The 144,179-nt window shown below is 34.2% G+C and overlaps 1 protein-coding gene and 1 pseudogene across 2 annotated transcripts; both read left to right on the top strand.

Moving 5' to 3' along the window:
* The first annotated feature begins 2,092 nt into the window (after window positions 1-2,092).
* CEP120 (centrosomal protein 120) lies at window positions 2,093-118,975 on the top strand. Of its 2 annotated transcripts, none has more exons than XM_074205950.1 (20): window positions 2,093-2,215; window positions 12,168-12,324; window positions 24,152-24,266; window positions 30,944-31,085; window positions 35,053-35,201; window positions 39,326-39,523; window positions 50,489-50,716; window positions 52,603-52,819; window positions 54,146-54,323; window positions 71,532-71,681; window positions 72,420-72,602; window positions 75,467-75,563; window positions 75,791-75,940; window positions 81,572-81,661; window positions 83,579-83,671; window positions 93,645-93,806; window positions 97,353-97,475; window positions 104,879-104,977; window positions 112,658-112,803; window positions 115,070-118,975. In XM_074205950.1, exons 1-20 carry the CDS (start codon window positions 2,167-2,169, stop codon window positions 115,302-115,304), a joined length of 2,961 nt encoding a protein of 986 aa, XP_074062051.1. In that variant the 5' UTR covers window positions 2,093-2,166; the 3' UTR covers window positions 115,305-118,975. The 2 variants fall into 2 exon arrangements, with proteins under 2 accessions (XP_074062051.1, XP_074062052.1); XM_074205951.1 differs by lacking the exon at window positions 2,093-2,215 and adding an exon at window positions 2,358-2,533.
* Window positions 93,813-97,346, top strand: LOC141501715 (small ribosomal subunit protein uS13-like; annotated as a pseudogene).
* Window positions 118,976-144,179: the final 25,204 nt, after the last annotated feature.

The raw sequence follows: 144,179 nt of genomic DNA on the forward strand, positions 1-144,179 counted from the left end.
AGTGGATAGAGCACTGGCCCTGGAGTCAGGAGTACCTGAGTTCAAATCCTGCCTCAGACACTTAATAATTAATTAGTTGTGTGGCCTTGGGCAAGTCACTTAATCCTATTGCCTTGCAAAAACCTTAAAAAAAAACCCTAACCTTGGAAAAAACCTTCTGAGTGTCAGAGGTTAAGATCTCCTGGGTCCCATAGTGGGTAACCACTGCCCTATGGGAGGTTCCCCTCTACAAACAATACAGCATTTCTTGAAGGAAATTACCCCTAATCAAAGGATGAACATATTCTTGGCTTACTAGAAAATTTGTACTTTTTTCACATCATGAACACAGCCTTTGAAGGTGAAATACTTATTCAATAGATCACATTTTAAGTGTCTTCTTCCCAGAAGAGACTAATTATCAGTAGTTATAAATTTCAGCTTCAAATATGTCTTTGTCAAAGGATGTTTGTGAATCTTCTGTATTCTAAGCACTTCTTTTCTAATGGAAATAACTGTCCTGAACTGGATCTATACTGTCCATTAAGTATCTTCCTAAACTCCCTTTTTGAAGAGACTCCAGAGAGAGAGCTAAATCTAAGTTTTAAGTGATTTTCTCTGGGCCTCTGGGGCAGAGGTATAAAGAGTTACAGTTGAAAATGGACTGACTCCTCCCCTTAGAGAACAGGTTCCCTCAGGGCTCAACCTGGTGTTTACACTCCTGGGGGCAGAGTAGATCTTTGTGTATACATATTTTGTTTGTTTTGGAGTTATTTTTTTTAGGTTTTTGTAAGGCCGTGGGGTTAAGTGACTTGCCCAAGGTCACACAGCTGGGTAATTATTAAGTCAGGTCCTCTAGCCACCTAGCTGCCTCTTTGGTGCTATTTCTAAGGAGTTGAAAAAGTTAGGCTTACTTAGTAGTGACTGAGAGGATAAAGGAATTGCTGTCTTTTTTGTCTTTTTCTATAGAGGCCAGGTGACATGGTAGATTGATGATGGCCTTGGAGGCAGGAACACGTGTATTTATTTACTTATCTATCTCTCTATTTACTTTTAGGGTTTTTTTTTGCAAGGCAAACGGGGTTAAGTGGCTTGCCCAAGGCCACACAGCTAGGTCATTATTAAGTGTCTGAGGCCGGATTTGAACCCAGGCGCTCCTGACTCCAGGGCCGGTGCTCTATCCACTGCCTCGGAGCCGCCCCAGCACTATTTATGAAGAGACTAGAGCGCCGGGCCAGACGCCAATCCCCGCATCTACAGAAGAGGTAGGAGCCCCTCCGGGCACTAACTGGGGCTGAAGGGAAGCGGGGCGGGGAGGGGGGAGGAGTGCACCATCTGGCCTCGGCAGTTGGGAGGCTGAAAAGCCCAGGGGAGGCCGAAGCACCGCCCCGAAACCTTTCTGTTTAGGAGCCTGTTATCCTCACTCACAAGGGCGGCGGGTGACGAGCTGGGGATTTTCTTTTATTTCCTAGAACTTTTGCGTAGGCGCGGTTTATAATTTTTAAAAAATACATATAATTTCTTTCCCTCGTCCCGGGCTGCCGTCGGACTCTTCAGGGAAGACAACACCAAAATAAGAAACTAAAAAAAAAAAAAAAAACCTTTTGACAAGGGATTTTCTCAGTGCGCCTGCGCAAACGGGTAGCGGTCAAACCAGCCGCGGTTCCCTCCGCTGCCCACCAGGGGGAGCTGCGAAATAATTGGCGACCCGTTTCCTCCCTCCCTCCCTCGTCCCCCATTGTCGCGGACTGCGGCCCAATGAGGAAGGCGGCGGGGGAGGCGGCCGCGGCGCTCTAGCCTCCCCGCTCGGCTCTCCGTTGCCTTGGTCCTCCAGCGCCCCCTTGGGAGGCCCGGCCCGGCCGCCCGGTTGCTAGGCGGAAGCGCGGCGGCTCCTGCGGCGGGCTAGAAGGCGGGACGGCCGCCGGGAAGGTTTGAATAGCGGGGGGGAAGCCGGCCACGGGCGCCGCAGCCTCCGCGGGCGCGTCCGGCGGAAAGAGCGGGCGGGAGCGGCCCGGGCCCGGGGCCGCGACGCGAGCGGGGGTCCAGGGCCGCCGAGGGGCGGCAGCCGCCCGCCGAGGCCCGCCGGCCCGGGCGCGGGGGCGCGGCGCCGGCCTCGGGGTCTGCCCCGCGCCGGGGCCTGCGCGCACTCGAGACCCTTTTCTCCTGCTCGGAAAACCAGCGGCAAAAATGGTCTCCAAGTCCGACCAGCTGTTGATCGTGGTGTCCATCCTGGAAGGTGAGCCCCCCACGCCCCCCCACTTTTGTTAACGAGGACAGTGGCGGGGGGGGGGCGGGGAGGAGCCCCCCCCCCCCCGCCCCTCTGCCGCTCTTTAAATTTTAAAGGAACAGGGTGGGTTTCTGCGGGCGCCTGTGGGCCTTGAGGGGAAAACAGGCCTGAAGCTTCAGAAACTTTGAAACCAGAAGCCAGACCCCGTCCCCAGGGTGCGCAGCAGCCCCCGGGGGGACGCCCCCGGCGGGGCGCGGGCCGGGCACCTGCTGCTGCTGCCGCCGCCGGTGCCCGCCCCAAGCCGGGCTTCGTATGGCGCTTTCTAATGTAATGTAATATGATCTGATCACTTATTTATATTACATTTGTATCATTTATAATAGAACGTACCCATTTGTAGTCATGGTATTTATAACATGTTTACTTAGATTTACATTATGATATATGTTCATATTATGTTTATATTTATAACATAGCTGTTTATATTATGTTCATATTATTTATGTTTGTTTATATTATGTATATGTTTATTAATATTACATTTCCATTACTATAATGTACATTACAGTCATATTACTTATAATGTAATATATTTATGTTACATTTACATTATTTATAATATATCTATGTATATTATATTTGACTTAATATACTTATAGCTATACTATTGATTAGTATTATTCATATATACTATGCTGTTTATATTATTTATGATATAACATATCTATTTATATCATATTTATATTCATGACATATCCATTCATATTGTTTATAATATGTTTATTTATCTATTTATATCATATTTATATTCTTGACATATCTATTCATATTATATTTCTATTGTTCATAATATATATTTATTTACTTATATATTTATATTCCTGACATATCTATTCATATTATATTTGTATAGTTTATAATACATGTTTATTTAACCATTTATATCATTTATATTCCTGACATATCTATTCGTATTATATTCGTATTGTTTATACTATATTTTTATTTATCTATTTATATCATATTTATATTCTTGACATATCTATTCGTATTATATTCCTATTGTTCGTAATATATGTTTATCTATTTATATCATATTTACATTCCTGACATATCTATTCGTATTATATTCGTATTGTTTATGATACATATTTATCTATTTATATCATATTTATATTCCTGACATCTATTCGTATTATATTCGTATTGTTTATACTATATATTTATTTATCTATTTATATCATATTTACATTCCTGACATATCTATTCGTATTATATTCGTATTGTTTATGATACATATTTATCTATTTATATCATATTTACATTCCTGACATATCCATTCGTATTATATTCGTATTGTTTATACTATATGCTTATTTATCTATTTATATCATATTTACATTCCTGACATATCCATTCGTATTATATTCGTATTGTTTATACTATATGCTTATTTATCTATTTATATCATATTTACATTCCTGACATATCCATTCGTATTATATTCGTATTGTTTATACTATATGCTTTTTTATCTATTTATATCATATTTACATTCCTGACATATCCATTCGTATTATATTCGTATTGTTTATACTATATGCTTATTTATCTATTTATATCATATTTACATTCCTGACATATCCATTCGTATTATATTCGTATTGTTTATACTATATGCTTATTTATCTATTTATATCATATTTACATTCCTGACATATCCATTCGTATTATATTCGTATTGTTTATACTATATGCTTATTTATCTATTTATATCATATTTACATTCCTGACATATCCATTCGTATTATATTCGTATTGTTTATACTATATGCTTATTTATCTATTTATATCATATTTACATTCCTGACATATCCATTCGTATTATATTCGTATTGTTTATACTATATGTTTATTTATCTATTTATATCATATTTACATTCCTGACATATCCATTCGTATTATATTCGTATTGTTTATACTATATGTTTATTTATATTTATATTATTTATGGTTTATATTATTTATGGTGGAATATGTCTATATTATAAATCTATTTATATTAATTTACATTATACTTACGTTGTTTATGACATGATATATTTATTTATAAAGGCTCTTTACAAATGTGATCTCAGTGATCTACAAACAATCTACAGTGATCTACAAATAAGGGGAATTTCTGTGGCAGGGAAAAAAGTGACTTTGCATGTAGCAAGTTTGTGTTTGGATTTGAACTCAAGTCGTTCAACAAAAAGTAAATGCTGGGAATACCAAGAAAAGTAAAAGTGCAGCCCCAGCCTTCCAAGTGACAAGTCAGACATCTGTGTACAAATATGCTTATAGAAGATAAATCAACAGAGGGGGAAGGCACTACATTTAAGGGGGATGAGGGAAAAAACTTTCTCCGGGATTCCTGATTACAGAATCATGGTTCTATCCACTGTTACCTGCCACCATATAGGTTTTAATCAGGAGTATCTAATGTCTTATGATTTAAAGAACTACATATTTATGCAGTATAGTTTCTAAGTTTGTTTTATTTAACATCTCTCCAGCATTATATGTGTTAGGCATTGCAAAATGTAGATTTTATTGGTCAGTTCAACAGTTGATGGGATCACTCTTTTCAAGATTATGTGGAGAATTTGGGAGATTTAAAAATATTTTTCTTATGTATTTGATTTTTTTTTGGCAAGATGTATTGCTGTGTAGAAATTTTAAAAATTATGAGGGGATGCTTCTGGAGAAAAAAATGGAAACAAGCGTTTCAAGTCAATGAAAATTTGAAAGGAAAGACCAATTTCCAGTTACAGAGTATTAGATCAAGGATAATTTTAATTGTATATAAAAAAAGAGGGCATTTTTTAATTCAAAGTTATGAAATATACCCTCTTCAAATTATTTTTGTCCCTTGAACCAACTAGTCAGTAAATATTCTCATTGCTCATTGTTTTTCTAGGCACTATAGGAGAAAGAGAACTATAGCTATGACTTAATCTTAGAGTGCTTATTGATGGTGATAGAATGTCATGGACGGGAAATGGTTAACAGTAGTTTGGAATAAAATTCAGAATGGAAAGTAATATGGAATAAGCCTGGAAAGGTAGGTAAGTGCTACATTGTGAAAGACTTCAGCTGCCTCTTTGAAGATCTTGTATTTTACAGTAGAGGGGTAATAGGAATGTACTGAAGAATTTTGAATGTGTTGGAATGTATGTGGCATGGTGCAAAATGTACTTTAGGACTATCAGTTTGATAACTATGGAAGATGGTTTAGTGAAGGAAGATTCTAGACAGGGAAACCAGTTAAACAATTTTAATAGTGTAGGTGAGAGATCACAAGAGCCTAAATTGTGATGAAAGTCTGACCTACAGTAGAGACTTATACAGATCAAATTAGTAGTGATTGAATAGGATTATTGAAGAAGTAAAAGTAAAGGTTGACTCCAGATATGGAAACCAATAAGACTGACTAGAAATATTGTGCTGTCAGAAATGGGGAGAAGTTTTGGGTTATATGGGGGTTGTGGAGAATAATTTTTATTTTGATCTTTTTGAGTTGGTGATGATTAGAATCTAGGTACAGATTTCCAGACAGATGTCTGGTATTGGTAATGTGATATTGGAGTTTAAGAGAAAAATAGTATCTGTATTTTTATATGTTTGAGAGATGATACATACCCATGATATCAAATGAGAATATGATGATGTTTGTTCTTCCTTCTCAAAGAAGACCATGACATCAGGGAAGTGATACCTTGACAAGCAAATGAATTGGGTTTGATTAAGGGGTACTGGGTTAAGTCACCAGCCACACTTTCACTGCCAGCACCATCTGGCCAGATAGGATTCTGGACGATTGGAGACTGCTCTAGATGTGAGGCAATCAGGGTTAAGTGACTTGCCCAAGGTCACACAGCTCTTTTAAGTGTCAAGTGTCAGAGGCTAAATTTGAACTCAGGTCTTCCTGACTCCAGGACTGGTGCTCTATCCATCTAGCTGAGAATATAGAAATCAAACAGACAAGGGCCTGTGAATCTTAGTGGACATAGGACTCGGGAGAATGTTTCAGTGAAGGAGTAGTCAGGAGGAGAATGAAGAGCACTGTAACAAAATTCAGGGCAGGAAAGAATGACTGGTAGAAAGTGTTTTTGGAAAGTGTTGACAGCTGTAGAGAACCAATTAGCAATATAATGAGATATAAAGATAAGGAGAAAAGAGCATTGAATTTAGCAGTTTAAAGCTGATTTGTTTCCTTGTAGAGAAGTTTCAAGCAAATCAGGGAGCCTGATTGAATGAATGAAAACAGCATTTATTGATTACTTAACTATATTTAAAGCTCTGTGCTAAGCAGTGGATATACAAACTGAAAAGTAAGACCATTCTTTTTTTAAATTTATTTTTATTAAAGATATTATTTGAGTATTACAATTTCCCCCCAAACTTGCTTCCCCACCCCCCACAGAAAGCACTCTGTCAGTCTTTACTTTGTTTCCATGTTGTACCTTGATCCAAATTCGGTGTGATGAGAGAGAAATCATATACTTAAAGAGAAGTCTAAGAGGTAACAAGATCAGACAATAAGATATCTGTTTTTTTTTCTAAATTAAGGGGAATAGTCCTTGTACTTTGTTCAAACTCCACAGCTCCTTCTCTGGATGCAGATGGTACTCTCCTTTGCAGACAGTCCAAAATTGTTCTTGATTGTTGCACTGATGGAATGAGCAAGTCCTTCAAGGTTGAACATCACTCCCATGTTGCTTTTAGGGTGTACAGTGTTTTTCTGGTTCTGCTCATCTCACTCAGCATCAGTTCATGCAAATCCCTGCAGGTTTCCCTGAAATCCCATCCCTCTTGGTTTCTAATAGAACAATAGTGTTCCATGACATTCATATACCACAGTTTGCTAAGCCATTCCCCAATTGAAGGACATTTACTGGATTTCCAATTCTTTGCCACCATAAACAGGGCTGCTATAAATATTTTTGTACAAGTAATGTTTTTATCCTTTTTCCTCATCTCTTCAGGGTATAGACCCAGTAGTGGTATTGTTGGATCAAAGGGTATGCTCATTTTTGTTGCCCTTTGGGCATAGTTCCAAATAGCTCTCCAGAAAGGTTGGATGAGTTCACAGCTCCACCAACAGTGTAATAGTGTCCCAAATTTCCAACGTCCCTTCCAACAATGATCATTATCCTTCCTGGTCATACTGGCCAATCTGAGAGGTGTGAGGTGGCACCTCAGAGAAGCTTTAATTTGCATTTCTCTAATAATTAATGATTTAGAGCATTTTTTCATATGGCTATGGATTACTTTGATCTCTTCATCTGTAAATTGCCTTTGCATATCGTTTGACCATTTGTCAATTGGGGAATGGCTTTTTGTTTTAAAAATATGACTCAGTTCTCTGTATATTTTAGAAATGAGTCCTTTGTCAGAATCATCAATTATAAAGATTGTTTCCCAATTTATTACATTTCTTTTGATCTTATTTACATTGGTTTTCTCTGTGCAAAAGCTTTTTAATTTAATGTAATCGAAATCATCTAATTGGTTTTTGGTGATGTTCTCCATCTCTTCCTTAGTCATAAATTGTTCTGACAGGTCTGACAGATCTGACAGGTAGACTAGTCCTTGATCTTCTAATTTGCTTATAGTATTGTTTTTTATGTCTATGTCCTGTAACCATTTGGATCTTATCTTGGTAAAGGGTGTGAGGTGCTGGTCTAATCTAAGTTTCTTCCATACTAACTTCCAATTATCCCAGCAATTTTTATCAAAGAGGGAGTTTTTATCCCAATGGCCAGACTCTTTGGGTTTATCAAACAGCAGATTACTATAATCATCTCCTGCTTTTACACCTAGTCTATTCCACTGGTCCACCACTCTATTTCTTAGCCAATACCAAACAGTTTTGATGACTGATGCTTTATAATATAATTTTAGATCTGGTAGGACTAAGCCACCTTCTTTTGCACTTTTTTTCATTAAGCTCCTGGCAATTCTTGACTTTTTATTTCTCCATATGAATTTACTTACAATTTTTTCTAACTCATTAAAGTAATTTTTTGGAATTTTGATTGGTAGGGCACTAAACAGATAGTTTAGTTTTCGTAGAATTGTCGTTTTTATTATATTAGCTCTACCTATCCATGAGCAGTTGCTATTTGCCCAGTTATTTAAATCTGATTTAATTTGTGTGAGAAATGTTTTATAATTGTTTTCAAAAAGATTCTGAGTCTGTCTTGGCAAATAGACTCCCAAATATTTTATATTGTCTGAGGTTACTTTGAATGGGATTTCTCTTTCTAGCTCTTCCTGCTGTTTCTTGCTAGACATATGTAGAAAAGTTGAGGATTTATGAGGGTTTATTTTATAACCTGCAACTTGGCAAAAATTGCTAATTGTTTCCAGTAGTTTTTTTTAGATGATTTCTTGGGATTCTCTAGGTAGACCATCATGTCATCTGCAAAGAGTGAGAGTTTTGTCTCTTCCTTCCCAGTTCTAATTCCTTCAATTTCTTTTTCTTCTCTAATTGCTGATGCTAACATTTCTAATACAATATTGAATAGTAGTGGTGATAATGGGCACCCTTGTTTCACCCCTGATCTTATTGGGAATGCCTCTAGCCTCTCCCCATTGAATAGAATGCTTGTTGATGGTTTCAGATAGATACTGTTAATTATTCCAAGGAACAGTCCATTTATTCCTACACTCTAGTGTTTTTAATAGGAATGGATGCTGTATTTTTTTCAAAAGCTTTTTCAGCATCTATTAATATGATCATATGGTTTCTGATAGGTTTGTTGTTGTTGATCTAATTGAATATACTAACAGTTTTCCTAATATTGAACCAACCTTGCATTCCTGGAATAAATCCTACTTGATCATAATGTATTACCCTAGTGATGACTTGTTGTAATCGTTTTGCTAAGATTTTAATTAGGATTTTTGTATCTATATTCATCAGGGAAATAGGTCTATAATTTTCTTTCTGTTTTTAACTCTTCCTGGTTTAGGTAACAGTACCATATTGGTTTCATAGAAAGAGTTAGGCAGAGTTCCATTTTTCCCTATTTTTCCAAAGAGTTTATATAGGATTGGGACCAATTGTTCCTTAAATGTTTGGTAGAATTCACTTGTGAATCCATCAGGCCCTGGATATTTTTCTGGGGGGAGTTTAGTAATGGCTTGTTGAATTTCTTTTTCTGAGATAGGGTTGTTTAGGTATTTAATCTCTTCTTCATTTAACCTGGGCAACTTATATTTTTGTAAATATTCATCCATTTCACTTATATTATCAAATTTATTGGCATAGAGTTGGGCAAAATAATTTTGAATTATTTCTTAATTTCCTCCTCATTGGTGGTGAGTTCAGCTTTTTCATTTATGATACTAGCAATTTGGTTTTCTTTTTTTTAATCAAATTGACCAGAGGTTTATCAATTTTTTTGTTTTTTTTTATAATACCAACTTTTGGTTTTATTTATTAATTCAATAGTTTTTTTTGCTTTCAGTTTTATTAATTTCTCCTTTCATTTTTAGAATTTCTAATTTGATATTTAATTGGGGATTTTTGATTTGTTCTTTCTCTAATTTTTTTAGTTTCATGTTTAGTTCATTGATTTCCTCTTTCTCCAATTTATTCATATAAGCATTTAGAGCTACAATATATCCCCTGACTGTTGCTTTGAATGAATCCCATAGGTTTTGGTATGTTGTTTCATTATTATCATTATCTAGGATAAAATGGTTAATTCTATAATTTGTTTTTAGGTCCACGCATTTTTCAAAATGAGGTTATTCAGTTTCCAATTTGTTCTGGGTCTATATCTCCTTGGCTCAGTATTGCATATGACTTTTATTGTATTGTGATCTGAGAAAGATGTATTCACTATTTCTGCCTTTCTGCAGTTGATCATTAGGTTTTTATGTCTTAGTACATGGTCAGTTTTTGTATAAGTTCCATGTACTGCAGAGAAAAAGGTATATTCCTTTCTATCCCCATTCAGTTTCCTCCATAAGTCTACCATATCTAATTTTTCTAACAATCTATTTACCTCCCTAATTTCTTTCTTGTTTGTTTTATGATTTGATTTATCTAGATCTGATAGTGGGAGGTTGAGGTCTCCCACTAGTAGAGTTTTGCTGTCTATATCTTCCTGTAGTTCTTTCAGTTTCTCCTGTAAGAAGTTGGGTGCTTTCCCACTGGGTGCATATATATTCAATATTGAAATGACTATTATCTATTGTACCTTTTAGGAGGATAAAGTTTCCTTCCTTATCTCTTTTAATGCTATCTATTTTTGCTGCTGCTTTGTCTGAGATAAGGATTGCTACCCCTGCTTTTTTTTTGCTTCAGCTGAAGCAAAATATATTTTGCTCCAACCTTTTACCTTTCCTCTATGTGTATCTCTCTGCTTCAAATGAGTTTCTTGTAAGCAGCATATTATAGGATTCTGGTTTTTAATTCACTCTGCTATTTGCTTATGTTTTAAGGGAGAGTTCATCCCATTCACATTCAAGGTTATGATTACTAATTCTTTTTTGCCCTCAGTGTTATCTTCCCTCTGTTTGTATTTTCCCCCCTTCCCCCCCTTTTATCCATATTCCCCAGTCTTTTGTTTCTGAATACCACCCCCTTCAGTGTGTTTGCCCTCCTATATCACACCCTCCCCTTTCTTTCCTCTTTCCCTTTTTTCCCTTTCCCTTCCCTTCCTTTTGTTATTTCCCCCACTCCCCTTCCCTTTCTCTGTCCCCCCTCCCCTTTTCCCCTTTTAATACTTGAAAGGTTAGATGTTTTATAAGTTAACTGAGTATGTGTAGGTTGACTTTAAGCCAAGTCTGATGAGAAGAAGATTCAGGTGTTTCTCCTCTGCTCCCTTCTTCCCCACTATTACCATAGGTTTTTTTTGTACCTCTTAGTGTAATGAGATTTACCCCATTCAATCCCCTCCCTCCTCCCATCTCTTTCCTGTCCCCCTTTTTAGGGAGGTAGTGTTATTTTTTTTAGATCATTCTATCTAAGTCATAGAAAATTCTGAGTGTCTGTCCCTCATAGTTCTGTATATTCTATCAAATAGAGTCAAAATTCCTGAGAGTAATTAGAGTCTTTCTCCCAAGTGGGGTTAAAGCCAGTTACATCCCATTAGATAGTAGTCTCATGGATAGGTCATGAATGTCCATGGCTAGGTGTATTCTCTCTGTTAGAGTTACATTTCTCAAAGTTTATGAGAATCTTCCCCCCCCCCCCCATGCTGCGATATAGCCAGTTTCAACTTGCTGGATTGCATTTTTTTTTCCTTTTACTGCCCCCCCCCTTTTTTTACCTTTTCATGTGTCTCTTGAACCTCCTGTTTGATGTCCAAATTTTCTGTTTAGCTCTGGTCTTTTCATCAGAAATTTTTGGAATTCTTCCATTTCATTAAATGTCCAAAGTAAGACCATTCTTGATCACAAGCATTTCACATTCTATTGGGGAGATAACACATTTGGAAGGTTTCAGATGAAAGAGAAATGTCCCTTGACTCTTTGGACTTGCAGTGTATGAGTTATCCTAGACTCCTCATGTGGGAGTCATCCCATACTTCACCTTTGTAACCCCTCTGGTACTTTCTTCTAGGATCAAATAACTCTGGAGGGTGTACCCTAAAGTGGTGGTAGTGTCAGAAAAGAAAAGTTTCCTGTAAACTTGGCTTGCTCATATTTTAAAATTTTAATTTGAAAAGGTTTCAGAATTGTTTGCAAATTTAAATGAGAGCTTCTGGTTTATAGCGTATTCAAAAATCTGTCAATCCTTTGATTTGAAGAACTGTTTAAATAAAATGCTCATCTTTATGAAAATTCAGTACTGTCATTTTTCATATATCTATATTTTTCTGAATTAAATCTTCAACTATAATTTGACTAAAGTGATTTTTATGTATGTACAATTAATATGAAGCCTTATTTTTTTCAGGGCGTCATTTTCCTAAGCGTTCAAAACATATGCTTATAGTAGAAGCAAAGTTTGATGGAGAACAGTTGGCTACTGATCCTGTGGACCATACTGACCACCCAGAATTCGCCACTGAATTAGCTTGGGAAATAGATAGAAAAGCACTTCATCAGCACAGGTGACTATTAATACTAAGATCTACCTAAAATTGCTTTAATATTTTCTACTTATTTTTCTCTTTGGGTCTACAAAACAATATATTTAAACTTTCTTAATCAAATGTAATTAACTGTGACATATGAAATAATAAACATTTTGATTTTGTTATGAAGATGTGCCTTAGGTAAAATTAGATTGTGTAGAATGATAAAATTTTAGAGCTAGAAGAAAAAGGTGGCAGAATAAGTGGTCATGATTAAGCCCAGCTCCCGATACTCCTTCAAAACTGTGACAAAGTAAAGTAAAATAAAATGATAATGGAAAGAAATTTTCACAGGAGAACTAATAGAATGAAACGAATGAATAAACCAAAAAAAGAGCCTAGTATGATGACTAACAGCTAGGAAGTATAAAAACCTGAGAAAAAATTTCCAGAATGAAAAAAACAAAGCCACAGTTCACCTCTGGAAAAGAGAAAGGACTTACTACAACACCTACAGAATAGTTTAAAATTATATTAAGAGATAGAAAGGAAGATCTAGCATCTATAAATTGGAAATGAGATTGCTAAAGGGAAAATTCAAGAAGAGGAACATGAGAGGACAATGTAGAAAAAGATAGTGGAAAACATAGTATAGAAGAAGTCTGTATTCTATATTCCAGGAATTTGCTTAGGAAAATTATCTGTAAGTATTGTAGGGAAAAGGGCTAATTCCAGTTTGATAGAATCTAGAGAATGCCAATGTAGAAGAACTTCAAACTTAACCCGTTTGGAAAATTAGTCACCAAATTGCAGAACTTTAATGTCAAAGAGAGAATATCAGAAGACACCAAATCTTAATTCATAGTATTAATCTAATAAGAAATTAAAAAATGAATTGTGGTTTAATGGGTAGAGTGAGGAAGATTATTAAGCTTATAGATTTAGAACTCCAAAGTGAGCTGAGCTTTAGAAATAGGAATGACCCTAAGAGGCCATATAATCCAACTCCTTCCTTTAATGGAACTGACACCCAGAGAGTTTAAGTTCCAAAGCTATTGAGTTGGAGGCATGATTTGAACTGGCATGGAATTCTGACTTTGATAGAGATAAATTACTTAACTTTTCTGTTCATTTTTTTTTCTTCAGATTTTTCAAGGCAATGGGGTTAAGTGGCTTGCCCAAGGCCACATGGCTAGGTAATTATTAAGTGTCTGAGGTCGGATTTGAACCCAGGTACTCCTGACTCCAAGGCTGGTGCTCTATTCAATGCGCCACCTAGCTGCCCCTTCTGTTCATTTTTAAAAGGGTGATAACTCTCTGTATTACCTTTCTCAGAGACTGGGTTCTTAGTTTCAGATTAGATAATTGTATTTAAAGTGTTTTTTAATGCTTAAGGCAACCTTGTAAATATCTGTTTTATTATGTACTATTCAAAAGAAAGTGAAATGTTTCTTGAAAATTGGTTCCCATAATGAAAGATAATCAAACAAGGTGGTGAGGAGGAATGAGCCTATTCTTCAACCACAATTGTCTTGGCACCAGGTAGGGAATGATTAAAAAGAAATTTCAGTAAAAATAGAATCCTGGGATCTGTCTTGGTATAAATGGAAGAGTAAAGTGAGGTACTTTAAGATGGAATTGTAACAAAATAAGAGAAACTTTTCTGTTGTGGGGGTAGAAGCACAGTGAGAAGCATTCTGTGTCTAAGAACAAAATATGATACTGGACTGTTAAAAAGAAAACCGTATCTTATTTGTGCTGATGAAAAGAAAATCCAAAAAATCCAAAGTTTACATTTTTGATTTAGATAAAAAAATAGGATTAAGAAAGTATGCAGGGAAACCATCATTAAAGGCAGCATAGATACTGAATGATCTAACTACCATGTTTTTCAAGGAACAATGTATTGAAATGAACCAAAAAAATTACCCTAGTTAATAATAAAAAAATTCTAATTCAGGTGACTCTTAACAGTGTACTGTTAAATTGAGCACCTACTGTATATAAGGCACTTTGCTAGTATTATATTCTCTTGGGAGTTAGGAGGGAACACTTTATGTGTGTGTGTGTGTGTATATATATATATATACATATACATATACATATGTGTGTGTATATGTATATGTATATATGTAAAAATAAACGTGAATAAACAAGGAAAGAGAACACTTCACAGTGGATGACACTTGAAGTAAGCTTTGAAAGAAGACAAGGATTCTGATAGGCAGAGAGAAGGAGGGGAATACATTTCAGGCAATGGAAATTGCTTTAGGAAAACAGATGATAGTCTCTGGTTTGCCAAAGAGAGAGTTTGTGAAGGGAAGAGGTCTGAAATATGATTGGAAAATAGAAGGTTGCTGTAATGTGGCTACTGAATTTGTATTTTATCATCTCTAAGCATTGAAAAGCTACAGCTCTAGACTCACTTTGTAAGTTTTATAGGTCTTGATCAATTATAAATTATTACCACAAAGTTGTGCAAAGTTTAACTTCTTTTCCTCTAATTTTAACTAACTGATGGTGTAAGATCATATGTTAAATCCATTAAATTGCTTTCCTGTTTTTCCAGCAGCTTATCATAGAGAGTCCCTTACAATAGTTTGTATGCCTGAGTTTATTTAATTTATATACTGTTATTTAGGTTTGTTCTTATTTATCTAATCTATTCCACTGATCTATTATGATTTTTAATATGATACTCCAATGATGTTTTAATGCTTTAAAAAAAACACTTGTGTAGATATTGTTGTCCTGCCATATGAATGAACATGGTTCTTATTTTGGTTTATTTTATAAAGTATTTTCTTGATAATTTGACTGGTAAAGCTATTTATCAGTGTTTTAATTTGAGTTGCTACATTATTCATTGATAGGATGTCACTGTCCCTTAGCCGTGAATACTGAATTATCTATCTCCTGATTCAGATATTGGCTCTGAAAATGTTTTCATAGTTCTCTTTCAGTTTATATTACTACCAGACATTTAATGCATTTTGTCATTAAATTAAATGGAATGCTTTCTGCTTTCTCTTCCCCCTGGATTTTGCTGGTACTATATAAAAATACTTATTATATTTTGGGATTTCTTTGTATCCTAGTCCTTACTGAAACTATTAGCTAAATTTTTTTACTGCAGTTTCTAATTAAATCAGTAAGCCACCTTCAAATAAAATTAATTTTCTCTTCTTCCCCTATTGCCATAATGAAAATAATTGCACCTGATATATTGACATCTCTTGCAAAAAATAAGCAGACAGAGAAATCCTAGACTTCCAAAATTGAATTGCCATATACTTTGATATACTGTACTAGGTGACTTAAGTGCAAAAGTGAGAAGTGGGGATGATGGCCTAAAAAGTTTTTTTGGAAAAATAATCCAAGTGTTAGAAAGGAGAGAGCAAAGACTTGCAGACTACAGAGAAGATATGTCTAATATTAAACATGAAGACACCAGGCTTGGCAAATTTCAAACAACATTTTTAAAAAATTAAATTTGTTATATTTTAACAGTTAGGAAAACTATTGATTATTGATGTGGGGAATTTTCAAATCAGCTGTCTGTACACCTACTAATAGCAATCAGCTTTATGCCAGCCTGAAAAACAGAACTTTCAGAATGAAAGTATATTAGGCACCCAGCTGAGGTAAATTCAACCTAATCTCTTAAATAAGAGGAAGGAAAAAACTGGGAAAGAAGAATGAATAAGAGAACAGACATGAAAAGGAGCGTCATCATTTTTAAAAAAAGTTTAGCCAATGTAAATCAGCCACTGAAGCAAGGAAATTCCAATGGAACCTAGAACTTTCACTAGCAAATTTGATGTCTTTGGGAAGTACAGAGATAAGGCATTAAAGGGTATTCATGGGGGAGGGGATTTTATTCATGAGTGGTATTCTGTATGTAGTCTTTAAGGGATTTTTGTTGGATAACGTAGCCCAAAAGAGTAAAATGTTGGACACCCCTGGTTTAGAATATAAATTCACTTATAAATCTTATGGAAGAGGATAATGGAAGTAAATATACTTATGAAAAATCAAGCAGTGGAAGAAAAACAATTTTACCGAAACCTTAGCAAGAGATCCAAATTAATAAAATCATTCTCATTCTCTCTCTCTCTCTGTCTCTCTCTCTCTCTCTCTCTCTCTCTCTAAATTCCTTTTTCACTTCATTGGCAATATATTTGGATTCTGATATAGCACCTGATATGCTGAATGGGATAATAGAAATTGTATTAAGGATAACAATGCCAGGAAGCATAGCTAGACAAAACCAAACATAGGCATTTACTGGAATAGAATTTTGCATATGCTGAGAAACTAAGTGTCAAGATACTCTAAAAGAGGGAGCTAATCAAAGGATTAGAAAAATCTTAGGTCCTATTATGACAAAGAAAGATAACTCAGAAAATACTCATAGCTTCCATTCTCCACTCCTCAGATTGATCAACTGTGACATTATCTGCTAAGAAGATCTTAAGAGTCTGACCAAGACATTCAAGTATTCAGAAACTTTCCATAACTCCTGGTGTGCAAGAGTTAACTAGTTCTTACAAAGCAGACTTAAATTTTTAGTCTGAGCATTTCCAACTCAGAAAACAGGACTTGATTTATTGTTAATTATCTAGACCTAGGAAATTAATAGAGAAAATATTAATAATGCAGATTAAGAGTAGTACATATATTTATCCCCCCTTACCTCCCACCAAAATAGCTGGGTGTTAAAGATTTACTTGGATACCCCTGTCCGTAGTTCTTCATTGATAGCAAAGGAAATACCAACTTATTAGCATAATATTTAAAGACCTACCTTGGCTCCTGCCTACTTTTTATATCCTTTCCCTTCACAAACTTTGTCTTCAGCCAAACTTGACTGCTAGCTTTTCCCCAAATTAAATACTCTTATCTTTCACCTTTATTTATTAGCATAAACAGTTAAAATACTTTTAACTAAATAAAACTTTCTTTCTACAGTACTTTGTGTTGGATTCTCAAAAACAGTTCTGCTGTGTACATTTTCTTTTGATTATTCCACTGAATTGATCCATTTTTCTGCTTTCTATTTAGTTTTGAATAATTTTGATAATTAATGGTTTATAATGTACCTTGAGATTTAGTAATGCCAAATATCTTTTGTTCTTACTTTTAAAAGTATTTCTCTAAATAGTCTTTTTTTTTGCAAGGGGTTAAGTGACTTGCCCAGGGTCACACAGCTAGGTGATTATTAAGTGCTTGAGGCCAAATTTGAACTCAGGTCCTCCTGACTCTTGGGGTGGTGCTCTATCCACTGCACCACATAGCTGCCCTGCCCCCTCCCATATAGTCTTTTTAAATTTATTTTTTTATTCTCATTTTGTACAAATGTTTTTCTTTACATTAATAAAATATACTTGTTTACAAGTAAACAAAATACTCCTCCCCCCATGAATATAGATAGACTTGCTTGGGCAAAAAAGTAAAGGGGGGAGAAAAAAATTAAAATAAAAAAAAATAATAGTAATAATTGTAGGTATGGCCAGGTGGTGCAATGGACGAAGCACCAGCCCTGGAGCCACGAGCACCCGAGTCCATATCCAGCCTCATAAACCCAGTAATCACCCAGCCATGTGACATGCAAGCCACCCAATCCCCACTGCCCTGCAAAAACCAAAAAGAAGAAAAAAAACCACCCAAAATAAAATAAAATAGTAATAATAGTAGGGGTGGCTGGGTGGCAGACAGAGCATTGGCCCTTGAGCCAGGAGCACCCAGGTCCGAATCCGGCCCCAGACACCCAATGATCACCCTGCTATGTGGCCCCAGGCAGGCCACCCAGCCCCACTTGCCCTGCACCCTCCCCCAAATAATAATAACAAAAAAGAAAGAAGAAAGAAAGGAGGGAGTTACTTCCATATTTTTCCAAGGTTGCCATTGCTGATCGCAACTCCCTCCTTTCTTATTTCTCCACTACCATGTACTGTATTTTCTCTCTCCTTTCACTCTGACTCTGCTGTAGGGTCGCTGAGTGGTGCAGCAGACAGATCCCTGGTCCTGGGGCCAAGAAGCCCTGAGCCCCCATACCACCCCTGAGGCCCAGCATCCACCTGGCCCTATGGTCCTGGGCAGGCCATCCAATCCCAGCTCCTTGCAAGAAGTAAAAAAAGAAAATGTGTTATATCTGACCACTGTCCCCCCATGGTCCATCCTCTCCTCCTTTATTCACATCCGCACCCCTTCCCCCTGCTCCCCCCTCCTTCTTACTCCAGTTGTCTATACCCCATTGAGTATATTTGCTGTTTCCTCTCCTAGCCATCCCTAATGAGAGCAAAGGTTCCCTCATTGCCCCTTGCCTCCCCCCTTCCATGTCATTGCAATAGCTCATTTTAATTAAAAAAAATCTTATTATGTGAAATATCTTGGACTATTCCCCCTCTCCTTTTTCTTTCTCCCATTCCATTTCCCTTTTTTTCTTATTGACTCCATTTTTACACCATATTTTATCTTCAAATTCAGCTTTCTCCTGTGCTTCAACTACAAAAGCTCCCTCTACCTGCTCTATTAACTGAGATGGTTCATATGAATATTATCAGTGTCATTTTTCTATACATGCAGTTCATCCTCATTAAGACCCTCATATTTCCCCCCTCTCCTCCAATCTCCATGCTTCACCTGAGTCCTGTATCTGAAGATCAAACCTTCTGTTCAGCTCTGGCCATTCCAAAAGGAACCTTTGAAATTCCCCTGGTTCATTGAAAGTCCATCTTTTTCCCTGAAAGAGGACATTCAGCCTTGCTAGGTAGTTCATTCTTGGCTGCATTCTAAGCTCTTTTGCCTTCCGGTATATTGTATTCCAAGCCCTACGAGCTTCCAATGTAGCTGCTGCTAAGTCCTGTGTGATCCTGACTGCAGCTCCACGATATTTGAACTGTGTCCTTCTGGCTGCTTGTAATATTTTCTCTTTGACTTGGGAGTTCTGGAACTTGGCTATAATATTCCTGGGGGTTGGTTTTTTGGGATCTCTTTCTCGGGGTGGGGGGGATCGTTGGACTCTCTCCATTTCTATTTTGCCCTCTGCTTCTAGAATATCAGGGCAATTTTCCTATAGTAATTCTTTGAAAATGATGTCAAGGCTCTTTTCCTGATCATGACTTTAAGGTATTCCAATAATTTTGAAATTATCTTTCCTAAGTCTGTTTTCCATATCAGTTGTTTTTTCAATAAGATATTTCACATTTTCTTCTAATTTTTCATTTTTTTGGTTTTGAAGTATTGATTCCTGATTTCTGGTAAGTTCATCAATCTCCCTGAATTCTATTCTTTGTCTGAAGGATTTATTATCCTCAGAGAGTTTTCTTATCTCTTTTTCCATCTGGCCAATTTTGCTTTTTAAAGCATTCTTCTCCTCCATAACTTTTTGAACTGTTTTATCCATTTGACCTAAGCTGTTTTTTAACATGCTATTTTCTTCAGCATTTTTTTGGATTTCCTTGACTAAGCTGCTGACTTCATTTTCATGTTTTTCCTGCATCTCCTTTCTTTTCCCAGTTTTTCTTCTAACTCCCTCATTTGATCTTCAAAGTCTTTTTTGAGCTCTATCATAGCCTGAGCCCAATTTCTGTTTTTCTTGGAGTCTTTAGATGCAGGAGCTTGTGCTTCCTCATCTTCAGACTGAGTATTTTGATCCTTCTTGGGCTCATTTGCAAAATATTTCTCAGTGGTCTTCCTTTTGTTTCTTTGTTCATTTTCCCAGCCTAATCCTGTTTTATGGGGGTGCTTCCTGAGCTTTTGGGACACTCCCACAAGGGTCTCAGTGTGTGAGGTTCCTCCTGGTCTGTGAATGACCATAAGTGCCCCTCTGCCATGGGGCCGAGGTGGGGGGCCCCTGTTGTTCTATGGGGGGGGGCCTAGACTGGGATCAGGATCTGAATATGGTTAGAGCCCCAGAGTCCTGTTCCAGAGGCAGAGGACAGAGCTCTGCAGTTTTTCTTCACTCCCCTCCCTCAGCTTAATGGGCTCATGCCCTGGGGGCTCCTGCTTACTGGCTCCACCTGCCTCTGTTTCAGGGTCTGGGCTGCCCAAAGACCAGGCTGCTGGCTGTGTGCCCTGAGCTCCATGTGCTTGCTCTGGTAGAGGTCCCCAGATGTTCCCCCACTTTGTGCTGGTGCTCCCCCAGGGTGCAGTTCAGGAGACACCCTGCTGCTGTGAGCTGAGGCTCCCAGCGCCCTGGGGCTGCCTCCAGGAAGCTGAAGTTCTTTGGCTCTGGCGGGCCACCCCTCTGGCAGGCCGCCCCTCCGGCCCTGGGGAGTAGAGCCTTTCTGCTCTTTTCCAGGTTACCTTGAGTAGGAGAACTGCCTCACTGGGTCCCTTTGTGGGTTCTGTCTCTCGAAAGTTTAGTTAGAGTCCTTAGTTTAAGAGTTTTTATCAGAGAGCTCCTAAGACTGGATCCCTTCATGTCACCATCTTGGCTCTGCCCCCCCCATATAGTCTTAATTATGTTTTTCTATCTTATTATTTTATCTGATTCTATAAAACATTCTCCTTCCTAATTTGATATAACATCAGGTCTGTAAATTAGAGTATTATTTTTATCACATTACCATGAACCCTAGCTTCATTCTTGTTATTACTTAAAAAAACTTACATTGATTTTCCATTTGAACTAATGCTTACTCATGGTTTTAGTCATTTAAGCACTGAGTGATGTGTGTTCATTTTAATTTAAGGAAGGGTGTTTTTTAGAATTTTAACAAACATAACCAATTATATAAGCATGTGTTTTAGTTATTTTTGTTGCTAACGTGAGTAAAAGAATTTTTATTGTTGAATTATCCTTGTATTCAATGTATTAAAATTCAACTTGGCCAGTAATGAATAATTTTTTGGATATATTGCATTAGTGTTAGTGTTGTAGTTGATTTTTTTTTATTGGCATACATCCATAATGATTTATAGTTGAATGCTTTAAATCTTGAGATTAGAGATTTAAAGTCAGGGAAAAAAAAAACCCTGGAAATTATCTGGGCAATCCCTTATTTTTTAGATAAGGAGACTAAGGTCTAGAGTGGCTAAAGGACCTGCCCAAAGTCACACAGGCGGGCAAAACCCAGTACCTTTTCTGTTTTATCCTTCCTTAGTTTATCTAATAAAGCATTGAGTAATCTCTCTCTTTGAAAGACACTACATTTATGTAGTGTCAATATGTGCCAGATTAATGGGGTCAGTGGGAATGCAGGCTGGTGAAAAATGGGTTTTGATTATTATCTTATACCCTATTCCACAATAAATTATAAATCAGTAAGTGAAATATATAGATATCCAAACAATTGCCAAATCTTTTGTTTTTCCACAAAATATCTTGGGTATATCTCATTCTTTCCACAACACAACCATTGACCAAATTCCCACTTTGATTATATCTTTCCTGGACTATTACGGCAGTCCTCTAATTAGTCTCCTTGCCCCAGTTTTTTTCTCTAGCTCCACACAGCTGTGAAATTTTTTTCTTAAAGCATATCTGCCCATTATCACCTTCTGCTCCCTCTTCCCTGTTTAATCAACTCCATTGGCTTCCTATTATTTCTGGGATCAAAAATAAATTGTTTGCCATTTAATGTTCTTTGTAAACTGATCATTTCTGTTTTTCTGATCTTTTAAAAATATTATCCATGATCCAAGCAACTATGTTTCTCTAACAAATAATGCTCTATCTTCTAACTTTGTGAATAACCTTCACTTCTACTTTTTAGAAATCTTGAATTGTTTCAGGACTCAGCTCAAGTGCCATTCTCAGACTCCCCTGCTGCTTATGCTTTCTTCACCAAGGCTTTCTATCCATTTCTTTAATGATCTTGTGTATACCTATTTATGGTACATAGTGATTCATCCATGAGCTCCTTGAGGTCAAAAAACTTTTAACTTTTTATTTGTATGTATTTAGCACTGTGTTTATAATAAATTCATTTTGTTTAATTGATATAGCTGTTATTCCCCTTTATACTATTTGCAGCTAGGAAAAAAACATTGCTCTAGTTGTCATATCTTATCCTCTGTAGTTTCAAGAATAAGGAGGTGATAATCCAGTTGTACTCTGCCCTTCTTCATATCTAGAATGTTAAGTTCAGTTCTATACACTACATTTTGGAAAGAAAAAAATCAAAGTAGTCAAGGACCTGGAGTTCATGCTGTATGTGACTCATTTGAACAACATTGGCAGAGCATCAGTGGTGATTAAATATCTTTAAGTACTTGAAAGACTGTGTGTGAAAGAGAAATTGTACCTTTATCTGACCTCAGAGGGTAGGACTAGAAGTATAAATTGGTAGCCACTGAGGTGTTCTCTCCTGCTCAGAAATTTTGTGAAGATAACCACCTAAGCATTGTAATGATGCTCATTGCAACTTTGTTCAACTGGACATGTGTATTGTTAGTTGAAGTGAAAAAATCTTGATGAGCATTCATGATGAGCATTCTTAAAAGAAATACCGAAGGGGCAGCTAGGTGGTACATTGGATAGAGCACTGGCCCTGGGATCAGGAGTACCTGAGTTCAAATCTGTCCTCAGACACTTAATTACCTAGCTGTGTGGCCTTGGGCAAGCCACTTAACCCCATTACCTTGCTCCCCCCCCAAAAAAATACTGAATCACTGCCCCAAACCATATGCCATAGTAGTGGAATGCTGAGATTTATAGATGGAGGACAGACCCATTAAGTGAAAAAAGAGGTAGTTATCCATGGAGGACTTGAGTTCTAATTGTAAGAACTTTAGTACATGAGATTCATTAGATTTAGCTCTAGTTGCCTGGAGTGATTGCTGACTGCTCCCTGAGATGAGATTGCCTTTTCAGGAAACTTGACCTGAATATTATCAAACTAACTAGGGTATCCCAGTCCCTTTTATTTAAATCCACCCTTAGGTATGCTAACTAGAGAGTCAGCTTTCATGTAGATTAGTTGCTCAAAAGCCCAGGGGTTGATCTTTGGGCTTTCTCCATGACTGACATTTTCAGTGTTACAAGAAACAATTATTCTTGTTGGCTGGGTGTTCAGACAATGTTTTCTGAGATTTCGGGGGGGGGGGGATAAACACTAATTTCACTGCTAGTGGAGCTGTAAATTTGTCAATCATATTGGGAATGTATTTTGAATTTACCTTAGAAAAGTTAAAATTTGATATATCTCTTGACTCTGAGATCTCATTGTCTAGTTTATTAATAATCAACTTCTCATTAATGGTGGCAAAAAAAGAAAAAAAGATTTCATTTGTCTGAAAATATTCATAGAACCACTATTTGAAATAGCAGAAATTTGGAAATAAACTATTTGACCAACAGTGGAGGAATGGTTGAAAAAATTGAGGTATGTGACTGTTACAGATAGTTATTGATTTGATGGAATGACAGATAGGAAGAATTCAAAGAACTGTGCAAAGATCTGTGAAATGATACAGAGTAAACCAAAGAATAATATAAAAATTAGTACAATTCTATAAATGAAGGCTATATTATATGGTAACAAAACCCAGATAAAAAATTTTATACAATATTCAAAGTACCCATTTGTCCTTTCTTTTAATGGATGTTAAACAGTTCTTAAAGATCAGAGAGTTGCAAATACTCTTTTTATATTTTTTGCTTAGTTTGAACATTTTGAAGAATTCATTGTGAGTTTCAAATGCTATATTGAAACAAACGTTTTCATTCCTCCAAACTATATAGACAATAGTGAGGATTTTATTTATTTGATATAGCTAATAAGAAATGATATTTGGTCAGTGGACAAATAGATAGTAAATAATTGCCTTTTATTATTATAGTGGAAGCATAATGAATGTTAACCAACAATTTGTAACTTTGTTTAATTTTCTATAAATCTGTTATATATTGTAGGTTACAGCGCACACCTATCAAGCTCCAGTGTTTTGCTTTGGATTCTGTGTCTACAGCTAAAGAGTCCATTGGGTACATTGTTCTAGACTTGAGAACTGCCCAAGAAACAAAGCAGGTATTGCTCTTTTAAAGTTTTTTTTAAATAAACTTAAACATCAACAAATGATCATTTTACATATTCTTAGAACTGAAAACAGAATTGTATTTGACACATGATATATTGTACTGTTCATTTTTTTAAAAAGTATATATGAAATGTAACATGTGAGTATCATTAGTTTCCTGCTTGTTTGTCCACTTTTGAACTTCTGTACTTTTTATGATGTTAATAATAGTTGCTTTATTTGTAGGAAATGTCATTGTCACTTTTTTTTAGGTTTTTGCAAGGTAAATGGAGTTAAGTGGCTTGCCCAAGGCCACACAGCTAGGTAATTATTTAAATGTCTGAAGCCACATTGAACTCAGGTACTCCTGACTCCAGGGCCCATGCTCTATCCACTGTGCCACCTAGCCGCCCCATTCATTGTCACTTTTTAAATGGGAATAAATGTAAAAATAGCTGGAAGTGGTCTTACCCAAGACAGATACCATGTCCTGAATTCAGCTGCATATGGCTCTTTCTTAAATTGTCCAAAGTTTTTTCTTGATATTTTCTAATTAAACATTTGTTGCATGCCAAAAATACAAAGGCAAAATTCAACAGTCCCTGTCTTTAAGGATGGTATATTTTATCTGAGGAATATAACCTGTATTCTGATAAGCAGATACACACACACACACACACACACACACACACACACACACACAGGTGTGTGTTTATATGAATTTATCTTTAGGCATGTGTGCATTGTACCTGTAAGTGCATATGCATATGAACATATATATGTTGTATATATATTTGTATATTTATCTACATGTATACATATACACATTTACACACACATATACATAAAGAGATAGAGCTAGGTAGATAGGTAGGTAGTCATACCAGTTTAGACTTGACTATCTGAGCAAATGATTTGGAATAGAACTTTTCTAAAGTCAAATATAAATCATTCAGTTTGCCAATTATTTCTCCAAAAATATTTTTAGTGAGCTTTTTGCTTTTGCATCGACTTCATTTCTGAATATATTTTTCCAGACTATTTAATGTCCCACCTATTCTATTAAGGATTTAAAGAGAAAAAAGAAACCAGTAAACACATTGATCATTGAATAGTGTTTAACACTGTAAAAAGGGGTTGGAGGTACATGTTCTCAATTCTTCTCTGTAGTCAAATTTGGCCATGATGATTATTACCTATTAAGGTGCAGTGAAAACTCATTCTCTTCATATACATCCTTCTTATCCTTCTGTATCATTTATGCCCTTATTCTTGTAGTCATTGTGAATCAGTTGTGGATATATTGTTTTCCTGTTTACTTCATTCCATATCAGTTTACATTTGTCCCTTTGCTTCTTTCAATTCTTCATATCTGTTGCTTATAGTCTAATAATATTCCATTAAATTTAGCATTTAGCAGTTTACCAATCAATATTTCAAATATTCCCTTTATAGAGTACTTTAAGAAAGTGTTTTTCTCACAACATCCTTGAGAGTATTATTATTGTTATCCCAATTTTGCAAATAAGGAAAAAGATCAAAGAAGTCAAGGGTTGCTGATTGAGGCAGTGTCTAGTAGAGTATAAGCTCCTTGAGTTGAGGGTATGTTTTTCATTTTGCCTTTGTATTCTCCCTCCCCATCTAGAACAGTGCCTTGAACATAGTGGATACTTAGTAAATACTTGTCCAATTGAATTTCAAGTCCCTTTTATGCTCCTTATGCTCCTTCCTTTGGTGATTGTTTTAAATTGATCTAACTTATATAGGAAATAGTGATAATCTATGTCAGTGTTGTATCCTGTTATCCATTCCATGTTTTTCAGTTTGTTTAAATATAGGTTGAGTTGGCTAAATAGTTTCAAGAGATGAAGTGACTTGCTAATATCACACAACAAGAAAACATTAGAAGTGGGATTTTAACTGACAGTTTTCTGACCCCAAGTCTAGCTGCGTTTGTTGCTTTCTTACCATTTAGTTTTTTCCTAACTTTTTTTCGTGGTACTCTTTCCAAAAGTGAAAAGCTGCTCCATATTCCTGTTTCCTCTTTCTTACTCCAACCACTATAAAAGAATTGTAAAGAATTAATTTCAGTTTTATTTAGAGTGTTTCTTTCACTATAATTCTGGGAAGAAAAATCTTCAGTTGGCAAGTTCAATATAGAACTTAACTGTTTCTTCTAAACCCCATCCCTCTAGATTTTTCTGTTTCTGTTCTAGAAATCCTGATCCTTCCAGTCAAGTTCTCATTGTTGGATTCAACCTTAATTCTTCTTTTTCTTTTATTCTCTATCCAGGTAGTTGCTAAATATGTCCTTTGACCATCCCTCTCGTCTCTCCACTATTTCTTGATTTCATTCCTTTCTTTGTCATTTGCATCCCTCCTGTCTTAGTTTAGAACTTCATCACCTCTCACCTATTCTATTAGTCTTTTAATTGGTCTCCTTCCTTCTATTCCATCCTTCCTCTCATTCATCTTTTGCATACATGCTGAAATAATCCTGTAAAATACTGGTCTGATTATAAAATTTCACTGTTCAAATGCTTCACTAGTTCCCTGCTACCTGAAGATAAACCATAGACTCTTCAGGCTTAACATTTAAAGCTCTTCACAATTTAACTTAAAGCTATTTTCCTAGATTAATTCACATTACTTCTCTTTCTTCACTCTGCATTTCAGCCAATTCTACCTACTAGCTCCTCAACTATTTTCTGATCTAGTCATTCCATGTCTCATTTCTGTGCCTTTCTTACCCAGACTCTTCCAGACTTGGGATTCATTTTTTGCATCTTAGAATATTTAGTTTTTTTTCCCCCAAGGCTCTGCTCTGCCCTTACTCATTCTCTTTCCCAGTATCTCACTTGTTAGTCTTCTTTCCTTTTCTCCAAAATGAATGGATTGGACTAGATGACTTTTATGATCCTTTTTCATCTAGATCTGATCCCAGAATCTTTAGATTATATTATTTTCACTTCTCTGTACAGATGTCATCTCCCCCTCATTAGAAAATAAACCAGAGGACTGGGACTGTTTCATGTTTGTCTTTGTTGTATTGTCTTTCCCTAACATAGTACCTTTCACTTAATAAACACTTGGGAGCCTTTAGAAACAATTTAAATTTTTTCATATATTGTGGTTAGTGATGGATACAAATGGGAAATTAGAGTTGCAAAGTGAAATCCCTAAGAAGTTATTTGTGGAACATTCAGAATTTGGTTAGCAGAATTAGTGTCTTAACTGGAAAGGATTTGCAACTTGCTGGAGCAACGTGCTGTGTTGTTGCTTTACTACTTCAGTGGGTTGGTAATATCAGAATAAATTTATTCAGAAAACATTTATTCAATACTTAACTATGTACTAACTCATCTTTTTTCATCTTGTGTAACTCTTGTCAATATCTTCTTTAACAGGAAGTCCTTCCAACAGGATAGCAGCCTTGTTCTAGCTTCAACACATAGGATGTCTTATTTTTCTTTGACCAGCCTATCTCCTTTTATAGTCAAGCTTCTCTTGGGTGATAGATTTTTGTATCACTTTGAGTTCTCAGAGCAAACCAAAGATGATATTCTTCTGCAAAGAGTGTAGCACAGGGCATCTTAGTGGTGCAGCAGATAGAAAAGTGGCCCTGAGTCAGGAGGACCCGAGTTAAAATCTGACCTCAGACACTTAATAATTACCCAACTGTCTGACTTGGACAAGTCACTTAACCCCATTGCCTTGCAAAAACCAACCCCCCCCCCCAAAAAAAAACAACAAAGAATGTTTCATTCCATGATTGACAGCTATATAACAAAACCAGAATATTCCTTTGAAAAAGGTGGCATTTTGTTTCATGTGGAGGGATAATTGAAAGTGTTGTTTCAATTTATCAAATCCTCACTTTTTCCTTTTAATCAGTCCTGGTTCCAACTAATTGTGAAGTGCTAATGCTGACATAGATCTATGGATTTGTTGACCAGGACTATGCACTATCCAACTTCCTACATTTTACTTTGGACAACCAGCAGGCTTCTTTGATTTGATTTTTATGAATGAAGAGCTGAATTGTGTAAATTGTGGCAGATTTCTTCAGAGAGACTATGGGTATCATTTGAGAGACTCTAACATTTAAGGACTTGGAACAATCAATACAAACTCCTGGTGTCTTAAAAATCATATTGTTTCCAGTAGGTACCTCTTCCTTTTATTCTTCATGTTTTTTGAACACTGCTTCTCATTATTTTATATGGCAACATTGTTTATGATCTTCTATCATCATCATCCTTAAGATTTTGCAAAGATGTTGGTATTATACATTAATTACCCTTGCCTTGGCTAGCAATAATATCTCCACTTGACAAAGAAGTCAAGGGTTGCTGATTGAGGCAGTCTAGTAGAGTATAAGCTCCTTGAGTTGAGGGGATGTTTTTCATTTTATCTTTGTATTCTCCCTCCCCATCTAGAACAGTGCCTTGAACATAGTGGACAAAGAAGTCAAGGGTTGCTGATTGAGGCATTGTCTAGTAGAGTATAAGCTCCTTGAGTTGAGGGGATTTTTTTCATTTTGCCTTTGTATTCTCCCTCCCCATCTAGAACAGTGTCTTGAACATAGTGGATACTTAGTAAATACTTGTCCAATTGAATTTCAAGTCCCTTTTATGCTCCTTATGCTCCTTCCTTTGGTGATTGTTTTAAATTGATTAAACTTCTATAGGAAATAGTGATAATCTATGTCAGTGATGTATCCTGTTATCCATTCCATGTTTTTCAGTTTGTTTAAATATAGGTTGAGTTGGCTAAATAGTTTCAATTTTTTTTTCCATTCTTAATTTAGCATTGATTTCTAACCTTGTTCCAATAAGGCAGTCATCTGATTGAATATAAAGTATTTCAAATTGGTGATGTGTTGATAAGCAATTCTGTCCTGCTTATTAAGACATATTTTCATATTCTGTATTAATTCACATTATGTAATATATATCATCTAAGTATCTTCTTTAATAAAGTATTTATGATATGTAGTCATGCCACTTCTAGGTCAGCTCCAATCTTTTGTTCTCTTCTTTTTTTTTTAATTCTGAACTACATTTTCCAGCATATTTTGACCTCATTCCCAGTTGCTCATCATTGTGTCAGTCACTAGGTCAAAGCAATTTTAATTTGTAATTATTGTCAAGTTTTTTTTAAGTAATTTCTTTACCTCCTTATCCTCTGCATTGATAGTGTACTTCCGGATCATATTATCAATTATACTCATTGTGTTCATTGTAAAGTGATGTGCTCCAGTGTCCCATAACTATTATTTCTTATTGCCTCTGGATGCTTGATAAAAACCAACTCCTTTATTTTCACCTGCAAGGAGAACTTCTGTACTGTCTTCCCATTTAAACACTATTTCTCTTTTTATTATTCTGTTTTAGTTTATGTAGAGAATGTCAAGATTGATATTATTCAGTTACTCCTTGGTCATTGGATAAGCACAGACATTTAGAGTACCAGCAGTTAACAGTTAGAAAACTGTGAGATTCTTGGCAACTTTTGTCCCCTTTTCCATCCCTTTTACCACTATCATTGCATAAATGGAAGAGGATCTCTCAGGATAAGTGAGCATTTTGTATTTGTCTTTGTTTTATAACCCTGCCTACTGGTGATAAGCTTTTTATAATTAGAAAACAGATATATTTGACTTAAAGGCCTTTTATGCATGGTAGAGCTACCAAAGCTTATATTTCTTTGGCTTAACTTTTAAGAACCTTGCTTTTAAGGGACTTCATGGATGAAGCATTATGTGCTTTTATGGAAGCCACTCATGTTATATGTATGTATGTATGCATATAAATACACATACACACACATATATACCCCACGGAAAATAAAATACAAAGCACTCATAGGAGCAATGCATTAAACAGATACAGAAAATTAACTATCCATAGATTCATTAGATTTCTTAGCCCCTTGAAAGTAAATATAATTTATCAGGCTCCTGAATAAATCTCATTTTTTCCCCCCACTTGCTTTGTCTGAGCAACTTAACAGTAATTTTATGACTGACTGCTAAGGTCCAGGTCACCTATCCCTTTGTGATATGGCATAATTCTTCAGGACAGTAGTATCTATCCTCTGGTGAAAGTTCTCTGCATTTTTCAAATTGCAAAGCCTCTAAGGCTGTCAGTGGTCTTACTCTTGAACTTAGATCTCATGTGATTTCAGAAGTCCTTCAACTTGAAGACTGCCTTTCAGGTAGCCCTCAAAGCTATTCTCGGGATTGTTACTCTCTGACCTGTGTACAGAAAAGGAAACAGAAGACATTTAGAAAGGAGAAATCCAGAAAATTTCCCTTTCACATTCCCTTCATTATTCATAGGTTACTTGACCTGTATTTTCTTTACAGTTGTTTGCTCCTAGAAATGGAAGGGAGAAGTTTTCTACTTCTCTTTTTGCTGAATCCCATTTTAGAAATCCAAAGGAGAAGAGAACTTGAGAAAAGAATAGGAGGAAAGGATACTGATAAGCAGTTTAAAAATGGAAGAGAAACAAAATAGATTTTGGAATGTTTACATTAATAAGAAAGTTAATTGATGGCTTTCTAAGCAAGATTATTTTCATATAGGGAAAATATATGAAAATTATTACATTTTTAGATGCAGTCAATTCTGATTTTTATATTATTAACTGTAGTATATTATGTTTATCATTTGCCATTCTCTAGGCACCAAAGTGGTATGCATTGCTGAGTAATAAATATACAAAATTCAAATCTGAGATACAGATAAGCATTGCTTTGGAAACAGATACAAAAGCACCAGTGGATGGTTTTAAAGCAAAGGAAGCACCACCCAGAGATGGAAAAGGTTGGTACTGATGGATTACTCTGAGAGTTTGCATTTATTGAATTTCGAATTGATTAGAAGACTACTTTTAGTGTTGTATGAAGTATAATTGTTGCCTTTGGAATAAGACATCCTCTGCTCACTTCTCCGGGCTCTCACTTAACCAGCTAGTATTTAAGTGCCTACTATGTACCAGGAGCATAACAGTGGGTACAAAATGCAAAAGCAAGATATTCCCTGCCTTCCAGAAGCTAATATATTTGGTAGATACAGCATATACATTACATACAAATAAATAGTCACTTTATTAGGGGACACTTTCAGTTAGTGAATTGGGAAAGACACCTAAAAGAAGATTCTACTAGAACTTGAGTCTTAAAGGTAGCTAGGAATTTCAAGAGATAGAGGTAAGAAGAGAGATAATTACAGGCCTGGTGACTAGCACATGCAAAAGCACAGATGTATGGATAGAATATTATATGTGGTAATCAGCAGGTACATCGTAGGTGCTTAATAAATGTTATTGTTTGAGTTTAGCCTGCAACACAGTATATGTAAAGGAAAATAGTATATATAAACAACCAGTAAAGATAGACTAAAGGGTTTAAAATGCTCTTTGGAGGAGTATACATTTTCAAAACTCAGGATTTTTTTGCTTTTTTTTTTCTTTTTAATTTATTTAAGGCAATGGGGTTAAGTGACTTGTCCAAGATCACACAGCTAGCCAATTATTAAGTGGCCAAATTTGAACTCAGGTACTCCTGACTGCAGGGCCCATGCTCTTTCTACTGTGCCACCTAGGTATCCCAACTCAGAGGCTTTTTGAGCCAGAGCAGTGGCATATGCTTTTGGAATATTAGTACTGCAGTTAGGACCTAGTTTCAACTGGTGAACAAATTTTATCATGAACCCCAACAACACAGTTGTTTGGCTTCTTACTGTCTGCATTTGACAGCATATAAGCAAAAACAGAGAAGGGAGAAGATAAGGATTTGAAAAGGGTTGAATGATAAGACAATGAGGCGATGGAATCAAGGATTAAGTAAAACTGGTAAACTTAAAAAATGTCAATATTTTAAAGCAAGAAAAGTAAGATCAGAGCAGGGATAGCTGGGAATGAATTTCAGAGGGGTGAGATGCAGGGAGAAGTAGAAGTACAGATTACAGTCAGAAAGATGAATTTCAAAATTATGACTTGTGGATGATAATGAGATTAAAAGTATGACCATTCCTTCATGACTGAGGTGTAAAAAATATAAAAGCAGGAAAGATGTAGAAGTTGAAGAAAGTAATACAAGGATGTCAGATGAGAAATCAACCTAGATGTTGTAATCCTCAAGGATAAAGGCAAGAGAATGGAATAGAATGTGGAAGTTAGTAAGTCAATACTGTACTTCTATAGAAAGAAAGAATGACCAGGAGACCAGGAAATAACCATTACTAGCATCTGGATCTGGTGCTATATCTGAGTAGAATGAACCTCAGAAGAGGAGAGGTTACTGGATGAAGGTGGAAGGTTAGAAGCATGCCCATTACCCCATTTAGGCCTTAGGGGTTACAAGGAGCAGCGATCTATCTAGTAGTGGAGAAGAGGGTAGCTAGGGATGCAGTGTCTTCACTTGGGAGTCAAGTTTCTGTAATTAGAAGATAAAAGAGGTATGAGAAGAAAAAAATATAATATATGAAATTGCAATGCAGTGGGGGAATAAATGACTTGTACAAGGTCACATAACTAGGTAATTATTAAGTGTCTGAGATTGGATTTGAACTCAGGTTCTCCTGACTCCAGGGCTGGTGCTCTATCTACTGTGCCACCTAGCTGCCCCCTGAAAAACAGTTTGAAAAACAAAAAAAATGAGTATTCCTCAAGGCACAGTGGTAGGGAGAATGTTGAGCTGGATAATACCCAGGTGTGAGTTAGGCCATATATAGATTGTATAAGAAGTAGGAACTGGCAGCCAGGGAAGGGAACTTTGGCTTAGGGAGTGTTGAGCAAGGAATCAGAAAGCTTCTGAGTGGAGTCATAGGGTAGAAGATTACCATTACCTTTCCCAGAACAGTGGTGTTGCTGGTTATTACACCTCTTATTCCCTGAACTTACAAGTAAAATGAGAATTGGGTAAATGACAAAATATCTGTTTAGGTACAATGACTGAATGGGATAAAGTTTGGTTTGAGACAGGCTAGTTATGGGGGGACAGTTGTGCCTGTTGGCAAGTTGCAAAACAGAATGAATTTAATTCCCCCTCCTCCACTTTACTTGAGAGGTAGTCAAGATCTGTGGAAACTCATTTCCTGTGGGACTGAGTAAATCATTTATCCTTCCTCAGGAAGGGAAAGACTGGGCTTCAGATTTCCTAGGAATTGGATTAGATGACCTTTAAGATCAATAAAGGAATACTAAATGGCACAGTGTTTAGAGTACCCCACCTGGAGTCATAAAGACACATTTTCCTTTGATCAAAACTGCCTCAAACACTAACCATATGATCCTGGACAAGTCACTTTACCCTCTTTGCCTCAGTTTCCTCATCTATGAAATGAATTGGAAAAGAAAATGGCAAACTACTCCAGTATCTATGCCCAAAAAACCCCATATGGTGTTAAGAATATCAGACATGGCTAAAAAAAGCAAACTGAGCAAGATGATCAGTTCTAGACTTAAATTTATGATTCCATGATCTTGTGCTTCATAACTCAGAAACAAACCTTGATATAGAGCAATAGCAGAGCTTATTTATTAATGTAATTGTGTATAGTTCAAATAATTATGCTATTATGTCTAGTATATGAACCATGCTAAGAAATGTTGATTGGTTGATTTGTAGTTTAATATACAGTGGAAAGAGCCCTGGCTCTGGTCTTTGAGGAACTGGGTTCTGATCCAGCAAAAGTGTTAAGTGCAAGTTATTTAACCTTCTGAGTTTCAGTTTTCTTATTGTAAAATGAAAGAATTGAGCTACAGAGTCTCTGAGTCTCTATTGAGGTAGAGCCTCTCCATCTCTATTTCTATGATCCTAAGGAATCAGACCAGATTTTATAGGTTAAAATCACTTCTCTCTGCTCTGCTGTGCTTCCTCTGGAAATATTGTTCTAATTGTTTAGTGGAAATAGGTCTTTGATCACTACACTTTAGATACATTGCAAATTACATAGACTTTTTATATCCTGACTCTGAATATGAACTTCTATTATGATATTGTTTCTATGAAAGGATGACAGCTTTTGGAATGTTTGGAATATAACCCATTTGTATATTGGGAACAGGTTATTGTCAAGATTTTAGAAATTGGTATCCAGTTTCTAGAAGGGCTTGATATCATTTTATTCATTTTAACATGTATTTTTCAATACTTACTCTGAAGGGCTCTGATGATTATATAAATATGACACCTTGTTTTTTTCATATTAAGTTAAATGGTCCTAGCCTTTAAAGAATTTTAACACGATCAGTTGAGACATTTAAATAGAATAACTAAAGTGTGGTAGAAAAAGATGTTTTATGAGATAGATATAAGCAAAGTATTATAGAGAGGGAGAGAGAGTGCTTTTTGACTGAGGGAAATAAAGATTTGATGAGGTGGCATTTGAGTTGTATCTTGAAGAATGTGTGTAACTTTGTCATTGTGGCTACCAGACACCCATTAAGGACCTTGCCTCTTCTCATGAGAACTCCTAGTATACATGGTAGTGATTATTCTTGATTGAGTTGGGAGGAAAAAGAAGTGCAACCAACCCATTGTACAAAGTGTGCATCATCTTCAGTAGCTGAACCATGAGAAGTCTATGAATCATGACTTCATAATAAAGTAGCAATGAAATGCAATCTGTCCTTTAAATAAGGGTCTTGATATTAGTACAAGGGAAATTGATAAAAAAAAGTTTAGAATATGTTCACAGTTCTACAAAATTTTTAAAAATTAAAAGCTTAAGCAATCTTTCAGCAGTGCTACAACAGAATTAAATCATTTGTTTTCTCCCTGTAAAGTGCCTTTGGGGTTATCTGGAATTGATCCCAAGAAAATTGTAGCAGTCTTAAATGAAGAAGAAGGCTACCATCAAATTGGACCAGCAGAATATTGCAGAGACTTCTTTGTTATGTCAGTGACTATAGCATTTGCTACACAGTTGGAGCAGGTAAGACTTTTTTCTGTGTGTGATTAGGGAACCTTTTAATAAATTTGAAAGCACAGACTTAATTTGTATAGTTAATTTTATACTAATACAAAAATTAGCTTTGAAAGTTTTTTCTGTCACAAAGCTTTTTTTAAAGCAGAATTATTTAATATACATAATAATATATGTTGCATATGTTATATTAATATACGTTAATGTATTATAATCATTGATAATATAATAAATCATTAAATAATATCATTTTAGAGACCTGTATTTTTATTGTATATATATATTTATAAATCTGTAATATATCTCATACCTACAAATGGGTATATCTATAGAACTTTAATCCTAATTCTTTTTATTACAGCCAACAAAAAGGGTATACCTATCAATTAGGGAATTGCAAAAATTATGGTATGTAAATATAAAGGAATATAGAGTATTGTAAAAAATCAGAAAAAGGATGCATTCAGAAAAAACTGGGAAGACTTGTAGGCAGAACAACTGATACAATAACCACAACATTGAGAAGAAAAACAAATTTGAAAGATGAAAGAACAATGAGTGCAATGACTATCATTCCAGAGGTTCAATGATGCAGCTTGCTACTTACTCCCTGACAGACATGGGGAAGTAAATGTGTGGATTGAGATAAACCTTTCCTGATATAAGCAATGCATGAATTTCTTTTGATTACTATCCAAAGGCTATTTACCTTATTTTAAAGGAAGGGTTCAGGATTAGGAAATAGGAAGGGAACTAATGATAGTAATGCCCACTCCGACCCCCCACCCCACCAAAAAAAGGAAAGAAACCCTCCAGTCATCCTGCCCCTGTTGTCAGTCTCAGGCTTATTTAATCCTGCATATATGTTGTTTGCATGTTGCCTTACCCATTACACTGTGTTCTCCTTAAGAGCAGGGACTATTTTTTTGCCTTTGTTTTATTTTAGCACTTAGGTTTCTGCACAAAATAGATACTCAATAAAAGTTAATCATCAAACTGACTTATACTTTTTGGCCAGACCTTTTTCCTATTGTGTTGAGGTTTTGAGCATGCATTCATGTGTGCACATACCTGTGTGTATGGTTAAGTTGTTTTCTTTTTAATTAAAAGACTTCATAGACTTTTTTTTGGCAAGGCAGTCAGATTAAGTGACTTAGCCAAGGTCACACAGCTAGGTAATTATTAAATGTCTGATGCCGGATTTGAACTCAGGTCCTCTTGACTCTAGGACTGGTGCTCTAGCCACTGTATATAAGTTTTTAAAAATGTTTGTGCTTTTGTTAGAAATTAGTGAGAGACTTGCATATTTCCAGAATAAATATTTAAAAGGTTTTTTAATTAAAAATTTGAAGGTGATTAGAAATTGTATTTTGGGGGTTTATGTGAATTTTCATTTTATTTTTTTAAATTTTTTTTTATACTTACTTTTTTTTTTGCGGGTGGATCACATTCTTTATGATAAGTCCATCACAAAAATTACTTCCATATTTGTCCACCATTTCCATTGCTGATCGCAACTCCCTCCTTTCATATTTCTCCACTACCATGTACTATATTTTCTCTCTCCTTTCATTCTGACTCTGCTGTAGGGTAGCTGAGTGGTGCAGCAGACAGATCCCCAGCTCTGGGGCCAAGAAGCCCTGAGCCCCCATACGACCCCTTAGGCCCAGCATCCACCTGGCCCTATGGTCCTGTACAGGCCTTCCAATCCCAGCCCCTTGCAAGAAGTAAAAAAGAAAATGTGTTATATCTGACCACTCTCCCCCCATGGTCCATCCTCTCCTCCATCACTCACATCACTCCCCCCTTCCCCCTGTCGCCCCCCGCCCCCTCCTTCTTACTCCAGATGCCTGTACCCCATTGAGTATATATGTTGTTTCCTCTCCTAACCACCTCTGATGAGAGTGAAGATTCCCTCATTCCTCCATGCCTTCCCCCTTCCATATCATTGCAATAGTTCATTGTAATAAAGAAAAATCTTATTATATGAAATATCTTCGCCTATTCCTCCTCTCCTTTTTCTTTCTCCCATTACATTTCCCTTTTTTCTATTGACTCCATTTTTACACCATATTTTATCTTCAAATTCAGCTTTCTCCTGTGCTTCAACTATAAAAGCTCCCTCTACCTGCTCTATTAACTGAGAAGGTTCATATGAGTATTATCAGTGTCATTTTTCTATGCAGGAATACATGAAGTTCATCATCAAGTCCCTCATATTTTCCCCCTCTCCTCCAATCTCTGTGCTTCACCTGAGTTCTGTATCTGAAGATCAAACCTTCTGTTCAGCTCTGGCCATTCCAACAGGAACATTTGCAATTCCCCTGGTTCATTGAAGTTCCATTTTTTCCCCTGGAAGAGGACATTCAGCCTTGCTGGGTAGTTGATTCTCAGTTGCATTCTAAGCTCTGTTGCCTTCTGGTATATTATATTCCAAGCCCTATGAGCTTCCAATGTAGTTGCTGCTAAGTCGTGTGTGATCCTGACTGCAGCTCCACGATATTTGAATTGTGTCCTTCCGGCTGCTTGTAATATTTTCTCTTTGACTTGGGAGTTCTGGAATTTGGCTATAATATTCCTGGGGGTTGGTTTTTTTGGGATCTCTTTCTCTGGGGGATCAATGGATTCTCTCCATTTCTATTTTGCCCTCTGCTTCTAGAATATCAGGGCAATTTTCCTGTAGTAATTCTTTGAAAATGATGTCAAGGCTCTTTTCCTGATCATGACTTTCAGGTATTCCAATAATTTTTAAATTATCTTTCCTAAGTCTGTTTTCCATATCAGTTGTTTTTTCAATGAGATGTTTCACATTTTCTTCTAATTTTTCTTTTTTTTTTTTTTTGGTTTTGAAGTATTGAGTCCCGGTTTCTCGTAAATTCATCAATCTTCCTGAGTTCTATTCTTTGTCTGAAGGATTTGTTCTCCTCAGAGAGTTTTCTTATCTCTTTTTCCATCTGGTCAATTTTGCTTTTTAAAGCATTCTTCTCCTCCATAACTTTTTGAACTGTTTTATCCATTTGACCTAAGCTGATTTTTAGCATGCTATTTTCTTCAGCATTTTTTTGGATTTCCTTGACTAGACTGCTGACTTCATTTTCATGTTTTCCCTACATCTCTCTCATTTCTTTTTCCCAGTTTGTGTTCTAACTCCCTCATTTGATTTTCAAAGTCTTTTTTGAGCTCTGTCAACCCTGAGTCCAATTTCTGTTTTTCTTGGAGTCTTTAGATGCAGGAGCTTGTGCTTCCTCATCTTCAGACTGAGTATTTTGATCCTTCTTGGGCTCACAGGCAAAATATTTCTCAATGGTGTTCCTCTGGTTTCTCTGCTTGCTCATTTTCCCAGCCTTAGCCTGTTTTAGGGGTGCTTCTTGAGCTTTTGGGACACTCCCACAAGGGTCTCAGTGTGTGAGGCTCTGTCCTTCCTTCTGGTCTGTGAATGACCATATGCACCCCCCTCTGCCATGGGGCTGAGGTGGGGGGGATCCTAGACTGAGATCAGGATCTGAATGTCGTCAGAATCCCAGAGTCCTGTTCTAGGGGCAGAGTACAGAGCTCTGCAGTCTCTCTTTTCACTCCCCTCCCTCAGCTCAATGGGCTCATGCCCTGGGGGCTCCTGCTTACCAGCTTCCTCTGCTTCTGTTTCCTGGATCTGGACTGCCTTGGCCAAGCTGCAGGCTGTATGCCCTGAGGGCTGGGCTTCACCTGTTCTCTCTGGCAGAGGTCCCCCATTCCCCCAGTTTGTGCCTGGTGCTCCCCAGGGCGTAGCTCAGGAAACTCCCCTGCTTCTGTGAACCTGATTCAGGCTCCCAGTGCCCTGGGGCTGCCTCTGGCGCTGCCCCTCCAACCCCGGGGAGCAGAGCCTTTCTGCTCCTTTCCAGGTTACTTTGAATAGGAGAACTGCCTCACTGGTCCCTCTGTGGGTTCTGTCTCTCAAAAATTTAGTTACAGTCCTTAGCTTATAAGTTTTATGAGAGAGCACCTAAGACATGATCCCTTCTTTTTGCCATCTTGGCTCTGCCTCCTGAATTTTCATTTTAAAAAAGATTAAAGTTGTTCAGATATTATATAATAAATTGCTATAATATTCAATATAAATTATTTATCTTTGTTTTTCTTTTTTCATTAATTTATAGTTAATTCCATGTACAATGAAACTTCCAGAGAGACAACCTGAGTTTTTCTTTTATTATTCACTACTGGGAAATGATGTCACAAATGAACCCTTCAATGACTTGATAAACCCCGATTTTGAGCCAGAAAGAGCATCTGTTCGAATACGTAGCAGTATTGAAGTACTTCGTATTTATCTCTCTTTTCATCCTAAACTACAGGTAAATGCTTCAAATTCATCTTTTGTTTTTTTTCTCAAGGCAGTGGGGTTAAGTGGCTTGCCCAAGGCCACACAGCTGGGTAATTATTAAGTGTCTGAGGTCACATTTGAACTCAGTTACTCCTGACTCCATGGCCAGTGCTCTATCCACTGAGCCACGTAGCCGCCCCACACACATTCATCTTAAAAAAGATGCCTCCTATAGAGATATTGAATTTTTGTTTTTCTATTGTTTTAATACCACAATATAGCAGTGAATCCCATTTATTTATTTATTTGGACCATCATGTTTATCATTCCTTTTATTAAACTATGTCTGATGTATAGAAGGGGCTGAAGTCATATCTTATATCCCCCTAGTCAGTAGTTTCTGGAATGGGGCAATGGCTGTTTTCAGTAACCTTTATCTAGGCAAGGCCAATCAAGATTTTATTTTTAGCAACTTACAGCCTATATGATAGTGTTTCTATTTTATATGGAATAGATTGCCCCTTTGACTTTATCTTAAAAAATAAGACGGAGGGTTTTGTCTCAATTAGCATCATCCTATTGTTCTTCTTGTTTTCCTTCGATTGTCTTTTTAAAACTGTTATATGTTCTTGGGGAAGACAAGTTTTGAAAATGATTAAAGGATTTTTTTTCTTAAAGAAATATAAACTTGTTTTAGAAGTTTGAAGTTTTCTTTTCTCAGTATTTAGTTGAGTTACTCTTTTTTGTTACCATTTTATTTTCTCATTCCATCTTTTTAGACCATTTATTGATTTAGTGGTAAATAAATTAGTATTCTTTTGTAACAAAGAAACTGAATGGTAACACAACCACAACTAGAACCCACAAGTCACAATTTTGTAAATTTATTCTCATTGAATTGTCAATATTTTATTTGACTGCAAGAAGGATTTATTGCATCCCTGTTATGTGCATGGCACTATTCATGTGCCCTGGAGATAACAATCTCAGATGTCAGTTGTAGTTGAAAAGATGGGTACATTAAATAATTCAAAGAATTCAGTGTAGTATATTGTGATTAGAAGAGACTGAAAAAAATTTTCTTACTCTTTTGCCTTCCATGATAGAGAAATAGATATTTTTTTCAGTCTTCACAGTCTCTCAAACCTCTTCAAAATAGAAATTATGTGCCAGTTAAACAATTTCATCTGTCTCCATGACCAGGGACTCTTAAGAACCCAAAGACCATAGAAACTTGATGAACTGGCAACAGAGAAAACTAATCCCTAATTAGCCTAATGTACTCCCTCAGCAATCCCTTTCCACTTCTCATTGCTATGACAATGAATGACCTGTGAGCTTGCAAAAGAATTCAGTTCTACACTTTGACACTGCCCCTCCTCCCACCTATTCTCAGTACCAATTAGATCTAAATGACAGAAATTTGCTCAAGCTGCAATAGCAGTGGAGAGCTATAGTGGCACAGAACTCTGCCAGAGAACAGAGGAATAGAGGGAACTGGGGCAGCATACATATGTATACAGGTATGTGACAGTCCATTAAATCTTAAGAAAAGAACTCACTCTCCAGTTGGGGTCATTTCTATTCCCCGAAGACATCACTGGGGCAGATACCTAGGTTGGTGAACCATATATGAATTGCCCAGCATGAGAGGAGACTAGAGACTGAGACATTTTTGAGATTTCTCTCCCAGGGAATCTACCATCAAAGGGGAAGGAGTTAGAAAGTGAACAGTAGGGTAAAATGAAGAAAAAAGACTGAAATTACAAAAGATCTCAAGGGGAAGAAAACCCGGAGACCATAAGCATAAATAGAGAAGATAATTAGTAACAGATGGGAAGCCTTCATAGCCTGAAGATTTCTTGATCTCAGATTAATGAAATGTGTTCAGGCATCTATGAATAATTGCTAGATAAAGGAAAATAAATCAACATTTGATGAGGTAGAGGAAACCCTATGGATTAAGAAGAGAATATAGAACCTCAGCGTATTCTTAGATGGTTGAAAAGTGAAGAATTTTGAAAAGGAGAATTTATAGCTGCAGCATAGAAAAACTTGCACTGGTGGCAAGTCTCAAGCAAAAGAGAGATTTAACTGATTAAGGACAATCTGGAAAAAAGAAACAAAAGTAATAGCATTAAAAGAAAATGTGATTTCCATGCAAACAGTTGAAAAAAGAATAGATAGAAACAATTTGAGTACCATAGGACTCTCAGAAGAACATATTAAAAAATCTGAATACTGGAATGCAAGAAATAGTACAAGAAAATTGCTCATATTTTTTCAAACATGAAAAGTAAAGTGTCAATCAAGAGTCTATAAGAGCTTTTTCCAGAAGAAGACAAATCTATGGTGTAGACTAAAAGACATACAGTGGTTAAATAAAATAATTACTTTGACAACAATATATTCTGGAAAAACTATGTGAAAAGACCTTCAAAATTAAAGGAAAGAAAAAATTTTTTTTTAAATTTTAAAAAAGGATAGAAGATTTAAGTAAAACAAGATTATTTTGCACTACCAGAAATTATAGGAGAGAATTTAATAATCCGTTTCACAGGAGCAAAGCAAGGTGAAATATACTGATAACATTGTCAATCATTAATGAAAAAGGATGGATATTTTTTAAGTGCATTCTAATTATTCCTAGAACAAAATTCATGCCTGAAGAAATTTATTATGCTTTTGAAACATTCCATAAAAGAGAAACACAAGAATGGTGAACAAACAAAAAATAACAAAATAACACCAGAGATCATTAAAAATTTAATAATAATAAAAATGATAGGTAGCATAATATTTACTGTGTGGCACGCACTGTGCTAAGTTCATTACACAGCAACTCTGGAAAGATAGGTACTACCATTGTCCCTATTTTATAGTTGAGGAAACAGGAAAATAAATGTAAATGACTTTCTGTAGGTCACATTGTTGGTGTCTGAGGCTAGACTTGAACCCTAGTTCTTCTGAAGGGCCAATGCTCTCTTCACCACATCACCTAATTGAACAGTCCAAATAAGGTTGACAAGGGTGAAAGTAGAATTCAGAAGTGATGGTGGAGAAAGAGGCTCAAAACAATCCCTTAAATCTAATGGTGAATCAAGGTGTTTTTGTTTTGGTTTATCTTTTTTTATGTTACTACATTACATAATGAAAAGTAAATAAAAGGGGAGAGGAAAGTAAAAAGATAGAGGGGGATTAGGTAAGGTACCTTACTTAAATCAGAGGCTCATAATGAAGAGAAAATTTACTTCTGAGGTGTTTAAGAATAGATTCTTAGAGTTGGGACAAAGGATCTAAGGAAGAGATTGAAATAGAGAAGAAAGTTTGCTGTAGTAGTGAGTGGAGGTAATATTGATGAATGCTCAAATAGGAAAAGAGATATTCTGTAAAGAGAGATTGGGAATTTATGATGGCCATATAATCTACAGGGATATGATATTTAGAGAGACTACTCATTCTGCCTCAGGAAAGAGAAGGAAGGGCATGAATTCAGGGAAGAGATTTTTGAGGGACATAGGGAAGAATTGACCAAAAGGAGAGCAAAGGACAATAATGAACTTCACAACCAGGGGCATATGAAAATCCTTACCATGGGATAATATTTTCCATATCACCTACAAGAATTGGTATTTTTTGTTTTGTTTTGCAAGGCAATGGGGTTAACTGACTTACCCAAGGTCGCACAGCTAGGTAATTATTGTCTGAAACTGGATTTGAGCTCAGGTTCTTCTCGTTTCAGGGCTAGTGCTTTTATCCACTGTGCCACCTAGCTGCCCCATGAGACATAACAGAAAAGGAACTGGGTGGCAAGGATTGCAAGATAATAACAAATTATTTAAAAGAAAGAACCTAAAATAGTACCTTAGAAACCTTAATTCCATGAATAATATAGAAATCAAGGAAGGATTATATTAGTAAAGGTAAAGAATGGTGGAAGTAGAATAGTCCAAGAAAGATAAATAATGAAAAGAATGAGAGAAATGAGTTCTTTTTTTACATTTAAAAAGAGGCATAGAAAATTAAATCTTAAACTAATAAAACAAGTTGAAGAGGAGGAGAGGAGATTTTTCTTGATACCCAAGGAGAGGGGGGAAAAAAAGACCAATTAAATAAATAAAAGCAAGAAAGGAAACTAATAAGCAAAATTTCAAAACTAGGGAAAGGAATAATAGAAGGGGGGGAAAGTATTTGAGGTTGAAGTGAAAAGAGTCAATAAAATAAGAGTTGTCTTAAACTAGATTAAGCTAAAATAACCGAAGAGATATAATAGAATAATAGAAAATAATAGAAGCAAATAGAAGAAAATATAAGCCATTCATAACTTTAAATGTTAATTTATCAATAATTTAATAAAATGAAAAAGAAGACTGAATGGATGAGGAAATAAAACTACAATCTGTTTCTTATAAGAAATGCAATTAGAAAATCAGGACATATTCAGAATAAAGCATCAAGTAAATCCAGAAAAGCAGTAGTTAAAATCAAAATAAAGATAACATTCATAAAGGGATAAACAAAGGAATCAAATTCTACTGGATAGAAACTTTAGATGACAGAACAGTATCAGTATTAAACCTTTGTCCTTCATGTGCTTTAATATCTAAATTTATAAAGGAAATATTAAATGAACTACAGTGAGACATAATACATCAGTGATAGGAGATTTCAGTGTCTTTACCTCAGTTTTGGATAAATATAACAGAAAGGTAAATGAAGGAAACTTCAGAACTCAACAAATTGGCTGGAGAGACTAGAGCTAAACAATTTTATGTGTTCTACTGAATATTGGAGCAAAAATTTTACAAAAATTCACCATGTATTTAGAACACAGATATACTGCCAACAATTTAAAAAAGCCGAAATAACTGCTGCCTTTATTGTGAGTCCTTTATACTTGTTTTAGATCATTGGGTTGCTGAGAAGAGTTGAGTCATTCATAGTTGATCATCGTCATAAAATGTTACTGATAATTTTGTACAGTGTTTTCTTAATTCTGTTCATTTCACTTTGTCAGTTCTTTTAAGGTTTTTCTGAAATGTGCTGGAACAAGCATTTATTAAGCACCAATATGTCACTGTGCTAAGCCCTTTATAGATATTATCTCATTTGATCCTCACATCAACCCTTTAAGGAAAGTGGTATTATTAACCTTGTTATACAAATTGAGAATCTGAGGCAGACAGCCTTTCCCAGAGTTACAAAACTGTTTGTGTCTTAAGGCCAGATTTGAACACATCTTCTTGTACAACATTAATATCCTTTCTGCCATCTCACACATTACCAAATTATGAGAAAAATATAGTCCTAATATCTAAGCTAGGGAAGGGAAAAGTCTGGAGAACTAGCCGATAATATTAATGAATATTCATAATTTTTAAAATCTAGTAGACTGGATTTATTCTGAGGATAATATTTATCAGTAAACACTCAACATAATTTGAAAATGATGTAAAACCATATGATCATCTCACAAGGGATGTAGGACAAAATACTTTTTACTTGGAGAAAATAGAAAATTCATGTATGCTAACAATCAGAAACATTGGAACTTAATAATCCAAATATCTGTAAACCAGAAAATAAATCACTTAGGGAAATAGCTTCCTATTTGGAAAATTGTGCTGAGAAACATGGATATTGCTGTCTGGTAAACATTAGGCTTAGACCTAGACATCTTATACCATATTCCTCATTAAATTCAAGGTAGATATTAAATATTAAAGATCATACTGACAGAAATTTAAAAGCCATTGGAAGGAAATGTATTCTAAACCAAACTGATTACATGAAACTGAATGCTTTTGCAGAAGAGAAAAAGAAAAGTGGTCAAATCAGAAAAAAAATCTTTTAATCAAATTTATCTGATCAAGATTTAGTATAATCAACACACATATGTGTATATATATGCACACACACAAATGACACACATGATCAAAATCCCATTTCCAATAGAGAAATGGTCAAGGAGGTGAATAAACAATTCTCACAGAAAAATTGCTGATGACAATGACTGAAAAAATGTCTGTGCTGTTTGACCAAAATTCTACTACTATACTCATACCTCAAGGAGGTTATTGATAAGAAGTCCCTACAGTCACAGAAGTATTTATAGCAGCACTTTTTTCTGCTAGCAAAGATTTAGAAACAAAACAGATGTTTGTCAGTTGAGGAAAGTAGATTGTGGTACATTAACGTAATGGAATATTTATTCTGCGGTATAAGAAATGATGAATATGATGTATATTTAAGAGCAAACTAGTTCTAAATGAACTGATGCAGAGTGAAGCAAGCAAAGCAAATAAATAATGGTCAAATAATGATAATGTAAATGGAAAGAGTAACTATAAAAACATTAGTAATATAAGATTTTAAAGAACAAAACTGTCTTAAAAGTGATATGAGATGGATACCCATCAGTGGTACATGGCATATATTTTTAGGCATTTTTGATCATTCAGCTTGATGTCTTTCTTTCTTTTTTCTTTTTTGTATTTTAAATGTCCTGAAAGTAGCAGGATATAAAATAAACCCACACAAATCATCAGCATTTCTGTATATGAATAATAAAGCTCAAAAGCAAGAGATAGAAAGGGAAATTCCATTTAAAGTTAACTGTAGACAATATGTAAAATTCTTGGGAATGTACCCCCCAGGACAAACCCAGAAACTATATGAACATAATTAAAAATACTTTTCACACAAAGTCAGATCTAAATAAATGGAAAAATGTCATATGCTCTTGGTTAGGCAAGCTAATATAATAAAAATGACAATTCTTAAATTAAATTACTTATTCAGTACTATAACAAACTACCAAAAATCTATTTTACAGTTTGAAAAAATACTAGCAATTCATCTGATCAACAGAAGGTTAAGATTATCAAGGAAATTGATGAAAAAAATTGCAAAGGAAAGTGATCTAGCTATAACAGAGCTAAAACTCTCTTAAAAGCAACAGTCATCAAAACTACTTGGTACTGCTTAAGAAAAAGACTAATGGACCAGTGGAATAGAGTAAATGACTATAATAATCTACTGTTTGATAAACCCAAAGACACTAACTTCTGGGATAAGAACTCTCTTTTTGACAAAGACTGCTTGGAAAGCTAGGCATAAACCAACATCTCACCCCTTATACCAAAATGAAGTCAAAATTGGTATAGGATTTAGACTTCAATAAAAAGATAATTCCATAGACCAATTAATAGAATTAGAAATACACTGACAGACCTATGGAAAGGGGAGAAATTTTTAACCAAACAAGAAATAGAGATCATTATAAATTGCAAAATGGATGATTTTGACTATATTAAATTAAAAAGTTTTTGCACAAATAAAACCATGCTTCCAAGATTAGAAGGGATGGTAAATAATTTTCACAGCTAGTGTTTCTGATAAAGGACTCATTCCTAAACTATATAGAGAACTGAATCAAATTTATGAGATTACAAGTCATTTGCCTATTTATAAATATCAAAGCTATGAATAGGCAGTTTTCAGATAGAGAAATTAAAGCTATTTATAGTCATATGAAAAAATGCTCCAAATCATTATTGGTTAGAGAAATACAAATTAAAACAATTGTGAGGTACCACTTCACCATTATCAGATTGACTAAGATGACAGAAAAGGGAAATTATTAATGTTGAAAAGAATGTGGGAAAATGGGAACATTAGTGTAGAGTTGGTGGAGTTGTGAACTGATCCAACCATTCTGGAGAGCAGTCTGAAACTATGCTCAAAGAGCAATAAACTGTTCAAACCTTTTGATCCAGCAATAGCAATACTAAGTTTGTATCCCAAAGAAAACAAAATAAAACAGGAAAAGTCATACATGTTCAAAAATATTTATAGCAGCTCGTTTTGTGGTGGCAAAGAATAGGAAATTGAAGGTGTGCCTATCATTTGGGGAGTGGCTTATCAAGTTTTGGTATGAATGTTATGGAATACTGTTGTTCAATAAGAAATCATGAGTGGTCAGACTTTAGAGAAGCATGGAAAGACTTGCATGAACTGATGCTGAGGGAAGTGAGCAGAACCATGTGAATATTATACACATTAACAACAGTATTGTGAAACAATCAACAATGATGGATGAAGCTCCTCTCAGCAGTTCAGAGATCAAGGACAATCTTGAGAGACCTGCTATAGACAATGCCATCCACACCCAGAGAAAAACTATGGATCTGAGCAAAACATACTTTGTTTACTTTTTTTTTCTGAGAAAAGAAATTTTTATTGAAAGTAGATGTAGTTGAAGACATGTAAACATTAGGTATAGACAACTGTTTCAACAATAGTAGTAAAGCAGCAGAGTTGGGGTAGTAGTTGAATAAGCTAGAAGGGACAAGACGAAGACTTCAGAATTGGAAATCTGAGCATATCTTCATGAAGACAGGAAGGAGTTTAATAGAAACTCGTAGGTACTAGGAAAGAGAAAGTTTCTAGGGTGTTTCCCAATTCTTCTCTCCTATTTCTCTCCCTCCACCTTCCCTCATCCCCACAAAAAAGAACATGTGAGGAAACTATTGTGCTGGGAGACTTGGAGCATTGTTATCCAACAAAACCTTTAGGGAAACTTGAATAATTCCACCAAGTTGTCTATTCAGACTTTAAGAGAAAATCACAGGGAAATTGGGGGGTACTATCGGCTTCTAAGAATGCTCCAACAACCCAGTGTTTTTACCATATCTGAGAAAACCATTTGGTGTTGCTCTACTGGTGAAAACACAAAAATGAACCGCTGTAGAGAATTCCTGATCCTTCAGGACTACAGGAGAGAATAGTTCACTGAAAGGTGTCTGTTTTTTAAAGGATAAAAGGTTCAATTTCATTTTCTTTGTTATTTCCATAAAAGTTTCTTTGCTTAATTTTCTCAATTTCATGTTTGCAAAAGGAATTGATGGCAATATCTGAGAGGATGCCTCACGCAGAAGGGACTTTTGTTATAGTTTAATCCAATTGATACATTTTACACCTAAATAAACTGAGCCTTAGATCAAGTAAGTGACCTGGACAAGATTACACAACCAACAGTAGAAGACCAACTTAAACCCACTGATTCCAAATCAAACTTTTTATTATATCGAAAGGATTCCTTAAAGTTTCTCAAGGGCAGTGATTGTCTCTCATATATTTGTCCTCATACCGAGCACATTGCCTGGCCCCTAGCAGGAACTGAATAATTCCTTTTTGATTTTATTGACCCCCCAAACTTCAGAATGCTGCCTCTTTTGCAGAGGTGGGAGACCAAGTGTGTGGCACGCTGTTGTACCAATCCATCTGTCCGTTCATTCACCAATCGGTAAACATTAGGCGCCTATTCTGTGCCAAATTTTGAAGTGGCAAGCCAGCTCCTGCCCGCAAAGAGCTTACAATCGAGTGGAGGAAGCCACATGGCCCGGGGAAGCAGCGAGGCCTCCCCGAGGGGGCTTTGGACGGGCTGGAAGGGAGCCTGGGGGAGTCCAGCCAAAGCTCCTGGGGCCGAATCTCACTCGTGCGTCTTCCTCGTTTCCCTCGAGTCGGAAGGCCTGAGTTGGCATTCCTTGCCCGCACAATGCAGGGCTCTGGGAAGGGCCCCTTGCCCCGGGGTCCTCCCCCTTGTGGGGCTGGGAGCTGTTTATTTTTTTTAAACTTATGTTTATCCTTTTCCTCTCATTTCTGATTCCTTTTTCACAACATGACTAATATAGAAATATATTAAACATCATTGTACATGTACAACTTTTACCAGATTCTTCACCACCACATGGAGGAGAGAGAAGAGGGGTTTTAGAAAAAATGTGGAACTCATAAATTTGCAATTGGATGAATGTTGAAAAATTACCATTTCATGTAATTGGGAAAAATAAATTAAAATTTCATTTTAAAAAAATGTGTACCATTTGTTATACTGGGATGACTCTAAGAGGGAAGAGGAAGGAATATAGGAGGAAACTATGACAACATATAAAATATTCAATTTTAAAAAGAAGTCAATGAGACAGATTTCCCCCATTATAAAAATCTCATTATTTTATAGTTAAACTCCTTTAATAAAGTAGTGTGATAAATGTAATCATATCAAAATATAGTATAAACATCAAACGTAGAAATATTTAAATACGTAATAAGTCTTCTTTTTTTTCCCTCCTTTCCCCTCTCCCCAATATTTGTTTTATATATACAGCATTGATTTGTGATTTCTAGAATTAAGTTAGAAGCCTGTTAGGCGTTATTTATCTGTTTTTATAATCTGCCATTTTTTATTCATTGTCTGAAGAATATCACACATTTTATTTTAGTTATTGAAAGTTTATAATTATGTAACATTTTTCATATTAATACCTATTGATCATCTATTTTTACATATTTACTTTAGAATTCATTTTTCATACTCATCTGTAATCTTTATCACAGTTGATAATCTTTAAGATGGAACATTTAAAAACCTTTTATTTAAGATACACTTGAGTTATAATATAGCTAAATAAGACCTATTCATTATAGCCATTTTGATTTTATTTTACTATTCTATTTTCTTAAAGCCCTAATTCTAAGACTTTATTTTAAGGAAAATAACATTCAATTTTGGTCCATATATGTTAGTGATAAAGCAATTTAGCAAATCAGTATCTGATACCTGATTTTTTAAAAATATGGGTGAGAAATTTTTTCTAAAATATAGAAATGCAAATGAAATAATAATCATAATGAAATAATAATCAATAAAATAATGAATTTATTAATAACTATATGATTGCTAGGTTTTTCAAAAGCCCATGTATAGATCACTTTAAATTTAGTTAGTATTTATTGCATTTTATTGCATTTATTGCATTTTAGTTAGTATTTATTGATCTTGAGAGGATATATTACATTGTATACCTCCTCTTTGGAGGAGTAGTATTATTATGTTTTTATTTTTCAAATTTAATATGTTTTTGATAAGTTGCAGGGGGGAGGGAGAAGCATTTTTGAAGATTTATTTTAGAGAATTATTCTTCCATAAAAGATTCATCTTTGCTGTGGAGACCAATCACTTGGAAGCACAGAAATTCCACTAACTGGATTGTTGAAGAGAGGAAGTACAGATATCAACCAACGCCCTGTAGCAATTGAAGGTGCTTTTATTCTTGACCCACCAAACAGAGCCAAACAGAAACTCCCCCCTATTCCATTGGAATTGGCACCTACTGTAGGAGTATCTGTGGCTTTACAAAGAGAAGGCATAAATGCCCAGGTAAGTTGTTTTTTTTCCCCTTCTCTCTCATAATTTATCTTCCTTTCTTGCCCATGCCTATAATCTCTACTTCATAAAATTCCTCTCTTCCATCTAGGTCTATGTCAAGCACCAACTTCTTCATGAAATATATTTTTTCTCCTCTTTCCACACAGTTTCCTGCCCTCCTTCCCAAACTGTCAAATAAGATTTTGTATTTTCTCTCTTAATAATTATTCTTTACATTTCAGTATGGATTTGTTTTTCTCTTTCATTAGAATATAAACTCTTTGCAGAGGTTATTCCGTTCTTGTATATATTCCAATGTTTGTATTCCTGGTATTTACAATAATATATGTATATATATATATATATATATATATGTATATGTATATGTATATAGTAGGTGCTTAATGTTTATTGATTTTTTTTGATGCTTTCAGTTATTTTACTCTCTCTCTATCTGTTTACATTGCAACATTAATGTGAGCCTAAGATTTGACTTGGCTTCCTGAAAAGTTGGCATGATTCCTTAGCCCAGGTGATAACCTATTTTGATGGGAGGAGTCTTTTTTTTCTCCTTTAGGTCTTCTCTTAGTGAAATTGCACTTTATTGGTTCCTTGTTTTCAGTGATTTTGACGTAAAGGAAAGCTTTCTGTTAAGTAAAGAATATGATCCATGAATTCTGGAAGCCTTGACTCATGGGAGTGAACCTAGAATTAAGAGAAATTGAATATACTTTTGCGTAGTTCTTTAATAATATTTGTACGTCATTTTTGAAGAAGACCATGACATCAGGGGGGTGATGCCATAACAAGCACATGAATTGGATTTGAGCAAGGGGATGCTGTGCTAAGTCCCACCTCACTTTCTTCTCCAGAGCCATCTGGGTCCAATGGCCAGATATGAATCAGGACAAATGGAGATGGTCTGGGTTGCGGGGCAATCAGGGTTAAGTAACTTGCCCAAGATCACATAGGTAGTAAGTGTTAGAGGTTGGATTTGAACTTCCATCCTCCTGATTCCAAGGCCAGTGCTCTATCCCCTGCACCATCTAGCATAAGACACTTAGTGTTTTACAGTGATTGATACTGATTTGTTGACAGATACTTTGAAAGATATTAGAGCATTCTAAATACATTGATAAAGCATCTAAGTGACTCAGTAGATAGAGCACTGGGCAGCTTCTGGAATTTAAATCCTGTCTCAATCACTTATTCTGTGATCCTAGATTAGTTACTTAATCCTGTTTGCCTCAGTTTCCTCATCTGCAAAATGATTTGGAGAAAGAAATGGCAAACTAGTATATCTATCAAGAAAACCCCAAATGGATTTAAAAAGAGTTAGATGCAAATGAAAAAATCACATAATAACAATAGTAAAATATATCCATAATGTTATAGCTGCATTAGTGGCTATCTTTTAGCAGTTGGTCCTTTACAGTCTGATTGGTTGGGTGGCAAAAAGTAAGATAAGAACTTGAGAAGATTGTTGGACAAATAATAGGGAAAAAAGGAAGAAAAGAAACAAGGAAAGAAAGTATAATCCTTTCATTCTTTCTTTGATTTATTTAGCATTTCAAGGATACCAGTTCATTCATGACCTCCTTCCCAGAGGTTCCTAAATCATTCTATTAATTAAAGTATACTATTTTCCTAAATTATTTTCCTTCCCCAGTAGGAACACTTTGACATTCTAAATATCAGAATCCATTTTGTTTGCGATCTCCTTTTTTCTGACCCTAGAATGTCTAAGAAATTATGAAAAAAATTAATTTAGATCTAAAATTGGAAAATATTTAGGAAGAATCAGAATGATGAAAGGTAATATTTTTAAAAGTAATCTCATTTATATGGATTTAAAGGAAAATAATTTTAAAATTGTGATTTTTCTCTAAATTATTTAGCCTTTAGTTGAATTCAAGACCCGATGTGAGCAAGAACACTCAAAGAAGCGAGTTTTAACACCTATTCAGGAGAAGCCATTGGCTGAAGAGAAGTCAACAAGTCCTCAATCACCTATTCAGCTTCAGAATCAACAATCACCACCGACTAAAGATGATGCAACAGAAAGTGAAATAGAAAGTTTACAGTATGACAAGGACACAAAAGTAAATCAAAAGGGTAAGATTGTTTTTTTAGTAACTTTTTGTCATATTTTCAAGTTATGGACTTGTTTTTTTTTAACATTTAAAGTAAAAATTGCATTTTATTGTTTTAAAATAATTGAGGATTAAATAACACCTAATTTGATTAGTCTTCCAGGTGAAAATTTTTAAATAATTTAGTTCAACAAAGATTAAGTATCTAATAATCTGACACTGTGAGCAGGGTACTATGGTAAGCCTTGCACATAGGAAGTGAATTTAAAAAAAATTCACGTATTTATAAAATAGAATTTACTTTAAGCCAAAAAAATGTATTGTGAATTTGAAAGTAATCCATATTCTGGAATCCTCATCTAGTCATACAGTTTTATAATGATGACTGATACTTCATGCTGAATGCTATCATTTAATAGCTTATATATTTCTATAATTTTTGGCTATTAAATTGAGAGAAATGACTGAAGCTTAAAAACCTACATCAATTGTAAATTTTTTCCTTTGTTGGTATTCACTTTGAGACAACAAATGTTTATTAAGCAGTTGGTATATTTGAAAGTGAGAGGCAGAGTAAAGCTTGAAAACATGAGTTCAAGTCCTGTCTCTGACCCTAACTGGATGTGTGGCTCAGAACAAGCAATTATCAGTGTTACAGGCAGTTTTCTGAGATTATAAATTGCAGAATTGCTGCTTATCAGTATTGGTAGAAGAAATTTCTTCACCTGTAATTTCCTATACTGATGACTGTGGATCAAACATTAAAAAGAAAGGCAGGATGAAGCCTAAGAACTTTCAAGACACTATATTAAGAACTAAGAAAATTGTTTTAAAAGATTATTTCCTATCTATCCCTGGATGAACCAAGCAATATATTTTTATAGTATTATTTATATCCACAACACAGTTTTTTAAAAATACAATGTTAAGCTTAGTGAATCAGTTATTTCCCGCCAATGCTAGATACCTTTAAGGATTCAGAGTGATGAATATGCTTAATCTGGTCCCTTAGTGCTTTTTGTACAATGTGTCTTATAAAATATATTCTTTGGTAGTAAAACACTGAGTTAAAATTAAATTCTTTCTTTTCATTTAGACAAATAGGGCAATCAGTTACCTAAATAGGGGTTTAGAGACCTAGATTGTTCATTTGAACCTTGGCCAACTTGGAGATAGTAACTTTGATCAAGTCTCTAAAAATTTTCTCTTTCCTCGTTTTCAAAACTGGAATGGGAATATTCCAGTTCTCTACTTACGGATAAATGAGATGATCATTTTGAAATGGATGGAACACTTATGTGAAACTTTTTACTTGAAATTTTAACTTTTGTTATTGTGTTCGTGTCAGCCTTGAATTCTCCTCCATCAGTTCCACAAGCCCATCTGGTGACAACATCCAATTCTTCTGAGATTGCTTCAGGACAAAAGATTGCCGTCCCAGCATCGTCACATCATTTTTGCTTTTCAATAGATCTAAGGAGTGTCCATGACCTAGAAGTTGATTTTCCAGTCAATTGTATGTTGAGGTATGGTTTAATCTTATTTTAAACATTTTTTAAAGGAGTTATGCTTCTTATTTTCTTTTGAGAAGTTGGGAGAGTAAAAGAGACATGAAATTTTTACTTATAAAAATGTTTTTTACTTAAAAAAAGAATTCCAAGATTTTTGAGTACATTGTTTTATTTATGTTATTAATTAATGTTATTAATGCTATTGAGTACATTGTTTTGTTATTAATATCATTCTCTTCTATTTTTGGTATTGTTTAAAGGATTTGCACTGAATTTTAAGGGTTTTTTTTGAGGTCCTTTCTATTTATTACAGTTCTCAGATCTCAACTGTTGCCAAGTGTCAAAAGGTGCAGGTATTTTGTAAATAAATAATGCATGAACATTTTAGTGACCTAGTATATATGACTTCAGTTCCACAGATCAGAATTCTCAACATGTTGTTCACAAATCAAAAAAAAAAATAACTAATTACAAAACTAAGTAAATATACAGGATGCTCGCCTGACTTTGAATGTTTCCTTTGTTCTATGATAACGTATTATGGATCCAGCTTATTCTCCTTCAAACCTCAGTAACATTTGGCCTCTCAAACCTTGCCTGGTTCTTTGCAGCTGCTCCCAATGCCTGAACAAGAACCACCGTCAGAAAGGAAATAAGAATATTCAATTCAATTAAAGAAGCATTTGTTAGATGCCTCTTTAGTGCAAGTCATTGTGATAGGCACTGGGGATATAAAAATGAGATAAAATGAGGAGCTTACAGTTTATTCTGGTATACAGACATAAATCTGATGCAATGTCAAAATCTAGGTATAGGCAGGGATTCAGAGAAAGGACATTTTAGAAACCAAGTACAGCATCATGGAGGGAACTCTTGAGCTAGGGTGTGAAGAAAGGAAGTTGATAGAGGTGTGAATATGGCAGAAGCATATTCTAGGGAAAGATGATGTATGTGTCCTGCATGGTTGCATAAGTGGGAGAGGGAGGTAGGCTTAGTGAACATGTATACTTAAATTTGGCTAGAGCAAGAACTATCTGAAGGAAAGCAGAATGAAATAAAGCTAGAGAGTTGGGCTCGGAAGATTTTGGGTCCACTCTTTTCTTTGAATGAAAGAAATAGAAGTCTAGAGAGGTGAAATGCTTTACCCATTATCACACAGTGAGTGGCAGAACAATGATTCAGTCTATTAATTCCACATCTGTGTTCTTTACAGACTTGATCCTTGCTACACATGTTACCCACCTCCCAGCTTTGGAGATAAGGCAGTGGCAAAATAATGTGTGTGGTTGATATTTTATACTTTGGGGAATCATTTCAGGTTTTTGAGAAGGGGAAGGATGACTCTTTAGAATTATACAATGAGGGGCAGCTAGGTGGCGTAGTGGATAGAGCACTGGCCTTGGAGTCAGGAGTACCTACCTTCAAATCCGGTCTCACACACTTAATAATTACCTAGCTGTGTGACCTTGGGCAAGCCACTTAACCCCATTTGCCTTGCAAAAACCTAAAAAAAAAAAAAAAGAATTATACAATGAAAAGTTTATTTTAGTGACTACATTATGTAGAAGGATGATTTGATGAGGGAAAAAAAAGACAAGGTCAGATGATTTAGAGCATTTTTTCATATGACTACAGATAACTTTGCTTCTCCTGAAAACTGCCTATTTATAGTCTTTTTTCATTTATCACTTGGGGAATAAGGGTCCTCTTTTTTTTTTTGGTTTTTGCAAGGCAATGGGATTAAGTAACTTGCCCAAGGTCACACAGCTAGGTAATTATTAAGTGTCTGAGGTCGGATTTGAACTCAGGTACTCCTGACTCCAAGGCCAGTGCTCTATCCACTGTGCCACCTAGCTGCCCCTAGGGGCTCCTCTTTTTAAAAATATTTATTGGACTAAGTATTCACTAAGGTTCCTTCCACCTCTGAAATTCTGTGACTAATTCTACTGATAAAATATATTTGGTTTTATAAATTATTTTAATTTCCTATAGAGCTAGATTTCAGAATTTTATCATCTGTATTTAATAAAATATAAATAGAAGACTAGATCTGAACATAGGAAGAGACTTAAAGACCCTTTGATCAGTATAATGACCTAACAGGATTCCAGAGGACCAACAATGAAGTAATAGCTAATAGTAAGAATTAACATTTCTAGAGCACCAACTGTGTGCTAAGCACTGTGCCAATCACTTTTTATCCTCATAACCCTGTGAAATTGATAGTGTTATTCTCTTTTTTTCAGATGGATAACATACCTAGTAAACATTGGAGGCCAGATTTAAACTCCAGGCTTTCTGACTCTAGGCTCAGTGCCATCTTGCTGTCTTGCATGGCAACCCTGTCTGGCAGAGGAGAGATACTTAGAGAATGGTACAAATTAGATGAATTTGTGAATGAAACCAAGAAATAGCAGTTGGGAGGTAGGATCACAACCAAGGAGAGTGTTCTGTCAGAAAAGTTAAGAAAGTTGAGACTTCCTGGAAGGGTAATTGAGGTAGGGAGGGGATTTAGCAGTATCAAATATTATAAAAAGTTCAGATAAATTTTTCCTTACCTTGAGAAATTATTTTTTGATAGAGTAGTGGGTACAGAAGCAAGAATAGATGGAAAAGACATGGTGCTCACAAATATAAAGTTTACTTGTAGAAATTTAGCCATGAAGTAAAGCTTGGAGTCTGAGAAAAATCAAAGGAAGGCTTTTATTTTTTAGAGTGGGGAGATCTAATGTGATGGAAAGGATGTAGGCCTGGGTATTAGAAAACCTAATCTTTAATTTCAGCTCTAATTCTGAGTAATGATGTGAACTTGGACAAATTTAAATTAAATTCAACAGAGAATGTGCATTAGTAATACAAATATGAAATAAAATAGAGCTGCCTTTCTTTACCAAGTAAAATACAAATTATTTGATCCAACATTTAAGGCCCCCCACAACCTTTTAGTATTTTTACTTCTCCAAGCTTTTTGCATTCTGTTCTCCTTCAGTTATTCTCTATTTCAGCGAAACAGAAATACTCATGGTAATTGGATTGTTTCCTATACTTTCCTGCCTCCTTTGTGCAGGCCTGAATTTCTCTGGCATTGGTGTGAAGGATATATTGGAAAGGGAAGAGGAAGAAGAACTAGTGAAGGAGACAGAAAAGGAGCATTTTGAGAGGTAGGATGAGAACTAGAAGAGGCCAGTCTCTAGGAAACTTGGGGAGGAGAGTGTCAAGAAGGTGGATCATGTACTGCAGAGAAGTCAAGGAAGATGAACACTGAAGAAAAAGGCCATTGTATTTGTCAATAAGGTCATCTGTGAGTTTTGAAGGGAATAGTTTCAGCCTAGTTTCTGTCCTAAGTAATCTACTGAATGGGCTTTGAGGAGTATATGGTGGAAAAGTATGGACAGAGGGTATAGGTCAGGGCTGTCTAAAATGCAGTGAAGTTGAGCTACTGCAGAGCTCTCACTAAAATGGCAAATTAAAACATAATTGTCGATTGTTCCGATAAAACTTCTAAAAGTAAGGTTGGACAGCCCTGTTATGGATTATTCTTTTTACTTAATCTTTCTTGGCCTTGGTTTCCTTATTTTTATTTTTTAATTTTCTTTTTAGTTTTTTTTTTTTTTTTGCAAGGCAGTGGGGTTAAGTGGCTTGCCCAAGGCCACACAGCTAGGTAATTATTAAGTGTCTGAGACCGGATTCGAACCCAGGTACTCCTGACTCCAAGGCCGGTGCTTTATCCACTACGCTACCTAGCCGCCCTGGTTTCCTTATTTTTCAAATGAATGAGTTGGGATATATGATCTTTAGGGTCCTTTCCAGCTCTAGCATTCTGTGATTTTATGACTTATAATGTTTGGTGAGCTAGTCAGCCAAAAGTGGTATGCATATGTATTCATTGATCTGGAACTAAAATCAGGATGGTTTCTAGGATCTAGAAATTAGTATTTTTTACCTCATCAAATGTATGTTGACTCTAGAATTCATTCATTCAGAAACATTTACTAAGTGCCCATTAGGTATAGAGTGCTGTGCTGAGTTCCGGGGGGGGGAGATTAAAAAATGCAGGTTAAATGTAGAACTCATAACTTCAGGAGCAGAAAAGGCACAGGTTTTAACAATAATATATAATATTATATATATGATTTGGCAATTGTATGACAGGGTACTATCTGATGAGCAAAGATGAAGTTTATCACAGAATAATGGTACTGGAGAAGAATACATGAAGGAAGTGGCAATATTGCTTTAAACAAAAGAAGCTCTCCAGTTAATGAAGGGAAAGAAAATTATTTTTGACATAGGCACTAGGAGCCAACCTGCTTAGGAAAGGTGTATTTGAGGGACAGAGCATCAAGTTTGTTTTTAAAACACAGTGTATGTGAAAGTTAGCAATGTGAAATAAAACTAAAAAGGCTGTATGGTACAAGATTGTGGAATGTCTTAAACATGAGTGGGATTGTTGGTAGGAAATGTTATTTACAGGGAGTAGAATATAGTGTTAGAAAATGTGCTTTTTAATTGAAATTATGAAGTGAGATCTAATTTTTACATGAAAATCATGTTGTACAGGGTATATAATTCCTTTCTATTTTTTTTTTTTTGGAGAGGATATCTTCTTGATGAAACCTTGGGTGGTTCAGAATTTTATAGAAAGGGCTATAAACTCCCTCCCATAAACATCAGAATTTATACATTATGAAAGTTCTCTTTTCAGAGTAATAATAACCTTACTCAACTTCCTAATTTGAAGGAGCAAATTTGTCAGCCACACTAGAAAATATTCTCATCACAGTATGATCCCACCCTCCAATCCCATATTCCCATTCCTTTGTTTTATTTAAATGGGTCTCCATTTTCCTTATTTTTGTCAGTATCTTTGAGATTCCAAGGAGAATTTCTATTTAGTACTACCCTGGAAAGGACATGGGCCTAACTGAGTTTGTAAATTAGGAGCTGGGGAAAAGGGACATGATTCCTAATGTGGACTCCAGAAAGAGGCTGATATTGTCAGATTATTTGGCTGTTGTATGCCTGCTCTAAGTGAACATAAATGCTAAGTACTGTAAATGTAAACTGTCAAAAGTAGACTTCTGAGACCATAACTTACTTTCCTACTATCAAACAAAGCTTTTAGCCTTTAAGCTATCCTTCCATCTCTTTTCTCCCTTCCAGATTTGTAGAAAGAACAGTACAAACTTACTACCTTTTATTTTATTACTTTTACTCCTATATATTCACTCTTATATTTTGGTTTCCAGCTCTGCTATTTCCTAAAGCCAGCCTTCCTTCCTTCCTTCCTTCCTTCCTTCCTTCCTTCCTTCCTTCCTTCCTTCCTTCCTTCCTTTCCTTCCTTCCTTCCTTTCCTTCCTTCCTTCCTTCCTTCCTTCCTTCCTTCCTTCCTTCCTTCCTTCCTTCCTTCCTTCCTTCCTTCCTTCCTTTCCTTCCTTCCTTCCTTCCTTTCCTTCCTTCCTTCCTTCCTTTCCTTCCTTCCTTCCTTCCTTCCTTCCTTCCTTCCTTCCTTCCTTCCTTCCTTCCTTCCTTCCTTCCCAAAGTCACACAGTTAAGTAATTATTGTCTGAAGTCACATTTGAACTCAGGTCCTCCTGTCTCCAAGACCACTGCTCTATTCACTGTGCCACCTAGCTGTCCCTACCTAAAGCCATTAAAAAATATATTTTATTTATTTTTCCAACTACACTCAAAGTTAGTTTTCAACAATCATTTTTTGTAAGGTTTTGAGTTTCACATTTTTCTCCCTTCCATTCTTCCCTCCCACTTCCTTCTGACAGAAAACAATCTAATATAGATTATATATATATATATATATATATATATATATATATATATATATATATATATAAATCACATTGTGAAAGAAGTATCAGATTGAAAGGGGAAAAAACATAATACATAAGACAGCTTTTAAAAATTGAAGATAGTAAGCTTTAGTCTGCATTTAAAATCCACAGTTCCTTCTCCAGATATGGATGGTATTCTCCATTACAAGTCTTTTGGAATTGTCTTTGATTATTGTACTGCTGGAATGAGTGAGTTCATCATAATTGATTATTACACAATGTTGCTGTTAGTATGTACTTCTGATTTTGCTCACTTCACTCAGCATCAGTTCATGCAAGTCTTTCCAGGCTATTCTGGAATTCCCCAATTGATGGGCATCTCCTCAATTTCCAATTCTTTGTCACTATGAAAAGAACTCCTATAAATATTTTTGTACGTGTGGATTTTTTTACTCTTTTTGTTGTAATTTCTTTGGGAAACAGACCTAGTGGTATTTTTAGATCAAAGTGTATATACACAGTTATATTGTCCTTTGGGCATAACTCGAAATTGTAAAGCCATTTGTTTTAAAGTTACTTAATGCCTCCTATTGCCAGTGTGCTTCTCTCTCAACTCCTTATCCTCTTTGACTTTTTTTTTTGGCCAAATCTTATGCCAGTGGCTTTACTCATCCTTAATAGTCTCTTATTCCTTGGCTTCTTTGATACTCTTCAATTTTCTGTTACCTTTAAAATTGTTCCCTCTTGGGTTTCTTCAATGTATTCACTTTTTCTTTCTTGCCTCCAAGTGAGACATTTACCAACTTCTTGTCTTGCTCCTTTTTTTCTACAAATTATCCTCAAATCTGTATTTCAATTTAATACCTTTTATGAGTTCCAGGTCCATAGATGCTTTCTAACCATTTTTATATAGATCAGGAATGAGGAACCTCTGGTCATTGAGATATATTGGACTGGTGTTGCCAATACCACTGCAGGCTGGCAAGGACTCGAAATTCAATAAATCTAGTAGTTTTTTAGGATTTAATTAATTAAATGTTTGACCAAATATAGTCTATGGCTGATGTTATAAATATTCCAATGACTCTTGACAGAAAAAAGTTCCCCAACCCTACCTGATGTAGATCATAGATTTAAAACTATAAGGGAACTTAAAAGCCATCTAGTCCAATTTTCTCATTTCACAGATAAGAAATTGAGGCTTAGGGGCAGCTAGGTGGCGCAGTGGATAGAGCACTGGCCTTGGAGTCAGGAGTACCTGGGTTCAAATGCGACCTGAGACACTTAATAATTGCCTAGCCTTGTGGCCTTGGGCAAGCCATTTAACCCCATTGCCTTGAAAAATCTTTAAAAAAAAAAAGAAAGAAAAAAAAAGAAATTGAGGCTTAAATGTCAGAAGAAGGATTTGATGTCTTCCTACCTGTGAGTCCATAACTTTAGGTTCTCATTTGTGTCTAAAATTCATCATATCCAAAATTGAATTCATTATTTTTTCTAACCACTATCTGAAAACTATTTTTCATTTCATATGTCCATATTTTTAATATCTCTCTAATCCAGATCTTTTAGTCACTTTTAATTCTTTGCCTTGTCAGTTTCCAGGTTCCTTTTTTCTTCTTCTATAGTATCCCCCCCCCAACCATCTCTGTATTTTTTTATTCATTCTGCCCAGATTTAAATTCAAGTACTACAATATCTTTCTCTTAGACCATTGTAATTGTCTTCTAGCTGGTTTTCCCATAATCAGTCTCTTCTTTCCTACTTGTTATAGTTTCACCCAGCTGCCAAAATAATTGCCGAATACTTTAGATTTGATCTTTTTTGTCCCCTTTTCCTAGACCTTCCTTCAAGTTTTTACATGACATTCAAGGCAGGTTTCATCTGTTTTTCAATCCTAATTTTAGAAATTTCTTTTTATATTTTTTGTGTTCTGACCAAACTAGACTACTACTTGTTTGTTAATCTTATCTTTAAGATTCATTTTAGTTACATCCTCTTCTGTGAAGCCCACTCTGATTTCCCTCTCCTCTGCATTCCAGATACATAATCTATCCTGTTAGTTTTACCTCCCTTTTCTATTTAACCCCCCCCATTCTAATGTACATCTAAAAGTATTTAGAACATCAATGAATTGTGTTTCATTTTTGTTTCTCCTGCTTCTATACATTATACATTGCATATAAGAACTACTTAATAAATGTTTGTTACTTCTATTGTGACATAATTTTGGGACATCAAATAATTTAGAAAAATAAAAAAGTTGTCTTTAGAAAAAGTTATTCCATATTGTCTTTGTTGTTTCTGCCAAACTATATTTAAGTTTTCTAAGAATGTCTATTATTTTACTTGCCAAGATTTTCCATTATGTAAGCTGTCCAAAAGCAATTCTTTTCAAACTTCCACAGAATTTTAGAGTTTTGTGACTTATGTTCTTGGAAAAGACTGGAGCTGTGGAAGCACAGTTATTTGCTTTAAGTTCTTAGACCATAAAAAACAATACAGAGGAAACTCCATAACCTTGAAACTTTTGTAAATCAGGACTGTAGGGGCAGCTAGGTGGTGCAGTGGAAGGAGCACAGACCCTGGAGGTAGGATCTGAATTCAAATTCATTCTCAGATACATAATACTTAAGTAGCTGTGTGACCTTGGGCAATTCACCTAACCCTTTTATTAAAAAAAAAAATCAGGATTGTTTAGTGGAAGAATTCTTGATTTAGAATTCAGTTCTGGGCTGTGCACCCTACCAACCATGTTACCTCATGTCTCTTTCCTTATTTGCAAAATGAGACAGCTGTACTAGATATATTTAGTGATGTAAGATAGTAAGCTTTTGTCTGCATTTAAAATCCCTGTATTTCATTAATAATGAACTTAATTATGATTTATTAAATTTCACAGGATAAATTCATTTTTAATTTTTTGAGGGGTGCAATAGGTTATGCAGAACATTCTTATACATATTTTTTCTTGGTTGCTATAAAATTTAAAAAGTTACCATTTATCAGTAAGAAGATTTATCCTTTATCAATAAGAGGATAAAAGATGTTTAAAAAAGGATAGCTATGAAGGGCATATATGATGTTATTCTTTAAAATTTTTTATAGCATGCTTTTTATTATTAACTACTATTGATATTAAGCACATATATTTACACTATATTGTATAATATGATGATATAAGTTGCTTTGAGTTTAATTTCTGCCTGAGTACTTTCTAATTTTCCCAGCAGTTTTTATTAAGTCAAGAATTTTTCCCTAGTTAATTTCTGGTTTTCTTTTTATCAAATGCAGGGAAATTGAGTTCTGTTGTTTCTGAATCATTTTTTCTTGTCTGTTCCATTAATCGATCTCTCTATAAACAAATACAGGTGATTTTGATGACTAGTGCTTTATAATATAGTCTGAGACCTGGAAGAACTATTCCTCCCGTTTTTACTTTTTTCCATCATTTCTGTTGATATTCTAGGTCTTTTGTTTTATCAAATGAATTTTGTTACTATTTTTATCAAGTTCTATAAAATATCCCCTTGGTTTTTTGGTTAGTATAGCATCAAAAGAGTAAATTAGTTTTGGTAATGTTGTCATTTTTAGTATATTGACAATCTAGTCATAACTCCAGTCTTTAGTCACCATTTTTTCTAGTTCTTTAACACCCTTCTTTATTTTAAGTAGTACTTTGCAATTGATTCTCTACAAGTCTTTTGTGTGCTTTTAGAAGTTGATCTCCAGATATTTTATATATTTTGAAGTTATTTGGAATGGAATTTCTCTTATTATTGTTTCTTGTATTTTTCTATTTTGTGGAAATGTTGTTGATTTTTAAGTATATATTTTGTAGCTTGCAACTTTGCTGAAGGTATTAATTCTATCAATTTAATATTTTTGCTTATTCCCTAGAGTTTTCCAAGTATAATCTTACCTCCTCTTTACCTTTTAATTCCTTTCTCTTGCTTTATTCCTATTGCTTGCATTTTAGGAAGTATATCAAGCTTTACTCCTGTATTAATTGAAAAAGTTTCTAGTGTGTTCTCAGTTGAAAACAATGCTTGCTTTTGGTTTTAGATAGATGCTTTTAATGATATTTTTAAAAGGTTCAAAATGTCCATACTTGGTATGGTTTTTAGCATAAAACAGTGTTGTATTTTATGAAAGCTTTTTTTCTGCATCTGTTGAAATGATGTTGTGGTTTGGAATGTTTTGGGTTTTAATATGATTTTTCCTGTTGTTGAACCATCCTTTCATCCCTGTTAAAAGTCCCACTTGATCATAAGGAATAATTTCTTGGATAAATTTCTATGTTCTGTTTTCTGGTATTTATAAAATTTTTGAGTCATATTCTTCAGTGATACTGACTTAAAGTTTTCTTTCTGTGTTTTAGCAGTCCCTGCTTAGGTATTGGGTCTGTATTTGTTTCATAAAAGGACTCTGGCAAGGTACTTTGTCATTTTTTTAAGAAAAATTTGTGATATATGGGTACTAACTAATCTGTAGAAATTTGATATAATTCTTCTGTGAATCTATCAGGATGAAGGATATTTTTACTTTCTGGAATTGAGTTTTTAAAGAATGCTATCTGGTCTTCTATAGTTTAGATATTTTATATTTTTGAGTATATTCCTTTGCTTCTTTTGCTTTCTCAGTTTTGTTACCATATAACTGCATAATATGTTCTTTTTATTTCTTCATGTTTTTCTGTAATTATATCTTGCTTATTTGCTATTTTATTTGATTTGATTTTTTTGCTGCCTTTTTAATCAATTTTATTAGTCTTTTCAAAGAGTCAACTTTTATTTTTATTTCTCATTTCTGTGGATTTTTTCATTTTATTTCTACTTTAGTTCACCTCTGATTTCTAATTTCTCATCTTTGTGCTTATTTTAGGCCTGTTTATTTATATGTTTGTAAGTGTTTGATTTCCCCCTTCCCCCCAAACTGCTTTAACTTCATCTCAGAAATTTTGCTATATTGTTTTATCATTAAAATTTTCTTTTATTTGTTCTTTAATTTCCTTATTTAGGATTTCATTGTTAAATCTCTGATTTGGTATCTTTTGTGGTCCCTGAACAAATTTGCATTTTTTATTTACATTTTGGTTTGTAAAAACCATATTTTCTATTTTTTTTCTTTTTTTACATTTGCTTGTAATATCTCTGTGCCCTAGGCACAGAGTGTTTTATAAGTGTTTCATGTGGTGTGAAAAATAGATCTGTTCTTTTTTGTTGTCTTGTTTAGAAATTGCCATTAGTTTTTTAAACTCTTAATTCTTCCAGAAATTTGTTCAGTTCCTTGTTTTCCCCTATAGTTTATCTTTCTGTTAGATTTATTCAAAATTGAAAGAGATTGAATGTCACTATTATGTTACTATCTGTGTCTTATTTCTTCCATGAATTATTGTAAGGTATTCTAGATCATATAAGTTTATTATTAACGTTGATTTATTTTCTTTCGTTCCTTTCAGTATGATGTAGTTTCCTTTCTTTATCCTTTTTTATTTTATATCATTTTTGTTTTATTAACTATCATGACTGCAACTTGTATGCAAGGTAAATTTTTTCCATCTCAGTTTTTTTCTTTGTTTTTTAAATGTGTTTCTTTTAAGCAAGAGGTAGAATTTTGTTTTCTTATTCAGTTTGTCCCTTTTTCATTTTATGGGATTGACAAATTCATTCATTTTTTTTTTTTAGGTTTTTGCAAGGCAAATGAGGTTAAGTGGCTTGCCCAAGGCCACACAGCTGGGTAATTATTAAGTGTCTGAGGCTGGATTTGTAATCCATTCATATTTAAAGTTCTTATTTAGGTTTATATGTTCCTCTATCTGTTGCTAAATTTTTTTTATTAAAGTTATGGTTTTACCCCATTCTCATTTTGCTAAAATTGAATATTATAATCCTTCAGTTATTTTATCTTTTCTTAAGGTGACCGTTTCCACTGTCACCCCTTTTCTTCTCTTTTGTTAACCATTTCCCTTTAGTATTTGCTTATTAGTTCCTTTTTCTTTCTTGCTTGTCTGTGGTTATGGATTACCCTCGTTTAGACAATTTCCTCTCCCTTCCCTTCACTTAGTCTTGTTCATTTTTTAAAACTTAATTTTTTGTACTGCTTTTCAAAATTTTTTAATCTCTTTAATAAGTCCTTTTTTCTTTCTACTTTAGATCCTCATTTTCTGATTCATGACCCCAGTAATTATCTGATCTCTCTCTCTTCTCTATATTACTTATTCAATCAAGGTTTCGAAGGTATCCATTCTAGCTCATGTTACCTGCTTTATTTACTCTGGGAGGGTTCTACCACTATCTTGTAGAATTTGCCTTATGGATTTCCCTTTTCCTTTGTATCTCACTCCCAGAACAAAGTTAAATGTTACAGGTATCTGAGAATATACTACCCCATGTTAAAGGCCCCGCCCTCCCTCACCATGTCCCTTAGTATTCAGCCCATAACTGATGTATACTGAACCTTACCTTTTTTATAACATTTGTGTAGAAATCTTTTCCCTGTGTTCACACTTGTTCAGATGCCAGTTGCACCCAGGGATACCATATCCCTCCCTCCCTATATGTAATGAGTAACTTTTCAAACACCAAATTCCCCAGGCCACAGCCTCTATAAGATCCTCATCTTCCTTCACAGACCATGTCTTTTCACCCTTAAGATGACATCCCACCTCCAAAATACTGCCTCCTTCTGTTGCTAGAAAATTGGTATCGCCAATGTAGTTGATATTTCTCACAAGTGGAAGAATTCACATATAACCCTGGAGTTTAAAAACCTCTCAGGATTTAATTTACAATCCTGCCAAGTTTATAGAAGCTGCTTGAAGACAGGTTGAATAACAAGGGTTAGGGGAGGGCCTGAGGATAGACAGTGAAAAGGGAAGCAGAGGGAAAGGAGAACAAGCCATAAAGCTGGCAAAGAGACCCATGGCTCTGCAGTGGGCCTAGCAGGAGCCTCTGGCACTAGCTTAAAAAGAGAGGGAGATATCGCCATTCTTGCAGGGTGAAAGTAGGGGAAAGAAGAAATGGGCTTCTCTTATGATCTGACTTAAAAATACACTTCTGTAGTAGGTTGGACAAGGGTGTGCTTGGGGAGTGACCCAGCACCTGGTTCTAGGTTTTCTCCAATAGGCAAGGTACCTGCTGGCCTTCCTGTCCCAAAGTGTGTGATCTTTAAGTCCAACACATCATTTCCTGTGGAAGATGATTGTCATGCCTGCGTAAGCATGACTTATCAGTAATAGCATGGTCAAGGGGAAGTAAAGAGTTGGAGCTGGAAACTGTAACCTGGAGAGGGTACAGATAACATTTTCTTACAGATATTTCTTTTATATTTCTCCTTCTACATATTCCCCACTCAGAATTTAACAGTATAAAAGATTACAAAATTTGTTTCCAATTTCAATATTCCCTATGCCCATGATTCCCTGTATCACTTCCTTTCCCTTTTTTCAATTTTTCTTCTTACCCACTCCCTTGTAGGCTCTTACTTCCTGAAACTACAAAGGTCACCTTATCTTCAGTACTGACTATTGATTTAACCTAGCACATCACCTACTACCTTCTATCCTTCAGCTCCCCCTCTCCTTTTCATATACTTTCCCATATTTTAATACAGTAATAAAAAAACACATTAATTTACCTGTAAGCAAGAGTGTTGCCACCATAATGTCCCTTATCTGCTTAATACTGCAACCAGATTTCTGCTTGCACTCTGTGTATGTTTAGAAGTCTTTTACTGGTCTCTCCATTGGCTGCTGTATTTATTAATTTTTTTTGCATTTCTGATGTTTGAGTTATCTGAGGAATAAATAATTCAATTCTGGTTTTTATTTTTAAAAATATTTCAAATGCCTTCTTTATTTTTGAACACCCATCTTTTCATGCAGTTGATTTCAGTTTTGCAGAATAGCACTCTGGGCTTGCAACCTGAGTTTCTTGGCTCTTTACTATACTTTTCATTACATTTGGGGGTGCAGATTAGTCTTGGATTATTCAAAATATCTTTTTCTTTGTGACTTTCTTATTGTTTGCAGAACTTGTTTCTAAATTGAATTGTTAACTTTAACCATTGTGTGCAGTTTGCAGCGTTGGTTTTTTTTTAATGGAGGTAATCTATAAATTTTTTCCATCGATATTTCATTTTCCATGATCAGAAGTTCTGGGTAGTTCTTTTCTATTATTCCCTTCATAATCATATAATAGTTTTTTTCCCCTATTGTATGCTTCTGGAAGACCCATGATTAGATTGTTCTTTGCATATACTGTCTTCTAGATCAGTATGTTTTGTTTGCTTGATGAGCATATTTCTTTTTTAATTTTGTTTTTTGCTTCTCCAAAATTGTCCTTCACTTCTGTTTATTTGCCTTCCCAATCCATTGTTCTCTTTTTTTTATTACTTTAATTGTCTTACTTGCTGACGAAGATTACAGTTTATTTCTTCTATCATTGGCCTTCCTTGCAGGCCATTAATTCTGCTCTCATAATTCTCATTTCCCTTTTAAACCACTTGAGAACATCATGTTGTGGTTCTGTACTCTTATATTCCATATTCCTTTATTTTTTAGTATTTTAGTATTTATTGAAAGATGTAGGAACTAATTTACTAGCTCTGGCTATGTTTCCTTCTGTTGTCATTTCTTTTCTTGTTGATTTATCTGCAAAGTTTTTGAGTTTTCTTTTTGAAATCTTTGGTCATTTCAGTCATTTTTCCCCATTATTTTCTCCTGTCAGTCAGTTGCTAACTTTGTTCTTGATGGGATTTAGGTTAACCAAATAAAGGTAGAAATCAAGGGTTACTGAAAAGTGAAAGAATTCATATGCTCCCTGGGATTTTAAACTGCTCAGGATTTATTACAAATTATTAGAGTAAACAGGTTAAAACTTTTTCTCCTCCCAGAGAAGCAACTGGCACTTCAGGACAAGGGTGAATAACAAAAGGCCAAGTAAATGCTTGGGAGACAGAAACAGAGACAGAGAGAGGGGGAGGTAAAGAGAAAAGAAAGAAAATCAGGGAGAGACCTGGCCAGATAATGGACCAACCTAGAGGTTCAGCCCAGGTTTTATAGTCTTGCCCTTTGTCTAGGCACTGAGGGCAAAAGGGGGGAAATCTCTCCTCTCTATGTGACCAAAACCAGGTAGAAGGTAGAAGCTGGGGATTGGGAAATGAGGAGATAGGATACAAATTTTATATTTAACAGTGAAACAATAGGAGTCAATTTACATCTCAAGAGCAAAGAATCTTCCACCCTTTAACAAGATTTAACACAGCATTTAAAGATTACAGAACTTATTTCTGATTATAAATTTTCTACATTCTTAGTTCTCTATATCAACATGACTCCCTTCCCTCAGATTATGGTTCCTTTAAGGCATCTCGGTATGTTTCCATGGTAGGTACTGCACAGTTCACCAGTCTAGGTCTTGGACCCAAGTGACTTTTGAGAGCTCAGTAGCACCTTCTACTGGATACTTTTTCTTTCAGGATTAGTTGAGTGTTGCAAACTGCCCTCCCCCAGACACATTCACTCTATCCTTTCCTGTTGTCCTGGTTTCTGTGGTATTACATTGTTGACCTAGAGTTGGCTTTGCTGTTAAAAGGGTGTTTTTCCTTTGGCCCTGGTAGTGTAGAATTCTGTAGCCCTGATGCTATGGGCTTATGACTCATTGTTTCTGAGCAGCTATATCATTTCCTGGCTGCTAGAACAGCCTTTTTTGCATAGGATATGGAGGAGTGTTGAGGAAACTCAGAGTCATTGCTCCATGGGTTTTAGGATTTTTTTTAACCTTTGTTTGAATTTTTGTCATTATGATTTCTTTTTTTGAGAGGTTTAAGAACGGGGGGGGGGCTAGTTGGATAAAAAGGCTATCCCATCTTGTTGCTTGTCGGACTTGGAGGTGAATGATTTAGAACTTTTGTATTCCAGTTGTTACTGCTACCCATTCTTCTGTTCTAAGGTAATTCAAATGAATAAATATTTTTATAGTTAACCTCAGGCTTTTAATTCTAAAGGTAATTGGGACTTTTAGGTAAAAGAGAAGATAAATATAGAAATTACAGCATGGCCTCAGTTAATTAGAAAATATATCAGTTCTTATACCAACTTTTATTTTACGTGGTATGTATTTTGAAATAATATTTTTATGTAATTTATTCAGAGAAGCATTGAGGTTGCCATTAGAAGCTGTCTGGTTATTGGCAAGTAAACCTCTTTAAGCCTAAGCTCTTTTTTCAAAACAATTTTAATCTGTAAAATGAAAATAATATTTAGGAATATTAAAGGAAGAAGGGATCTTAGAAACCTCATTCTGTTAAAAATGAGGAAACTCAGCTTTGACCATGTTAAACGATTTGCTCAGGGTTCTAAATATAAGTGGCAGAGCAGGGATTCCAACCCCAGGTATGAAGGGAGCTGGGTAGTTCAGTGGATAGAGTTCTGGGTCTAGAATGAGGAAGATCTGGGTTCAAATATGGCCTCTGGCACCAATTAGTTGTATGACTTGAGAAGTCACTTAAACCTTGTCCTGCCTCAGTTTTGTCAGTTGTAAAGTGGGGGATCATAATAGTACTTCTCTCCTAGGAGTGTTGTGAGGATCCAGTGAGATATTATTTGTTAAGTACTTAACAGTGTCAAACAAATAGTAAACACTTGGGTAAATGCTTCCTTCCATCTAATTCTCAGACTCCAGTCTTTTATACTTTCCTCTACTTCTTTGCATGGTAGTTGTGAGTCAAATAAGAAAATATAAATAAAATTTCATTGGAATTTTAAAGTACAACACACACTTAAATTGTTATTGTTTCTTCACCTGTGTAAAATAAGAATAGTATCAAACTTGTCTTATTCTTCAGGGAATATTGAACCTTGAAATACTAGTGCTGTGGAAATATTAGCTACTCTTCTTTCACTTATTTAAAGATTTTATTTTGTATTCAGTAGTTGCTAATCATGATATTAATGATTTAGTGTTGGAAGAAACCTAAGAAATCATTTAACTTAATCCTTTCATTTTACAGATCAGAAAACTAAGCTCTGGCAGATTAAGACACTTAGCCACAGTCAGAATCAGTTGCACAACTGAGATTCAGGCACAGGTACTGCCAGAGCTGGTGTACTCTTTAGGAATATTTTTGAACACTAAAATAAAAGTGATTCATATTGTTTCTGGTTCAGAAAAACATCACTTAATGATATATTTATATAACAGCTATGTTGTAAGGAAATTTTAAAAATGTTTTTCTTAGCAACATTGAACAAGTTGGTGTAATATCCAAAAGGTTGCTGAAACCCGAAGAAATATAATATAGACTTGATTACTCTTTTTATTCCTTTTTACTTCCATTTTATTTTATTATTTCCAATTAGGTTTTATCTTAGTCACATTTTTACATCTTATAATCACATCTCTTAACAATCTGCATAATTTTTATATTGTACTAGGTATTCCTATCCCTTCTTTGGAAGTGCTGCTCCTATCATGACTAATCCACCTGTAGAAGTCCGAAAAAATATGGAGGTTTTTCTTCCTCAGTCTTACTGTGCATTTGATTTTGCTACTTTGCCTCATCAACTCCAAGATACTTTCTTGAGGTACTGGCTCTGTGTGTGATTAAATAATGAGGTTTCAAAACTGTATAGCATATAAAACATATTAATTTGTATATATAAATATATAATATATGTACATATAAAATATATAAAAGGAAATCTCACCAAAAGCATTTTGGACATTTTTAAAAGACAGGATTTCCTTTAAAAAAATCTTTAACAGTTGTGCTTTAAATATCGTATTTAAGGTGAAAGATATTTTTAGTTTTTACTATTTAATTTTTCTGGATTTGGATTGGTGAATCAGGAGAAATAGAAGATTTGAACGAGGAAGAACAGTTGAAAAATACTGTTTCTGACTTCTAATTTGTGTGTGTGTTTGTGTGTTGTGTGTGTGTGTGTGTGTGTCACACACATACTGATGAAGTGCAGGCATGCCCACTCTCTCTGTGTCCCAAGTTTCTTATCTGAAATGAAAAAAATTGAAATTACTGATGGAAAATATTTGCTCCTCAAAATTACATACTTTTAAAATAAGAATGAGAGAAATTAAAAATTAAACCAGAAATATAAAAAACAGATTGCAAGTCATTTTTCTTTGAACTTTAAAGAGCTAGATATTAATAATTATTCATATTTGCTATATGATGTTTAGGAAGATGTTGCAAAGAGTTAATCTGAACCCAGGAAATGCAAAACATTTAATTCAGTGAATTTATTTAAATCTTTATCTTCTGTGTTTGCAACTGTGTCTTGTAAAAAATTTTCTCTTATTTATAGGTTACCACTGCTTGTTGAACTGTGGCATAAGGACAAAATGGCCAAAGACTTACTTCTAGGAATTGCAAGAATTCAGCTTTCAAATGTTTTATCTTTAGAAAAAACTCGATTCTTAGGTGCTAATGGTGAACAGTGTTGGCGTCAAACTTACAGTGACAAGATTCCTGTTATAGCAGCACAAGGGTAATATATTTTATTAAATATTCTTTTGACACAGTTATAATTTATTATATTTCTGTTTTAATATAACTTTCCAATATCTATATTCTTCCAACTACACAAAGTAAAAATATTAATTTATTGTATAGTGATCTCATTCTATTTTCAAACAGTTTATGTAATATTGGAATTAACTTTTCTTTGATTAGTTTCACTTTTGTTCATCTGCACCTTTTTCCTTCTTTGGAAGTTTATTGCTTGTTCAGGTCTTTTTTTCTGAGATAATAGTTGTTTAAATTCTCTGTTTCATATTCTGTTGAACTAGGTTTTTTATATTTTTGTAAATATTAACAATTTCACTTATCAGTTCTATTGGCTTGTAATGGAGCAAAATAATTTTCTAATCCTCTTCACTTGCTATACTAGTTAATACCTTCTATTCTTAATTTGAAGAATTTGAAAGGATTAAATAAAATAATGCATCTGAAAGCAGTTAGAAAACTTTTAAGTGATGTGTAAATATAAAACATTTGTTGACTTCTGGCGTGGCTGTTTGATCAGTGGAATTAGAATATACTTTAAAAAGTGATTTCCTAAATGTGAATGCCATATGAACAGCTGATTGAAGACATTTCACACTTGACTAGGGATTTATCATGCAAAAAAAAAGTCACATATAAATAATAAAGTTCCTAAAATGTAAGAATAATTATAGTTTGAATTAATTTAACATGTATTAGGCATCTGCTATGTGTAGAGCACTATATCATGCATTATGAAAAGCTCTAATTTTTTTTTTCAATCTGTAATCATATATCAAGCACTTGCTATATGCCAGATGCTATGTTTTGAGTGCCTTTGTTGCACATTTTGGACTCTTTATTACTAACACCAAACAATATCAGCTGTGACTTCAATACCCTACCAATTGCAGTCATAGCTTAGTTTTCTGTTTTTCAGTTGTCCTAACTTTTCATTTACCATAGCCTAGTGTACAATATTATTCTGCAGGTATCCCTTTCCCTTATTTTTCATTGCTCTCTCATTAGATTGATTCGTATGATCCTTTTGATATCTGTTTGAATACTGATGATTATTCCACATGTTAAATAGCTTTCTAGCTATATTTTTGTCTGAAAATTTGATAAGCTTACCATTTAAATCTTTTTCAAAGTCATTTATAGAACTAATAATCAGACTAAGGTTCAACAAAGATTTCCCTAGGACATTCCTTTAGATATTTCCCTTCAAGTTGATTTTATATTGCGCCTGATCTATAATTTGATTTGAGGGGTAACTACCAGTGTAGAAAAATTTAGCAACTTGGCCTCAGACACTGAAAGGTTTCTTTGACTTGCCCATGATCACAGAGTCAAAACTTAAAGCCGTCTACTATGTGAAGCAGTCTTTCTTCAAATTGATAGAGAGGGATTGAACTTGTGATTTCATTGGTAGAGAGATCTCCCAGATGAGTAGAGTCTCTTTGGCAATGTAGGTTAACTCCATAGTTTTAAACTTAAGTAGTAATGTCAGATGCAGAGAAACAGATCATTATAGGAGATTTAACTTAGAAAATCACAAATTGATGTTATCCATATTGTATTGTATTTTTATTTTGTTAAACATTTCCTAGTTCTATTTTAATCTGATTCCTGGGTAGCTTGGGCCTCAGTCACCTCTTGTCTAGAACATTGAGAGATTAAGTAAGTTGCCCACTATCCAGTGTGTCATTCATATCAAGATTGGATCTTCTTGTTTGTTATGGAAGTTCTCTATCTGCTATTACACTACTTTTCATCTCCAAGTTGATATGGGCAGATTAATGATTGCTCACAATTCTGAAACTACAGAGGCCATATCTTTCCATCTTGATCATTGTAAATGTCTCAGATGGAAAGATATTTGATGGTGATAAGTAAGCCAAAGCATATTATCAGTAATGATGAGGAATCATAGAAACCAGAAAAAAAGGTAAGATGATCTTCTATCAAGAGCAGGTTCTAACAAATGGAAAGCTTAGATCTTGCAGTAGTATATCTAAAGTAGTAAAAAAATTTTGAGAAGGTAAAGTTTAAAAGAAACTCAATTTTCACCCTGAGTTTAGTTTACTTAGAATCTTAGAGCTTCTGATTCATAGAGTTGGTCCTTTGAAGAAAGATGTGGACAGAATTTCACAGATTAAGAAGGCATGGAAGGCTTGTGACCTCTACTGGCAGAGGAAATAACGTTGGCAAGATTATTAAACTAAATAGGTTATTTGATAACATTTCAGTTTTTGTGTTTTATCTGTTAACCTATGTTTTCTTATAATATCTCATTTATCATACATTATGGCAACAGTAATAAGAAATTATACCTCATGAATTCATAGGACTTTTGAAAGATTTATAATTTATAAAACCTCTAGAATCTAAGTAAAATTGATATAGTTATATATTTATTTCCTCTGTTTCCTTTTTCCCCCCTATAACTTCCTGGAATACTTAAAGAGAAGCAGCTCAAATTTAACAATTGTAGAGGTTGCCAGATGGTGTTAGGTAATATTTGGTATATAGGAATTGGATAAATTGTTCATAAAACTTCCATCTGGGAAATATATAACAGGAGTATTACTGAATGCCTATTTTATTGACTTGTCTCCTAGAGTTCAGAGTATTCTGAAGTCTATCCCTTAGGGAAATTGAAATAGGGGGTGGAAAACCAAGAGACTGACCTCACCACAAGACCACCATAATTTCAACAGCAGTGATCTCAAGGCAGTGGTATATGAACTACTTGTTTCTCCTCAGACTTCTGCTTTCAAATAATAATATTGCAAACAAGAGGGAAAATTATGTTAAGAATTTTATGTTATGAATTCTAAGACATTTTAAAATTTTATTTTATAGGACAAATAACAGGATAGCAGATCTTTCTTATACATTGACTCTAGAAGACCATGGACTTGTGAAAATACGTGAAATAATTATAACTGAATCATCTCAGGTATATATAAAAACATAGATAACTATCTAAATGTATACATGCATGTAAAGATACATACATATATATGTATGTTTATATATGTGTGTATATATATATGTGTGTGTATATGTATATAATATTTTACTTTGAGTTCTTGCTTTTTAGAGATTCCTGATGTCTTACTTTTAAAGATTCCTAAAGTCATTATACTTCTTTGGTTAAAATATTTTCTCAATATTCCTCCCTAGGCTTTAGCTGCAATTCAACAGAAACCACTCTCTCCTCAAGCAGTTTGTGTCACAGAAACACAAGCACAGCCTCGAGAAACTCTGGAATACAAAGCAGCTCTGGAGTTAGAAATGTGGAAAGAAATGCAAGAAGACCTTTTTGAAAATCAGGTTATTTGTTTAATGTCATGTTAAAAAAAACTTTTCCTATTTTCCTTACGTTTCAATGATATCCTTTTGACTTGCACTTCTATCCCTCTATTTTGTTAAACACTTTCAAATCCAGTCTCTTTTCATTGTTCACAACTGCTCTGGTAGGAGAATGGACAGAAATGCTATTCATATGTAATGATAAGATAATGAAGCTAGAAAGTGTATATCATTTACCCTGGGTCATACAACAAGGATTAGAACTTTATTTCCTGATTCTTACTCCATGTTCCTTCCATTAACTGATACTACATCAACAAAGAAAATCAAGTTGTTGCTCTATTTATAATTGGCTAAACTATTTATGTGGCTATCTTCATAATCTAAAATATTGATGACTTTATATGTACTACTTGTCTTCCTATAGATTTTAATTGACTTGAAAAACTGAACCTCAGTGACTATCTTTGACCATAAATAGATTTTTTTTGTTGTTGTTATTTTTTGTTTCCGGGTCCATATGAGAAAACTGTCCTACTCCAGTTCTGCATCTTTAGTCTTAGAGAGTTGCCTAGGACTCTTGAGAGCTTAAGTGACTTATTTGCCCAGAATCAAATTTGTGCAAAGAATCATTTTATGTGTATTAAGCATATAGGTATCCTAACTGACCATTCATTTTGCAAAATGATTTTTTATTTAATTTAAAAAATGCCATTTAATTAGTCAACCTTGTTTTTAAATACCCTAACATAACATTTTTATTTTTATGATTCAATCAATACTTTATTCTTTCCAAAATACTACTCTTCAAGGAAGTGACCATAATGTCTTTTATTAATGTTGGCCTTATTTTCTGGGTTAGATAGTACTTCACTCACTAATAAGCAGAATTACCTATAGAGAGAATTGTGAAGTAAGAGTATGTGTCATTAATTTAGAGCCAGAGTGAAACTCAGAGGTCATCTAGTCTAATCCCCTCTTTTTTCAGATGAGGCAGCTGAGATCCAAAGGTGTTTTGACTTGCCTGGGCTCACACAAGTTGTAAGTGGCATGTCCTCTGACTCCATATCTAGTACTTCCCACTCCACCAGAAACATGCTTTTGCTCTTCTCAAATAGCTTTTTTTCACTTGGTGGTAATCTTCCCCATTCCATCAAGTCCATTTACTTTGAACTCTCTTCTTTTCTGCTTTTACCTACTTCATTCTTTCCAAGGTGAAAATGGCTGATAATTCACTAATGGTAAAATGGAGTACCCTCCTCATGGGTATCTGTTTTCATAGAGAGTAAAGCATTGGTTCCTGCCTTACTCTCCATCCACACCCACCCCAAAAATCTAAACTCAAACTTTGAACATGGGTAAGGCAAGCGGTCATGCCAGTAATTAATAATTCACATTATAGTAATAAGATGTTAAAGCTTTATTAACTATATGATACACAATGTTTTCTCCAAAATAGTCCAGAGATATTAGTGTTAGTATTGTAGTCCAGGATTTAGGCCAGGTATATTGTGTTTGAGTTTCAGCTTGGAATAGAAGAGACATATGTAGATCATTTTAATGGTTAACAAAATGAAGGGAACTTAGTCATAGAATGGAAAGAAATTCATCAAGAATTTAACATTGGTTTGTAGTGATGCAGTTTTTTTGCTTTTTTTTGTTTGCCATTATCATACTAAAGGAAGGAGGGATTCCTAACTTTTCATATCTTGACTCTTGTATTTGAGTCCCAGGAAAACTTTGCCAATAATTCAAGTCTAGTCCTCTGAGCCAATTAAATCTCAATAGTTTTAGTGCAATTAACAGGAAAATTAGCCTAGTGTGCTTGGGTTAGAATCTTGGGAAAAAATAGCTTAATATTCACACAGCAAGATAATTTTGTAAAAATTGTTCTGGCACAGAAAGTATTATATAAACAGGGATATACATCTATCTATCAATCTATCTATCTATCTATGTATCTATCTATCTACTTAACTTTTAAAAAAAATTTTGTAGCAGCCTTGTGAGTTCTATAGTGTACTCATAATCAGAATCTGTGAGGCCCTGTGCAGATCTGTGTAGCTTAAGAATCATAGAAAATTTCCTGAGGACTCTAGTGAGTTGCCCAGGATCATGTGCCTAGTATATGGCCACAATAGTATAAGTATATGTTTATGCTGCCTCCTGTTTTACAAATAAAGAAACTAAGCAGAAAAGCTAATTGACTTGCCTGTGACCATTGAGTGATTGTCACAGCTAAGATTCCAACCTTTGTCTCCCAGACTTGGCATCATCAAACATTTTGAACTGGAAGGGACCCTGCAGATCACCTAGTTCAAATTCCTTATTTTATGGATGAGGGAACTGTGCAACAAGAAGGGCAAGTGACTTGTCTAAAGTCATTTAGCTTATACATGACCCGAGTTAGGTTTTTAGCACAGTTTTTCTTCATTCTTCTTAAGTATCATAGAAGGAAACAAAGTAGAAAAAGAAGGCTCCTTGTGGACTATTTTTATTTAAAGTATGTATTAGATTATTTGCTATTGACTTCTATTATAATTTCAGATGTGTTTTCAGATAAGAAATTTGATCCTTCAATAGTGAAAAAAACTATATAGAACTACTAAAATTTAAAAGACAGGCTTTCCTTTCAAATGAAGATATAACCTATATGTTTAGTATTCTGTCTCCTCTTCCACTGAAAAAGCACTTGGCTGGATAGACATAGATTATCAAGCCAAATGATTTTATGTAATTAAAAAATTTATACATTCCTTTGATGAATGTACAACACTTTTCTCACAGTAGTGTTGGGAGGTAGGTATTATAAATATTCTCATCTACATTTTACACATGAAGAAACAGTGACTTTCCAAGGTAACACACTTAGAAATATCAGACCTTGATTTCATGCCACTGAGCTTCTTAATTCCAGAGTCATCACTCTTTTTGCTGAGGCATTGCATTGTGAGAGAGTTCTTGAGCTGGAATTGGTTAAGATTTGCATTCAAGTTCAACTTCTGTTACTTACGAGTTCTCTTATCATGGCAAAGTTACTTAATTTCTCAAAGCCTCAGGTGCACAGCAATAAAAATGGGCTTAATACTACTTTTAGTTATGCAAATTGTTTACAGGGTTGTTACACAGTTCAGATGAAAAAGGTTTGTAAAGCATTATGTAAACTTTACAGTACTAATGCCAGGGATAAAAAAAAATGGACAATCAAACCAACAGCAACTATAGCAATTTCATCTAGAAGTCTAGTCATTGTAAATTAATTGCCATAACAAGGGGCCCAGAAGACCCCAGAAAACTCCTTTCTGACTTGCTAGGTGGAGAAAGATGGTTGCCAAATGCAATTTGAGTCAGAAAATAAACTCATCTGTAAAATCTTAAGAAAAATGCTCATTAGAGCATTTCTGGAGAAGGAAGATACCAGAGGTGAGGGGAAAATCTCAGACTTTGTCAGTATCATCCAGGAGGGTGAGGAAAAAGGTTACTGACCACTGTTGATCAATAACTTCCAGTTATGTGCCGATTTAACCTGCTACACAAAATCTTTATAGGCATTTCTTTATGAATTAATAGAGAAACAAGCTACAGTTAGTAAGCAATATTCAATAATTTACCATTACCATTTCAAAATTAACTAAAAAATGTAGAGAGATAAAATCCCATTGTGATTGTTCATTTTAAAAAAAAATACTTAAAGCAGAATACAACATAATTTACAAGGCTCTTTTATAGCAAGATAGTGTATGTATATTTATTTACATATATATGCACATACATAGACCTGTATGTGTGTATGTGTGTGTGTGTTTATATATATATATATATATATATATATATATATATATATATATATATATTTAGTATGTATCTCCCATCTTTCTAAAATCTTTGAAGATTCTTTGAAAAATGTAATAATACAACCCTGCTTAGTGACTAGTCTCTGATAATGGTCAAGCATAAAACAGGGAGATAAACTTTAACCCAATGTATTCCACCAGTGATAGAAGAGATCCAAAGCAGAATTGAAGGGGAATATGGATTCTCTGTGCCTGGTAAAATACTCTTAAGTAGTGGTATCAAACTCATTCCCTACAGGATACATGTTGATTTAGAAAACCATAAACTAATATTATCTGTGTTGTATTGTATTTTTATTTTGTTAAAAATTTTAATTCAGGGGACCTTTGAAGCCAAGTTTGAGATTTTTTTTGCTCTAGATATTACTGTTTGTGGAAGCTCCAAGGCACCACAAAGAATCCTAAAAGAATTGTAAACAAAAATGTTTGCTTTGGATGAAGAATATCTATTACCTAAATATCAGCATGCATTTGAATGGATGCCATTTAGAGTTAGTCCTAAGTGTGAATACATGAACAAAGAACTGAGCCCAGAGTGGATAAGGAGCATATTGATTTCAGGATATTACATAGCTCTTTTAGTGACTCTAAGCTTTCTATGAAAGCAAAGAACCATCTTTTCAGTACTAATGTTTTATAAGGTATCATAGGACACCATTATCTCCAAAGAATTAAAGATGAGAACCACACAGAGGGCATTTGTGAAGTCCATGTAGTGCAGGCTGTAACTTAGGGAGAAACCGATAAAAACAAGATTAAAGGATGTTATCAAAGAATTTAATGATATGAAGAGACAACAGGTTATCTAACAGGAATGAGGATTGATAGGATAGTCAAAATACTCCACTGTCTGGTAGAAGCAAGCAAAGAAGGCCTCCAACATATAGGCTAGACTTCTTTGTGAAGAAGCTTTAGGAGAACATGGTCAAAAGTTCTAGAATGAACAGGAATGGATGGTATTCTATATCCCTGCTGCAAATACCCAAAGCAGTGAGGTCACAGGTTCATTTGAGTGTGCTAATAACTAACATAATTATTTTTTATGCTACTTTTTCCTCTTAAATGTATCATATAGTCAGACATCATTTCTATGACAGTTCGTACTAATTCCATAGTGTCTGAATGTTTGTACAGTTGCACTGATTACACTATTTTGTAATCTAATCTTTGTTTTTATTTAACCCACATTTAAATATATCCCACTGCAGCCTTATATTTTCTTTTCTTATAACAGAATGTTTTATGGCTTTTAAAATGACAAAGGAAAATGTTGGTGAATCAATTCAATAAACATCTATTTAGTTTCTACCTTGTATAGAGAACTGGGCTAGGCTCTGGAAACACAAAAACTAAAATGAAAAATAGTTTGTGTTACAAGGAATATAAATCAATTGAACAGCTCTGTTCCACTTGTCCCACCTCAAGTTTTCCAGGACTATTTCAGGGTTTAGAAAATAGGGCCAAAGAAATTGTGTTAGGATTAATTTCCTTTCGTCTCTAGGTCTTTTTCAGAGGACTGCTAAGAATTTAGGATGATCTGCCCCTAAAGTAAGTTTCTTTATAGCGCTAACATTCTTATATCCAAAATAAGAGGTCTCATATTCTACTCAATGATGCTTACACAAACAGTTACATAGTTTTAACTGCCATATTTTTTTAGAAGTTTGAGTTATAATGTTTAAAGAAATCTTTTGGAGATGAGTGCTTGCAATTTACCTTAAATAGAACAACTTGATTTTATTCAAGATTGTTTTTGTTTCTATTTTTTTCCGGACTATACTTTTTAAATTTTCAACAGCTGAAAAAGAGGGAACTAGCTCATATGCAAGCTCTTGCAGAGGAATGGAAGAAAAGGGACAAAGAAAGAGAATCACTAGTAAAGAAAAAGGTAATAAAATTGTTTATGAATTGCTCCTTAACTATTGTAAGCATATTTGTAACTACATCTTTTCTCATCATTTTTTGAATTTTTTTAATCTGAAAAAGTCAAGAAAATTGATTGCTTCTAGTCTGATTATTTTTCTGAATTGTAAAGTCTTTAGCTGTCTAAAATAAATTCTATATAAACTTTCTTGCACAAATAAGTTCATTTCTAAATAGTCTTGAATTCTAAATGACATTCAGTTGGAATAGATGATCTGCTAAAAACCAAAGTCTTCTACCAATCAAGTCCATTCTTCAGGAATCTGTATTTCACAAAGGATTTGATATGTCTTGACTTCCTTTTGAGTCAGATGTTGGAATATAGATTGAATCATACAATTGTTAAATCAATTCACCAGTGGTTGAAAAGTTTTACCAAAATAGTATTTATTAATCGCTTATTATTTTTTATTATTAACTTATTAATAGCTTTAACTCAAAATTAACAATGCTATAGAGTTCTATTCTTGACTCATACTGTAGAACTGGAGTCTCATATAATCTTAGATTTTGAATTAAATTTAAGAGGCCATAAAGATCAACTTGCTTTTTATGAAGAAATCCCATTCATGACATCTCTGACATACTACTGTTAGAGTCTGTTATATGGTGTTTTACATAGTACAAGTTCTACAGTAGATTTAATTATAAGCCTTACAAGAAAAATCCATCCTATTTTTTTGAAATCTTGCTTCTTAGAAATTATGCTTTATTGTACTTTTTAAACTTTCTTTGTTTTTCTTGGATTTTTTAATGCGTGTTCTCTTTTGCAACATGACTATTATGAAAATTATGTTTTGCATTATTTCACATGTATAATTGATATTGTTTGCCTTCTTAAGGGGGGGTGAGGGTAGGGTAAGGAGAAGAGAGAATTTGAAACTCAGTTTTAAAAATGAAATGAATTAAAATTTTAAATTTCATAATATTTGATGAAATAAAAAAGTAGGAAAAATTGTTTTATGTTAAACTGAGATGAGTCTTTCAATGACAATTTTCTGTATTTTGCTTAATACTTTTTTCAGGGGACAATGATAGGTTAATTTTGATCAAGATGCTCAAGGATCTGGAAAATGTGTTTATATAGAAAATAATTGAGAAAATATTTGTATTTAACATGACTTATGGAAAATACATTTTACATGATTTTATATGTATAACAACAGATCACGTGCTGTCTTAGGGAAGGGGAAGGAAAGGGAGGAAGGGAAAAAATATTGGACTCAAAATCTTATAACATGAATGGTGAAAATTATTTTTACATGTAATTGGCAAAAAATAAGTTAAATTTAAAAAGAAAAAAGTTGGGGCAGCTAGGTGGCTCTGTGGAATAGAGCACCAACACTAGAGTCAGGAGGATCTAAGTTCAAATGTCACCTCAGACACATAATAATTGCCTAGTTGTGTGACCTTGGGCAAGTCACTTAACCCTACTGCCTTAAATTTAAAAAAAAAGAAAAAAGTTGTATTTAGACTGAAGAGAAACTAAGGGAGATTCCTAATAACAATACATGTATGTGATAATATATATGATAAATAATTAAGCTTAAATATTTAAGAATAAGGACTATTTGTTTGGGGGCTTACCAAGTAGACCCTCACAAGTAGTGAAATTTTTAACTCCATCTTACGAAAGAAATAATTGACAATTAGAACTGTTCAGCATATAATTGTATTTGCCTTTTGGAGTGTTGAACTCTCTTTACCACCAGTGATCTAACTATATGACCAACCATGCATTAAGAAGAATTCTTTAATTGGATGACATCTGATATTTCTCTTACATATCTGAGATTTTACGATTTATATAATAAAGTTTACAATAAAATGTATCTGTAAAACTTATTAGGATAATAACATAATTTTTAAATATAATTTTCAGGTAGCAGAATACACTATTTTGGAAGAAAAACTTCAGAAAACTTTAATTGATTTAGAAAAGCGTGAACAACAACTTTCTAGTGCAGAAGCAGAGGTATGCCAAAAATATATGTACTTAATTTCAGAAGAACATATATCAAAGTGTATATGAAATAATTCATTGTGATCCAGTTTGCTAACAGTATGAGCAAAATTATTGCCTTATCATTCAAAATATATTTGTTTGGTGCTAAGAAATAGATGAGAAAGTTTTGTTTTTAGTATGAATCAGTAATCTTTCCCTTTCAATTTCAGTAGAACTATGGTTATTTATAGATAAGGAAGAGTTAACAGATGAGAGAGGTTGAAAAGAGGAGGTTACAGAGTAAATAAAAAGCAATTTATAATTCTGATTCTTTCTCAAATTCTCTTTCACCTAACAAGAAACTTTTTGGAAACAAGGTGACAAAAGACACCATCTTTTATCCATCCCCCTTAGGAGAGAGTAAAGATTTTAAAATAATCTTATTAAAACCTGTTTTATTCTTTTGGTGGACAGTTTAAAATTACTATTATCTCTTATTAAAGTGAGAAAGCAAACTCTTTCTTCTACTGGTCCGAACAAACAGACAAATGACTGTCAACGGTATTATAGATTCTTTCGATATGATAGTGGAATGTGAACTTCAAGATGACTTCTGGAAGATCAGTATATTTAATCTACAAAAACCCTAGAATCTGTTAGCATAGGATAACAGTTGAGAATCCCTAAAATTTACATAATAGATGTGTCCAGGCAGTTCATAGTATGCAGAGTGAAAGACGAACTCAAAACTATGCTTTTTTTTAACAAGGGTTTTTTCCTGATAAAATAATTTCTTTTTAAAAACTTTATTTTCATCCTCAGATTATCCCTTATAGTTTTTTTTCTCAGATGAATAGTAACAAGGTGACCCACTTCTCCTAAATTAGGCAGATTATCTGCCTTATTTTTCCTGTTCTACTTTCATTTTTGATTGGGGACATGAGATAATTTCAAAAAGTAAATATGTAAATTTCAGTGTTTGTATTTTATTTTTAAATATTACTGTTTATGCTTTTTACAAATGTTCATATAGTTGCTAGATTAAATGATATCAAAATAGATGAATGTGTCTGTTTCATGCATGTTTTAAACCAAGAATTAAAGCAAAGTTTGAATAGATCAGTATTTGAGATAGAAAAATGTCAAATAATGAAATTTTGAGAATAGCTAAATGAATCCAGTGTGGCTGATAGATTGTAGAGAATAATGAACCAGGAAGTAATACTGGTGAAGAGATAATTTCAAAAAGTAAATATGTAAATTTCAGTGTTTGTATTTTATTTTTAAATATTACCGTTTATGCTTTTTACAAATGTTCGTATAGTTGCTAGATTAAATGATATCAAAATAGATGAATGTGTCTGTTTCATGCATGTTTTAAACAAAGAATTAAAGCAAAGTTTGAATAGATCAGTATTTGAGATAGAAAAATGTCAAATAATGAAATTTTGAGAATAGCTAAATGAATCCAGTGTGGCTGATAGATTGTAGAGAATAATGAACCAGCAAGTAATACTGGTGAAGATCTCTGAAATATATGAATTGTAGTTTTTAATTTGTTAGACAATTAGAATTCATTGTCATGTTCTGAAAAGGGGAGTAACAATATGAAAAAAATTGATGAAGAATGAAAGTAAGTTAGTTCTGAGTAGAGATGTTACTATAGCTCCTAGCAAAGACAAGTGTGATTCCTTTTCTAAACTCTTCTTGATTAAGGAAAGCCAACTGCTTATTCAAGGAAGAACAAAACATAAAGCCTAAATAAAAATACATCTGATCTCTTGCCTTCATACTCATATCCTATTTCCTGCTTCCTGGTGCAAGTCTATATTTCTATCCTTCTAGCATGGTTTATATTAAAGGGTTTTACTGTGACAGATTTTTGTTTTTCTATTATAAATAGGACAAGTTGTCAACTATGGTTCCTGGGATTGGGTTTTTTTTTTTTTTTATCCCCACTAAAGTTGTCTCTAGACTAATCTGTTTGAGATGTCTCCATTGTTGAATCACTATTACTTTCACCTTATTTTTTGTTAATCAGTAATCATTGATTAAGTATTATATACCAGCCCCTGGTATACGAAAAGGAACAAAAGACAGTCTACCTTCAAATGGCTTAACACTGCATAATTAAATTTGGGTTATAAATTTTAGCCAAATAGCATATTTAATGTTTTGATTATGAGAAGTTGCCTCATGTTTGCAATTTTATTTATTTTATTGTACTTTTTATCAAAAAAAATTCGGGAACCAATTCTTTAGATCCATCTATGTTCAATAAATGTTTATTTAAAAAAATCCTTTTGCTATTATCATAGATTTTGATATTTAGCATAGATTTTACTTTGTTTTGTTTTTAATTTGGGTCTTTCTGAGGATAACTGTAAAACTTGAGCAAAAGCCAAACATTTTCCAGTCCAAGGAGGAGAATACCTTTGTCAAACATAGATTTTATGTCATGGTGAATCTTAATAATAAGAACATTGTTAAATAGTGTTAATTCTTGAATATTAAGGACTTTTAAAATAGTCTTTAACATGCTATATATTAACTTGAAGGCTTTATATTGTAATATATATAGAATACAGTGGAATGTGCTTGATAGAACTTTTATTGCTGTTCATTGCAGAGGACAAAAAAAAAATACATTTTCCTGAGAACAGTGATACTTCTGTTGAGGGAGGGAAACAAATATGGTTTCATAATATAGATATCCTCTGGGTTGTGGAAAGATGCATTAGGTCTTAGAGGAGATTAGATTCTCCAGAGCAAAAGAAAAAAATACCAGAAGGAACAATGTAAAACAAAAGAGAATCAACTACAGACTCATCTTTATTGTCCAGGACTATAAAAAATTTTTTGTTTAATTAAACAGAATAAGAGCAGCCAGAATCATGTGGAATGTTTGAGCAAAGATAAATGAAGGTAGATGAATGACTAAGCATGCAAGCAACTGGGTCCCTTAGTAGGAGAGAGGTTCAGACTAACAACTATTGGAGCAGAAAACAGGACCAGAGCAGCACCAGTAATAATGATAAAAGAGTATATCATAATTTCTGTGATTCAACTAAGGCAACTCTTTGGGGAAAAGTCAAATCCTTAAAGGTATAGTATTAACAAAATAGAAAAGAGAATTTACTGAATATGCATTTTTAAAAACTTAAAAGCAAACACAAAAGGAGATATTGAAAGGAGAAAAAGATAAGTAGCTAAATAAAAAGACTAATAATGATAAAAGTAACAGTTGCTTCTTTGTAAAACTAAGAAAACTGATAAGCCTTTAGCAAACAAGATTTTATAAAAAGAGCAGAAAAATTATGTTAACAAAAAGCAAGGTAATGATGAAATCACAGAACCAAAGAAAAACTTATTATGTACAATTACATGCTAATGAAATTTGAGAACACACAGAGACAAATATAGAAATACTTTCCAAAATATACCCAGTCTCAGAAAGGAAATAGAAATTAGAGATATAAAGGAAAAAGAAATTCCTGATGGATTCTCAGTATTCTATCAGATTTTTAAAGAACAATTAATACCAGAACTATTAATATTATTCTCAAAAAGTGAACTCAAAAGCATATTACTAGGCCCCATTTATCAGAACAATAATAGTCTTAATATCTAAAGCACAGCAGATTAGTAGACCAATATAATTTTTAAAATGTAACAAAATTATCCAAAACTATATAATTTAATAGAAATACAAAATGCCTTTGACAAAATAAACATTTGTTTATATTTTTAAAAACCCCAATAGAGATGGAATTTTTTTATTTTTATTTTTTAGGGTTTTGCAAGGCAAATGGGGTTAAGTGGCTTGCCCATGGCCACACAGCTAGTTAATTATTAAGTGTCTGAGGTCGGATTTGAACTCAGGTCCTCCTGACTCCAGGGCCGGTGCTCTATCCACTGTGTCACCTAGCCACCCCCAGAGGTGGAATTTTTAAAAGCATCTAAAGCCCAAAACAAATATTATATGATATGGAGGATACATAGAAGTTTTCCCAGTAAATAACAGGAGTAAAGTAAGGATGCCCACTCTCCCCACTATTATTATATGTCCTTGAGTGCTAGCAACAACAATTACAGAGAATTTAAAAGCATATAGGATATTTGCTAATGACATGATATTTGTTTTAAAAAAAATCCAAGGGACTTTGCAAAGATATTAGTTGAGATGGTAGCTTTAATAAAATTGTAGTCAAAAAATAAACTCAATGGGTGACTAGGTGACACAGTGGATAGAGCACTGGCCTTGGAGTCAGTTCAAATCCGGCCTCAGACACTTAATAATTACCTAGTCGTGTGGCCTTGGGCAAGCCACTTAACCCCATTGCCTTGAAAAATCTTAAAAATAAAATAAAAAATAAACTCACAGAAATCAACAGAATTACTCTATAATTATAACAATCCAAGAAAAATTCCATCCCAAATAATTGTAAAATATATAAAGTATTTGAGGATCATCTACCAAAACAGCTGAAATACATCTATAGAATCAATTGCAAAATGTTCTTTAAACAGAGAATGTAGCTTACATAGCTAGAGGAATGATCAAATGCTCGTGGTCTATATAACAATGTAATTAAAAATGACAATAATTACCAAATTTAATTTAGGGTTTTAATGCTCTCAATCAATCTAATAGTTTTAAAAACTCAATAAAATAATAACAAAATTCATTTAAAGAAACTAAGGATCTAGAACATAAAAGGGGATAATGAAAAAAGAAGGTAGGAATGAAGAAAATAACATACTTTCAGTCCTCAAACTATATCATAAAGTAGCAATCATCAAAACCATTTTGTATTAAAAAATAAATAGATCATTTGAACACACTACACAAGGGAGAATCAGAAACAGTGAACTTCATTAACCCAGTATCTTATAATCTGAAAACACAAATTGCATAACAGCCTCTTTGATAAAAACTGCTGAAAGCAATCCCAACAGAAATTAGTTTTAGACCAGCAACTAAAAGCATTTTCCACAACAAATTCAAAACTAATATTTATTTTTTAAAAATGCATGTAGCTTTTACAACAATGAGAAAATAAATTTATAGCCAAATAAGACAAAGAGGCATTTAATCTGATAATTTTGATGATGAGAAATGGAAAAGCTTTTGCACAAACAAAATGATTATATCTTGCTTAAGAGGAGAAATAGTCAAATGGGGGAACAAATCTTTGAATCAAATTTCTCAGATTAGGGTTTTATATCCAAGGCATAAATAAATTAATTGAATAAATTAAAACAAATAAATAAGTAAATAAACATTTAGTACCTATTAGTGTGCTGTGCTGTGCACAGGAAATGCAAAAAGGCAAAAAACAACTTCTGACCCCAAGAATCTTACAGTCTAATAAGGGAGACAGCATGCAAATAAATATTTAAACACAGCAAACTATATACAGAATAAACAAACAATAACACAGAAGTAAGGTACCAGATTTAGCCTTGTGGGACAGACTTCCTGTAGAAGTTGGAATTTTAATTGAGACTTAGAATGCTGGGTTTTAGGGAACATTGTGGATATAGAACATTACTTATATTTTCCACTTTTTTGAAAGTATGGATTGATTTTGCTGTTTTCTCTAATTTTGCTTTTTCTCTAATTTTCCTGTTTTGTTTTTTTTCTTTAAAACTTATTTTTTCTCTGAGATATCTTTCTAGGCATTGTAAGAGCTAGGAATTCTGGGAACATTTTTATTTTTACAGAATTACCCCAGGCAAGTCATTTGATTTCATTTTTTTATCAAAAAGTAATGATAATCTTATTGAACTATGTACTACCTCATAGGGTTATTTTGAAGATATTGTTAGAAATTGTTATTGTTTGTGTAACAAAGAATATGCATTTGATGAATATGTTCGTTATTGCCAGATATGATTCATTTTGGATAGTTTGGGAAGGTTTGTGAAAAGCATTTAAAGTTTTTTCACAAAACCTTTTTTTTAATTCACTTTCAGAATTGAAATTATCAGTTGTCAAACTAGCTAGGGTTGGAAGAGAGGTCTTGTGACTGTACACTCACAAATAGGATATCTCATTTCTTCCTGCTCAGAATCTGATCTTTGCTAAGCCACTTTATTTATGAAAAGGAAACAAATCCAGTAAACCATAAACCCAGGGCTTCAGGACCAAGTCTGTGGCTCTATATCCAGAGCTTCCTCAGAGATAGAGTTAGTTCTGAAATTCTCAGGGATCTGGTAGCTTCTTTGATGACCCAGGATGTCCTGAACCAATATTTTCAGTGGCCCAAACCCCAGGGAAACCAGATCCAACTCTTGTCCTGTTCATTTTCTAGATGGAAGATAAATTGACCAGCCCAGAGGATCTGTCCCTCCCTGCCTTTTCCCAATGGAAATTCTGGCCTAGTATCTAACACCTATAGTAGGAAGGTTTTCAGGTAGCTTAGAGATTCCATTCAACCCCATTATTCTTTATTCATAAGTAGAACTTAACGTATCATTTTGTAATCTAACATGTTGCTAGAATAGCTGCATAATGATGTGGTGTGAATCAATTTCTTTGAACTTCTACTCTGTTGATTTGGACCTTAAGATACCATATGAGAGCAAATTCTAATATATTCTGCATTTCTTCCTCAAAAGAAATTAAAATAATCTTAGTTGTCCACCTATACACAATATTAGTATAAATTTGAGAGAGTCTAAGTTAGCTTTGACATTAAGAAAATTTTTTTAACAACTACCTATCCAGAAATAGAATGGACTGCATCAGAAGGTAGTAAATTCCCTGTACTAAAGGTCTTCATGCATAAATTGTATTCCATTTATTAAATATATTATATAAAGGAGCCTCACTCAAATATTAAATTTTGACCCAACTCAATTTAAATGATCTTTTTAGTCCCTTCCACTTTAAAATTCTGTGATTAGAATCAGAACACTTTTATTCTGCTTGCAGGAATCTGTATGACACAAAGCTAGAGTTTGTGATCATTCAGCCTGAAAAGGTGAGGATGAGTTGTATACTACCCTTCTGTGATAGGAAATCAAGGAATTATTCTTCAATATTAGTCTACCTATGATTCATCCAATATGGCCTCAAATTTGCCAGATTACATTCATTTTACTGCTTGCAAGCTCCCAACCTCCCCTCTTCTGTACTCTACAAGTCAGCCCCTCAGACTTAGCTTTATCCAATCTCTACCTGAGCAGCTAGTGTCAGGGGCACAGGTATCATGAGGAATCCTTGAATTGACTTAGGTTTAAGCATGGTCCAGAATAGTTGAGGTGAGTAGACATGATGGATTATAATCTATGCTGCAGATTCCTTTTTCTTCACTTATCACACCCCTCCCTTAGTAACCTCCATCCCATTCTTCTCTTTTCCTCTGCAGCCATCATTCTAGTTGAGTCTCTCCTAGATTATTACAGTGACAAAACCTTTCCTCCTCCCCCTCCTCTCCATCCTTTCACACTGCTTCCACAGAGATTGTCCTATAATGTAGATCTAAACATGTTATTCCCCTTCTCAGTAAACTCTTGTGCCTTGTTATTGACTCTGGGATCAAATCAAAACTCCTATTTGACCTTGAAAGCTCTTTCCAATCTGACCTGAAGCAACACAGATAATAATAGTGTGAGAGGAAGGAGCAAAAGGAGAGAGAGACACCATATAGTGAGGCTGGAAAGATAGATTGAGCAAGATTGTGTTGCTATTCAGACTTATGATTGAATGACTCAGTGACTTAAGGAAAATCATTTTCGAATCTCAGTTGAGGATAGTTTTCAGTGTAGAAACTTAAGATAGGACAACCAGTTGGAAGACTTATTCCATTAATCCAGGAATCAAGTGATGAAGGCCTGCATTAAGAAGACAGTTGACCTGGTAAATTGATTGGATATATGAGATGAGAGTGAATAATCCAGGAGAATAATGAAGTTATAAATCTGGGAAACTAGAAAAGCACTATGATGCTTTCATCAGAAACAGAGTTTAGAAGAGGAGTAAGTTGTTGTAGGGGGACAAGCAAAAGAGAATGCATTTTATTTTTTTTATCCTCTTTTGTATATGTTTATATCAGAGGTAAGTCCCATCTCAGATACATAGTGATTGTGACTAGAGCAAATATTTTAGGCAACTCTATAAGATTATAAGATTATAAACTGCAGAAAAGTACCAACCTGCATTGGTATATATACTTGTAAACTCCGGATCAGTAGGAATTATTTCATTCATTCTATTTGTATCCTAAGCACCTAGAAAAGTGTCAACACATAATTGGAACATAATCAGTACTTGTCAATGAATTGTTTCGAGTTCTCGTTTAGACATTTTGAGTTTGAAATGACTCTGGGAAATCTAGTTTGAATGTCCAGTAGTTAGGCAATTGGTGATGTGGGACTGAAGCTCAAGGAAGAGATGAGGAAGCTGATGGACTTCCCAAGAGAGTTAAGAGTTGAGAAGGAGGAGAACTAGGACAGAGCCTTGTTTTATATCATAGGGATCATAAAATGAATGATGCTCCAGAACTGAGAAGGAAAAGTCAGGTAGAGAGAAGAGTTATGAGACTGGAAGTCAAAATGCAAAAAGATTAAAGCAAAGTGATGCCATGTAAGTGGTATTTTCTGGAACTTTGACTGAAAAATTAGGAGGTAGAGAATCATAGCTTAAGGGGATGGTAGGGCCAAGTGAATTTATTTTAAGAATGGGGTGACCTGGGACCTGTTTGAAGGAGTAGGGAAGGAATCACTGTAGAGGGAGAAGTGGAAGATTAGAGGGATAGGGGGTGAATGAAGTTATATTCTTTTGGAGGTAGTGGAGGACAGGTTCAAGCACGTAAATTGTCAAAGGAAAGGGTCATCTATTTGTAATTTGTTGGTAATGTCATAGTGAATTTTTCTTTCTGTTATAGGCTCAGTTAAATGACTACCAATGTCCCTTCTAGCTCAAAAATACTGTTCTTCTGGGAGTCTGCTTTGCCTGGTTATTTTAAAATATTTTTATCAATGACTTGGATAAAGTCATTGTGACAATAGGCATTATGCCTAGCACTAGGGACAGAAAGAGTAAAGCAAAAGCAGTCCCTGCCCTTCAGAAGCTTACTGTGTAATGTAGGGGAGAGCAAGCACACACTGAAGGCAGAGTTGATAGAAGGGACCCTTAAATGGGAAGAGGAGCAGTTGGGGAGACCAGAACAGTACTTTGGTGCATACAGAGCATTTATTTGTCATGTTTTTATATTTGTATCATAGTAGTTGTTTCTGTGTGTTATCTGACTTCTTCATTCTGCTTCACTTCATGTAATTGTTCCCATTAAAGGTTTCTATGAAATCTTTAAATCTGATATCCTAAAATGTTATTTTATTGCAGTCATATGACATCGTGGATAGCTTGTTCCTCAGTCCCCCAATTGTTGGTTACTTATTTTCTTTCCAGCTTTTTTGATTACAAATAGTGTGGCTATGAATATTTTTGTACATACTGATCTTACTGTCTTTAAAATCCCTGGGACATAAATCCTTGAGCAGTTAGTCACTGGGTCAAAAGTTTATTATTATTCTTGTACAGTTTTCAAATTGTCTTCGAAAATGGTTGGGTCATACCAGCAATATATTAAATTAATACAGCTTTCCATCTCTTACATTATTTGCAAATTTGATGTGTGTTTGAGTTGATATCCATACAGGTTGTTTTAATAGACTTTCCTCTGGTACAGATTTGAGCAGTTTTTTTTAGATGATTGTTTGTATTTATCCTTTTTTCTTTTGAAAATAATTTTTTCATATTGGTCATTTATTTTAATATTTATCTTCTCATTCTAGTATTTATTTAGCTTTTCTCTGATCATAGTTGCATTTTCTTTTTTATAATCTCCTTTATTCCATGTTTGATCATAAATTATATCTGTCAATATTTTTTAAAATATAATCATACATTCTCATTTCTTTTATAATGTAAATTACTAAGGTTGTTTATCATTCAAAATCTGCCACTTCTTCATAAAGATATATTTATTTTAAGCTACAAAGAAAGAAGAAAGAGCTACACTTAGACCATGAAAGAAACCTGCAGGAACTTCAGGATTCTATACGACGAATCAAAGAGGAGTGTGCTCATCAGGTGGAGCTGGAGATATCAAAGATGAAGCAGTTGGAAGGAGAGAAGCAACGACTTCAGCAACAGGTTAGAGAACACTGACAAATTGTTCCAGATACCCTAATAAATATAATTGGAAATGTTTAACAAAATAAACAAAAATACATTAAATCAGAATAATGTTAATATGTGTTTTTTTCTAAGTCAATTTGCAACCTATTGGTCCCTGTCTATTGAAATTTGATAAGATTAGTGCAGTGTTAAACTTGGATTTACATCGTGCCTCTGAGGGTAGTCCTTTAACCATGGTGAAGTCACTCTTAGTTTTTCGGAGCTTCACTTTCTCCATATTTAAAATGAGAGTAATGATAATACTATTATATTTATCTCAAAATATTATAAGACTCAAATATGTAATGTTTGCAGTATGATCAGAATGTCAGTTATTATTATTATTACTATTTTTTATTTTTTGAGACAATTTATTTCCTTTTTGGGAGAATAATAAATGCATAGGGGAAATTTTTTTTAAAAGTGATTTTGTTTTATATATTATACATTCATTCATTATGATTCATAGATATTCCTTTAATTTTCACTTGTTTTTTGAAGTTGCAAGATAAAGACGGTTTGCATATGGTAGGTTTTAATTTTATTTCTTCATCACTTTTTTGTATGAAACTTAGTCTGATCAATTCCATATGGTAGGAAAAACATCTCATGCATTTAATTTGAAAAATATTTCAGCATAATACGCATTATAACTTTTGAATTTTTGAACCCTGAAATAATTTTTTTTTTATTTTTGCAAGGCAATGGAGTTAAGTGACTTGCCTAAGGTCCCAAAGCTAGGTAATTATTAAGTGTCTGAGGCCAAATTTGAACTTGGGTCCTCCTTACTCCAGGGCCAATACTTTATTCACTGTATCACCCAGCTGCCCCCTAAAATATAATTCTAAACAAGGTTTTCTTTTGAATTTGTATTGTTTTGAGTTTTTGTTTCTGTTTTCACAAGTTTCTTTATAACATTACATCTCAAACTTAAAATATTATATTGTTGTGCATTCTTAAATTGTGGAAGTATTTTCTTTATTTCACCATTGAAATTTTTAAAAACTACTGTGCAATTGATATTTTGTCATTTTATATTTTTATTTCATTTATTTACAAGACCATATATACTAAATTTATGTCCCTCACCTTCCTCTACTCCACACCCATACTAAAATGGTTTGACTCTAGTGGAAAATTCATTTCATTAACTTTTCCATTTATTTGAATATTACACTTGGCAATTTTTGTCATCTAGAATGTAACAAGGAATATAGAAATAAGCAAAAAAGACTTTCAGTAGACCAAAATATCAAAACCCATCTTCTTTACTTGTAATTGAATACTTCACTTGATCTGTTCATTTTTTATTTTATATTCAATTCAGACAGGCTTTGTTGTTGGGAAAAAGACTTTTTAAAGCTACGCCAATAAATAGCAATGGCATTTTGACAGTATGAGATCACATAAAAAGCATCTTCAAATATTCAGGCCTTCAGGAATTATTTTGTGAAAATCAAGTGACATTTCAATAGCTCTTGGAGATAGCACTGCAGAACACTATAGTATAGTTAAGTGGTCCAACAATATAGTATATTAATTGTAATGATATACTTTTAGACATTAATAAATTAAATAATGTTTGTTTCATTCAGTTTAAGAAAATACTTAGATATATAAGGTATTTTAGATTTTCACAAAAGATTTAAATTTACTTTACAGAGTGAAGGAAGTAAGGCTATAACATATTATTAATAGCAAGAGAAGTGCTATAAAAGACATCATCATCAAATATATGTGCAACTGGAAAAGAAGGTTGGCCAGTCATAGTGAGATGGAAGGGATAACAATCTGAGTATTGTACCAGTACCTAAAAGCTATAGAGTGATTCAAAGGAAACCTTCCAGAAGATCTTTCAGAAGGATTTATGGAAAATAACTGTGGAGAATGAGGAGATGTGGAGGAATTGTGCTTGCATTTAGGGAGGAGATGTCTAGACTGAACAAATCATAAATATATCAGACACTGTAGCTTAAAATAAGGGTAATCTGAAAAATTCATCTTTTTCCTCAATGAAACTACATAAAGGATTTACTTGTACACAATCTAGTTAATCTAACTTGTACATAAAATAAAAATCTCAAACTTTCTTTGAAGTTGCTTTGTAGATTTCACATTTGTTAAACATTTTCTGTTTTAAATGTAATGGAGTAAAAGACTTAGACTTGAATATTGGTTTAATTAATATTTGGTATATCCATTAATGTATTAAGAATTTATCTTTCCTATTTTTAACTAGAATTTACCAAAAAAAATTTCTGAATTGCAAATTTGCTTTTTTATAATTCTATATCTTGTGTATTTTGAGGAAGGTTATTGTATATATTGTTTTTGCTAGTAATAATAATCACTGATATTTTATAGCACTTTTAGGTTTACAGAGTACTTTACAAATATTGTTTCATCTGATCCTTATCATTGCTCCATAAGATGCATCTACATCTATTATCCCCATTTTACAAATAAGGAAACTAGTTCTTAAAGATTGAGACTTGCCCTGTGGTCACACAGTTAAGTATTTTTTTCTTCACAGTTAAGTATTAGACAAAATTCAAGTCAAATTTTTCTGTCTCCAAATTCATCACTCTCTTCACCTTGCTGATTTGTATAATTAATAGCTTTATATCATCTTTTATTTTGATTTTTTTATTTTACCCAATTATTGTCATTAAATTAAAAAAATACCACCATAGAATTTTTTGTTTGCTGCTCATGAAAAAGTCAATATTTTTAATATGTACATTTTATTAAATCAAGAAATCTAAAAAAAAGGTTTCAGTGCCAGATCCTGTTACAGTGAATTTTTAAAACTTAACTGAAAAATAATCTCAACACTTCTAAGAAATATTATAGCTCTTCCAGAGAAGGCTCTCACGCCGCTGTTGCAGCCATGTCTTTTGTAATCCCCGACAAGTTCCAGCACATTTTGAGAGTGCTCACCACCAACATTGAAAATAGCTTTTGCCATCACAGCTATCAAGGGTGTAGGTTGAAGATATGCTCATGTAGTACTGAGGAAAGCAGATATTGACCTCACTAAGAGGGCTGGTGAGCTCACTGAAGATGAGGTGGAGTGTGTGTGATCACCATCATGCAAAATCCACGGCAATACAAGATTCCAGACTGGTTCCTCAACAAGCGGAAGGATGTAAAGGATGGAAAATAAAGCCAGGTTCTGGCCAACAGTCTGGACAATAAGTTGAGTGAAGATCTGGAGCGACTGGAAAAGATTCAGGCACATCGTGGGCTTCAGCACTTCTGGGATCTCCGGGTCCGAGGCCAGCACACCAAGACTACAGGCAGCAAGGGTCGCACTGTGGGTGTGTCCAAGAAGAAGTAAACATCTTCACTGGCCTTGTCTATTAATAAATAGTTTATATAAAAAAAAGAAATATTATACTTGAAAATTTTTTTAAATGAGCAGTGACTGATCTGAGTTTTGTAACATTTTTCTTGCATATTATTATTACTTAAGTGGATTTTATTGATATTTTTGTTATTGTTGCTATCTTTTTACTATAGCTTCATGAGGCTGATATTAAGTATAAAGCTTTGGAAAAAGAATTCCAGTGTTTCAAGGACCAACAAAACAGCAAGCCAGAAATCCGTTTGCAGTCAGAAATAAATCTTCTCACGTTGGAAAAGGTACCTTAGTTAACTTAATACTCTTATCACTGAAAATACTGAAGCTTTTAAGAACGTTAGTCAATAAATAGTTTATACGTGCTTATGACAAGAATATAGATCCAGGGCTGGAAGGGCCCTTAGAAACTGTCTAGAACCCTCCCATTTTACAGGTGAAGAAACTGAAGAGGTAGAGGTAGAACTGAAGATGTTGTCTCAGGACTCCAAATGCAGCACATTTTCTACTGTACCACACTGGCATTAATTCAGAATATCTGATTATGTTAGAAGATTGCTTTTGAAGTTACCCATTCAGGACTTAAAGACATTTGGAATTCGAGTATTTTACATAGTTGACTCTGAATGATCTGATTCCTGTTATGCTACAAATTAAACTTGCTTGTTTGAGTTATGGTTTAACAACTTTAGATATTTTAAGTATCTTATTTACCCATCAAGTATGTCCTATAGCATTTGTGACACAAAAGAAGATGCATTTCTTTCTAATTATGGCCCAAGACTTAAATATTTTGGAGAGAATCATGAAAATATACTGTGGAGTCACTTACAAATTCAATTCAGTTTAATTTAAATATAAAACATATATTATACACATAGCACTGTGGTGACATTAGTGATACAGAGATGAAAAAAACAATAATCCTTGTCTTTAAGGAATTTACAATAATTATGATTATTATGCAATAATTACAATAAATATCATTTGTACAAAAAGAAATATGATGCAATATAGAATGTAATTTGACCTGAATTGAGCCCTCATTTATAGCTCTGCATTTTTTAAAAAAAGTTTCAGTTAAGAATTTCTGATTAAGGTAAATTAAGGATGGAAGGTAGGTTGAGACTTAAACAATAAAAAAGACCATTGAAGTTGCTGACTAGGAGTTCATTTTAAACTTTTAGGAACAGTGAAAAGTAGAAGTCAACTTGTAACCCCAGGTGGATGGGGTGAAGATTGAATATATAAATGATTTCCTTAAGAAACTTGTCAATGTAGGATAAGGGACATGGACTGTAGCTCCAAGGGATAGCAAAGTCTAGTTAAGAATATGATTTTTTAAGAGGATAGGGTATATCTCAATATATTTGAAGGAAGAGGATAAGGAACTATTTGATAGGAAGAGTTTTAAAGAGGGAAGAAGGGTAAATAAGAATGGTCCAATTTCAAAGTGGGTAGGAAGAGATAAAAATTGTTTTACAAAAGCACACAGAGAAATAAGTTATCCTTGGAAATCTTTCCTTGTGACAGTAGAAAAGGAGAAATGGATGGATCAAGATGCATATTTCAGGGTAATAATGAAAGCATATGACATTTTGAAATGAGAAGGAAATGAAGAGAGCTTTTGACTATTGACCTTGATTTTTTTAATGTATTAAGAGGTCAGGTTGTATCCTGAGGTCAAGGAAAATTGAAGGTTTGTGTAATATGAAAGAGAAATTTAATAGGAATAAAAGCCTTTTAGAGCTTCAGTGAAGGTCTAGTAGAAATTAAAATACTACAGATTTGTTAGACTGATTTTAGTGAATTATCATGATTTTTGTTAATTCATCTGAACAGTAATCATAATTTGGAGATTAGCAATAAGAATATGGCAAAATATCAAAAGCACCAAAGATAGTATATGGATAAACCTGAATGACCAAACAAGAGCCAGAAGGGCAAATGGATAGACTGGGAGATTAGGGAGCAGTTGTAGGAATAAAGATATCAGCGGGTTCATTTGGTCTGAAAGAACAGAGAAGACCGAAGATTAAATAGGAGCTCAGGGTTTTTTGAGTGCTGCTGGAAATATATCCATGTGTGCTAGAAGAAAAATGTAGATGGACATCTTAAATTTGAAGAAATTCAGGAACTTTGAATTCTCAGGGTTAGATTATAAATGTTGAAGTTGCTAAGCTTGATGACAGAAATCTAGGTGCAAGAGAAAACTATAAGCTGGTTTTCATGGTGGTAAATAAAAGTGAATGACTGTCCCAGAGAACAGTGGTATTAGGGAAGTAGAGAAAGTGACATAGGTGGATGTTATAACAAGGAGATTTAACTAAGTGATGTTCCAGGAAATGATCAGACCAACCCCTTCTCTGCTAGGAGATCCTGGGGAATGGGAGGATTGGCCTCTATTGGAGAGGAGTATGAGGAAAGTTGTATTAAAGGGAAATCAGATTTCAGTTGTTAATGTAATGAATTAAGTTTTGAAAAACTTAAGGATGTAAGGAATTTTTATCAGCAAAGATGTAAAAAAGGAATGTGAACAGCAGAAAGTAGTGCATGATGGTTTGTAGACAATATCTTGTTTGGTCTTTAGAATACCCTGAAATAGGTAATATTATCCTATTTTTCAGAGGGCAAAACTGAGATTTAGAAATTTCAGTGACTTTGCTCAAAATCATACAGCGAATATCTAAGGCAGAATTTGAACTCAAAAGCTAGGTAGAAAGTGAGAACAAGAGAATAAAGGAATAATTGTCACTAGAAAGGTATTTACAGTTGGGGGGGTTTAGATGTAACAGTGATTTGTTTTCTTTTCAAGATTTTTGCCTCTAGGTGGTGCTGTAGGTTATATAACTAAGTTAGGTCAAGTTATATCAAGGTTTGATATTAAGATTTCATATAATCTCTGTTTTATATTCTTTATCAAACGTATAATTTTTAAAAAACTGAGAATGATAAGAATATAAAGAACTATAGTTTATGTAGAAAACTTGAAGCACATTTAAGTTAGTCTCTTTATCACTGACCTTTTGTCCCTCACATTTTTCAAGCTCTAATTCTAATATAGTTAGTAGAATTAGTAATGATGATTGTATTTGCTCTTGCATAGGTAATTCTTATTTAGATGAGTAGTATCTTCTTTATTTTCTTGTTTTTTGTTTTTTTAGGTTTTTGCAAGGCAAATGGGGTTAAGTGGCTTGCCCAAGGCCACACAGCTAGGTAATTATTAAGTGTCTGAGACCGGATTTGAACCCAGGTATTCCTGACTCCAAGGCCGGTGCTTTATACACTACGCCACCTAGCCACCCCCATATCTTCTTGAGAAACAATAAACACCAACTCACTGCCAAAATTATAATGTCCAGCCAACTCAAGAATAACTTTTTGTCCATTAAAGGGAAATTTTTCATTAAACTGTTGGGTGTGAGGGGAAAGTAGGAAAAAAGTATCAGTCCGATTGGCATTCATCATCACTTGACGATTCTCTTCTTATTCTCAAGCTGCTTGTTGCTATATAATGCCAGATAATGGAAGTTCATGATATCTTTATAATTGAACTCATTAAGAAAGTGTTTTTTTTAAATCATTCTTTTCTATTTAAATTTCATGAAATGCTTTTTAAAAAATATAATGAATTTTCAAGATATTTTAAAATCAGATATACTTTCTTCCAATCGTGATATTTTTCTAGGCCTAAAATTAGAAGAATAGTTAAAGGGGTTCAAACAAAGTATGACAACAGGTTAAACCAACTTTTCTCAATTCCTACAACTTTTCACCCAATTAGATACTATTAAGTGATGTGAATTTTAGAGGAACAGTTTCTTTATGTAACATTTAAATTTCACATATTTAGTAGGTCATTTAGAAACACCAAGAAGTTCTACCTTCTAGAAATTCTTAATGTCTTTGAATTTTCAGTGGGTATTTTTAATTGGTTCCTTTATTTTTTATTTTATTAATTAATTCATTTATTTATTAACTTTAGTTTTTGCAAGGCAATGGGGTTAAGTGACTTGCCCACTGTCACACAGTTAGGTAATTATTAAGTGTTTGAGATCATATTTGAACTCAGGTCCTCCTGACTCCAGGGCTGGTGCTCTATCCACTGTTCCACCTAGCTGCCCCATAATTGGTTCCTTTATTCATAAATATTTATTTGATAAAAATTTTGTGCAAGTTGCTGTACTCTATTGAGGATATAAAGATGAAAGCAACTCAGTCCTTACCTTTATATGATTCACAATCTCATAAATATTTGAAAAGTTAGAATTTGAAAGTGACATATGAGAAATACAACACTTTAGGACTTCAGAGGAAGCAGAGATCATGATTGGAGAAGAGTTTTTTTGTGTTTTGTTTTGCAAAATGAATATAATTTAACAGGTTCAGAAGTGGGGGGAAAAAGGCATTTTGAGCAGAAAAATGTAAGGAACAAAAAAAACGGGTGCTGGCATTCGGTCTTAATTTGTTTGGAGCTGAGTGAATAGTAAAATATTAAACTAGATTCACTAACTATAGAGCAGAAAAGAATCTTAGAAATAATCTGTCTCTACTATGTGTCAAGCCCTATGCTGGGTGATGGATATACAAAGACAAAAAGGGATCTCAAGGGATATATGTTCTCTTGGGGTGGAGGGAATACCTGTATGTTATAATCATAGAAAATTAAATATAAATATGAAAAGTAATTTGGCAGTTGTAGGATAGAGAGATTGGAATGTAGGATATATAAATAAGAATAATTGCTCAGAAAAATTCACTGGAGCCAGATTGTCAAAGCTTTAAAGACAGACAAATAGGGAGAATTTCTCTTTTATCTCAAATGTAAGAGGGAACTTTGGGATTTTGTTTAGCAGCAAAGTAATATGGCTATACCTATACTTTAGGAATATTAATTTGGAAGCTTTATGGAAGATGGATTATAGATGGAAGACTAGTTAGGACTCTGTTGCCTTTATCCAGATAGGAGAGGATAAGGACCTGAATCGTTTTATGGTAAGACTGATGACATGATAAATTTTTGAAGAATAATACCAGACAACCAAGTGGGAGTGAACAAGAAAGAAGTAAGGAAGAATTTGAGGATTTGAATCTGAGTAAATGGAAAGAAAGGTGATGATGCTCTCAACATAAGCAAAGAAGTCATAAAAAAAGGAAGTTTTAAGGGAGAAAGATAATAAGCTTTTTTTTTTTTGCATGTTGAGTTTGTGATATATATGAGATAATCGGCAGTTGATGATATGAGACCAGAATTCAGGAGAAAAGTCAGAGGAAAAAATGCTAACATTAAGTGCCTTAGGGATACAGATAGAAAATCAGTAGAGTCCCTGTTCTCAAAGACAATACAGAGAGGAGGGAACATGTAGCTTGGTTCAACTGCAGGGCAGAAGGAAAGGTTGATAAGGACCCTAAAAGGCACACTAGCAAGGTAAACGATTGTCCTTATTTTTGTTGAAGGAACCACTGACAGTTCTTTCAAATCCAAATTCTTCACTCTTTTTCTCATTTTTTTCCCTCACCCTCATTTTTATTCAGTCAGTTGTCAAATCTCACCAAATCTACCTTCTCTGAATCTCTTACCTCTGTCCCATCTTACTGTTCATATAGTCACCTTCCTAATTCAGACCCTCATCATTTTTGACCTAGACTATTAGAATCACTTCTGATTGAACTTTTCCAGCTTTCAGTGCTTCCTTACTCCAATCCCTCCTCCACACAGTTGTCAAATTGATTGTCTTAAATTATAGATATGACAGTCACTCCTCTACTCAGTGAACATCAGTGATTCTCTGTTGCCTTTAAGATCAAATACAGACTCCTTGTTTAATATTTCAAAACCTTTACAATCTGAATCCAATCTACATTTCTTGAATGAATATACATTATTCTCATTCATGAACTGTATATTCAGGCAGACTGGGCTGGTTGCTTTTCTTGGTACATGATATACTGAATACTCCCTCATCCTCTCTGCCCCTTAAAAATCTCTATCCTCCTTCAAGATTCAGTTCATGCACCACCATTTACAAGAGGTCTGTTTGTGAGTGGCCCCCGCCATTTATTTTGTATATCTTCTTCATTTGTCTGTAGATGTGTATTGGCTTGGTAAAATCTAAGTTGCTTGAGGGTAGGAACTCTGTTGATTTTGTATTTGTATCTTCTAGCACCTAGCATAGTGTCTGACACATTAGGTGTTTAATAAATGCTTATTTGATTAAAAACATATACAGAACTGTGCAGTTGCTTAATAGACCAGAAAAAAAAGAACCAAATGTTGAACTATTACAGTTGTAATAAATTTATATGTTAACTTGCCCCTCCTGGTGAAATAATGAATAGAATAAGAAATCCATGAACATTCAGAATTTCATTTTAAACCCTTTAGAAGTCAGACAAGGCAGGTTTTTTCCCTGAATATTTTAGAGTAGCAGAAACAAACCAAAAAACCCAATCTTTTCTTTTATTATGGGGCTTTCTCTCCAATATTATTACTCAACAAGGATGAATAAGTTTTAATGTGAAATCCAATTTAATGTGAAAATACAAATTTGTGAACCATAAAGACCCATAACAAAATAGTGAACACATTACTTATGATATGTATGTTTATATGTTTGTGTATAGGTAACAAAATAGTTAATATTAACTGGAATTTGACATTAGGCTTTACCATATTATTTACAGATGAATTTTCTAAAGATTGATTTTTTTTGGATAATGAAGAGTCTTTATTTTATAAAAAATGTTGGGAGTGGTGTGGGAAAAATTGGATTATTTTGCATTAAAAAGCTGGCTTGTTAAACCACTATTTTACTCTTAACAGGCACATTTTTACATTATCACTTAAATAGTAAAACTGTCTGTTGGCTTCATTAATTTGCTTGGTACGTGGTTTGAGACTTTGAGAAAGTACATTCCAAAAGCATAGCCAAGTTGGCTCCAGTTCATGCACAACAGATTGCCTGCTGCAAGTAAAAATAATCATTTTTTTATTAAACAATTTTAATGTTTTTCTTTATATAGTTGAGAAACAATTGAAAATAAAAGCCATACACATTGTGTTAAAGACATTTTTCCCTTTTAGTTGATGTTTACTTTAGAGCTTTCTTCAAGTACTTTTGACTCTACACTTTTCCTTAGTAACCTGACTTTTGATAAAAACATTCATTCAGTTTTTTCTGGTCCAGGATTTTACAAAATGAAATTATAAAAACAATTTATACCAGTCCTCTTAATTTTCTTTTATATTATAGAACCAAATTCCACACAGAGGCTTTTATCCAAAGGAATAATTTGTTTCTAAGAATCCAGAGTGCCAACTAACTTGGAATGCTAACAAAGCTGTTTTTTTTTTTAAATAGAAAAAAAGGAGTGTTTTTTTACCACACAAAAGATCTTTATGTAATATACATATATTAAACACATTTATAGTAACTGTCTGGAGGCTTACACTAATCTAGGTCCTTTGTGTATAGGCTGTTAGACCATAAAAATAAGGCTATATTTTAAACAAGAAAATGTTCATGTGCCATAATATTTATACTAAATTATATAACAGTTTTAGATTATGTCATTTGTTACACTACATAAACTCTTTTCTTTAGGCAGACTCTTTGTGTATATTATCTTTCAGTGATTGTGTACTGCGGCATAGCGTTTCATTTGATATGATTTTAATTACTATTAGGTTGAACTTGAAAGAAAGTTGGAATCAGCAACTAAGTCTAAACTACATTATAAGCAGCAATGGAGTCGAGCTCTGAAAGAACTTGCAAGATTAAAGCAGGTATGTAGTTCATTGAACTTTGTTTTTGTTTTAGTGTTTGATTTTTCTTTTTAATTTTTTAGGTTCATACATTTGGTGTTATGTTAGTTCTTGTCAGACTTCTAAAATTCAAAACAGTTTATTTTTAGGTATAGGAACTTTTTTCCTTCTAAATTTTAGAGTACTATTCTTTATTTGAAATTAAAACCACTTTGTGCTTCTATTTTTAACTGATTAGCCATCTTTCTCTACTCTCACCCATGGGATGTTTGGAATATGTCTTTATGTCCGTGATTCACTAAGCTATATTTCTCCTTCAAGTTTTACTTATAACTAACTGCTGCCCCCCCCCCCTTTTTGCTGAGTTTTTTTTCTTTTTTTTAGTTGTTTTTTTTTTTTTTTTTTGCAAGGCAAATGGGGTTAAGTGGCTTGCCCAAGGCCACACAGCTAGGTAATTATTAAGTGTCTGAGACCGGATTTGAACCCAGGTACTCCTGACTCCAAGGCCAGTGCTTTATCCACTACGCTACCTAGCCACCCCTGAGTTTCTTTTCTAGGGAGACTAGGGAGACTATGGGGTCCTTTGTTTAAAATGGAGAAAATGAGGATTATTATGTAGACAGTCTCCCATTTAATATATCTCATCCTTTCCCTTGTCCCCATGTGTTGTCAGAAATTTAAGAATATAACTTTTAATTCATAGGGACATATGGTGACTTAATAAAGGACTTAAACAGGATTGTTTCATATTTGGGAAAAAATAAAGTGTGAAAAAACATTTTAGTTTTTCTTAGTTTATTTTCATTTGCTTCCCCCCCCCCCCCCCCCACTGGAAAACAATGTCACGAAAGAAAGAGCCTGAGAGCAGGGACATCTGTCAGAGGGACATGTGGGGGCTATTTACAATTATGAGACAAAATACTCAAACACAAACTCTTATGGAAAGCTTTCAAAGTAACATGTGAGCAAAGTGGACCCAACTGGAATTGAGGGTGATTTTCAAATTATTATGGTCAGATATGGTGCAAACAAGGTTCTTTATTTTGAGGCTAATCTAGGTGATCTAAACATTTTAACATCTTAAAAGCTAGTCATGATTCATTTTCATCCTAACCTAAATTTGGCTTTTGTCCAGCATCTATATTTTTATTCTGGCATATAAGCTCTATCTTGTTTGTTTTTTTCCCCCTAATCTTTCTTCATGATTATCAAATGGTATTTAACATGTACATGTAAAGCTGTATTAAGTATGATTAAAGATTTTGTCAATTAGTGTTTACAAAGTACCACAAATGGGGACTGTTAAAAAAAAAATAAAGCTAAACTGCCTTCCTGGAGCCTCCTGTTTAGAAGGGAAAGTTAATAAATTTTAATTGTGAAGAATGAATAAATGAAATGTGATCAACTTTAAAGCTGTTAGATTGTTCCAGGCAAGAAATACTGAGGGTCCTATACCAGGATATTACTTGTTATGGCTATAGAAATTGAGAAGCGCCTTTGAAGAATTACGTACTAAAAAAAATCAACAAGCTATAGGGTTAATAGTTGCTCATGATGAATGAGAAAAAGTTGAAAATAGCTTTGGAAGTCTAAAAAACAGGATTTTTAGATGTTGGTGTAGTAATATTAGGAAGTTGGAAAGTGTAGTTTTGGAATGAAAAGATCTATTTTCTTTTAGATATACTAATTGCAAGAAATGTCCCATATTCATCTGTAACTTAGAAACCAAAAAGAGTAAAGTTTGTAGATTTGAGAACTATCAACAAACAGTTTGAACAATGGAAATAAATTTAATGAGAGGTTATGTAAAAAATGTTACATATAAGGTAATGCACATATACCGGTAGGTAATAGAAAAATGATAAGAGGAAACCTGAACAGCTCTAGTGTCACAGAAACCAAGGTAAAATAAATTTCAAAAAGAAGGGGAATAAGGGAGTGTTTCAGATGCAGTCAGAATAGTAAAAAGGAGGAAACTGAGAAAAGGCCTGTTGTTAAATTTGTCCAAGAGGAAGTCATGGTAATAATTCTGAGAAAATAAGTATGAAAGACAGATTACATTGTTAAAAAAAGAGTAGATGGGAAGAAAATGGAGACAGTGGGTACAGATATCACATTCAAAAGAGTGAATAATATTATGCAAACCAGATTGAGATTTACTAATTTCTTAATAGAGTAATTCACAAAACTAAACTGTGTTTACTTTTTTTTGATGGTAATAGAGTAAAAGGTGGTTGTTAATATAGAAAGGCAGTTTTGATCAGTTTGATTAGGATAGGCTTTATAGGATTATAGGTCTCCATAATTTAACCAACTCTTTGGAGGCCCAAAGAAGGTAGGTGTCTTAACCTGAGTTCACATCTAAGGGCCTAGGTCCTAAAGCAAACCTCCTTTCTGCAACATTGCCCCTTTTGTTAATATATTTTGAAGAAATATGCAATAATATTACTTTACTTATAAGCAATAATTTATTGACAATCAAAATTATCCATGGGAAAAATTTCACCTTCTGAATGGCATTCATAACTAACACTCACTCACTCTCTCTCTCTCTCTCTCTCTCTCTCTCTCTCTCTCTCTCTCTCTATATATATATATATATATATATATATATATATATACACACACATATATATATATATAAAATATTGCTACAATTTTTTAAACAATCTGCTTTTAGAATTTAAGACATGAGAAAGTAAAATAATTTTGTTCTTTTTTTTAATCTGAAAAATTTATGGCTTTAACAGTCTGTTCTTTACCATTTTGTACTGAAACATTAGTTTTAGATCACAGCTTGAGAAGCACCACTCTAGGAAAAGGGTAAAGAAATTCGATGAATTTTGTTAGTGCTTAACAAATTGTGATGTTGTGTAGGTGAAAGTTTAAATTTGAACTTGGACAGGCTGTCACTTTTCATTGGTGTGAAAATCACTTCAGAATTTTTCCAAAAACTCTTGATTAAAAACACATTTATTGCAGATTAAATATAAAATTGGAATTCTTGATCTGTTTTTGTTCAGAGGATAGTTTGTACAATTTCTTGTTTAAATTGGATTAGTACCATGTTAATTTTGCATTGCCTCTGGTGTATAGCCACGGGGATGTAATCCATGCCAGTAATTTGTCACACCAAAACCCTCTGGAGGACCATACAAAACATTTGTATCATGTGGATTAGACGTTGAAAGCCCTATCGTAGATGGTTAATAAATGTTAATGACAAAACCCAGCTGGCAAGTTGTAGAAATGAGATCTAATGCTTTATGCCCATTGCCAAAGAAATGTTTAAACAGAGCTTTCCATTACTCAAAGGTGACCTAGTACAGTCAATTTGTGAATTAAAAAAGCATAATCTATTAGCTTAAGTATTTAGAAAAATTCTCTTTTCCTCTGCTTTGCCACTATAAAAGTCACTGTTTCAAAATTATAAGATTTCTTTGTTAAGCTAAACCACAGCTGTGACAGTATTAGTGAAACACAAAATATGTTTTCTAACTTTGAAATTAAGTAAATAATACCTAGACATTCTGTTTGTTATCATGGGGTGAAGTGTAATACCAATTATAAAATGGCATACATTGTTGGAAACTTCAGAGGCAATTTAGTTTTCTCTTTTTACTCCCCACTGTACTAAATTTGATGTGTTCTCAAGTTTTTTTTTTAAATCAAAATATACCTCTCAATTAATTTAAGAAGAAAGTAAGCAAAAAATGTTTCCCGAGTGCCTCCTTTTCTGGGATGGGGTACGTCACTTCTTTAGTGCTGAACAGTCTTTCAGATACCTAAAAGAATTTTGGGTACCCTTTAGTATCTTGTTAATTTAGCTACTACATGTGAAGAAGTGGCAACTGTGTATATTTTTTTTAAGAAAAAGTAAATTACTTTTGAAAGAAATATGTAGTTTTACCTCTCTAGTTTAGAAAATTAAATATTTTCATTATATGTTAAAACTCAGAATATTTTCTGAGAAAGGAAACAGTCCTGAATTTTTGCATTTAAGTTCTTTGCCATATATGTTCACTATAGATCTGTTTAAAAACAAGCTGATATATTGTTTAAAAAAACACAGACTTCATTGGCTGACATGGGTGCTGTCTGGTCCAGTCTCTTGCTTATCCACTGAGAGTAATTAATTTGATTAATTTATAAGTAATTTAGCCAAAGATGGGATATAAATCTTTGTTTAAAAAAAAAAACGGTTGGAAGGCCAAGTCTTGGTTAAAAACTGTGTCTTGAAACCATCCAGGCCCTCCTACTGACTTGTCAGCTCTGGGTTATTTTCAGAAAACTTGACTTGAGTTCCTTAGCTTCAGTTATAAGTTTTTCCCACAGACTTGCTTGGTATCTGTGAGTAGTGGCCACTTTTTAGCTATTGTTTAGTCTAGTATATATGTATGTTTACATCTTCCCTCCAGATTTATAGGCAGCAATGGCAAAATAAAGATTGTGCTCTCTTGATGGAAGAGTTTTTTACCCAGAGCACCTGGCAGCAAGGAGAATTTTTTTTTACCAGTTCTTAATTTTATTTTTCTTTTAAATGTTTTATTAGTAAGATTTTCTAAATCATTCAAAATAAGTTTTGGAGAAAGGTGAAAATTCCTTAATTTAGGAACTTTATTTTAAAATTAAGGAATTCAGTTTGGATTGGGTAAACAATGACATAATAAATTTCTCAAGGATTAATAAAATTTATAACTTAAGACCCAAATTAGTGATTCAATTTAGTAAGCATTTAATGAGTATCAGCCATTCACGTATTACCAGTGAGTTGCATTTAGTAAGTAGGCAGTACCACAGAAAATGTAAATAATTTTATGCCCACTTATCTAGAACTTCAGTTCTCTCAGAATAAAAAATAACACTTAAAATTTTTCTTTTTTTTTAGTTTAATTTGATTTTTGGTTTACTTAAGGGAAGATGTTAAAAATGTGGTTTTCATGGTCAATTTAAGTAAACTAGGATGCTGATGCAAACTTTCACTTAAAAAAATCTGATTTCATCTGTATCCTTGCACTATTTTAGATATTCCCTAAGTTAAAGGTCTTGGTGATTGATTTTAGCTGAAGAACTTCATATATTTTACTGTTCTGATAGAAGAACTATTAAGGGAATTTTTTTTTACAAATTTGCAATAGAACTGGCAAGTCACTTAACTGGGAGCAGAAATATGATTCCATAGGCCAGTTTTTCCCAGTGGCAATTTTTTAGATGTTAAGTGTATGAAATATAGAAATTAGCATTAGATAAATATGACTTAATGTTTTTTTAATCCCATATCTCTCTACCTGTAGCTTTCATAGTAAAAAACAAAATTAATTACTTTTTTATCTATAGTAGATTTCAGTAAGCATTCATAAGAATTTTCTTCATACCTAGGCTTTAAGCTAAGCCCTGGGGATACAAGGAAAAGCAAAATTACTCTAGCCTCTAAGGGAAATCCTGAGATCACAATATATAAACAGACTACAAACAAGATCTATTCAGGTTAAATTGGAGATAGTCTCAGAGGGAAGGCATTGGCATTAACGAAACCAGGAAAGGCATTTTATAGAAAGTAGAATTTTACCTGAGACTTGGGGGGAAAAACCAGGAAGTGGAAGCGAGAAAGGAGATATTCCAGAAATAGAGGACTGCCAGTGAATTGGGAGAAACACAAAGTACACATGGATGGGAATAAAGTAAAAGAAAACAGGAAGCTAGGAACGGCAAGATTTTAAGGGGTATTAAAAGCCAAACAATTTAATTTTTGATTGTAGAGGTAATTTGAAACTTGGTGGTTGGAGGGTGGGGTCATGTTGATATTTGCTTTAAGAAGATCGCTTTGGTAGCAGAGGGAAGGATGGACTTGAGTGGGGAAAGACTTGGGGCAAGGAGAGCAACATCAGGCTATTGCAAGAGTGTAAGCATGAGGTGATAGGGGCCTTCACCAGGGAGGATGATGATAGCAGCAGCATTGTGGGGGGTGTATGTATTTGAGGGTGACAACATTCGTTTTGAACTTGTGTGACTAGGAGGATACTAGAGTCCTTGACAGTAAGATTAAAATTAGAAGAGGGGATGACTGGAGGAGAAATATTGAAATCCACTATAAGATTTATAGCTCAAAGAAGTCATTGATACTCAGAAGTATTTAAGTGCCTGACACCAGACTAACCTTTTTAGGAATATAAAAAAGGGCAATCTTGGTCTATTTGGCAAGAGAACATACAAACAATTTTGTACAAATAAGGTATGAAAAGGATAAACTAAGAGAGAACCTTAGGAGGAAGGCACTGGTGTTAAGGGAGGGGACCAAGAAAATCATCCAAAGAAAACACTAGATGAACATGAGAAGGGAAGGAATTTCAGGCATGGGGGAACAGTGAAAATGTGAGCTGAGAGATGGACTTGTCTCAGGAACAGCAAGGAAGCCACTGTCACTGAGAAATAGAGAACCTGAAAAACCAGAAAGATATGAAGGAGCCAGGTTGTTAAGGTTGCTTAAAAAACCCAAAATAAACTTTTTTTTATTTGATCCTGAAGTTACTAAATAGGGAGCCCCTGGAGTTTATGGATGGAGGGGAGAGAAGAAAAGGGAAGAGACCCTGTGTGCTTTAGAAAAATCACTTTGATAGGTGAATGAGTATAATATATTGAAGTAGGGAGAGACTTGAAGCAGAAAGCTATTTTGTAGTCCACCCTGAACTGGGGTAATGTTTATGTTAGGAAAAGAAGGAAAACAGAGTCTACATAAAAAGTAGAAATAAGAAGACTTGGCACCAAATTAGATAAATGGCAAGAGTGAAAGTGTGAATTTGATAATAATCCCTGAGGTCTACTTGGATAGATAGATGATAATATCTAGTACAATATTAGATAAGTTTGAAAAAGAGAACGTTTGGAGGGAAATGTGATTTCTTTTTATTGACTTTTATTGACATTTGAGATGCCTCTTGAATTTGAAATAAAAAAAGACACATTTTTAGGTGCAGAACAAACTCAGGAGAGAAGTTAATTCTGAATTTATAGATTTAGGAATCATCTGCATAAAGTTAATAATTGAATCCAGGGTAATAGATGAGATCATCAAATAAGACAGTATAACAAGAAGGCTTGAAAGTGCTTGAAAGGGATAGAAGTGCTTAAGATCAAAATCCATCATACTGATTATTCTGTGAATGAGCTATCAAGTTATCTGGAGATAGTCTTAAATGTAGAATTATGAGATTCTTATTGAACTAAACTGTTAGAAATTCAGGAGTTCCATCAAGTAGTATTTTTGTGTTACAACGGAATATATTTGCTTTCTTTTGCTTAAGATAATGTAGGTAATTGCTGCTGATAGTGATTTTTATTGTTTATAACAGTTTGATACTGATGTTTAATAGAATTGTATTTATGAGGATTGTGTTGTTTCTATAATGAGAAAAAATAAATTAACCTAATATTACGCAAACTCATTTGATTTCATCAGTGCTGGAGTTTGTGACAGTGATGCAGATCACAGCCCATCCTTGGTTATTCCCTCTAAGCTGTTCTCATCCATGTTCTGCCAAAAATTTGCCAGAATGGTTTTACCTAATGAAGAAATGACATTTGATTTTAAAGTAAAAGTGCTATATTACTATGTGAATTGCAAAAAAATATATAATTCCAAGTCAGAGACTTAAATTGAAATGTGCTTATTCTTTAATAATAAGTGTTTAATGATCTTTTTAGCGTGAGCAAGAAAATCAAATGGCCCGTCTAAAAAAACAGCAGGAAGAGCTGGAACACATGAGATTACGTTATCTGGCAGCAGAAGAGAAAGATACAATGAAAACTGAACGACAAGAACTATTAGATATAAGAAATGAACTTAACAGGTATAGTATGACTATTCAGTTTTGAAATGAGAAACTGCTAATAAGTCATAGTTTGTGCTAAAATAATCTTGAATTATAAGCAATTTATAGATTATAAGTAATTTTTAAAGTGTCATATGTCTGAGCATTTGGCTAATTGTTTCTTGACTATTTTTGATATTATCAAAGAAAGAAATAATAACTAAGAGTCATCATAAGTTCATTAGCATGTGTCAAACTAACTTTATTTCCTTTCTTAATATAGCTACTAGCTAGCTAGCTGGGGAATGCAGTGGATATGATTTATCTTAATTTAGTGTGTAATAAAGTATCTGATTATATTGTAAGGTACCAAGCTAATAAAATATCTTTTAGAATCTAAAGTTTAGATGATAGCACAGCTAGCTGGATTCAAAACTGATTGACAGCCAAATCTAGAGTGTTGATTAATGCATAGGTAGATGTCAACTTGGGTAAAAGTTGATGTGTTGGTCCACTTAGGATAGGTCACATATCTTCTTAGCAGTGTCCTGGGAAATATTTTTAACTGTGACTTCAAAGAAAAAGCTAAGAGGACCTCCTTCTCAGATTTGTAGCCAAAACAACGAACATGACAACAAAACCACAATTTTAAAAGATAGCATTATGGAATGTTGAGCGAAACCAACCGGATGAACTTTAATAAGTATATGATTATTAAGAATTATTATTATTAATTATTAATATTATTAATAATAATGATTATTCTTGTGTCTAGATTTTCTTTTAAATTACTTATATCACAGAACCTACATAGCACCGTGGATATAGTACCAGTTCTGGAGAAAGGAGGACCTGAGTTCAAACCCAGCCTCACACATTTGACACTTAGTAACTGTGTGACTCTTATTGACTCCTCCTACCCCCCCCAAATTAAAAAATAAAAAAGTTATTTAAATCCAGGAGAAGGAAGACCATATATGATAACATTTCATGTGAAAAATAGCAATAGTAACCACAGCTGTAAATCTATATATGGGGTTTTTGTGTTTCATTTAAAAAAATTAATTGATTACTGGGCTTCATTATAATAATATAATGTCCATATCAAAAGAGGGTGGAAGATTCTGCCCTGGTCAGATCACATGTAGAGTAATGTGTCCATTTTTTTTGAGAGTTGGCAAACTAGAACACATGCAGAGGAGAGCTACCAGCATAGTGAAGGATCAGGGATACACAAATTCGTTGAGGGAGTTAAGAGATTTTTAACTGAAGAAAAATTGAGTGGTAATGATGACTATCCTGAAATAACTAAGGCAGGATAGTATTATAATCATAATAGCTAGTTCTTACTCTGTGCCAGGCATTGTACTAAGCTCTTTATGGTTTTTATTTCATTTGATGTTTACAACAATCATTGGAGGGAAGAGCTACTTTTATTCCCATGTTAAGGATGAGGAAAAACACACAGAGGTTAAGTGATTTGTCCAGAGTCATTCAGCTAGTAAATTTTCAACTCAAGATTCTTCCTGACTCCAGGTCCTGTGCTCTACCCAGTCCCTGTCTGTACCACCTAGCTATCTGTAGTAGACAGAGTGCTGACTTTTGTAATCAGAAGACTGAAATCAGAGAATCCCAGTTCTTTTTACTATCTGCATGTCCTTGAGAAGTCACTAGCTTTGATTTCCTCATCCATATGAGGAAGAGGTTGAACTAGATAAGCTCCAAGGCCCTTTGTAGTTCCAAATCTTTGATCCTCTGCAGGAAAATATATGTTCTTCCATTTATTTGACTGACTTAGGCCTGTAGAGTAAGGATAAAAACTGTCCAAAAATGAAATGAAATGAAGCACTGAGAACTCTGTCATTAGAAGTATTCAAGCAGAAGGCATATAATTTTGTTACTATCTTCTAGAGTTCTTCCAACTTTTAAGAATTAATGATTGTAACAGAAAGTTTGACTTATAGAAATAATTTAGTAGCAATGTTCTCTTTCAAATCAACTAAGCAAATATTAAGGATCTTTCTGCTATATGCTGGGTATAAAAGATATAAAATAGTCTTTTCTCAGGGGGAAAGACAGACCTATTAAAAGGAAAAGTGAAATATAGGCAAATGATATCCTCCAAAAATTAGATAACCCAAATAAAAACATTGACATTCCTTTACCTTTCCTTTTTTTCAGCCTTTGTTGACAACTTGATTTAGTGAAGTTTGTTTTGCTATCAAATAATTTGTAATGTAGTTTATGGGTACCAAAATAGAGAAGTAGTTTTCTATCAGAGTGGAATTTTGTTTCTGTTTTTCAGGTTAAGGAAACAAGACTCAGAACAGTTCCAGAATTCCAAAGAGATTGCAAGTGGAAAAACAGAGAGCCTGGGTGGAAAGGCTTTTGAAGAAGATTTGGATGATTATCTGACTCGCCTAATAGAAGAAAGGGATACTTTGATGAGAACGGGTGTGTATAATCATGAGGATCGAATAATAAGTGAACTTGACCGTCAGATCAGAGAAGCTTTGGCCAAAAGCAGTACCAGTAATTAATGACATTTGGATAATCTTTACTAAGACTTTGAATTTGAGTTTTAATTTCATTATAAAACTGTGAAAGTAGGAAAATGTTTTTAAAAAGCTGTTTTCTTTTTTCACATCTATGAAAAGATTTTTTTGTTATATATTATTTATTTGGATTTTATTTACTTTAAATCTATTATATCTCTCCCACACTGGTTTTATTTGTAATTTCTTTTTATATGCTCACTCACTAAGCAACTTTTCAGTGTTTCTCATAATCTGTCATTTCAAGACTAACTTTAAAATAGTTTTTCACTAAATTTGTCTAGGAAAAGATGACTGCAGTAATTCCCAGAGACATAATTTTATATATTGAGCCAAAAAATATATGTTGCACTTTATAAATTATGTGTCCTTTTACATGTATGTAAATATCTTAGAATTTAGACCAGTTGTAAATATAGTAAGTTTTATTTTAACTTTTTTAGGCAATATGCCTTTTTTTCCATAACTATGTTACAGTTGTAGCTAATGCCTTTAAGCAGAAAGCAGTATGTTCAGTTCAGAGAAGCCATGTTCAGTAATAGGCAGCAAAATAATAAATATTCAATCAGCCTATTTCTTTTAATACTATTATAATAGGTTTGAGGTTTTTTTGAAGTTACAAGATCCATTGAACTCATGTTTACATTTTTGAAGTATTTTACTCTAAATCTTTTAGAAAAAAATCTTGATAATTGTTTTTTTTCTTCCTAGTCCCACATACAAGATGGAGTTGTTTTCTATTAGAATTAGAGATATTCCCTTATTTCAGTAAAAGTAATATACTAGTACAAATCTTTTGTTGTTCAGTGGGGAAACAGGCATTTTAAAGACTTAAGCTGAAAAAAATAAATGAATGAAAATCGATACTAATTTTTCTCCCTTTTATTTAGCCTTTTTCTTAAGTAAATGAAAATAATTCATTGGATTCTTCATAGCGCCAAGTCTGTAAAACTCCACGTGTTTCTTTCTGTTGTTTTCCTCAGAGCCAGGCATTGTACTGATTCAGAACTCTTTAAGTTTTGTTCCCAGAGCAGTATTTTTTGCCTCCTTTTTACAATATATTTTATCAGTGTACTCAAAATTTTTATTATTTAGGTCAGTTTTATGAATTCCAAAATGAAGTAATTCAAAAATTTGACCCTTTGGAGAAGGATATATTCTGCTTAACAGTAATCTCTACAAAGTCAATATAGAGCATTTTGAACATGATCTAAATTTCTTTTTTTGTGTAAACTTCTTTAAAAGAATTATTTCAATTTTTGTTTTTATTTTTTGAACAAAGTGCTAGTTGCCTAAAAACAACATGACAGTAAGTAAATGTAAAGATATGAAAATAATGGATAAAGGAATGGTGAATATATGAATCACAGGATTTTAAAATCTTAATTATGATTGCATATTTTCTCTGATTTTGTGCCACTTGAATGGAATTGTAATCTTTTTGTATGTTTGAAGGAATACTTGTTGAAAAGATTGTCATTATTTTCTTTCAGTTTCTCGGTGTTCAAACATGAGCAGAAACCTAAAAAAGAAAGGATATTCTAAAATGAATGTGTGGTTTACTTTGCCTGAGTGTTTTTTTTCCCTATGTAATTTAACAAATAAAATCAGAATTTTATGCACTTTTGAATTTTTAAGTAGTATGTTTGTTTAATTATGTGCCTTTTGCTTCTAGATAATGTGGGTGAAATGTTCTCAGTAAGATTAGTTTTTGTCATTTTTATGTTTTTTCATAATGGTGAGGGTCTAATATTTCAATACTTTTTGAGTCAGCATCAACCATTCCAAATGACAATGGTAGATTTTTTTTTTTTTAGGTTTTTTTCAAGGCAATGGGGTTTGGTGGCTTGCCCAAGGCCACACAGCTAGGTAATTATTAAGTGTCTGAGGCCAGATTTGAACTCAGGTAGTCCTGACTCCAGATCCACCCCTTGGCTACTTAGCCACCTTATGTTTTTAATTGTAAGAAAACAAGATAGTAATAATCTATTTAAATCATGTTCAGAGAAAATAAGATTCATCTTGTTAAAAAAATTTTCAACTGAAAATTAGAATTTGCTTTTTTTCTTTTCTATAATAGTCTCCCATCATCAAATGTATTGGGAGGTGGGGAGAAATATTTTCTTGTTTATCTTTAATGTTTAGTTTGTGAAATAAATATTGGTGAATAACATATAAGTCATATATAAAATTGATAAAATATGATTAAGATATTCATTGTACATTACTTCCTATTAACAGTGATTCAAATGAAAAGCAGATAATGCCAGAGTGACCTCCCTTAGTGGTCCATTTGTCTTCAAGATTGCTCTTTGAAAGATCCTTCTCTGAAGTATATTTATGATATTTAATAAAAAATAGATTTCACACTATTGGTGTGTTATCACAGCAGCGCTTGTCTAGCTGTTTATCCTAAGGTATTTTAAAAATAACTAGGGTAGGTGATTCAACAGTGCCTTGGCAAAGTGGCCTAATCACTGTTGTTACTTACTGTTCTGGAATACTGAGAATACAGGTTGGAATCTGCCTTGTTGACATCATGTACAATTATAGGATCCTTTTCTGGGCACTGATGTCATCACCCCTACATAGCTGTTCCACTTCACCATTGAAATGTGTTGGGTCTTGGCATGTGGTTTTAAAAAAAATGATATGCTTTAGGTTACATGCTAACTCATTCTTTCATGCTGAAATCTTACTATATTGATAATTGTTTCTAAAGTTTCTACTTTTTGATTGTGGAAATGCATCTTTAGCCTACAAATCAAGTGTGTTATAAAAAGTTAAATGTACTTGAAGTTGATGTAACATGAATCTGGACATCATTTAAAGGCTAGTGAAAATGAGCACTTGTTTAATTCTTATAACAAAAAGTGAATTGAATAATGAATAATCTCTTGATTGTTGGTATTTGTCTCAGAAAACTTTAAAATAAGTACTCTAATTTTAAACATAGGAATGGTCAGGAGTATTCATCCATTACCTCACTTCTAAACTTGAATAAAATAATATAAATGTAAAGAGAGATTTGTACAGTGTTTGAAAATCATTTTGACAGGCCTTTAATTAAGCTTATTCTCTGCACAGCACAGTTCTAGGCACAAACACAAAAACAATCCTTGCCCTTAAGAAACTTACATTCTAACTAACCAAGCCTTCTCATCCTGAAAGATTACTCTATTGCTGCCGTCCCTTCCTAATTAGTTGGTTATGCCTAGAATTTCCATTTTAAGAAAAGTAGCCAGGCCAACCATATTCACTGCTAAGTTTTCTTTTTGGACTCCATTTCTTATTCTAGTATCTCTCCATCATAATCCAACAGCCTTCCCATTTTGGAAGATCTCTCCCCCTGCAACCACTTCTGTAAAATGGAGGTTCCAGTAGGGATGAAATGATTAAGTATCTCTTAAAAGAGAGTCTATTGTCTTTTGATGATTGATGCTATTAGAATAATGACATCTGAAAAGAAGGTTTCATCTTTATTGTCTGCAGGCTGTTACAGTAAAGTTGTTGTCTCATAGAAAATCATTTACCTGTCTCGATTCAATTAGTATTTAAAAAGCTCTTAATATGTTTATTTCAAACACAGTATTAGGCAATGGGGATACAAAAATAAAATATATTCCAAACTTTCAAGGAGCTTGCATTCTACTGAGGAGAAACAATTCATACACAGATAAACATATATATATATATATATATATATATATATATATATATACAATGTAAATAGAAGATAATATGGAAGAGGCAGGAGAGCACAACAAATTAGGATTGTGAAATTATAAAATACAGCATTCAAAATGGTTCATGAAGTCAACTGGGAATTCTAGTCATTCAACAAACACTGATCACTTACTATGTGTCAAAGCAGCTAGATTGGCTCAGTGATTTAAAAATGCTGGACCTGAATTGTGGAAGACTTGAGTTCAAATTTGATCTCAGACACTGACTGGATTGTGACTTAACTTCTGTTTGCCTTAATTCCATTGAATGAGAAAATGACAAACTGCCCCATTATCTTTGCCAAGAAAACCCTAAGGACAGTTTGGACCACAGTATCGTAAAAAAGTAGGACATGACTAAACCACATGTACTAGGAGTCTAGGATATAAAGGAATGCAAAAACTAGCTCCTGCCCTCAAGGAATTTATATTCTGGTAGATAGGTAAAATGAAAATAGATGGATACAATAAGTAGATAGCTGTTGAGAAGAGAAATCTCTTAACAGCTGGAAGAAGATACAAGGAAAAGCCTGCAGAAGTTAATATTTTAAATGAGTCTTGAAAAAGACTAAGAGACAAATAAGGAAGGAGACCATTTAAGAAATTGGAGAGAGCAAAGGCATGGGAACAGTTGAATTGTATTATTATTGTTATTGTTGTTGTTGTTGTTGTTGTTGTACAAGGAACAGCAAATGGACCAGTGTAGCTGTGTCTTAGAGTACATCGAAAAGAGTAGAGTGTATGATTGGAAAGAAGGAAAGGTACCAAATGATGATGAGATTTCAATGCCATAGACCTTTATATTTAGTACTTGAGGTAATAGGGAGTCACTGGAGTTGATTGATTAAGGGGGAGAGGTATGTGATGGCAGGTATGTAGAGACTAGGTTGTTTATAGGAAGAAGATCCCTTAAACCACTAAGAGGTCCAGGGATAGGAAAAAGTTTATAAACATTTGTAGTTGGAAAGGGGCTAAAATCTCATCAGAGACGTTAACTGAAGTGGTTACTATGGAAATAATTCTAAATTTTATTTTGACTCCAATTAGATGTAGTTGTTGGAGTGAGAAGTAAATAATGGGACTTCTCAAATAAAAGAAAAAATACCTTAGCTGGCAATAAAACTGATGATTAGGAGAAAAATAGTCTGGGAAAAATGACTTCACACATGTGTGTATTGGAGTGTGATATACCACCACATAACTGTTTATTCTGTTTCACCATGAGGCAAGAGAGTACAAGGAAATCAAAGGCTACATGGCAGAGCCTTTTTTTTAATTGGACTAAGAATGCTTAGGAAAGCCAATTAAGGCTGTTGTCATTAGTACTGTTAGCCTAAACAGAATGAATAGATTGTAGATACATTGAAAGTAGAGAAAATAGATTCACAATCAGAACAGCAAGGCATTGATATTATGAGAGACATTTGGTAACTGAGTCCAACTGAGAGATAAGATTCATGTCATATACTGAACAGAATGGCAGATACTTAAGTTGTTTCTCTCTCCTTCATTCTTTTTGTCTTTCACCTAAGTGTATAATTGAGTTAAGGTAAGTGATGAGATAGGAGTATGGTAAAACTTCTTTGTAATTAATATAATGATTCTTGTGCTGGATCAAAAAAGAGTAGAATCACTTCTAATGGCAAGAGAATTCAAATCAATTACTAAGGATATTTATTCTTTAGGAACTAATTTATTGAGACTGTCTAGTCCAGTAACTTCTGTGGGAAGTATATAACAGAGGAGCCTTTTCCCTCCCTATTTTCAGAGAAAGCATAAGCATCTTCTGCTTCTTTCCTGTTGGTCCATAAACTGGTGACTGGAAACCTTTTAATCAAGTGTTGAATCAGAACTCGGTATGCATAAAGAATGCTTGAATGGGCAAACTCTTTGTTTCTTTTTAGCAGGTGATACAAGAACAACCGTGATCTGGTTGGTCATCTGGGTATCATGTGTCCATGAAATGTTTCTTCCTTCTCTATAGTTTCTTTTTTCTCATATAAGATAACTGAATTTTGGAAAAAATGGACCAGGTTATAAGCTTGTAAATTTTTAAAGGATGGAAGAATCATCAGAGATCCAGGAATTGAAATCAGTTGCAGAGTCCTCTGATAGATGTAATTATTGAGCCTAGTTGAGAGCTGACTTTGAGGATCTAGCTCTGGAGTCCAATCCAGCTTCTAAGACACTGTACCCTACTGCTGTGCTAAATTCAGTAGATTCTGAGAAGGGTCTCCCTGGACCACGAAGTAGCAAAGATTTTAAGTTTAATCCATTTTCCCCCCAGGGATTGAGTATGTAGAGGAAAGAGGATATTTTTGGCAGAGTAGATTGGCTCTTGTCCTTGCTGTATCTTCTCATTAAGTATCTTTTGTAAAAGGTAATTGATGAGGGGCAGCTAGGTGGTGCAGTGGATAGAGCACCGGCCCTGGAGTCAGGAGGACCTGAGTTCAAATCCAGCCTCAGACACTTAATAATTCTCCAGCTGTGTGGCCTTGGGCAAGTCACTTAACCCTATTGCCTTGCAAAAAAAACCTATAAAAAAAGATAATTGATGTTCATTGGTTAATTGATTTTGGAAAGCTATTAACTGAACATTTGGATTTGGGCAGATCACATCAGATGGGAGCTCATGAGCAGTAGCATTCTAATATACCTCAATTCCTCGGGGTTAGTCATAGTACTCTTTTTAAAAATATTTTATTTGTTTTACAATTATATACCTTAAAAGTTTCTACCTATCATTAAGGTTTTGAATTTTACAATTTTTCTCCCAACCTCCTTCCCTTCCCCCATCCCCCACAGAAGGCAGTCTGATAATCTTTACGTTGTTTCCATGCTATTCATTGATCAAAATTGAATGTATTGAGATAAATAATATTCTTGAGAAGAAAATAAAATATTAGAGATAGCAAAATTATGTAGTACATGACATACTTTAAAAAAAATGAAGATAATAGACTTTGGTCTTTGTTTAAGCTCTGCAATTCTTTTTTTGGATACAGAGAGTAATCTCCATCACAGGTACTCTAAAATTGTCCCTCATTATTGCATTGATGATGAGCAAGTCCATTAAGGTTGATCATCACCTCCATGTTGCTGTTAAGGTACAATGTTCCTGTTTCTGCTCATCTGGCTCAGCATAAGTTCATGCAAGTCTTTCTAGACTTCTCTGAAATCCCATTTGCTTGGAACAGTAATGTTCCATAACATACATATACCACAGTTTGTTAAGCCATTCCCCAATTGATGAACATTCACTCAATTTTTAATTCTTTGCTACCACAAAGAGAGCTGCTATGAATATTTTTGTACAAGTGATGTTTTTACCCTTTTTCATGATCTCTTCTGAGTATGGACCCACTGGTGGTATTGCTGGATCAAAGCATATGCACATTTTTATTGCCTTTGGGCATAATTCCAAATTGCTCTCCAGAAAGGTTGGAGGAGTTCACAACTCCACCTAGATTAGTGTCCCAGATTCCCCACATCCCTTCCAACATTATTCATTATCCTTTCTGGTCATATTGGCCAATCTGAGAGGTGTGAGATTGTACCTCAGAGATGCCTTAATTTGAATTTCTGTAATCAGTAATGATTCAGAGCAATTTTTCCACAGTCATAGTATTCTTAAGGGAAATAGTAGCCAGATAATCTGGGGATCCAATTTGTCAGCATAAATTGGGTTTGGGAAAGTGAAGTCCAGAGTATGAACTACAGCAAATCCCATTTGTCACTTCAGTAAAGTCACCATTGCCCCTTTCTTGGGCTTGAACTCTCCAGGATCCTTTTCAACCCCGATGGAACACTCCCTTCCCAAAGATCTTCCAAGTTGTCTTGGGTGGGAAAATTGTTCTCTCAGTCTTTCTGTGAGTTCTGCCCCTCTAGAATTCAGTTCGAGTCTTAATTTTAAGGCATTTGGAGTGGTCTGGGGGAGAGCTTCTGGGAATTATTACATCTCGTTTCCATCTTGGCTCTGCCCACTCCATTACCCCTTTCTTACTAAACAATGAGCCATTTTTTCAAGATGAAGTGGCCAGAGATGTAAGCTATTACCTTCTTTGTCACTTGATGTGGCAAGGAAATTCATAAAGTATTGTTTGAGAACGTAAAATATTTGATTTACCACACCCAGAAGAGCTATTTCAGACTGTTGTGTTAGTCACAAAAGGCACCAAATAGTAATCCACCATTGTTAGAGATGTAACTGTAGATAGGCGGCTATATACTTAGATCCTGTTTCATTTGCTTCTCCAGGGGGTTATATTAGTGTTTTCATTAGAAATGTTTTTCCAGATGTCTACTCTGCAGATATGAAGTTTCTCGTGGAGTCAGGAGTTTGGCGCTCAGACAAGAAGGGGGGAAATTCTGCTTTGAAAGATTAATTCATGGAAAAATAATTTATTGGCTTTCTGATATATTAATGTACAGTCACCCCCCCTAGAGTTTTTGTCAGATAATCATTTTATTCATAAAGTACAGAAATTGTTCTGTATTTTAAAAGATTATTAAAGCTGTCATTTATAATACAAGAGAACTAAAGGTAGTGCCCATCAATAATACATTTTTTTTTTTGGAAAAGTTTCACCCACAATTTATAGATAAATACTTTTCTTTTCTCAAGTAACCTAATGAATACATGGACACCATTTGTATGAAGCAATCCTTTTTCATGATTAAAATATTTAGTCAAGTATATATTTATAAAACATTAGGATGAGTACTTATCATCCCTTCATTCCCAGTTTCTTAGATTTAAAAATAGTTGCAATAGCCAAAATATTAAACAGAATTATGTTTTAACATTATGCTTTCATGTTATTATTTAACATTTGTTGAATATCAATCAGTCATGGAAGGGTAATGTACCCTATAAAATGTGTTTTGAAATGTCAATAAAACCATGCTTCAGTTTTCATTGTTCTATTCTTCTCCTCAGATATCCCTTGTGAACTGTTAGGTTTTGTTATTTTGAATTCATCACAGGTTCATTTTTTATTTCTAGCCAGGTTGATTCTTGCAGTACTAGAACCTGCATTATTATTTTTAGAAAATTGTGATAATCAGAAGATCTTACATAGAGCTATTTATCTGATGTATAAAAAGGTAACCAGTTTAAGAGTTACTGAGATTGTAGTTAACACTTCAGTGAAATGGATATTGATGTATTAACCTGAATACTATTTCTGTCAAAGAAACTTAAATTCCTGGCCCAGACAAGAAGTTTACATTTGTCCCCAAATTCTGCTTCCTTCATCTCATCACTTATCACTAAGGACGACATATTTCTACCACCCAATATTTTTCATGGGATAATTCAGGCAACATCAATGGTTTCCATTTGGCCTTACCCACAGTAATCATCATACAAATTTATCTCAGTTCCTTTACAGGACTAACCCAGCTCAAATGGAGCATCTTCCAAACACCTCTATTTGAGTTACTTTCATTAGTTTTCTCTACCACCCCACCATCACCCCAATTCCTACTGTAACCTGGAGATTATGATTCAAGGGACCCATTGAGGGATTTTTGATATAATTGTAACTTGACTGCCAGTATATAGTAGGTAGTTGGGTGTCTTCTGCAAGTTATGTTGATTAGGGCACCTCTCTAATTTTCTCAAAGATGAAGTTAGATCACCCTAAACTTTGGAAGAGCCAGAACCCCTACTTCTGGCCTGTATGCATTTAAAGAGTCTCTCAAGTCAGGATACAAAGATTTCAAGTGACTCAAAATGACCATATGGTATGATATGTATTTCCAGATATGTCCTAAATTTGATCAGAGCTGGATATCATAATATTTCTAAGGGGAATTCTCTAATTAGCTTTTCCATTACTGTTAAAGGAGCCATCATCCTCCCTGTTATAAACATTCACAGTAATGATGATGATGACTATCAATACAACTATTGATGACAATCACAATATGACTATGAAAAAGACAATTTCATTTATTCCATATAATTAGGAAAACACCTTCCTCAAATCCCACCTTAGTCCCCAAATTCTTTCAACGGAGGACTTGACTGAATTGTCCTGTGGGAAAAGAAAACTCACGACCTAATTATAATCTTTAATTCTTCACTTTCACTCCACACCCAATATTCATTCAGTTACCAAATCCCATCATTTCAAAGCTTCACATATCTCATTTCTTATACCCCTTCTCTCCTCTTATTTCCACTGCCTCCTACAGGCCCTTATCACCTTATATCTGGACTTTTGCAATAGTTTTCTGGTGTGTTTCCCTGTTTCATGTGTGTCTATTCTAGTGTATGTTCCACTTAGTTGGCAAGTTGATCTTCCTAAAACCCAAGTCTGACGGAAGATATAATCCCCTGGCTCCCACACCCCTTCATAACCTGACCCCTTTCTACCTTTCCAATCTTTCTGCATTGTGATCCCCTGACTAGCCTCCTGACTGTTCCCACACATGATATGCCTTCTATCCACAATGGCCATTTTCACCAGCTGTCCCCCAGTCTTAGAATATTCTTCCTCTACCTCTTGGTTTCTTCCAAGTCTCAGGTTAAAGTTCCATCTTGGAAACAATCCTAGTCCTTTTTATCTTCGTGCCTTCCCTCTGAGATTATCTGTTATTTATCCTGTATTGTTCCTTTGCTTGTTTAAGGATTTGCATATTTTCTCTCCCACTAGTCTCTGAATTTCCTAAGAGCAAGGACTATTTTTTGCTTTTGTATTCAGAGTATTTAATGTACCTGGCTTATAACACGGGTTTAATAAATTTGTGTTGACACATATCTTCTTTCTGGTGCCATTGTCCATGTTTAAAGTAAACTCATTTTTATTGTGAAGTTAGTCTAAGATTGGACCTGCTGCTATCATACATTTGCTGGGTTCTCCACTTCCCATATTTTTCTTTCTTGAAAAATGGACCAGACTTGAAAAATCAATATCATATTACTATTTATTAGGGTTAGGTGCTCCCCCTTTTCCAGAAGTTCTATGACAAATTAGCAGTACCCTCGAACGAGGAAGTACTTTCTATTCCAGTACTTGGATCTGTAACCTACAAGAAGATTTACCAGATAAGAATGGACAACTTTTATATATCATCTCAACTATCCTCTTCTAGACCTTTATTTCAAATCCTGAATAGGCCTTAGTTTTTTGGGTTTTTCTCACTAGAAGGTTCAATACATTCAGATTCTATATGTTCAGGTGCTCTTTAATTGGCATTTTCCCCTTTCCTTGCCAGGATGACTTGGACAAGTCCTTCTTGGGATTTGAGGACCAGTGGGTGAGAGTTAGAGAAGGTGTTTTTAAAAAATAATATGGGAGAAATGAAACTTTTCATAGTGATATGTTAGCTATGCTGATGAAGGAGGAAGAGGAGATGGTGACAGCCACCTATGAGAAAGGAAATCCTTTAGCTAATTTGGTAGAAACTTTAAATCACTGGATGAAGATGACAGGAATCTTCATTCAACCCTTAATGAAAAAGGAGACAGCCCTTCAGTAAAAGCCTTTAAAGAGTCAAAGAATTGGTGTCATTCACCTGATTGGGTTCTCAGAGAGAGTGTGGTTTTGATTAGAAACATTAATTTGTCGAAGTCAGGAAAATCTTTAAATTCTGGACTTAATAAGTTTTGTGACCTTGGATAAAATTATGTAGCCTATGTATCCTCCAATTTCCTATTTAAAATGGGGATAATAATGACACTGCCTCTGAGGGTTATTCATGAGGATCAAAGGAGATGATATTTATGAAACTTTTTATGTAGTATATGGTACAGAGTAGCAGTTTAATAAATGCATGTTTTCTCAACTTCTTTTGGTAGTACAGAAAACATCTAGGTATCAACTCAGAACTGAATCCATTCACAAAAATTATGCCCACTTTCCTTCCCTGATATTGAAGACCCTAACCTTTTATAGGGATCTGTGACTGCAGGGAGTATTATCCTTAGTGCTGCTATTGATAATGTTCATTCATCAATTTTTAATTAAAAGATGGTCTGTGACACTGCTCCTAATAGTGCAGTGTTGCACTTCCTGGACTGTATTTGTTTGAAGTCTTTGAGATTGGATTTTTAAAAAGTTTTCATTTTATATTAAGTTCTATCACTGCCTATGCTAGACTTATTATATCACTGATGTCAGAAATACCTTATGATTATATTATTCTTCTAAGTGATAGGTCACAATGAAGATTTTTGAATCTTAGTCAAATGTGGATATGGTAGGGTGATCACTTGTTTGATTGATTTGATTGATTTGGCTTGCTTAATTTCCTTTTATAGAAACCAGGAGACTGACCTTTGGATTTGATTGGTCCAGAGGTTTAGGGTTTCAACCATTAGAGTGACTTCCTTATCACTTGAGGCATTAGAACCAAGCAGATGGAGAATTAGCATTTCTAAGGGTTTGGTTGAATTACCCCTGGATGTCTTTATGATAAAGTATTTTTACTTTGACAAAGAGGCAGAAATGAAGGCATTGGCAGTTTTTCATAAATTGTGTTCTTTTAATCTTATTGTAGGAAAATTTATTTATATTGATCTTTATGGTCCACAAGGGTTTCATGGGCATAGCTCAAAATAACCTGTGAAAAGACCTGGAGAAAGTAGCAGTTCAGACATATGTTTGTAGTTTGGTTGGACTACAGAATACATGAGGGGGAGAGTAATGTGAAATCAGTCTAACAAATATAAGAAAGAGCCAGACTAAAAAAGACTTTAAAGGGAAAAATGGAGTTCACATTTTATCCTATTGGAAAAACTAAGGAGCCACTTAAACTTCTTGAGAAATAGAGTAACATGTTTAGAATATTTCTGCATTAGCAATGTTAGTTTGGCAGCTATTTGAAAAATAGATTAATCTGGATTCAGGGAAATCATCTAGGAGGCTACTGCAGGAGTTTAGAAAAAAATGTGATCTAGGAAAAATATATAATACATTTCTCAACTCTGGCATGCAAAAATCTATGGGAAATTAATACAGTTCTGTAAGACCAAAAATTATTCCCCAATAAATGACTAAAGATTATGAATAAACAGTTCTCCAAAGAAGGAACACAAACTACAAATGACTATCTTTAAAAATTTCCCAAAATCTCTTAACATGTTGGCAAAGAACTGGAAATCACAGGAATCCCCATCAATTGGGAAATGGCTGAACAAGTTGTGATATGTGGTAGTGATGGAAGACTGCTAGGCTATAAAAAATGATGAACGCAATGATCTTAGAAAAGCATGGAAAGATTTGCATAAAATGATGGACAAAGTGAACAAAACCATAAGAACAGCAATGTTTTGAGAATGAATTTGAATTACTAAGTAATTTTGACTATTATAAAACAAATTAAAGACACTGTATATCCAGAGAACTTAAAAAAATAGAAGTAGGCATAGAATAGTTTTACATATACATGCATATAAATATATTCATACATATTTGTGTCTAATGGTTCCATTTATTGGATGGGGGAGAAGGAAGAAAAAAGAGGAAAAATGATTACTTTGTTGTCTATTGGGGGGGATATTTAGAGGGAGTTGTACATGGTATATTTGCAGTTTCAATTGTAATCATCACTTTTTATTGTACTGTATTGTGGAAATGCAAATTTTGTTCCATGATGTGAAAATAAAATAGATTATTTTTTAAAATTCCTCAAATTGCTAACAATCAGAGAAAAGCATACTACAACAATTCTAAAGTATTACCTCATACTCAATAATTTGACAAAGATGGTAAAGGCTAAAAAATAAAGTTATGTTGGCAGAGATACAGTGGTGCTAATGGTGCTTTGAACTGGTCCCACCCTTTTGAAAAACAATTTGGAATTATGTGAAAGAAAAGGTTACTGAATTGTTTATATCCTTTGAGTCTTCCCTTTCACCCTTTTCCTCTTATGGGATGTTTTAACATTAATAATAAGGATCTCATTTCTAGTATGTATGTGTGAAGAATAGAATGAATTTGATAGTTATTTACATAGAATTCATTGTTTATATTTTGCCACAGCAAAGGGAATACTATTTAAAGCTCAAAATTTAGTTTGACCATCCTTCTAGCAAAGGGAACTTGAAGAACACCTGATCACTTTGCAAATTGAGAGGTGAAATAAAGACTTGTTTTTAAAATGGAACTAAGGCTTCAGCATAGATACAAAGATGAGAAAGTAACTTAAGAGAACAGAGAATACCGACCTATCTAACATCACAACAGAGGTTAAAGAGTGTAGGAGTATGACAAAGAGGAGAAAAAGAAGAAATAAGACCACTCAACTGGAAAATAACCTAACAGAACATATGGGATTTCACCTTCTATGAAGGATTTAATTACTTGCTTTCTGAGATCAGTCTCCCCTCAACTTGATGATATTCCAAGGTATGACCAGAAAAACACATCCTGTACAGATAGGTATTCATCTTGCTGAGAGAACACAGGGAACTCCAATACCAGGCTTCCAATTACTGGGGCTTTCTTCAGGATATTTGGTGACTTAGAATGAAAATAAAGGGAGTAGACTCTTACAGGAGGAATGACTCTATCCCAGACATCTATAAGAGTGCTCTGGGAAATAGGTCCCTCATTTCCTGTTTTCCCTTATTTTTCCTCTCTTTTATATTCAGATCAAAGTCCAGCAAATTTAGTTTTGATTGAATTCAACCAACCAGAGGGAGAGAGAGTCAAAGAGAAAATTCTTTGAGATCAGGGTCCCTTTAGATGAACCTAGTCTGAGTTGTTGCTTCATGTTGGTGTGGAGGGACCTGAGCCCATGTGTCACATAGAAATAATAAAAGAAATGAAAATTAAAACCACAACTCATACCTGGACAGTTGGCAAAGAAGACAAAATGCAAAAAGGGTCACATTGGAGCAGCAATGAAGGATATGCATACTAATACACTGTTTATGGAATAATGAATTCATCTGACCATTCTGAAATACATTTTTCAAATTGTGATTAAAATATTACTAAAAATGTCCATATATTTTGACCTAATAGGCATATGTCCCAAGAAGGTAAGATAGAAAGGGTTCATATGTATCATAATATTCTTAACTTCTAGGTGTAATATTGATTTATCAGTTCTATAATTGTTAAATATAATAATGAATGTAATGAATAATGTAATGAATAATGAATATAAAAATGAATAAATAAATATAAGAAAATGTTACTGTTCCATAAGAAATGACAAATATTAAGAATGAAGAGAAAGTCTATAGGAACATATTAAAAAGATTGGATTTATATCAGAAATGTACTGTTGGTTAAATATTAAGAAAACTATAACTTTCAAGTCACAAGAGCAATATAAGATGAACCAGACATTTTCTCTGATCCCTGTCATCTCTCTAAACTCTCCAAATCAGATATTATGTATTAAGGATAAAGCAGCTCTAGAAGAGCAGAATCTAATAGAAGGTTAAAAAAAAAGGCTTAGTGATCCTCACTGACCCTAAACTCACTCAGTGCCTCCCATGCTATCAGTGGTGAAGGGGCTCTAGGAGACCCAAGAACATAACACAGCCATATAACAAAATCCATGCCCACACCTCCTTTCCAATAAAAGGTGTGGTGTGGTGTGGTGACCCTGCCTCTGGGCTGCGAAAATTTGTCCTGGTTGTAACAACCATTGCAACAACAATCTTCCTTTTTTTCCCCTTTTGTTTCCTTTTTTTCCCCTAAGACAATGGGGTTAAATGACTTGCCCGAGCCATACAGTATCAAATGTCTGCGGTAAAATTTGAACTCAGATCCTTCTGACTCAGGGCCAATGCTCTTTCCAACTGCAGCCTTTTGAGCAAGGGCCATATCCAATGCTAAAAAGAACCAAAGAACTTAGAAACAGAGGAAGTGAAACAGGTCATCAGGACGAAACTGTATTTGGGGCCAGGTGGTGGGGAGATTTGTGCCACATTCCATTAAGCTTGACAAAAAGAGCATAATACATAGCTAATTTTGACCTCTCAAAAATCACTCGGGGCAGATACCTAGATGGATGGACCATAGATTACCTAGGATGGATGGATGCTGAGATGCTTTAGGATCCAGCTCCTAACAAAACCACAATCAAAGAGGAAGGAGTTGGAAAATGAATAATAGAGAAAAATGATAGGGATCTAGGGTGGGGGGGGGTGAAGGAACTAAAACTACCAAAGATTTCAAGAAGAAGAAATCTCAAAGATATTAAGCTAATAACACCAACAAGAGAAAACTAACAACTCTAGAAGTAGTAAATGAGTTCAGGCATATATGAATAAATAATGAAAAATTTTTGAATAAATACTGAAAAATGAGTTCAGGCATTTTTGAATAAATATTGAAAAGCAAAGGAAAATGACCCAAAACTTGATGAGTCAAAGGACCATATGAAATATAAGGAGAATATAGGATCACAACATTCTTTTCCTGAGTGATTTAAAAGAGAAATGAGAACTATGAAAGCAGAATTTATGACTTGTCCCCCCAAAAAATTCACTTTGTAGTTATTTGGAATATGGTTTCCCTTTCTACTATAGCTTTTGTATTTTATTTTTATTACATAGAAACACTATTGATTTTTGGATATTTATTTTGAAGCTGTTATTATCTCAATTAATGTCTTTGATGACCTCTCTAGGATTGTCCAAATAAGCCATCATTAGCAAAGAGATACTTTTATCTCCTCTTTCCCTACCTTTATTCTTTTAATTTTTGTCTCTTGTCTTATTGCTATTACTACATTTCTGGTAATATATCAAATACCAATGGGGAAAGTGGATATACTTGCTTCACTCCTGAATTTATAGGTAAAAACCTATACCCACTGAATATAGTTTGCTTTTGATTTTAGATATAAGATAGATATAAAAATAAGTCCCTTTATGCTTTATAATTTGTAGGAAATTTTAGCCCCCAAATGTTGTACTTTATCAGAGGTTTTTTCCCTGTCTCAAAATCATCTTTAGATCATTTAAATATGATTAATTGTGTTATTTTATTAATGTTGAAACATCCTTGCATCCCTAGTATAAATCCCTCTTGATCACAATGAATGATTTCTTGGATAAATTACTATAGTCTGTTTGATAGGATTTTCTTTAAAATATTTGAGTCAATATTAATTGATATGATCCATAGTTTTTTTAGTTTTATCTTCCCTTGCTTACATATTAGCACTATATTTTTCTCATAAAATTATTCTGGTAGTGTTCTTTCTCAGTTTTTGAGTATAATTTGTGAAGTATTAACTGTTCTTAGAAGTTTAATAGAATTCTCCTGTGAAGCCATCAAGAATCCCCCCCCCCCCCCTTGGTAGTTCCTCTTTAGGTAGTTCCCTTTCTGAAATTGCATTATTTAAGATCCCTATCCGGTCTTCTGATATTTTGGGTATATCTGATATTTTTGAAGATATTCCTTGTTGCCTTCATGTTCTCAGTTTTGTTAACACAGAACTGTGTATTTGTTCTGATGATTTTATTTTTTTTTAGGTTTTTGCAAGGCAAATGGGGTTAAGTGGCTTGCCCAAGGCCACACAGCTAGGTAATTATTAAGTGTCTGAGACTGGATTTGAACCCAGGTACTCCTGACTCCAAGGCCGGTGCTTTATCCACTAGGCCACCTAGTCGCCCCCTGATGATTTTTTTTAATGTCTTCTAGTTTTGCAACGATTTCACCTTGCTCATTTCCTAATTGATTATATTTCTGCTGTCTTCTTTTTTAATCAGATTATCTAAGGGTTTATCAATTGTATTAGTCTCTTCAACAAACCAGGCATTTTAGTTTATCATTTCTATTGTGCCTGGAGCAGTGCCTGTCATATAGTGGGTACTGAATAGATCTTTGTTGAATGAGTTATTTTTGCCATTATTTGTTATAGTTCTAGAAAAAAACACAAGGCATAGAAATAAGGCAAAAAAAATTGCGACAGAAGGAACCAAATTATTTCTATTTTATAAAAACAAATATAGCTAACATTTATATAATATTTATATATCTATATAATAAATTTTTATTGCCTACTGTGTTCCAGGTATTGTGTTATAAGTTAAGGGCAGCTAGGTGGTGCAGTGGATAAAGCACTGGCCTTGTGGTCAGGAGAACAGGAGTTTTGACTCCAACCTCAGACAACTGAGACTAGTTATGTGACCTTGGGCAAGTCACTTAACCCTGATTGCCTCTCCTCCAGGTCATCTCCTGATTCATATCTAGTCACTGGATCCAGATGACTCTAGAGGAGAAAATGAGGCTGGTGATTTAGCACAGCATCCCTCACTCAAATCTAATTCATGTGCTTATCATGACATCACCTCCCTGATGTCATGGTCTTCTTCAAGAATGAAGGACAAACATCATCATCATCATCATCATCATCATATAAGATTTACAAATTAAATCTCTTTTGATCCTCATAACATCCCTGGGAGGTAGTGATATTATTACTCCCATTTTACAGATGAGGAAACTGAGACAAACAAATTAATGTCTAGCTTACATAGTAAGATTCTGAGATCAGATTTTAATTTAGGTCTTCTTGACTACAGATCTGGCACTCTTATCTGCAGCACCAGCTAGTTGTTATCATATATTGTTTTTCTTAAGAATTTTAGAGAGTCAACTAAAAATTAGTTGAAACAACTGCAGTAAAATAGCAGGCTAAAATAACAATAATTATTATCTTTTTAGTATATTATTAACAAAACTCAGTAGGAAGAGATATAAAAAATATATTCAAAATGTTTGAAATAGCTGGGAATCTGTTTTAACAAGGAATATGTAAGACTAATAAGGATACAACTACAAAATAGTTTTTATAGAATTTAAAGACTTAAATAACTGGAAAGATCAATTATCTTTTTTCTCTTTTTATCTCTTTAATTTTTATGGTTTATTTCTTTTATATTATTACAATAATCATGTTGTGAAAGTAAACACAAACCCCTTTCCCCCAAAGATAGAGAAATCCCAAGAGAAATGAAGTGAGAGAAAAAAAAGGTGTACTTCAGTCTGTGTTCAGATTCCATTGAGACTGTCTCTGGGATGAGTTGCTTTCTTTAACATAAGTCCATCAGAGAAGTTAATTCGATATCCTTTCCCACAGTTGCTATTACTTGACTGTATTTCCCTCACATCTATTCCTCCCCACTCTCATTTATTCTATTCTCCCTCTCCTTTTATCCTGAGCCTGTTCAGAAGTGTGTTGTATCTGAGTACCCTCTCCCATGATCTTCTCTCTCTTCTATCACCTACCCCCTTCCCCTCCTCCATCCCCCTTATCCCATCCCTTTTCTCTCATTTTTCTCTTGGGCAAGATAGATTTCTATACCTTATTAAATGTGTGCTATTTCTTCACTTAGCCATTGATTTTTTTTTGTACCTATGACTTTCTTTTTTCTTTTTCTTTTTTGTTTTTAAAGGAGATTTATTTATTTAATTAATTAGAATTTTACAATTTTTCCCCTATTCTTGCTTCCTCCCCCCCCCTCCCCACAGAAGGCAGTCTTTTCCTTTTTTCCATAGTATACATGGATCTAAGTTGAATGTGATGAGAAAGAAATCATATCTTTAAGGAAAAAAATAAAGTATAAGACATAGCAAAATTATATAATAAGATAAAGAGTGTTTTTTTAATTGAAAATAATAGTTTTTGGTCTTTGTTCAAACTCCACATTTCTTTCTCTGGATACAGATGGCATTCTCCATCACAGATACCCCAAAATTGTGCCTGATTGTTGCACTGGTGGAATGAATAAGTCCATTAAGGTTCATCATCACCCCCATGTTGCTGTTAGGGTGTATAATGTTCTTCTAGTTCTACTCATCTTGCTCAGCATAAGTTCATGTAAATCCTTCCAAACTTCTCTGAATTCCCCATCCCTCCTGGTTTCTAAGAGAACATTAATGTTCCATAACATGCATATACCACAATTTGTTCAGCCATTCCCCAATTAATGAACTGATGTTCATTCACTCATTTTCCAATTCTTTGCCACAACAAACAGGGCTGCTATGAATATTTTTGTACAAGTGATGTGTTTACCCTTTTTTATGATCTCTTCAGGATATAGAACCAGTAGTGGTCTTGCTGGATCAAAGGGTATCCATATTTTTGTTGCCATTTGGGCTTAATTCCAAATTGCTCTCCAGAAAGGTTGGATGCACACTCACAACTCCACCAACAATGTATTTCACTGAGTCATATCTGATGAGAATGAAAGTTCACTCATCCCCCCTCACCTTCCTCCTTTCTACTCCATTGCAAAAGCTTTTTCTTAATTCTTTTTATGTGAAATATCCTAGCCCATTCTACCTCTCCTTTCTCTTCCAGTACTTTTCTTTATCTCCCATTGACTCCATCTTATTACTATATTATATCATTATATTCAGCTCCCTCCTGTGCTTTGTCTACATATGCTCCTTCTAACTGCTCTTATAAATGAGAAGGTTCATATGAATTATCAGTATCTTCTTCCTTTGCAGGAATACAAGCAGTTCAACACCATTAAGTTCCTCATAATTAGTCCTTCTTGTCCACCTCCTCTATGCTTCACCTCAGTCCTGTACTTCAAGATCACACTTTTTGTTTAGCTCTGGTTGTTTCAACAGGAAAGTTTGAAAGTCCCCTGTTTCATTCAAAGTTCCATCTTTTCCCATGAAAGAGGATGTTTAGTTTTGCTGGGTAGTTAATTCTCAATTGTAACCTAACTCTTTTTACCTCCTAGAATATCATATTTCAAGCCCTGAGCCTTTACTGTAGGTGCTGCCAGCTCCTGTGTAATGCCGACTGTAGAGTCACAGTAGTTGAATTGCTCATTTCTGGAAACTTTTAGTATTTTCTCTTTGACTTGGGAGCTTGGGAATTTGGCTGTAAAGTTCCTGGAAGTTTTTCTTTTGGGATCTCTTTTAGGAGGTGATCATTGGATTCCCTTGATTTCTATTTTATCCTCTGCTTCTAGGATCTCAGGACAATTTTACTGTATTATTTCTTGAAAAATGAAGCCTAAGCTCTTTTCCTGGTCATGACTTTCAAGTAGCCCAATAATTTTAAAATTATCTTTCTCTGGATCTGTTTTCTAGGTCAATTGTTTTTCCAATGAGATATTTCATATTTTCTTCTCATTTTTCTTTTGGTATTTTTTTTATTGTTTCTTGATTTCTTAAAAAGTAATTAGATTCCTTTAGTTCCATTCTACATTTGAAGGAGATATTTTCTTCAGAGTTTTTTAATCTCCTTTTCCAGCTGGCCATTCTTTTTAAGGCATCCTTTTCCTAATTTGCCTTTTAGGTTGCTTTTTCTAATTGGCCTAAACTTTTCTTGATTTATGGCAATGGGGTTAAGTGACTTGCCCAAGGTCACACACCTAGGTAATTATTGTGTCTGAGGCTGGATTTGAACTCAGGTCCTCCTGACTCCAGGACTGTTACTCTATCCACTGTATCACCTAGCTGCCCCATAAACTGGTTTTTTTAACATGGTATTTTCTTCAGTACTTTTTGTATTTCTTTCACTAAGCTGCTGACTTGGTTTTCATGATTTACCTGCATTGCTGTCATTTGTCTTCCCAATTTTCCTCTACCTCCTTTACTTGTTTTTCAAAGTCTTTTCTGAGCTCAACCATAACCTGAGCCCATTTCCTGTTTCTCTTGGAAGTTTTGGATACTGAAGCTTTGACTTTGTCATCTTCTCAGTGTGTATTTTGATCCTCCATGGGACCAAAGTAGTTTTCTGTGGTCAGAGTCTTCTTTTTCTATTGTTTATTCATTTCCTCAGCTTATGACTGATTTACTGCATTTCCAATGCTTTAGAGGGTTTGGGAACACACCACAGGGACCTGAATTCCTCCAAGCTCTTCTGAGGGGCTCTGACTGTTCTCTTGCCTGTGCTCTGGTCTGTGGATGACCATAAGCCCTCCTCTCTGCCCTGGAGCTGTGAGTAGCGTCTCTGCTCCTCTATGGTGGTATGGGGTCCCAGACTGCACTTGGACCTTAGTGTGGGCAAACAGCAGAATCCTGCCCCAGGGAGAGCAGAGAGACCTCTGCTGTCTCTCCTGACCCCTTACCTTCTGTGGGCTGGGAGCTCCGGATGTGCTGGGTGGCTCTGCAAGTTACCACTGCAGGCTGACTCTGGCCAGGGCTCTGCGCTCACTCCAGTGCCAAAGAGTTCTCTCACCGCCTCTTAAAGCCATCTCTGGCAACCCCTGAGCCAAGAGGTCTGGAAACTGCCACCTCTGCCATGGACCCAGTTGCCCCTTGGGCAGTTCCTGGAAGGCTGGTCTGGTTTACTCTGGTCCGGTTGTGATGTGGCCTGGCTGTGCTGTGGTTTTTTCCAGCCCCCAGTCCTGGTGAAACAGACCTTTCCTGTGCATCTTTTTGAGTTGTCTTGGACTGGGAAATTGTATCACTCAGTCTTTCTGTGTGTTCTGTCCCTCTAAATTTTGGCAAGAGTCATAATTTGATGACTTTTGAAGTTTTGGGGGGGGACAAATTTCCAGAAATTCCTACCCTCACACCACCATCTTGGCTCCACCACAGAAAGATCAATTATTCATGATTGCTTCATTCAAATAGATTGTCCTACAAGTCTTAGGACAGTACTTTGTTTTAAAATTTTTAGTCATGTAAGTTAAATTAATTAGCTTGAGTAGCTTAAAATTACATTAAGATTTTTGTGACATCAGTATAATAAAAATTAAATCATTTAAATTAACATACAACTTAGTGATATATCAATGAAATTGCCAAAGGTTTACTTTGTATAATGAGACAAAATCCTCTTAAAATTTTTCTGGAGGAACAAAGGTTTGAGAGTCTCAAATAACAAGAAATATATAGAAAAGAAGGGGTCCTAGTATTACCAGACCTCCAATTATACTAAAAAGCAATAATTATCAAAAGTATCTACTACTCATTAAAAACATAAAAAAATTGATCAGTGGAAAAAATTAGGCAAATAGTATTCAGAAGCAATTGAACATGGTGACACAATATTTAATAAATTGCAGAGCAATGATGTCAAGTTCAAATAGAAACAGATCCCTGTATATTCATTTACAAAACCACAAATTAATATTATCTATGGTGCGTTCCAAAATATTTGTAGCATCTTTCTGTAGTAGCAAAGAATTGGAGAGGAGATAACCATCAATTAGGGAATCACTGAATAAATTATGGTATATGAATTGGAGTACTAATAATGGTCTATAAGAATCCTTGAATGGTAGAACTCTGGAGAAACATGAAAAGAATTATACAAACTGATGCCAAGTTAAGGGAGCAAAACCAAGAGAACATTGTCTCATTAACAACATTGTAAATTGATCAATTGTGAAGGATGCAGCTCCTCTCAGCATTTCAGAACTAAGATAACTCTGGAAGACATGTTATAGTCTTCTATATCCATGCCCCCCCACCCCCCCCAACAAAATAAAACCACAGAATCTGAATGAACATTATGTTCACTTTTTTAAAGTTTCTCTTATGTTTTTCTTCCTATCTCATGATTTTCTTTCTTTTCCCTTAGTTCTACTTCCTCATACACAAAATTACTAATATGTAAATTTGTTAAACACAAATGTACACATTTAACATTTACTAGACTGCTGCTGAGGAGAGGGGGGGGAAGGGGTAGTGGAAAAATATTACTTAAAATATGCAAGTGAATGAATGTTAAAAACATTTTCATAACATAATTGGAAAAATAAAATATCAATAAATTAAATTTAAATTATTCTATATGCTAATCTGTAGTTTCATTTATTTTGTTAAATATTTTCCAATTACATTTTAATCCAGCTCAGTATGTATTAAGAGGTCAGTAGGTCCAAAGTTTGATATCTCTGCTCCAGAATACCAGCTAATGGGGGGGGAAAGGACTCCTTATTAAACAACAATAACAAACTACTAAGAGGTTGAGGAACAGAAGAAGATATTAGGGCCTATTAATTTAAGGGAATATTGTTGTGCTATAAGAAATCATAAAAGGGAAAAACTGAGAGGAAACAGAGGATTTGTATGAAGTGTTATAAAATGAAATGAACAGAATAATTTATACGATGATTACAACATTGTAAAGGCAACAACTATTGTAGACTTAAGACTCACAGCCTATGATCAGTATAATAGAAGACTGATGACAGTTCACACTTTTCATCTCTTAGGGAAGCAATGATGGATGTGTAGAATGACACATGCATTTTCAGATATGGCTAAAGTGCAAATTTATTTTATTTGACCATTCTTATTTGTTAGAAGGAAAGTTTTGAGTTGTTGTTTTTTTTGCAGCAGTAGCAGCAGAGAGTTATAGAGGGAAATTTATGCTAAAAAAAATTTAAGAGCATCATTGAATAGAGATTCATGATGTTATATATAATTCTCATTTTAGATTTTGGAGTTAAAAGGGATTTTAGAGGTCATGAGAACCAATTTCCTTATTTTTACAGATAAGGAATAAGAAGTTCATTGCCAGCCTAGATCTTACTGAATTGACTGCAATTTCAGTATGCCCTTCTGCCTCTCATGAATAACTATCCTAGAGTCACATCATAAAAAAATTAAATAAATAAATAAAATAGAGGAAAATTCAAAGAGATACCATTCAGATCTATGATTAGGAAAAAAATTCTTAACTAAATAATAAAGGTGAGGGGGAAATTATAAAAGATGAAATAGAGAATTTCTACAATATGAAATTGGAAAGCTTTTGCATGAATTCAATGTTGCTATAATTCATAGAGAAGTCAACAGAAAAAATAACAACTAACTCTGATAAAGTTCTGATATATCCCAGTCTATTGAAAATTGACAGAAATAACTAAAAATAATAGCCATTCTCTAGTAGAAAAGTTGTCAAAAAGTATGCAGCAGTAGAATTAGAAGAAGAAATGTAAATTTTTCTATTCCCCATTAGTGGAAAAGAGCAGAATAAACTGTGAATGGACATTATGTAATATTACGCCATATGAAATGGCATGTAAAGAATTCAAAGAAAGTTTTTTGAAATGATACAAAATCAGGACAATTTATATTTATAACAAAATAATAGGGAGGGGGAAACACCTTTGAAAGACGTCCAAATTTTGCTGAATCACAAGCATATCTCTCATATCTTCACTAAAGAGTTGATGTACTGAGTCAGAATGAGACATTCACATTCAGATATAGTCAATATGTTGGTTTGTTTTGCTTGACAACATTTGTTTATTTTTACAAGAAAGGTGAATTAGTGGAGAATGATAGAGATATTGAAAAGAAAGTCAATATTATTTTTTAAAAGTTCAGAAATAGTCAGAAACAGGGCAATTTTGGTTCTTAGACTATGAACTGGACCTGTGATTTCCTTGATATATAAGGAGCTTCTAGATGAAGAAATTATGACTTCTCACTACAGGCTGTCACTTTCTCTACAATTTTGCAACTTAGAGTTGTAAAGATTTGCCTAAAGGCAAGGTAAGTTGTGACTTGACCTCAATGGATTGTGTGAGAGGCAGAATTCAAACCCACCTCTTTAGATCTGAGTTCAGTTTTCTAAGCTCTTTATCATTCTACCTTGCTAAACTTAAATATATATATATATATATATATATATTCATACTCTACATAACAGAAATCCACAATTTTATATACAAGCCTATTTTTGTTTGTATATTAGAATGCCTCCATTGGTTGATGAAATGTCTCAACAAAAAACAGAAAATTTTAAAATTCAAAGAAATACAGAAAAGTATATGAACTGGTGCAAACAAAATAATTACAATATTATAAAAGTAACAAACACCAAAAAAGAAATGGCCTTTAAATGCCAAATAATTACAATGACCCCATTTGGTTCCAAAATTAAGAAACTGCAACCCCTCCCTATATACACACACCCTTCTTTGCAAGGGTCAGTCCTATGGGTATGGAATCTTGCATATATTGTCAGATGTGCTCCAGATATTGTTTGGTTTTGCTGAACTTTTTAAAAAAAACTTGTTTTACAGGGCAGGGCAGCTGGCAAAGGAGGGTATCTATTTGGGAATTAATCAGGTGGTAAAACAAAAAACATAAATCAAAATATATTTTCAAACCTAACCAATATTCCATTTTCAAACATTGAAACTATATGCTATTTGAACCTCATTTTTTGGGGGGAAAGGATACAAATCCTCCTTACTTTTCCTTTCTTCAGTATACTTTAATGCCACAGTATCGTAAGTGAACTATATGCTACCCTGATAGAATAGGTTAAAAGGCTTAAGGTACCTGTCCAAAGTGCTTAAACTGATCCTTGTTCATTATTTTATATTTTCAGTGTTTTAACTGAACTTTCCAGATAAACTGATACCTCCCTTTATAAAAATTGATTTTCTTTGAATTTTTAGATGTAAATATTTCTGCTAATAATTGGACACATGAACATAATTTAACCTTTTATTGTTGATTGATATCATCTTGCTCCAGACATTGGGAACATTTCATCATGTCTGTCCTGATCTCAGAACATAATATACTTGTTTTAAGTACTATTATCATCTTACATTTTAGTCATTTATCTTTTTAACATTAGCATACAATGCATAATTTATAGCTAGATGGCCCATCTAACAGAACACTTTTTGGTTAATTATTAACATTATCTGGTTAATGTAAAAAGACACAGTAATTTCTGTGGTTTTTTTTTTTCACCTTCCAGAATCGGAATTCTTTGACTCTTCAGTATAATTTAAAATAGTATTTATTCAGTGGCCATCTCAACCTCCTACTCAATTTAACCCAATAGGATTCATTTGTTTCATCTTTTCCTTCTGAAAAATAACTCGTTTTTAAAAGTGCCATTGTCCTCTTGAGTGGAGAAATATTGCCATCTAGTGGATATGTAAGATATTGCCGCTAGGTACCACTAACATCGGAACGCACACTGATAACTATAGTCAATAAATGGAACTCTACCTTTGCTCCTCAGCAGTGCTGACTTTAAGATTTCTTCCCAACTTATTACTGCATTAGATATTTAAGGGTGCTATATTACTAGAATTTCATTGTGATGCTTTCAGTTAAGGGAGCACCTCTACTATTTCTTTGTCCTACCTACATATAAAAGTAAAAGACAACATGGTATAGTGCATAGAGCCAGGAAAATCTTGGTTCAGGTTCTGTTTCTGACACAAACTTCCTGTATCACCTGTGTCACCTGAGAAAAACAAAAATTCTCAGTTCTCTAAGACTGTAAGACGTTGAGCATCCCTCTACAATATAACTTTTGTCTATTAAAAAAGTAAAATGCAGGGCAGCTTGGTGGCGCAGTGGATAGAGCACTGACCCTGGAGTCAGGAGTACCTGAGTTCAAATCCAGCCTCAGACACTTAATATTTACCTAGCTGTGTGGCCTTGGGCAAGCCACTTAACCCCATTGCCTGGCAAAAAGTAAAAAAAGAAAAAAGTAAAATGCTACCTGATAATAAATCTTCTAATTTATATTATAACAATCTTATATATTATATATGTATTATATAATATATATATATATATTTAATCTGAAGTAGCTCTTATAATGGGTTATAAACTCCTTAAGGATTGTACTTATATGCTTTATTTGTTGTCGTTATTTTAGTCATATCCAACCCTTTGTGATTCCATTTGGGTCTTTTTTTTGGCGAGGATACTGGAGTGGTTTACTATTTCCTTTTCTAGCTCATTTTACAGGTGAAGAAACTAAGGCAAACAGGATGTGTGACTTGCCCAGAGTCACACAGTTAATAAATGTCTGAGACTAGAATTGAACCCAGGAAAATGAGTCTTCCTGACTCCAAAGCCTGGCACTCTATCCATTTCCCTATATATAAGTACCTATATTTAATAAATGTTGATGTGTTCAGGGTATGTCTTTGTTCATAATTTGTTTTCTTCTGCATTACAACAAATGTGCAGAATTTTCTCCATCTAGAATGAAATGTTTTCTTTTATGAAACAGAACAAAATGTTTTCCTTTTTGAAAATATCTTCCTAATTAAGTCCAGGCCCAATATAAATAATAAAAGCATATCTCTCTAACTTTTCACCCAAGAAACATTTTTTGAATTGTGAGAATCTGGCTTGTTCTGTCAATAAGTAGATGAATAAAATCCTTTCCATATCTGAATACTTCATTTTAAATCATGCATTTATAAATTGACATATTATTTTAGAGTATAATATATTCACATTACCCTAGAAACATGAGTTTTGGTGAATGAGGAATGTTAATCTTTGGACTCTTGGCCTTAATATTAGTATCAAGTGTCACTTTCTTTTAAAATAAGAAACTATATAAAAACATACATCTTCTTAATGAAATTTCATATTACTAGACTTTTTAAAACACCAATCATATTTATAACAGTACATTTCAAGGGTTCTTAGCAAGTTTCACCCCAATTACTTAGATTTTATTTTGCTCTTTCAGATTTAAACTCTGGGAAAGACTTTTCAGGATTTAGTTTTAAAGCTCAGCATACCCCATATTTTAACCGATGTGCCAAAAAGGAGTCATATGGGAATTCTCTACAAATGTTTATACTTGTCTATGCTATTTGTTCTCTTTCACATAACTTTTCAATACCCTTTTAAAGTTTAAAATATTTTGGAAAGTTATCTTGATTGAAATCTTATGTCAGAATAGAGGAGGACCTTTTGAATAGACTTTAAAAAATCAAAAAGGAAAAGTGTGATATGACCAATGTCTAAATATAATTTTATTTATAATAATTGGGGAGGGAGGGGTAATTTGAAGAACTTCTCATGGATTTGGGCATCCATCCACTGACTCTATTTAATGTTAAAAGAATTATATGAGCAGAGACTCCTTGATCTCCATGTCTGGTGGGGGTTGGAAGGCATGAGGAAGAAAGGAGGAGAAGTTAGGGAAAGGGGGAGGTTTTCCAAAGAAGAATGGGGAGTGAGCAACCAAGATCTGGTATTCTTTAAAAGAAGTTAAAGTCTCCACAACTCTCTTTTGCGCTAATCACTTAGCCTTCTGAAAACTCTCCCTTAGATTTCATAATCGAGGTAGGTAGAAGAATTTGTCTCCCATTACCATGTCTATCATCAACTATGACAGCTGCATAGGCAGTAAAGTATTGCCTAGGTATGTGTGAGACAGTATATTAAGTCCCTGATTCCCCCTTCTTAGCATTTGGTTTTCTGAGAATAGATAACACAAC

The sequence above is a fragment of the Macrotis lagotis genome, chromosome X (assembly GCF_037893015.1).
Source record: "Macrotis lagotis isolate mMagLag1 chromosome X, bilby.v1.9.chrom.fasta, whole genome shotgun sequence".
NCBI lineage: Eukaryota > Metazoa > Chordata > Mammalia > Peramelemorphia > Peramelidae > Macrotis > Macrotis lagotis.

Excerpts from the sequence above, each read along its gene's own strand:
- CEP120 (XM_074205950.1), top strand. The coding sequence starts at position 2,167 with ATGGTCTCCAAGTCCGACCAGCTGTTGATCGTGGTGTCCATCCTGGAA. Across the intron at positions 24,267-30,943 it reads CTGCCCAAGAAACAAAGCAG|GCACCAAAGTGGTATGCATT; the intron begins GTATTGCTCTTT and ends GCCATTCTCTAG. Across the intron at positions 71,682-72,419 it reads CTCCAAGATACTTTCTTGAG|GTTACCACTGCTTGTTGAAC; the intron begins GTACTGGCTCTG and ends TCTTATTTATAG.